We start from the raw sequence: 144179 nt of genomic DNA on the forward strand, positions 1-144179 counted from the left end.
GAAATTCTGTTTCGCTGCCGCAACTGAACCTGCTGCAGCGAATTAATATTCGCTGCCGAGTTGTGTGTTGCGCAGTGAAATTCTGTTTCGCTGCCGCAACTGAACCTGCTGCAGCGAATTAATATTCGCTGCCGAGTTGTGTGTTGCGCAGCGAAATTCTGTTTCGCTGCCGCAGCTGAACCTCCTGCAGCGAAGTGATATTCGCTGCCGAGTTGTGCGTTGTGCAGCAAAACTGTGGCGCCAACAGCGGTGCAGTTCTCGCTGCCGAACTGGCAGCCCGCAGCGAACCAGTTCTCGCTGCCGAATTGGGCAGCCCGCAGCGAACCGGTTCTCGCTGCCGATTCCTACAATAAGCCTCCTAGGCAGGAATGACTTAAATGCTAATAACAATTTCATGATATGATGGTGTAAAATAGGGAACACTTTAATGTGAACATGTGAACTATTGAAATAAGTGTGATGATGAATGTGATTCAAAAATAAAATAAATACAACTGTGCTGATTTGTGACCATTGATGTCTCAGGTGGTGCAGTCGGGATTGGACCATCATCAAGACAGGAACGACCCACAGGTGGAACAGGTAGGTGACTTGCACCTTTCTTTTTCATACGTTGATCCTTAGAACATTTTAACTTGAGTACTACCATATTGTTAGAACCGATATTAAATTGTCGAACGCTTAATTGTTGATAAAAGAGTGATTAGCTTCGGCTAATGGCATCCAAACGGATGGCCGGGACAAAGAGTGAATAGCTTCGGCTAATGGCATCCGAATGGATGGCCGGGACAAAAGAGTGATTAGCTTCGGCTAATGGCATCCAAACGGATGGCCGGGACAAAAGAGTGATTAGCTTCGGCTAATGGCATCCAAACGGATGGCCGGGACAAAAGAGTGATTAGCTTCGGCTAATGGCATCCAAACGGATGACCGGGACAAAGAATGATTAGCTTTGGCTAATGGCGTCCGAATGGATGGCCGGGTTAAAAAGGGATGATTTCGCTGTCGATTGTGGATCGGCAGCGACGCAGTTCCGCTGCCGATTCTGGATCGGCAGCGACACAGTATTCGCTGCCGATACAGAAATCGGCAGCGACCTAGTTTTCGCTGCCGATTGTGGATCGGCAGCGACACAGTATTCGCTGCCGATACAAAAATCGGCAGCGACCGAGTTTCCGCTGCCGATACAGAAATCGGCAGCGACGCAGTTCCGCTGCCGATTCTGGATCGGCAGCGACACAGTATTCGCTGCCGATACAGAAATCGGCAGCGACCTAGTTTCCGCTGCCGATACAGAAATCGGCAGCGACGCAGTTTCCGCTGCCGATTTTGGATCGGCAGCGATGCAGTCTTCGCTGCCGATACAGAATTCGGCAGCGACCCAGTTTCGTTGCCGATTCCTTGATCGGCAGCGATGTAGTTTCGGCTGCCGATTTTAGGATTGGCAGTGACGCAGCTATTGCTATGGAATCCGGATGGATAGCCGGGACAAATAAACGACTAGTTTCGGCGAATGGCATTTGAAAACTTGTGTATCTATATGTACTACTAATTGTTACATCAAATACATGAAGAAATTATAAATGTTAATGCTTATTTAATTGCTAGGCCGTTAGTTACCAATATTATTATTATTATTAAGTATTTGTTTTCTCTTAAATGTTTTGTACTGCTGTAGGGACGTCACACCAACAAGATGTCTAGGATACCCGATACATGGGAACCTACTTTTGCAAAGAATTAAGTAGATGCATTCGAACTCACAATGTATTTTGTAGGGATCAATGTACTGAATGTATAACTTTTATTAGACCCTTTTTGTTTAAAATTTTGTGATGGCTATTAGTAGTATAAGAATGCAAACTCATGTCCATGTATATATATTTTTAATATGAATTTCAAATCATGCAACACTAATATTATGTGTTTGTGTAAGATTCGCTTTTGAATGAACTGTTGATTGTATGGGTTGTATTTTGATGATGTAAGGATTCAAGTTCTTTGATTACCGGCACCAGGTGTATTAAATATATATATAAAAAAAAAAATTTACTATTGTTGGGCTTAGAAATCCGAGTCGTTACAGTTGGTATCAGAGCCCTTGGTATGGATTCTGAGGATCATTAATAAATGTGTTGTTGCGATGAATTTCAGGATGGTACGCACCCGACAAGGGACACAAACTGAGCCGCCCTCCTTAGAAAGGAGGGGCATGAACCGAGGTGCCCAAGGTTGGCAAGACGAAGATCTAGATGATACGGCATCTCATGCTCCGATAATACCGCCCGAAACCTTGCAGGGGGAAGATACGATGGCAGGAGAAGGCCCGAGGCCTCATCAGACAGAGGGAACACCCTCAGTCGCAATGGAGCAGCGAGAAAGACCAGAAGCACAGCCATCTACTGTTCCAACTGGTGTGCCCCCACAATATGTAGATGCAGGACTCCTTGTACAAATAGTTAAAGCAGTGATGGAAGGCATGGCTAATTCAGCAGCACAAACAACCCCTACCACGCAGAATCCACCAGCAGCCCCTACGACCAGCATGACCATGGATAATGTGGTACCACTGGTGCGACTAGTCAAGAGTATGAGGGAAATGGGCTGTGAACCGTATATGGGGGAACAAGATGCAGAGATAGCTGGAAGATGGATCAGGAAGGTAGAAAAGACAATGATTCAAATAAGCATACCCGAGGGTTTGAGGGTAAATTGTGCATCCCAGTTACTATCTGATAGGGCCATGACATGGTGGGAAACAGTTCAGCTGAGGCGTGCGACTGAGACCCTAACTTGGAGTGATTTCAAGACAGAGTTTGAGAATCAGTTTTATTCCAAGTATCATCGCAAGGTGAAAGAACAAGAGTTCTTGGCATTAAGACAGGGTGATATGTCAGTATTGGAGTACGAAAGGAGATTCCATGACCTCTCATTGTTCGCCCCACATTATGTGCCGACAGAGGAACATATGATTGAAAAGTTGAGAGATGGTTTACGACAGGATTTGAGACAAGGATTGATCGCCTTGCGATTTAAATCGGTGAGGGAGTTGATTGAGGCTGCACAAGCTCTGGAGGCATGTATTGGAGAAAGCCAAGGGGGGTATCAGAGTATAAGCAAAAAGAGAGATGGGGACTATTTCAGCGGCAGACCACCGCACCCGAAGAAAGGAAAAAGTGGAGTGTTTGAGCAGCACGGAAAGAAGGAGAGTTTGATATTACCGCCTCACCAACAGTCAAGTGGGAGAATGATGGCGGGACAGTCTCACTTGAGGGCAAACTCTTCAACTGGGACCGGTGACCGCAGGGGAGTTGACTATCCTTTTTGTGAAAAATGTGGACAAAAACACCCTAGGGACTGCTCAGTTTCCCCTGGGCGATGCTTTGTGTGCAGAAGAGAGGGTCATAGGTGGAGGAACTGCCAGTATCTTAGCCAAGGGTGTCATTACTGTGGTGGGAAAGGTCATTACAAGAGGGACTGCCCCAAAAGGAACACCGGACAAGTACAGAGCTTTAGATAGCCCAGTCAGAGCCACCAGCAGTCAGTCACCGTTAATAGGCCAGTGAGATCTTCTCAATCAGGGGCAAACTCCAGTCGAGGGAAGCCGAGGGCACAAAATGATCGGACCCCAGGGAGGGTCTTCCACCTGACACAGGAGGAGGCCAGGGCTGCATCGGATGTGGTGGCAGGTACACTACTGTTGAATGATTTTAATATGCATGTATTGTTTGATCCGGGTGCCTCCCACTCGTTCATTGCTAAGAGAAGTATCACTAAATTGAGAAAGGAAGTAGAAATAGTAGAGAAGGGGTTTGTAATTGGAACTCCAATGGGAAACATGGTTGAAACAAATATTGTATATGTGGATGTGGGGGTTAGTTTATCCGGGTATGAAATAGAAGTAGACTTGATTCCCTTAGAGCTGCATGATTTTGACATAATACTAGGCATGGATTGGTTGAGTAAATACAAGGCACTAATAGACTGTTATGCTAAAACTGTTACTTTCCAAACACCTAAGGGCGAGAAAATGACTTTTGAAGGAGAGAGATTTCCCAAACTGAATGCTCTAATATCGGTGGTAACAGCCCAAAAACTGTTAAGAAAGGGATGTATGGGATACCTCGCATACATCTTAAACTCTGATGATGAAGGTCCACGATTGAAGGATATTCTTGTGGTGAAGGATTTCCCAGATGTGTTTCCAGAAGAACTACCAGGACTACCCCCGGAGCGAGAGGTAGAGGTGTCTATAGACACTTTTCCTGGAGTCCCACCCATAGCCCAACAACCGTATCGGATGGCTCCAGCAGAACTGAACGAGTTAAAGACTCAATTACAGGAATTATTAGACAAGGGGTTCATACGACCCAGTAATTCTCCTTGGGGAGCACCGGTCCTATTTGTAAGAAAGAAAGATGGAACCCATAGGCTTTGTATTGACTATCGACAGTTGAACAAAATAACAATGAAAAACAAGTATCCGTTACCTCGGATAGATGATTTGTTCGACCAATTAAAGGGAGCGAGGGCATTCTCGAAGATAGATCTGAGATCAGGGTACTATCAGATGAAGATTAAAGAAGCGGATGTAGCAAAGACTGCATTTAGAACTCGTTACGGACACTATGAATTTTTGGTGTTACCATTCGGGTTGACGAACGCCCCAGCTCTCTTCATGGATTTGATGAATCGGGTTTTCCAACCATACCTGGATAAGTTTGTGGTGGTATTCATTGATGATATACTGGTGTACTCGAATTCTTTCAAGGAACACGAAGAACACTTGAGACAAACCTTACAAACCTTGAGAGATCACCAGTTATATGCAAAATTGAGTAAATGTGAATTTTGGCTGAAAAGGGTGACGTTTTTGGGACATGTCATTTCAGCTGAAGGTGTTTTTGTCGACCCTCAAAAAGTCGAAGCAGTCTTGAAATGGGAAAGACCGACTTCAGTCACTGAAATACGTAGTTTCCTGGGACTTGCAGGATACTATCGGAGATTTATCGAAGGTTTTTCCCTGATTGCAACCCCTTTGACCCAGCTAACTAGGAAGGATAAGAAGTGGGTGTGGTCGGAAGAATGTGAGGCTAGCTTCCAAGAATTGAAGAGGAGGCTCACCACTGCTCCAGTCTTAACTCTCCCCTCAGGGACTGAGGGTTTTGTGGTATATAGTGATGCCTCGGGGAAGGGATTGGGGTGTGTTCTGATGCAACATGGGAAGGTGATCGCCTATGCATCAAGGCAACTAAAGACTCATGAGGTGAACTACCCGGTGCACGACCTGGAGTTGGCAGCTGTAGTATTTGCCTTGAGGATATGGAGACACTATTTGTATGGGTCTCGAACCCAAATTTTTACTGATCATAAGAGCCTGAAGTATCTGATGTCGCAAAAGGAGTTGAACATGCGGCAAAGAAGGTGGATAGAGCTCATTAAGGATTATGATTGCACCATAGAATACCACCCGGGGAAAGCAAATGTGGTGGCAGATGCCCTCAGTCGCAAAAATAAAGCCTCCTTGGGAAGCTTAACAGTAGGAAAGGAGCGGCAATTGGCAGAATTAAAAGAGTTGGGTGCAGATTTGGGAATTGATGCAAGAGGTGGGTTAGTAGCCCAATTATTGGTGCGACCAACGTATCGAGAACAGATACTACATGCCCAATTCCATGACAAGGTGGGATCCAAGATTAGGAAGAATGTGGAGGCCGGGGTAGAAATGAAATTCCGAGTAGCGGAGGATGGATCCTTGATGATGGGACAACGGTTGTACGTGCCTGATGACGAAACAGTCAAACGTATGGTTCTGCAAGAAGCACATGAGTCCAAAGTCTCCATACATCCTGGCAGCACTAAAATGTACCGAGACCTGAAACACCTCTATTGGTGGCCTAATATGAAAAGGGAAATAGCTTAGTATGTGTCAAAGTGTGGGATATGTCAACAAGTCAAGGTTGAACACCAAAGGCCTGCGGGACCATTACAGCCATTACAAATTCCAGAATGGAAGTGGGATATGATCACCATGGATTTCGTGTCAGGATTTCCCAAGGGGAGAAAAGGAAATGATGCGATATGGGTCATTGTAGATCGGTTGACGAAATCCGCACTATTCTTGCCTGTAAAGATGACCGACTCGGTGGACAAGCTTGCCAAGATCTACATAAATGAGGTGGTACGACTTCATGGGATTCCGGTGTCCATTGTATCGGATCGAGATCCTAGGTTCACCTCTCGACTTTGGCCGAGCATACAACATGCCTTGGGAACAAGATTGGACATGAGCACTGCGTTTCACCCCCAAACGGATGGCCAATCGGAAAGAGTCATTCAAGTCTTGGAAGACCTATTACGGGCATGTGTGCTAGCATTTGGAGGAAACTGGGAGGAACACATGGCATTGGTGGAGTTCACTTATAACAATAGTCACCAAGCCACAATAGGGATGGCCCCATATGAAGCTTTGTATGGTAGGAGGTGTAGAACTCCTTTATGTTGGGAAGAAATTGGGGACCGGAAGTTATATGGCGCAGAGTTAGTTCAAGTCACCACGGAGAAAGTGAGAATTATCAGGGATCGTATCAAAGCCGCACAGGATAGACAGAAGAAGTATGCCGATGTGAGGAGAAGACCTCTCGAGTTCAGTACGGGGGACCAGGTGTTCCTGAAGGTAGCCCCATGGAAGAACTTGTTACGATTTGGATTGAAAGGGAAGTTAACTCCCCGATTCATTGGACCCTTCAAAATCTTACAACGAGTTGGACCAGTAGCCTACAAGGTGGAATTGCCCCCACAGTTAGCCAGGGTCCATGATGTGTTCCATGTCTCCTTGTTAAGGAAGGCTAACGTAGACCCCGCCCGAGTTCTACCCCAGGTCCCAGTAGAGGTTAAGGAAGACTTAACATTGGAATTGAGGCCCATACGGATACTAGATCAAGAAGTGAAGGAGTTGCGGAGCAAAAAGATCCCCATTGTTAGAATCTTATGGCGAAATGCTCAAGTAGAAGAGGAAACTTGGGAGAGGGAGGCTGAGATGAGAAAAAAGTACCCCACTTTATTTGATCTACCAGGTATGGAGTGTGAAAACTTCTTAAATTTCGAGGACGAAATTCATATTTAGAAGGGGAGAATGTAAACACCCAAAGGAAAATATATATATATATATATATATATATATATATATATATATATATATTTAGAGAGAGAGGGATGATGATGGATGCAGTTTTCGCTGCTGATGCAGAAATCGGCAGCGACGCAGTTCCGCTGCCGATTCTGGATCGGCAGCGACGCAGTTCCGCTGCCGATTCTGGATCGGCAGCGACACAGTTTTTGCTGCCGATGCAGAAATCGGCAGCGATGCAGTTTTCGCTGCCGATTTCTCAATGAATAGTGACGCAGAGCTGGGAGGGAGGGGTAAAACTGGTTTTAGATAAACCAAACAAGGATAAGGACACACCTAAACCAACCCCCAAACAACCCATTTCATTGGATGGGTAGTATAAATACAAAGAGGGGAGAGAGAATGACCCATCTCCTTCCAAATCCAGCAGCTGCATGTCGTTCTTCCCTTCCCCTTTCACAACAGAAACGTAAATCAGACCAGTAGAGATTACTTTGTGAACTTGTGAGGGAGAGATGAGACCTTGAGAGAGGAGTGGGCAGCTGCATAGAGGAGAGGCAAAGGAGAGCCGGAAAAAAAAAAAACGTGAGAGAAAAAAAGAAGAAGAAGGAGAACCAGCAGCTGAATAGTGTCAAACCTTCCTCAAACTTAGTTAAATTCAGAAGGTATGGGTCATGAAACTCTCTTCCTCTCCCCCGTAAGATCAAAAAACGAAAATAAAGAAGAAGAAAAAAACCCTAAGAAAAGAATTGATCTAAGACCTAAGCCAGCTGTGAAGGAAGCTGAAATTAACCAAGAGAACAAGCAAACAAAAGTGAAATAAAGTCAATTTCAGAACATCTAACAAATCATGGTAGAGGGCCGGCTTTAACTAGGGGGAATTAATGTGTTCTGCTGTGATGATTGTTGCTGGAATTAATGTGTTCTGCTGTGATGATTGTTGCTGGAATTAATGTGTTCTGCTGTGATGTTGTTGCTGGAATTAATGTGTTCTGCTGTGATGTTATTGCTGGAATTAATGTGTTCTGCTATGATGATTGTTGCTGGAATTAATGTGTTCTGCTGTGATGATTGTTGCTGGAATTAATGTGATGTTGTTGCTGGAATTAATGTGTTCTGCTGTGATGTTTGTTGCTGGAATTAAGGTGTTCTACTGTGATGATTGTGCTGAAATTGATGCTCCCGATTATGGGTTGCGCAGCGAAATTCTGTTTCGCTGCCGCAACTGAACCTGCTGCAGCGAATTAATATTCGCTGCCGAGTTGTGTGTTGCGCAGCGAAATTCTGTTTCGCTGCCGCAGCTGAACCTCCTGCAGCGAAGTGATATTTGCTGCCGAGTTGTGCGTTGTGCAGTGAAACTATGGCGCCAACAGCGGTGCAGTTCTCGCTGCCGAACTGGCAGCCCGCAGCGAACCAGTTCTCGCTGCCGAATTGGGCAGCCCACAGCGAACCGGTTCTCGCTGCCGATTCCTACAATAAGCCTCCTAGGCAGGAATGACTTAAATGCTAATAACAATTTCATGATATGATGGTGTAAAATAGGGAACACTTTAATGTGAACATGTGAACTATTGAAATAAGTGTGATGATGAATGTGATTCAAAAATAAAATAAATACAACTGTGCTGATTTGTGACCATTGATGTCTCAGGTGGTGTAGTCGGGATTGGACCATCATCCAGACAGGAACGACCCACAGGTGGAACAGGTAGGTGACTTGCACCTTTCTTTTTCATACGTTGATCCTTAGAACATTTTAACTTGAGTACTACCATATTGTTAGAACCGATATTAAATTGTCGAACGCTTAATTGTTGATAAAAGAGTGATTAGCTTCGGCTAATGGCATCCAAACGGATGGCCGGGACAAAGAGTGAATAGCTTCGGCTAATGGCATCCGAATGGATGGCCGGGACAAAAGAGTGATTAGCTTCGGCTAATGGCATCCAAACGGATGGCCGGGACAAAAGAGTGATTAGCTTCGGCTAATGGCATCCAAACGGATGACCGGGACAAAGAATGATTAGCTTTGGCTAATGGCGTCCGAATGGATGGCCGGGTTAAAAAGGGATGATTTCGCTGCCGATTGTGGATCGGCAGCGACGCAGTTCCGCTGCCGATTCTGGATCGGCAGCGACACAGTATTCGCTGCTGATACAGAAATCGGCAGCGACCTAGTTTTCGCTGCCGATTGTGGATCGGCAGCGACGCAGTTCCGCTGCCGATTCTGGATCGGCAGCGACACAGTATTCGCTGCCGATACAGAAATCGACAGCGACCGAGTTTCCGCTGCCGATACAGAAATCGGCAGCGACGCAGTTCCGCTGCCGATTCTGGATCGGCAGCGACACAGTATTCGCTGCCGATACAGAAATCGGCAGCGACCTAGTTTCCGCTGCCGATACAGAAATCGGCAGCGACGCAGTTTCCGCTGCCGATTTTGGATCGGCAGCGATGCAGTCTTCGCTGCCGATACAGAATTCGGCAGCGACCCAGTTTCGCTGCCGATTCCTTGATCGGCAGCGATGTAGTTTCGGCTGCCGATTTTAGGATTGGCAGTGACGCAGCTATTGCTATGGAATCCGGATGGATAGCCGGGACAAATAAACGACTAGTTTCGGCGAATGGCATTTGAAAACTTGTGTATCTATATGTACTACTAATTGTTACATCAAATACATGAAGAAATTATAAATGTTAATGCTTATTTAATTGCTAGGCCGTTAGTTACCAATATTATTATTATTATTAAGTATTTGTTTTCTCTTAAATGTTTTGTACTGCTGCAGGGACGTCACACCAACAAGATGTCTAGGATACCCGATACATGGGAACCTACTTTTGCAAAGAATTAAGTAGATGCATTCGAACTCACAATGTATTTTGTAGGGATCAATGTACTGAATGTATAACTTTTATTAGACCCTTTTTGTTTAAAATTTTGTGATGGCTATTAGTAGTATAAGAATGCAAACTCATGTCCATGTATATATATTTTTAATATGAATTTCAAATCATGCAACACTAATATTATGTGTTTGTGTAAGATTCGCTTTTGAATGAACTGTTGATTGTATGGGTTGTATTTTGATGATGTAAGGATTCAAGTTCTTTGATTACCGGCACCAGGTGTATTAAATATATATATAAAAAAAAAATTTACTATTGTTGGGCTTAGAAATCCGAGTCGTTACATAGTTAGTTAGAAGTTAGTTAACACGTTGTTGGTTAGAAGGAATTCATTGTAATAGAAACGTTAAAACAAGTAATTAGAATTTAGTTTTTACAATACAACTTTCTCAACCTCCTCCTCCTCATCTTCTTCTTTTATTGTATACTCTTTTATTTAATCTTTACATTGTTTTGTTAATGAAAGCCTTAACAAATTCGTATCAAAGCATAATGATTAGTACTTAAAAGTGCATTTTTATCAAGGTTTATATCATCATTTTGCACTTGAAATATCAGTAACTCCTTAACTAAAGCATGTTTAATTTATAATAATAAGTCTGATACCATAAGATACCTTTAATTTATGATAATGTTCATCTTAAATGCTGCCCTATCATATAAATAAAAGGATTGATTGATGAGTTTAAGTATGAAAATTAAAAGGACAAAGAGAGGGCCAAACTTAGAAAAGAGATGTTGGTTCAGTCCAAACTGGAACACTGTTTGGTAATTGGGTCATATCTGGAGCTGTAAATCTTGGATTTAGGTCTGCCTTATATGGATGGAAAGCTAAGACATAGGCCTAAAACTTTCATGTGGAGTTCAGGATTTAAAAAGGTCGTTTTCAAGTCTAAATTGTAGCAACAATGGAGAAGTCTAAATCTGTCCTGCAGCCCAGACACTGTTCAATGTTCAGCCCATATCTCGAGTTCTAGAAGTCCAAATGACCTCAAATTTTTATCCTGAAAAGCTGAGATAATTGCCTAGAACTTTTATGATTTAATTCTATTCAAATTATGACGTTATCAATGACATTTTTGGCAGAAAAGAAGATAAAAATTGTCACCAAGTCAAGATGTGGCCACCCACTCAACAATTAGCCAACAAATCAATAGTTCTGAATTTTAGCCTATAAAAGGAGGCATTTGCCATGTATTTAGGCATCTTGGTGTTCAGATCAAGATCATGTTTTTTCTCTCTCTTTATATTTTGTAATGCTTAAGTTTTGCTTATATTAATCTCTTGCTTATGCTTTTCATTTCCTTTCCTTGTTTATTTATGTTTCTCTCTTTCATTATGTTTAGCTAAGTTTATCATGTCAAGGTGAAAGGGGTATACTAATGGTGTAAGAATAAGTATAATATAAACTCAACATGGACCTTAATGTTTGATACTAACATGTTTTATATTTGTTATCTTGTTCACTTTTAATACTTTGCTTGTTAAATGGTTAATCTATATTTATGTTGTATAACCCTTGGTACAACAAATACTTGGCACTTTCATAGCCTAACTGTATGGTATAACTGACACCTGTGCTATGAAAGGAACTTGATTTGTTATTAACATAAGTTATAATCATGAATGCCTGACAATATTTACAAGTATTAGCATTATTCGAATAAGATAACTAATGTAATCATGTTAACAATGTATAATCTGATTGGAACCTCCTTTGTGTGTGGTTTCCAGTTGAGTAATAAAAAGAGTTTATACTATACTTGTTTGAAATACCATTAGTGGATCCTCTAACCTTGACAATTATTTTATTCTTGTTTAATCCTTACATCAATATCACATCTCAAAGCTCTCTTTAAACTTATTATTATTGTTTTTATTGTTATTGTTGTTATTATCTATAATTTATATAGTTAATCTCCCTATGGTTCAACCCCGGTTTTGCCGGGTTATTTATTAATTCGATACTCTTGCACTTGGGAGAAGACATCAATCTTTTGGTCGTGTCACATAACAAAATCCTTGATGAACAAATGCAAAGTATTCATCAAGAACTTTAAGATTTTATAGCCAAGAATAAAAAGCAATGGTTGGAAAAAATAAAAGAACTAAACAAATAAAAAATCAACCTATATTTGAAAGTATTTATGACTACATTGAAGTCATTTATGGCCAATCAAGCAGCATAGAAAGAAGGGGGAATCAACTTAAGTCTTGATGGGGTGATTTCTAATTATAGAGGCTAAATTTGTAAAGAAACCAGGATTTCCACAAGATTGGGTACAATACAGCATTACCAAAGGTTGAAATGCATACTTTTTAGGGAGATAATCTAAGGGGTGGATAAAAAATATAAGAAGTCCTTCTAGACGCACTTTACTACAATGTATATGTCGCTATTTGACACTAATATAGGACCTATGGCTAATGAAATCACCACCTTGTTTTTTAAAGAAATTAAGAATTCTAAAATATGAATTGGTTATTTTATGTACAAGTATTTAATGTGCATACATTAATGTTGTGCATATATATATAAACTAGCTAGTTTATATATTTAATATGCAATGGATGATATATAGTTGTTTTGTGTTTTTTCACTTTGGTTAATAGGGTTATCAACTACACACGCGCGCACACGCACATACTCACTTTAACCTCTATTTCCTCAAGCTAGACCTAAATTTCACTCAGTTATATTTAGAAACAATGACTACCAATTATACAAGAATGGTGGATTGTTTTCTGATACGATCCAAGAAAGGTCAAATTTGAATTTTGGTGTAAACTTTTTCATTGTCAAGTTTTACTCTATTGAACATAATTTCTAACTATAACATTGGATTAGGCTAAAATGTTTATAGGAGTTTGTAGATATACTCTTATACTTTTAGTTAAAATTTCAGGTCAATCAAAATTCAAGAAGGGATTATTTCAGAGGATCAAAGTTACTAGACGAATCTTGTCAAATCTGTCTATCTAGACCTTTTTCTACTCTTTGGACTAGATCTAGATCTACAGAAGGAATTATGCTGAGATTACAATTTTGTTATAAAGTAGACATCCTTACCTTTTCAGCAATATATGGTAGGCTTGTTAAACTATCTAGACAAGAGAGAACGATGTGTTTGAAGTCAGGACTGAAATCTGCCAAAAATATGCAAAAATTAAACAAACATTGTTTTCTTATGTATTATAGATTCCAGTCAATACAAGAATTCTTTAATGCTCTTAGAAACATGTGTGAAATATATTGGCTTGCCTATTCCACAAGGATTTCATGTCAAACAATGAGACATTTATAGCAGCAATGATTATCCATAGTTTGCAAGGATTCCATATCCATTATGAAATATATATGGTGGCGAGGCTTGGGATTCTTTCATTGTTCTTTTTCTTATTTTACAAGATTTAGTAGAACATCAAGGAGATTAAAAAGAGGCAATTTAAGGGAGAAAATTCCAGCAATTAAAAATAAATTTTCCTAGCTAATTTGGAGCATGAAGTTTTGGCAAAGCCTCCAAGGAAAGCAAAGTGGGAGTTTCAGCCATGTATGGTGTTTCGAAGCAAGAGGACTTTGTTTTATGTTGTTTTTTTATAATTATTTTAGTGTTGAATATTATTAGATTTGGGCTTTATTCTAAATTGAGTCTATTTCAACCCATTCGATATTGTTTTAGGGGTTGTTTCAATTTAGACTTATGTTAGTTGATTACTAGATAAGGCTCATTGGTTTGCAGCCCAAAAGTAATGCATTAAGGTTATTTAAGAGGACTATATATTGTTCTATTTGCTGCAAAATTCAGCAATCATGATCCTTTGAATAAACAATTTTGATTTTGTTTTGCATGTTGCAAGCAACCTTTCTTTGTAAGGACAAAGATCATACACTGACTTATTAAAGATTAATTGGATTTGTGGCATCATTTGTATAATTCAGGTTCTTAGGTACAAAGTTACCTCTGAGTCAGGGTTTCAAACCTGATATTCAATTTTCTTGGATTTGTTTTTAATCTCATTGTGGGTTGCATGATCCCAAGGTTCACATAATCTTATCCTTATAATTAATATTGGTAGCTTGGCTATTGTTTATTGTGGTTAAAGGAGATGACAATTGTCAAGCTCAATTTGATGATGGTATATGCTAGTGAAAGAAGAGAAGTGAAGAATAGAAAAAGGAGATAAAAGGGCATAAATAAATTAAAGGGAGCTTCCTTATTTATGCTAGCGGTTGTGGTTGAAAAATAAAGGGAAAAATGTTTTGTTAATGATTGTTTTATGTGGGGAAGGCTCTTTTTCTCTCTTTTTTTAATTAACAAAAAACTAAAAAGGGTGGTGCTTTTATTGTGCATCACCTCACAAATCATTATTCATTTCAATAGTGTTTTTTTTCTTTCATTTGGTTTTTTTTTTCTAAATCTATGTTCTCCCCTAATTTCATTCTTTAATATTTGCTTTATTGGAGATTGAGTTTCGTAATTCATTATAGGTTGCTTTCTATATGGTTAGCTTGGTCTAATGACCTGTGTCACAGGTTTGGCGGGTTAACCCAGTTGACTCGGGGTTTTTTTGTCTTTTTTTAATTGATATTTTTTCAATTTTATCTTTTAATATTGAGTTGATTAGGAATTAACAAAAAAAACTAAAAGGATGGTACTTTTACTATGCACTACCTCACAAAAACACTATTCATTTCATTTTTTTCCTTCGTTTGTTTTCTTAATCAATGTTTTTTTCCATAATTTTATCATTCAACATTTCATTTATTAGATATCAGACTTTATAATTTATTGTGGTTTGATTTCTATGTGGTTAGCTCGGTCTTATGACCCGTGTTACAAGTTTGGCGGGTTAACTTAGTTGACTTGATTCTTTTTGTTTTTACTTTATTGATATTTTTTAAAATTTCATTCTTCAACATTGAGTTGATTAGGAATTAGGCTTTATGACTTATTTTGGTTTGTTTTCTATGAACTTATCTTGTCTCATAGCTTCAATCGTGGGTCGTAGGTGTGGCAAGTTAACCTAGTTGACTTGAGATTTTTTTTTTGTCTTTTCTTAATTGATATTTCAACTTCATCCTTTAACATTGAGTCGATTAGTAATTTGGTTTTATGATTTAATTTGGTTTGTTTTCTATGAACTTATCTTGTATCATGTCTCAAATCGTGAGTTGTGGGTGTGACAGGTTAACTTGAGTTAGGGATGAAAACTTTTACTAATTTAACTTAAATTTTGGACGACATAAAGTAATAAATTGATATGCTAAATGTCAACCCAATGATGAATTGCATAAATTCTCTAATCAGGTAAAATAATAATAATAGAGTGAAAAACATTGATTGTTGGTATAGTCTCATGTAAAATCATGCTATTTTGACTAAAAGTGGTGAAAAATTTGAGAAAAGTTTTATGATGGTTATAGATGGGAGTTATCAATGAATTAGTTTAAAAATCATGATAATGTAAGTAAATAAAATGGTATGTGAAATTCTTGGCATAAAACTATCTATTGTCCATTTTTATAGTATCAATCATATTTCTTAATCTAACTATTAGATCAGACTAAATATTTACAAGTAGTCTCCTAACATATTGTTCTATCTAGGGTTAAAATCTCAAAGCAATCAAAGTTTATAAAGGCCTTGCAAGATTGACATGGACTCATTAATGGTATTTTTATAATTCTATTTAAATCAAATTCTCCCCTACTATTTTGGCAGACAACCTTTAAAAGAGTAGAAGGGACTTGATTTTGCTTATTTTCTTCTTCAAAGTAGTATTTAATCTTCTAAAATGTTAGGCTTAGAAAGTGTGTAAGGGTGATATCTATCAAGGAAGACTAATCCAAGTTGGAAATCCTTGAGAGAAAACTGGGTTTTGCGACCCATCATAAACTAACTTCATATTTTTACGGTGACAAAATAAAGGTATATTTTAACTTTCATGTTGTCCTTTGTATTTCCTTTCACGTCCATAACTGTGTTAAAAATGTTTTCAAACATGTTATTTTCAATGTGCATGACATTGAGGTTATGGTGGAGGATATTTGTCTTCCAATAAGGAAGCTTCCAAAAAATACTTTGTTTTACCTAATTATGGGTCACAGCAAAACTAGAAAATTTGTGCTTACTAGATTGAAAACCAAACATAATGTCATCATATTGCGAATCATGTCATACAATTCTCACCCGACAGTAGTGGCGACGCAATTAAAAAGTTCCTTTTATTTCTTTTGTACTTATGATTCGTTGGCAAGAATCGTCGATGGCAATAAAAAAAAAGACTCTTTACCACCATTTTCTAATGTGAAGGCCTTGTTATTTTCCATACAGTATAAACATGTTAATTTTTCATATATGCTCTAACTAGAAATCTTTCCGTATATAGGGAAATCATTGATAGTCCACATCAAAATTGTTTTCACCTGAAAATTTTGTTTCCTTAAGTTATCATAAATCAAATTCATGAATGACCACAACTACTTCAACTCATCAATTAATGGTCGAAAAAATATCTATATTTTGACCCCATAGATAAAAACATGAACTCTAGCCTCATACACATCCTTAGTGACAAGTTGTAAATTATGAATATCACCAGCCAATAAAAATAAAGAGCAACAAATAACCTGAATGGATTGAATCCATCTGTTTTCTATGTGCGGCAAAGTTTTTTTATTACCAATTCTAGGTTTATAAGGAGTATGCCCACATGTTCAACACTCGGTTAACTCTATATTTTAAGGTAATATGACATGTAGAAGTTTGGACACATGTCCATTTTCTAGTATGTCAGGCCGAGGGGTTTCATTATAGATTTAGCAGTATAGAAGTTCTCTTTCATTCTATTCTCTTCAAGTAAAATACTTCTCGTGATAGACTCAGTTTCGGCAGCGAATGCTAGTTCGCTGCAGAAGACTCAGTTTCGGCAGCGAATCACAAATTCGCTGCAGCTGACACAGTTTCAGCAGCGAATCAGAGTTTCGCTGCACAACACACAATTCGGCATGAACACACACACCTCACATGCTTTAACAACCCCAACATATACACTGTCACTAAGTTCCAGCAGAATACACACATTGAAACCATCCATTTATGCACCTAATCCTTCAACAAAATCCCAGCAAAACACACACACTGAAAACCATCAATTTAAGCATATAATATTTCAATAAATTCCAGCAGAACACACACATTAAAACCATCAATTACAACATATAATCTTTCAATAAATTTCAGCAGAACACGCACATTAAAACCATCAATTACATCATATAATCTTTCAATAAATTCCAGCAGAACACACACATTAAAACCATCAATTACAGCATATAATCTTTCAATAAATTCCAGCAGAACACACACACACCGAAACCATCAATTTCAGCACATAATCCTTCAACAAATCCCAACAGAACACACACATGTACTTATGCATAAAGCAAACACTCTAAATGCACTTCCCTTAGTTACTTTATGATAGACACCGATCATTGTAATTGTTGTTCTATGCCAAGCCCTTTAGGCTCCCAAGAGCCCAACAAACAAAGAGCAAGGAGACAGTTTGCTCGAGGGAATCAGCATACCCGAGGGAATGTTTATAATTCCCATCAATGGAGGTTTTCTCCCTTGTCTAAACACATATTGAAAACTCGACTATCAAAGGACCACTTTCCATGAATATGAGTTTGGGCAACTATGATGGCTTGGCCGACCCAAGAGAGCATGTGTAAAATGTGCGCTGTAACTTGAAGTTGATCATCTAAGACTATGACTCAATGTGCAAGATATTCCCTTCAACCTTCAAAGGATTTGTTCATGCTTGGTATAACAATCTGGAACCAAATTTTATTGAAAGTTTTAGTGATGCACACTTTAGCACTAGTATACCCCCCAAGAAAACCTCCACAGAGCTTTTCAGTAAAGCCTAACAAGAGGGTGAGTTTACGAGAGCATATTTGAGGAGATTCAGTGCTGAAATTCTTAAGTTTGAAGACTTGATAGAACCAGTAGCTTCCAAAGCCTTAATAAGAAGAGTAAGAAAACATGTCATCTAGAGAAAAATTTATGTTTTACCAAATATAAGTTTGTCCAAAGTAAAGCAATTCATGAAAAATCATATACGAGTTGAAGAGGCCAGTTGGAAATAATCAAGAATTGTCCATAGAGGAAAGAGAACATTAGGGAGGGCCAACAACTATGAGGTACAAAAATATATGGTATTATTATCTAATGTTCGCCAGGTACAAAAATGCCTCCCACTTTTTATCTCAAAAAGGATGACGATACACTTTTAGCCAAGTTGTCACCTCCAACTCTTTTAAGCCTTTAAATGTGAGATAACATATTAAATGCTTGGGTGGGCAACTAATGAGTTAGTTTTATTAAGTTTTTATTTACTTTTTGTAAACAAGTAGGTCTAACATATGTGCCAAACTTAATACACTTGGATTTGACAATTAGCCAAGTCCAAGATAGCATGGGTCTGGCACATATGTTAGACCTAATACGCTTGGACTTGGCAGCACGCCAAGTCCAAGCTGGAGTGGGCATAGCACGCATGCCACACCTAATATGCTTGGACTTAGCAATTAGCCAAGTCCAAGATCGCGTGGGTCTGGCACTCATGCCAGACCTAATGCACTTGGACTTGGCAGTGTGTCAGGTCTAAAGTGGCTTGGGTCTGACTCGCGTGCCAGACCCAATATGCTTGGACTTGGCACACCGCCAAGTCCAAAGTGACATGGGTCTGGCACGCATGTCATAACCAATACGCTTGGACTTGGCAGTATGATGGATTTGGATCGCGTGGGTCTAGCACGCATTCAATAATTGTTCATGAATGTATTGAGATTCATCTAAAAGGTTGCGTATGATGGATTATTGTAATGAAATTGAGGGTTTTTATTAATTATGCATTATCTAATCTAAGAAATATTAGTGGAGGCAATATTAAATGTCCATGTAAGATGTGAAAAAAAAAAAAATTTCAATCCAGATGTTGTAGCAATGCATCTTCTACAAAATGGATGGTTTCAATGTGTGTATTCTGCTGGAACTTAGTGACAGTGTATATGTTGGGGTTGTTAAAGCATGTGTGGTGTGTGTGTTCATGCCGAATTGTGTGTTGTGCAGCGAAACTCTGATTCGCTGCTGAAACTGAGTCAGCTGCAGCGAATTTGTGATTCGCTGTCGAAACTGAGTCTTCTGCAGCGAACTAGCATTCACTGCAGAACTATGTGTTGTGCAGCGAAACTCTGATTCGCTGCCGAAACTGTGTCAGCTGCAGCGAATTTGTGATTCGCTGCCGAAACTGAGTCTTCTGCAGCGAACTAGCATTCGCTGCCGAATTGTGTGTTGTGCAGCGAAACTCTGATTCGCTGCCGAAACTGTGTCAGCTGCAGCGAATTTGTGATTCGCTGCCGAAACTGAGTCTTCTGCAGCGAACTAGCATTTGCTGCCGAATTGTGTGTTGTGCAGCGAAACTCTGATTCGCTGCCGAAACTATGTCAGCTGCAGCGAATTTGTGATTCGCTGTCGAAACTGAGTCTTCTGCAGCAAACTAGAATTCGCTGCCGAATTGTGTGTTGTGCAGCGAAACTCTGATTCGCTGCTGAAACTGTGTCAGCTGCAGCGAATTTGTGATTCGCTGCCGAAACTGAGTCTTCTGCAGCGAACTAGCGTTCGCTGCCGAATTGTGTGTTGTGCAGCGAAACTCTGATTCGCTGCCGAAACTGTGTCAGCTGCAGTAAATTTATGATTCGCTGCCGAAACAGAGTTTTCTATAGCACACTAGCATTCGCTGCCGAATTGTGTGTTGTGCAGCGAAACTCTAATTCACTGCCGAAACTGTGTCAGCTGCAGCGAATTTGGGATTCGCTGCCGAAATTGAGTCTTCTGCAGCGAACTAGTGTTCGCTGCCGAATTGTGTGTTGTGCAGCGAAACTCTGATTCGCTTCCGAAACTATGTCAGCTCCAGCGAATTTGTGATTCGCTGCTGAAACTGAGTCTTCTACAGCACACGAGCATTCGCTGCCGAATTGTGTGTTGTGCAGCGAAACTCTGATTCGCTGCCGAAACTGTGTCAGCTGCAACGAATTTGTGATTCGCTGCCGAAACTGAGTCTTCTGCAGCGAACTAGCGTTCGCTGCCGAATTGTGTGTTGTGCAGCGAAACTCTGATTCGTTGCCGCAACTGTGTCACCTGCAGCGAATTTGTGTTTCGCTGCCGAAACTGAGTCTTCTGCAGCAAACTAGCAGTCGCTGCCGAATTTGTGATTCGCTGCCAAAACTGAGTCTTCTGCTGCGAACTAGCATACGCTGCCGAATTGTGTGTTGTGCAGCGAAACTCTGATTCGCTGCCGAAACTGTGTCAGCTGCAGCGAGTTAGCATTTGCTGCCAAAACTGAGTCTTCTGCAGCGAACTAGCATTCGCTGCCGAATTGTGTGTTGTGCAGCGAAACTCTGATTCGCTGCCGAAACTATGATGGCTGCAGCGAAATTGTGATTCGCTGCCGAATTGTGTGTTGTGCAGCGAAACTCTGATCTGCTGCCGAAACTGTGTCAGCCGCAGCGAATTAGCATTCGCTACCGAAACTAAGTCTTCTGCAGCGAACTAGCATTCGCTGCCGAATTGTGTATTGTGCAGCGAAACTCTGACTTGCTGCCGAAACCGTGTTGGCTTCAGCGAAATTGTGATTCGCTGCCGAAACTGTGGCGCCAGAGCGAAACAGTTTTCGCTGCTGAATTGGCTGTCGGCAGCGAAACAGTTTTCGCTGCCGAACTAGCTGCCTGCACCGAAACAGTTTTCGCTGCTGAATTGGGCAGCCTGCAGCGAACAAGTTTTCGCTGCCGATTTCTAAAATAAGCCTCCTAGGCAAAAAAAAATGACTTAAGTGCTAGTAACAATTTCATAGTATGATGGTGTAAAATGTGGAACACTTGAATGTGAACATATGAACTCTTGAAATAAGTGTGGTGACGAATGTGATTCAAAAAATATAAATGTGCTGATTTATGACCGTTGATGTCTTAGGTGGTGCGGTCGGGATTGGACCATCGTCAAGACAAGAACAACCCACAGGTGGAGCAGGTAGGTGACTTGCACCATCCTTTTTTTTTCATACGCTGATTAATGAAATACTTTAACATGATTATTACCATATTGTGTTAGAACTGATATTAGATCGTCGAACGCTTAAATGTTGACAAATGGTTGATTAGCTTCGGCTAATGGCATCCGAATGGATGGCCGGGACAAAGAATGATTAGCTTCAGCTAATGGCATCCGAAGGGATGGCTGGGATAAATGAATGATTAGCTTCGGCTAATGGCATCCGAATGGATGACCGGGACAAAGAACGATTAGCTTCGGCTGATGGCATCCGAATGGATGGCCGGGATAATTGAATGATTAGGCCGGGACAAATGAATGATTAGCTTCAGCTAATGGCATCCGATGGGATGGCCGGGACAAATCAATGATTAGCTTCGGCTAATGGCATCCGAATGGATGGCCGGGACAAATGAATGCTTAGCTCCGGCTAATGGATGACCGGGGTGAGTGAATGGTTAACCTCAGCAAATGACACCTTAAGAGGATAGCCGGGTTTAAGATTATGGTTGATTGCAAAAATTGGTGCATTTATATACACTACAAGCTGTTTATACCAAGTACATGAAGAAATTATAAATGACAATGCTTCACTTAACTGCCAGACTGTTTAGTTACCATTATTATTATTTAGTAATTACATTCTCTTAAATGTTTTATACTGCTGCAGGGACGTCACACCCACGAGATGTCTAGGGAACCCGATACACGGGGACCTACTTTTGCAATGGATCATGTAGATGCATTCTAAATCACAATTGTATTTTGTATGAATCAATGTACTGAATGTATAACTTTTATTAGATCCTTTTTGTTTAAGTTTGTAATGGCTATTAGTAGGATAGGAATGCAAACTCATGTCTATGTGTGTATATTTTTTAATATGAACTTTTAATCATACAACCATAATATTACGTGTTTATGTAAGATTCACTTTTAAATGAAATGTTGATTGTATGGATTGTATTTTGATGATGTGAGGGATCAAGTTCGCTGATTATATATATATATATAAACTGGGTTGTTACAGTTGGTATCAGAGCCCCTGGTCTGGATCCTGAGGATCACTGATAATTGCATTGCTATGGTGAAATTTCAGGATGGTACGCACCCGGTGAGGAACACGAACTGAGTCGCCCTCCTTAGAAAGGAGGAGCGGGAACCAAGGTGCCCAAGGTTGGCAAGACGAAGATCTCTTGGTTGATACGACATCTCATGCTCCGATAATACCACCAGAAACCTTGCAGGGGGAAACTGCAGGAGCAGCGGAAGGCGGGAGGCCTAACTAGACAGAGGGAGTACCCCCAGTTGCAGCAGAGTAGCCGGAAAGATTAGAAGCACCACCATCGACTATTCCAACTAGTGTGCCCCCACAATATGTAGATGCGGGACTCCTTGTACAAATAGTTAAAGCAGTGATGGAGGGCATGGCTGGTTCGGCAACACAAACAACTCCCACCACACAAATTCCACAGGCAGCCCCTATGACTAGCATGACCACAGATAACGTGGTGCCACTGGTACGACTAGTCAAGAGTATGAGGGAAATGGGTTGTGAACCGTATATGGGGGAACAAGATGCAGAGATAGCTGGACGATGGATTCGGAAGGTAGAAAAGACCATGATTCAAATAAGCATACCCGAGGGTTTGAGGGTAAATTGTGCAACCCAGTTACTGTCTAAAAGGGCCATGACATGGTGGGAAACAGTTCAGTTGAGGCGTGCAACCGAGACACTAACCTGGAGTGATTTCAAGACAGAGTTTGAGAATCAGTTTTATTCCAGGTACCATCGCAAGGTGAAAGAACAAGAGTTCTTGGCATTAAAGCAGGGGGATATGTCGGTATTGGAGTATGAAAGGAGGTTCCATGATCTCTCATTGTTCGCCTCACACTATGTGCCGACAGAGGAACACATGATTGAGAAGTTGAGAGATGGTTTGCGACAGGATTTGAGACAAGGATTGATCGCCTTACGGTTTAAATCTGTGAGAGAGTTGATTGAGGCTGCCCAAGCTCTGGAGGCTTGCATTGGAGAAAGCCAAGGGGGACATCAGGGTATAGGCAAAAAGAGAGAGGGGAACTATTTCAGTGGCAGACCACCACTCCCGAAGAAAGGAAAATGTGGAGTGTTTAAGCAGTACAGGAAAAAGGAGAGTTTGATGTTTCCACCTCACCAACAGTCAAGTGGGAGAGTGATGGTTGGACAGTCGCACTCGAGGGAAAACTCTTCAACTGGGACCGGGGACAACAAGAGTGTTGACTACCCTTTTTGTAGGAAATGTGGACAAAAACACCCTAGGGGCTGCTTAGTTTCCCCCGGGCGATGCTTTGTGTGCAGAGGAGAAGGTCATAGGTGGAGGAATTGCTAGTATTTGAGTCAAGGGTGTCATTACTGTGGTGGAAGAGGTCATTTCAAGAGGGACTGCCCTAAAAGGAACACTAGACAGGTACAAAGCTATAGGCAGCCCAGTCAGAGCCACCAACAGTCAGTCACCGTGAATAGGCCAGTGAGATCTTCTCAATCAGGAGCAAACTCCAGTTGAGGGAGACCGAGAGCACAAAATGATCGGACCCCGGGGAGGGTCTTCCACCTGACACAGGAGGAGGTCAGGGCTGCATCGGATGTGGTGGCAGGTACACTACTATTAAATGATTTTTATGTGCAAGTGTTGTTTGATCCGGGTGTCACCCACTCATTTATTGCTAAGAGAATTGTCACTAAACTGGGAAAGGGAGTAGAAATAGTAGAGAAGGGATTCTTAATTGGAACTCCAATGGGAAACATGGTGGAAACAAATATTGTGTATGTAGATGTGGGGGTTAGTCTATCTGGGTATGAAACATAAGTAGACTTGATTCCCTTAGAGCTGCATGATTTTGACATAATCCTAGGCATGAATTGGTTGAGTAAATACAAGGCTCTCATAGATTGTTATGCTAAAACTGTTACTTTCCAAACCCCTAAGGGTGAGAGGATGATTTTTGAAGGAGAGAGAATTCTCAAACCGATTGCCTTAATATCGGTGGTAACAACCCAAAAACTTTTAAGAAAGGGATGTATGGGATACCTCGCATACATCTTAAACTCTGATGATGAAGGTCCACGACTGAAGGATATTCCTGTGGTGGAGGAATTCCCAGATGTGTTTCCCGAAGAACTACCGGGACTACCCCCAGAGCGAGAGGTGGAGGTGTCCATAGACACTTTTCCTGGAGTCCCACCCATAGCCCAACAACCTTACCGGATGGCTCCAGCAGAACTGAACGAGTTAAAGATTCAACTACAAGAATTGTTAGACAAGGGGTTTATACGGCCCAGTAATTCCCCTTGGGGAGCACCGCACCGGTCCTATTTGTAAGAAAGAAAGATGGAACCCATAAACTTTGTATTGACTATCGGCAGTTGAACAAAATAACAATGAAAAACAAGTATCCGTTACCTCGGATAGATGATTTGTTCGATCAATTAAAGGGGGTGAGGGCATTTTCGAAGATAGATCTGAGATCAGGGTACTATCAAATGAAGATTAAAGAAGCGGATGTAGCAAAGATCGCATTTAGAACTCGTTACGGACACTATGAATTTTTGGTGCTACCGTTCGGGTTGACAAACCCCCCAGCCCTCTTCATGGACTTGATGAATCGGGTTTTCCAACCGTACCTTGATAAGTTTGTGGTGGTATTCATTGATGATATACTGGTGTACTCGAATTCTTTCGAGGAGCACGAAGAGCACTTGAGGCAAACCTTACAAACCTTAAGAGATCACCAATTATATGCAAAACTGAGTGAATGTGAATTTTGGCTAAAGAGAGTGATGTTTCTAGGACACGTCATTTCAGCTGAAGGTGTTTTCGTAGACCCCCAAAAAGTCGAAGCAGTCTTGAAATGGGAAAGACCGACTTCGGTCACTGAAATATGTAGCTTCCTGGGACTTGCAGGATACTATCGGAGGTTTATTGAAGGTTTTTCCCTGATTGCTACCCCTTTGACCTAGCTAACTAGGAAGAATAATAAATGGGTGTGGTCGGAAGAATGTGAGAAAAGCTTCCAAGAATTGAAGAGGAGGCTCACCACTGCTCCAGTGTTGACCCTTCCCTTAGGGACCGAAGGTTTTGTGGTATATAGTGATGCTTCGGGGAAGGGATTGGGGTGTGTTCTGATGCAACATGGGAAGGTGATCGCCTATGCATCAAGACAGTTAAAGACTCATGAGGAGAACTACCCGGTGCACGACCTGGAGTTGGCTGCTGTAGTATTTGCCTTGAGGATATGGAGACACTATTTGTATGGGTCTCGAACCCAAATTTTCACTGATCATAAAAGCCTGAAGTATCTGATGTCGCAAAAGGAGTTGAACATACGACAAAGAAGGTGGATAGAGCTCATTAAGGATTATGATTGCATCATAAAATACCACCCGAGAAAAGCAAACGTGGTGGCAGATGCCCTCAGTCGTAAAAATAGAGCCACCCTGGGAAGGTTAACAGTGGGAAAGGAGCGGCAATTGGTGGAATTGAAAGAAATGGGTGTAGATTTGGACATTAATGCCGGAGGTGGGTTGGTAGCCCAACTATTGATGCGACCAACGTATCGGGAACAGATACTACAAGCCCAATTCCATGACAAGGTTGGGTCCAAGATGAGGAAGAATGTGGAGGCCGGGGTAGAAATGAAATTCCGAATGGCGGATGATGGATCCTTGATGATGGGACAACGGTTGTACGTGCCTAATGACAAAACAGTCAAATGAATGGTTCTACAAGAAGCACATGAGTCCAAGTTCTCCATACATCCTGGCAGCACTAAGATGTATCGAGACTTGAAACACCTCTATTGGTGGCCTAATATGAAAAGGGAAATAGCTGAGTATGTGTCAAAGTGTGGGATATGTCAACAAGTCAAGGTTGAACACCAAAGGCCTGCGGGACCATTACAACCATTACAAATTCCAGAGTGGAAGTGGGAGATGATCACCATGGATTTCGTGTCAGGATTTCCCAAAGGGAGGAAAGGAAATGACGCGATATAGGTCATCGTAGATCGGTTGACGAAATCCGCACTATTCTTACCTATAAAGATGACCGACTCGTTGGACAAGCTTGCCAAGATCTACATAAATGAGGTGGTACGGCTTCATGGGATTCCGGTGTCCATTGTATCGGATTGAGATCCCAGGTTCACCTCTCGACTTTGGTCAAGCATACAACAGGCCTTGGGGACAAGATTGGATATGAGCACTGCGTTTCACCCTCAAACGGATGGCTAATCAGAAAGAGTCATCCAAGTCTTGGAAGACCTATTACGGGCCTGTGTGCTAGAATTTGAAGGAAACTGGGAGGAACACATGGCATTGGTGGAGTTCACGTATAACAATAGTCACCAAGCCACAATAGGGATGGCCCCATATGAAGCCTTGTATGGTAGGAGGTGCAGAACTCCTTTGTGTTGGGAGGAAATTGGGGATCGGAAGTTATATGGCGCGGAGTTGGTCCAAGTCACCACGGAGAAAGTGAGAACTATCAGGGATCGCATCAAAGCCGCACAGGATAGACAGAAGAAGTATGCTGATGTGAGGAGAAGACCTCTTGAGTTTAGTACGGGGGACCAGGTGTTCCTGAAGGTAGCCCCATGGAAGAACATGTTACGGTTTGGATTGAAAGGGAAGTTGGCTCCCCGCTTCATCGGACCCTTCAAAATCTTACAGCGAGTAGGACCAGTAGCCTACAAAGTGGACTTGCCCCCACAGTTAGCCAAGGTCCATGATGTGTTCCATGTCTCCCTGTTAAGGAAAGCTGACGTGGATCCCGCCCGAGTTATACCCCAAGTCCCAGTAGAGGTCAAGGAAGACTTAACACTGGAAATAAGGCCCATAAGGATACTAGATCAGGAAGTGAAGGAGCTACGGAACAAAAAGATCCCCATCGTCATAATCTTATGGCGAAATGCTCAAATAGAAGAGGAAACTTGGGAGAGGGAGGCTGAGATGAGGAAAAAGTACCCCGATTTATTTGAACTACCAGGTATGAAGTGTGAAACCCCTTAAATTTCGAGGATCAAATTCATATTAAAGGGGGGGAGAATGTAAACACCCAAGAGAAAATATAGGTATATATATAAATTGATGACGCAGTTTTCGCTGCCGATCTCAGTTTTCGCTGCCGATTTCAGGATCGGCAGCGACGTAGTTTTCGCTGCCGATCTTAGTTTTCGCTGCCGATTTCAGGATCAGCAGCGACGCAGTTTTCGATGCCGATCTCAGTTTTCGCTGCCAATTCTTGGATCGGCAGCGACGCAGTTTTCGCTGCCGATTCTTGCATCGGCAGCGACGCAGTTTTCGCTGCCGATTTCTGCATCGGCAGTGACGCAGTTACTGTTTAAAAAAAATTAAATAAAATAATTAACTTAAAGAGCTGGGAGGGAGGGGTAAAACCGGTTTTAGATAAACCAAAACAAGGATAAGAACACATCTAAACCAACCCCCAAACAACCCACCTCATTTCATGGGGAGTATAAATACAAGGAGGAGAGAGAGAGGATGATCCATCCTCTTCCTAGAACAGCAGCTGCATGTCGTTCTTCCCTTCCTCTTTCACAACAGAAATCTAAACCAAACCAGTATAGAGTGCTTTGTGAACGTGTGAGGGTAAGATGAGACCTTGAGAGAAGACTGGACAGCTGCCTAGAGGAAAGGAAGAAGAGGGCTGGAAAATGTGAGAGGAAGAAGAAGGAGGAGAACCAGCAGGAGAAGAGAAATAATAGTGTCAAACCTTCCTCAAACTTAGTTAGTTTCGAAAGGTATGGGTCATGAAACTCCCTTCCTCTTCCCCTTAAGACCAAAAAACGGAAATGAAGAAGAAAAACCCTAAGGAAATTGACCTAAGACTTAAGCTAGCTGTGAAGGAAACTGAAATTAACTAGGAGAACAAGGAAACTGAAATGAAATGAAGTCAATTTCAAAACATCTAACAAAGAAATATGAATAAAATGGAAATAACAAATCATGGTAGAGGGCTGACTTTAACTAGGGGGTTGGCCAGCATATATGTGTGTGTTCTGTTGGGATTTGTTGAAGGATTATGTGCTGAAATTGATGGTTTTGGTGTGTGTGTGTTCTGCTGGAATTTATTGAAAGATTATATGCTGTAATTGATGGTTTTAATGTGTGTGTTCTGCTGGAATTTATTGAAAGATTATATGCTGTAATTGATGGTTTTAATGTGTGTGTTCTGCTGGAATTTATTGAAATATTATATGCTTAAATTGATGGTTTTCAGTGTGTGTGTTTTGCTGGGATTTTGTTGAAGGATTAGGTGCAGAAATGGATGGTTTCAATGTGTGTATTCTGCTGGAACTTAGTGACAGTGTATATGCTAGGGTTGTTAAAGCATGTGTGGTGTGTGTGTTCATGCCGAATTGTGTGTTGTGCAGCGAAACTCTGATTCGCTGTTGAAACTGTGTCAGCTGTAGCGAATTTGTGATTCGCTGCCGAAACTGAGTCTTCTGCAGCGAACTAGCATTCGCTGCCGAATTGTGTGTTGTGCAGCGAAACTCTGATTCGCTGCCGAAACTGTGTCAGCTGCAGCGAGTTAGCAGTCGCTGCCGAAACTGAGTCTTCTGCAGCGAACTAGCATACGCTGTCGAATTGTGTGTTGTTCAGCGAAACTCTGATTCGCTGCCGAAACTGTGTCAGCTGCAGCGAGTTAGCATTCGTTGTCGAAACTGAGTCTTCTGCAGCGAACTAGCATTCTCTGTCGAATTGTGTGTTGTGCAGCGAAACTCTGATTCGCTGCCGAAACTATGATGGCTGCAGTGAAATTGTGATTCGCTGTCGAATTGTGTGTTGTGCAGCGAAACTCTGATCCACTGCCGAAACTGTGTCAGTTGCAGCGAATTAGCATTCGCTGCCGAAACTGAGTCTTCTGCAGCGAACTAGCATTCGCTACCGAATTGTGTATTGTGCAGCGAAACTCTGATTCGCTGCCGAAACCGTGTGGGCTGTAGCGAAATTGTGATTCGTTGCCGAAACTGTGGCGCCAGCAGCGAAACAGTTTTCGCTGCTGGCTACCGGCAGCGAAACAGTTTTCGCTGCTGGCTACCGGCAGCGAAACAGTTTTCGCTGCCGAACTGGCTAGCGGCAGCGAAACAGTTTTCGCTGCCGAACTGGCTGCCTGCACCGAAACAGTTTTCACTACCGAATTGGGCAGCCTGCAGCGAACAAGTTTTCGCTGCTGATTTCTAAAATAAGCCTCTTAGGCAAAAAAAAATGACTTAAGTGCTAGTAACAATTTCATAGTATGATGGTGTAAAATGTGGAACACTTGAATGTGAACATATGAACTCTTGAAATAAGTGTGGTGACGAATGTGATTCAAAAAATATAAATGTGTTTATTTATGACCGTTGATGTCTTAGGTGGTGCGGTCGGGATTGGACCATCGTCAAGACAAGAACAACCCACAGGTGGAGCAAGTAGGTGACTTGCACCTTCTTTTTTTTTCATACGCTGATTAATAAAATACTTTAACATGATTATTACCATATTGTGTTAGAACTAATATTAGATCGTCGAACGCTTAAATGTTGACAAATGGTTGATTAGCTTCGGCTAATGGCATCCGAATGGATGGACGGGACAAAGAATGATTAGCTTCGGCTAATGGCATCCGAATGGATGGACGGGACAAAGAATGATTAGCTTCAGCTAATGGCATCCGAAGGGATGGCCGGGATAAATGAATGATTAGCTTCGGCTAATGGCATCCGAATGGATGACCAGGACAAATGAATGATTAGCTTCGGCTAATGGCATCCAAATGGATGGCCGGGACAAAGAATGATTAGCTTCGGCTAATGGCATCCGATGGGATGGCCGGGACAAATCAATGATTAGCTTCGGCTAATGGCATCCAAATGGATGGCTGGGACAAATGAATGCTTAGCTTCGGCTAATGGCATCCGAAGAGGATGACCGGGTGAGTGAATGGTTAACCTCAGCAAATGACGCCTTAAGAGGATAGCCGGGTTTAAGATTATGATTGATTGCAAAAATTGGTGCATTTATATACACTACAAGCTGTTTATATCAAGTACATGAAGAAATTATAAATGACAATGCTTCACTTAACTGCCAGACTGTTTAGTTACCATTATTATTATTTAGTAATTACATTCTCTTAAATGTTTTATACTGCTGCAGGGACGTCACACCCACAAGATGTCTAGGGAACCCGATACACGGGGACCTACTTTTGCAATGGATCATGTAGATGCATTCTAAATCACAATTGTATTTTATATGAATCAATGTACTGAATGTATAACTTTTATTAGATCCTTTTTGTTTAAGTTTGTAATGGCTATTAGTAGGATGGGAATGCAAACTCATGTCTATGTGTGTATATTTTTAATATGAACTTTTAATCATGCAGCCATAATATTACGTGTTTATGTAAGATTCACTTTTAAATGAAATGTTGATTGTATGAATTGTATTTTGATGATGTGAGGGATCAAATTCGCTGATTATATATATATATATATATATATATATATATATATATATATATATATATATATATATATATATATATATAACCGGGTTGTTACAGAAATTGTTGTATTGTTTTTAACTAAAAGAAACTAGCAATAGATGAATTTAAATTTAAAAAATAGTTAAGCTAAATACACTTGTTTTTTATTTTCTAATTTAAGCAAAATAAATATCAAGCACCACTATAGTTATTGTTTTTCTTTTTTAACCTAAGTTGGATCAATAAAAATGATTTAAGATGTTAATCACTTATTATTTTTTATTTTTTCAATTTTATCTCTCCATTGTTATTTTTTTTTATTGGAATTGTTGTATTGTTTTAACTAAGCATATTTTCTTTTTTTATTTTATATATAGTTTTTTATGACTCAAGAACCTAATTTGTAAAGATAAAAATAAATTTAGGATTCTTTTTCTATATTTGAACCAATAAAAAATATTTAATAACTTGGTATATTTTTCTTACATGCGAACAAATCAAAGAAATTTTAATTTGTTTTAGCACATAGATAAATAAAAAGATTTTAATTATACAAATATTCTACTTACAGACAAAAAAGTCATTTTAGAATATTTATTTTGGTGTTAACATAATTGCAACTAATCATATAATAATTAACTTATCAATTATTTTATTTTTTCTAATTAGTAGCCAGTACAATAACAACTAATTAAAAATAATTATTAAAAAACAAGAATAGAATATGTTCAAACAATTTGGTCCAAACAAAGTTGGGTTAGCGTTTTTTGATAATTGAATGAATGCTTTCTTTTTACAATAAGATGAGATTATTTTGCTTCATTATGTCTACAGTCGAGACTTGAGAATTTATCTTGCATAAGTAGCCCAATTTTCTTCGAAAAAAAAATAAAAACTACAAAAATGTAAAGATGTAAAAGAAGAAAAATCGTAATAAAAGTAAAATTTTCATTGCATATAATTATTCTAATAAAATAAAACCGATAATTTCCTTTTGGGGTGGGGGTATGTATATGCACATTGATAATTGGGTTAAAAAATGATAGACTTGATTAATTGATATTTAGGAAAGTACATATAATTAATCTATATATTATGTTTGTCAACAACTTAACAACTGCCTCCGTAGCATAGTGGTAGTGCGTTCGCTTCGTAAGCGAAAGGTCGCGAGTTCGATCCTCGCCGGGGGCTAATTGTTTTGTTGATAGAAGTTTTAATTCGGGCAAAGGATCTCAGAGCTCTTAAACAGATTCTGGAAGCCATGCATGCAGGCTAAGGGGCTCTTGGAGACTAGTAAAGAAGAGCAGGCTTCGAATTTTGTACCCCAGAGAGTTCAGGAACCAAAATGTAGCAGTCCTGGTCAAAAGCCAAGGTTGCTAAACCAACAGAACAATCATGTTGGTGTTCCCACAGATAAAAGTTCTGATACTTTGAGGTCTTTTATGAATCCCCAATTGTGATCATGAAACCTGCCAAACTAGTTGAGAAATCAGTAATTACAACAGCTGGGCTTCATAAAATTCCAACCAGTGGATATGCAGACAGTAAGAAGGGATCCATTAATAGCCGGACAGCTAAAGATCAATCTCCAAGAAACAGCAAGAGAGATTCTTCTGCCAGCTCCAGTGAGAAGAGAACTGCTGTCAAGAATACAAAATCAACTCAATCCTCAACAAGGGCCAAAAGAAAGCTACACGCATTCAGTAAAGAGTTCAGGATCTGTGAGCCTGAGACTCCAACAGAAGAAACTTGACCTAGAGAAGCTATCTCGTCCACCTACCCCTCCATCTGATACTGGCAAACCAAGAAGACAATCCAACAGGCAGCCAACAGAAATAGGTTCCCCTGGTGGAAAACACGGGGTAAAATATCCCAAATTTGCAGAGAGTGATGACCACTTTAGTCAGATAAGTGATGAATCAAGAACCTCGAGTCACCAAGGAGATGACACATCTTTGCAATCTGATGGTACTGTTTTTGACTTAAAGAAGGGTATTGAAGTCACCAGCACCCAACTATCTACTGTGAACTATGGTGACCTGAGTCCTACCCTAAATGCTACCAGAAGCTTAGTTTCTGGCCCACTACAGAAAGTAAGCGGTTTTGAAATTCCCTAGTCACTCAACTATTCTGATCATATTGTTGACGCCTTTTGTTTTCTTCGTCTCAGAAATCAACATCGATGTTTGAAGAAGACAGGACATCACAGGAACTTCTTGTTGCACCAGAGCATCCTACTCCTGTCTCTGTACTTGATGCATTGGTATATAGAGATGATGCATTATCTCCTGTAAAGCAGATACCAAATATGCTCAAAGGTAAAGTTCTGTTCTGGATAAAAAACTTATAGTTGGATGTTGCTGCAATTGAAACTAACTATAATTGGTATTGGAGGTGCAATGACCTGATATTTTATATTGTTTGGATTAGATTAAGTTCATCTATAACAACCTTTACATAGGAATTATGAAAATAATTTGTCTGCCTGTTTATCTGTCTAATTAGGTGAAACCATGTTGTTGTGGGGATTCATTCTCCACTTGCTACATGCAATTTTTTTTTTTTTGGGCTCTGAATTTTCTGGTTTTGCTATTAGCTTCTAAATATCCCATGTAGCATCTGTGTCTGTATGCTCTTTGCAACACACTTCAGGAAATTTATCATGCATTGAGATAGTTTCTGTTCATCATATTATGCAGTCAGCAATCAAGGTTTTGGAGAGTGTTATGACAAGTTGCAAGCTTTTTTTGATCCATGAGTCATTATTCTATTAGAATTCTGGGTTTCACTACTTGGCCCAGGGTCAACTTTGCCGTTTCATTAAATGGAGTATGTGGTATCAACAGGGATAGAATAGAGCATAAACAATGAGCAATTTTGCTGTCACTTTATTTTTTTGATTTTTTAAAGCTTACCTCATCTCGAGGGACATTATTTCATATTGCAGGGGAAGGCACTAAAGATTCCCATGATCAACAGAGTGAAGATCAGTGGAACCTTGCAGATAACTTGTCTAACAGCATGACCTCTGTCCTCTCTACAGAGATCAATCGCAGGAAATTACAGAACATTGAAAATTTGGTACAAAAGCTTAGACGATTGAACTCCACTCACAATGAAGCGAGCACAGATTACATAGCATCGCTTTGTGAGAACCCAAATCCAGACCAAGGATACATTTCAGAGATTTTGTTAGCCTCTGGTCTTCTACTCAGAGACCTTGGCTCTGGCCTGACAACATTTCAACTCCACCCATCAGGTTACCCCATTAACCCAGAGTTATTCATGGTATTGGAGCAAACCAAGGCCAGCAATTCAGTTTCAAAAGAAGAAGGTAGCCCTGGAAAGTCTTTCCATTCAAAACCAAACCTGGAGAAGTTTCATTGGAAGCTCATATTTGATGCTGTTAATGAAATTCTTGTCAAAAAGTTGGCTTCAGTGGGGCCCTCTCCTGAGCCTTCGTTGAAGTCTGCTAAGCTGGCAAAGAAGGCGCTCAGTGCTCAAAAGCTTCTGAAAGAATTATGTTCGGATATGGAACAACTTCAAATCAAGAAATCAGAATGCAGCTTAGAGGATGAGGAGGATGGTTTGAAAAGCTTTTTGTGGGATGATGTGATGCATCGGTCAGAGAGCTGGATAGATTTTCACAGTGAGATTTCTGGCATAGTGTTAGATGTTGAGCGTTTGGTCTTCAAGGACTTAGTTAATAAGATTGTGATTAGTGAGGCAGCTGGTTTACGCACCAAACCACGTAGGCGGAGGCAGCTGTTTGGGAAGTAGCTTGCTATCTGCAAAATAGCATCTTCTAATTATTATTCTTGCTTTTCTTTTTGTTCGTTATTCTTTTGTCTTCTCTTTTCCCTTTGCCAGTTTATCTTGTTTCCTGTTGTTTAAAGCAAATAATTTGTGGCTAAGCACTGGAATTATATGCTGGATTGTATAGAAATTGACCTTTTAGATCATGACACCACATATTGATAAAGAAGGAATGCATGCAACTTCTTTGTTTGTGCTTTTGAATTGTGTTTTCAATTCTAAAGAAATTGACTTTTTAGATCATGACATCACGTATTGATAAGAAGGTATGCAACTTGTTTGTACTTTTGAATTGTGTTTTCAACTTCTTAGAGCTGCAAATTTCTGAGTTGCAGTGAGGCTAGAGGCGAATTTCTGAATCGTAGAAGGTTAAGAAATAAAAATCAAAAGGTCGATGTTTCAGGTCTTAAATCAAGGTTAAGACAAAAGGGCGCGGTAGCGAGCCTAAGGGGGCGTTGTCGCGGCCTCCACAAACACGGAAGGCGCAACAAAGGAAAAGCATAGGACTGCTACTATTCGAGTGCTTGCTCAGGTAGCCCTGACAGAAACCGGTGCCGAGTAAAGGTCAAGACCATTATCGTCGAACTCTTGAAGCTGAGTGTACAACCCTTACCGGGTAGAGGCTTCTTCACTAGCAAGTCATGTCTTGGATATTTATCTCCTTGAGACTTTATCTTCTTCTAGTATGAATTTAGATAGCTACAATGGTTTAACTGACCAGTTAGCAAAATGCAAGTCTCCGCCTTTAGCGAATCATGTAGGACACCAACACCATGCACAAAATTCTACCCACAATGTTTAGGGGGTTAGCTCGAACTTGGTATCATAACTTTGGCGTAGGCTCCATCCTCAAATATGAGGACCTCTACATGAAGCTTATAACTCGGTTCTCCAAAAGAATCTTAGTAAAAAAGATCTCCGCCAAACCATTTGCTGCCTCTCGAAGAGAGCATGAGAGCACTGAGGCTTACCACATCAGGTTCAATGAAAAAAATATTAAAGGTAAATGGCTTTCTGGAGTTTGTTGCTACTAAAGCCCTGATCAACAGGGTTGATGACTCGGTCCTATGGAGAGCTCTGTGGCTCCATGAAAGCAATATTTTGAAAGTCAAGCAAGTGATGAAGAATTATATTCAGGGTAAGAAAAATGAGTGTGGTGAGACAATCTCATCTATATTTTCATAAATAGCGGGAACAATGATCTAAAGAGAGTCGGTCACATATTAACCCCATACATATAAAAAGAACCCAAAAGAGGTGCACGGTTGCCTTATCTTCTAGGAGCTCCCAATCACATCCTTTAATACCACTTGAATAGAGGTTTCTATAGCTATCCAAGGAAAATGCTACGTGTGCCGTCCTTCCCCAGGAAAGGAAACCCTCGACACAAGAATCAAAATATAATAATGTTTGTTCTACAAGGACAAAGTACAAGATACAAAAGAATGAAATAAAAGGGTTCATTAGTAAGGGTTATCTTTGTAACAAAGGACCTTTTTTTTTTTTTTGATTCATGTGGGGTGTCCGGGCCAGCTTGCGCGCACCACGACTATTCCCCACGGCCCACTGGACATCCTGCAAGCCCAAGGGCAGGTTAGGCACTGCGGGGGTGACAGGCGTGCACATAGAGGGTCGAACTCGGGACGGGAGCGGAACAAGTCACACGATTGACCACAGCAGCTAGGCCCTCAAGTGCTGTAACAAAGGACTTTTGGTCTAACTAGAGAGGGAGATAGGTAGGTACACACTAAGGTGCATTACCAGAAATAAATATGATCATGAGCGAGAGTCTAGTAAAAATAATAATAAAAAGGTTATCAAGAATAAGTTCTTGTGACATCTTGTCTTTCGAACCATTTACATAAATAAATTGATTGTCTTCACCTTGGATAATTTTCCCTTATGAAGATGATGCAAACCTCACGAATATAAAGTTTAAGAAACTCACAGCTAAGTAAGACATTTCTCAAAAAAGTTAAGATCAAGTTTAGAATTAAACATGACAAAACAACAACTTGTATTGAGATGCCAAGATAATAAGTAACCAACCTTGACCCAACGCCTGTAATTAAGATGCAAATAAGAAGTATTGAAGATGCCATAAAACTTGATTAATTCACCTGGTAGATCAGAAACATTAAAAATAACTTTAACACCATACTTACTTGGTAGATTCACTATATAGACATTATCATTAATTTTTTCAAGGATTTGAAATGGTCTATCTTCCATCTCCTCTTGGCATCAACTTGGATTTTTTACATTCAGGAAACCTCTCCTTACACATATACACCCAAACCACCTGGTTCAAAGATAACTTTTTTTTTCTGCTCTTATTAGCTTTTGAATGCATATTGCTCATTCTTTTCCTACATCAAAATAGCTCCAATACCTATCCTGAAAACATCACATTCAATCTCAAAAGTTTTTATAAAGTCAGGTAATGATAACAATGGAGCCAAGATTAATTTTCTCATTAATAAATTAAATGCATGCCTTTGTTTTTTTTACCTCATTTAAATCCTACTCATTTTTTTTAACAATCTCATTAAAATGTGCAACTAGAGTGCTGCAATCTTTAACAAATCTTTTATCAGAACTAGTTAAATCATGAAAAAATTTTAAACTTTTTACTTTGGTGATTAACTTAGGTATATGCCATTCTTGGATAGCCTTTACATTTTTCTCATCCATTTTAATTCCCTTTTCACTAACAACATATCCATGAAAGATAATTTTCTCCATGCAAAAGCTATACTTTTTAAGATTAACATACAAATATTCTTTTTCACAAAACAACCAGTAATATTCCTTAAATGTTCAACATGCTCCTCTAAATTCTTGCTATAAATAAAAACATCATCAAAATAAAACACACCAAACTTACCTATAAAATAACACAAAACATTATTCATTAATCTCATGAAAGTACTAGGTGCATTAGTAAGTTCAAAAGACATAACTAACCACTCATACAAATTATATTTAGTTTTAAAGGCAGTTTTCCATTCATTTCCCTCTTTCATTCTTATTTCATGATGTTCACTTTTCAAGTCAATCTTAAAAAATACATAGGATCCATGCAATTCATATGACATATCATCAAGTCTATGTATTAGATGTTTATACTTTACCATAATATTGTTGATGGCACAACAAGCAACACAAATCCTCCAAGTCCTATTCTTTTTCGGTACTAACAAAACTGAATCTGCACATGGACTCATGCTTTCTTTTATGTACCTTTTTGTAATCAATTCTTCCACTTGCCTTTGAACTTTCTTTGTCTAATCGGGATTACTTCTATATGTTGGCCGATTAGGTATATATGCTTTAGATACAAGATCAATTTGGTGCTCAATTTCCCTAATAAGTAGCAACCCACTAGGAATTTCATCATGAAAGATCTTAAAATCTTGTAATAAAAAAACATAAACACTAGGAATACAATGATCAAGGTCGTTAGTGTTAAAATATGTCTTCTTATACATAAGTAAAATTATAGGCATGTCAGGAAAATAAATATTATTAATCTCACACCCCTTTGCATAAAAATTATTATGTTTCTTAATTGTTTCCACTCTTTTCTTTCCTCACCCTTCTTTTATTCTCTTCTCTTTTCTTTTTTCCTCTCTTGGTTGAATCCCCACTAATTTCTATTTTGGCCATATCTAACCTGCTTCTCTCTTGTCTCATTTTATCTTCACTCTTTCTCACACCCTTATATGGTTGATATTTTTCTTCAGCTTTTCTTTCTCTTTTCAATTTTAATTGGCCTTCATACACTTGTCTATGGGACAATGGTACAAGTGTGGATGTCTTCTTATTTTTCGCAAGAAAATATATGTTCTTAAACCCACCATTCTTAGCCTTTTTATTAAATCACCAAGGCCTCCCCAACAAATAAATGAGTAGTATGTATAGGCACAAGATTACAAAACACCTCATTCTTATATTTTCCAACTGAAAAAGAAACCAAAACCTGCTTATTAATTCTTACTTCTCCACAATCATTCCACCATTAAAGTCTATAAGGCTTTTTATGTTTAATAATGTTCAGAATTAATTTTCTAACAAGTGTAATACTAGCAATATTAGCACAACTCTCATTATCAATAATTACACTACATACCTCATTATTTATTTGACATCTAGTATATAATATATTCTTCATTTGTTACTTTAAACCCTTTAATCTGAACATTAAGTGTTCTCCAAATCATCAAAGTCTCTCTATCAACTAGATACTCAATATTACTATAATCCTCAAGTGGTGGCATCTCATCCTCCTTGAATTTGTCACTTTCGAATTTAATATCCCCATGCTCCCTCATAAACATAATCTTTTTGTTTGAACACTGTGAAGCTATATGTTCACTCCCCAAACACCTGAAACACTTAATATCACAATTACGATTAGATGGGATCTTGGTTTTACCTTTTGTTTCAATGGCCGAATCTTTCCTCCAAGCCTTAGATGATTCGACTTTGTTACCCATAATATTCAGCTTTGATGTTGTAGCCTTTTCTCTCTTATAACTCAACCTCTAAGTTGAAAAGGAGCCCAAGTTATCTCATTGAAGTGTACTACCCTTTCTATTAAACTGTCTATTTATTTTGGTAGCCATATGAAACATATCTTCAAGCTCAACATAGTGCAGCAACTCAACCACATTAGTTATCTCTTTACTCAATCCATTCAAGAACCTTGCCATTATAGCTTTTCTATCCTTCACAATATTAACTCTAATTATAACAATCTCTATTTTTGTGTGGTAATCCTCCACACTTTTAGAACTCTGAGATAAAGTTTGCAATATTTGATATAATTCCCTATACAATAAGTTGATCCCATTAAAAAATAACATAATCATTAAACTCATTAATAACAAATTTACTTTCTTTACATTGGAGCAATAGTGACTGTAAAAAATCAAGTTCACTTTCTTTTCTCATTTCAAAAAAGCTTTCGGATCATTTTTTCCTTGAAAATTCAAAATCTTCATCTTAATGCTTCCCAAATCTCTATCCAAGCCATCCTGAAATCCATTCTACTTGTCTATTCTCATATGGCTAAATTGCTCAAGTGGCCGAACTCTCATAGGCCTTTGGTTTCTATGTTGCCAAAACCTACCACCATGGTTATCATATAAATACTTAGCCTTCTCATTTGTATTTTTAGCTATAGATTCTTTCGAAGGTGAATTGACTCATCTTGCAGACCTTCTTCCTTTCAAACCCTTATAGTTTGACCCATCTAAAAAACTAGCCACTTCAGTTCTCAAACCAGCCTTTCCACTTTACTTTGACAAACTTTGTATTCATCAACTCCACTTGTTATGACATGACCAAATAACCCAATTCGGGTCTAATCTTTTAGTGGCGATGATCTACTCTTAGTTGACATTGTTAAGAGCTAAAAATTAAGTTACTAGCGAATCCTCTCTCTTTCACTCACACAAACACACACTTACATACTCAATAGATGTCATTCCTCTTGTGTTTCAAACAAAGTTTTGGCTTTTTACTCTAATATACTCACCTTCGTCTTTTACCACTCAATTATCATGATTTCGGTTCTTTAAGTAAATAACTCACAACAAATCAAAGATTAATATCTTAATAGCATAATAAAAAAGATGCAAAGAAGCAATAAAGATTAAAAATTATCAATACAAAACTATGAATATAAAAACACGAATATCAATATGAATTCGTGCGAAATATAAATGATATGAAGACATAAAATAAAAGACTATGAAGACTAAAAAACCAATGAAATAAGATTTAAAAACTCAAAATAATGATATAACTTTCAATTATATATATATGGTGGCTAAAACTAATAAAAAAACAATGATGCAAAAACTACCCTTTTATTTTTGTAACTTTCAAGAAAACCCAACCATGTGAACCTAAAATACCCAAATCAAGATTTATCTCAAAGAAACCCCAAGACTCAAGATTTGTTTTTCCAGATTTAAAGCAAGTGGCCAAACTCTATGTTTATTTTAATCAAGATTTGCGGCAAACCCTAAAAAATTATCTTCTTGAGATTTTTTTTTGTTTTTTATAAGACTTTATTTAATCAAGATCACAAATAATTTTCTTTTTTTTACTCGATGTCGTAACTATTTTTTAGAGAAGATAAAGAACTCGACAACAATGGAGTATGCAAAAACTTGAAGATAAAAGGGATATAACTTGGTTTAAAGCCTTGCTCTAATACCAACTGATGTGAACCCCATGGATATAAAGACCAAGAAATCCACAACCAAGTAAGACACTTCCCAATAAAGCTAAGATCAGGTTTGGAATTGAGCTTGACACAACAATAAAATGTATCAAGGCATCAAGACTATAAGTGACCAACCCCCACCCAACGCTTATAATCGAGATGCAAACAAGAAGTATAAAAGATGCCACCAAACTTGATTAATTCTTTGATCAGTGAGAGTAGTTCCAAGAGGAACCAAGAGTAAAAGCAAACTCTTACACATAAATTTTATTTCTAAATAATCAATCCCTATTTTATTAATTTTTTTTATAAAACCTAAATACAAGCAAAATAACCTTATTTATACAAGGTAAAAAGTCCTAAACAATAATAAAAAAGTTCTAAATAAAATAGAAAAAAATCTTAAATCAACTAGGAAACTAATACAATTCTTGCATATTAGCTCTTGAACCTTATCGCAAGTCCTTTCCAATGTTTGATCATTATGAAATTTTAGCCCTTTATAGAAATAAACCTTTAAAATCATCTAGCAAAATCCCATCCTAATCAAAATGTCAGATAAAAAATTATGTCTGTTAGAGTAAAACTATGTAATAGAAAAAATAAGCCTTTTAACTGTCAAAATTAATTAGCCCATGAAATAGATGAATAAGGGCGCCCTCTTATGCATAAATTAAATTGATTAAGGTCTAATCTTTATTTGTTGATGTTTTCTCCTTGAAATCCATAGTGGCCCAAATATTCTGAATAAGCTCATTGAATGTATATTTGAGATTTTTTGCTCTTGATCTTGTAATTGACCTAATTAAAACTTGTAATGGATCTTTTGGTGTAGTCTTGATCATATCACAAGATGTGTTGGTAATCACCATTTTAACCACTAGGTGCACAATGTTCTAGTATATAATGGCATATAATAAATATTATATCTAAAGACATGATTTGATAGATAACAATTGATAACTTTAGATTGTCCCCACTCAAAACTCCATAAATTGAGATAGAAGATAAAGACATATCAGTTGGCAATGTGCTAGAGGTACTAGTCACCATGGACATCTATCATAGTTGTAGAACTTTCCAATAAACATTCATAGTCAATAAAATGAATTTAGTCTACAATGTCATTATTAGAAGACCCATATTGCTTGAGATACGTATTGTAACTAGTACTAGATATCTAGTCATGAAATCTCTATAGAAATGGGGGTGACCATTATAAAAGTGGATGAGTTAGCCTTAAGAAGAAGTTCCTCAACTTATTTTAAGGAAAAAAAAGAGTCATGCTTGTAAGGGATCATGAGAATCTAAAAGAAAAAAAAACATGCATAAATGTTAAGGAGTTACAAAAGGCTAACCTCTAAGAAAATGAATTGACCATGATTACCATTATAATATTCACACTAAACCTTGAACAAGTAAAAGCCCTAATGGAGTTGTTCAAAATTTAAAGTGGTAATTTTTCCTTCAAACCCTTAGACATGCCTAGATCAACCCTAAATGGTCACCCATAGGCTGAATATAAACTATATTTTGCTCCTGTATGTTAAAAGAAAAGGAACTTTGATAGAGAGGAGGAAAAAGACAATATCAATAGAAGTGAATTAAGTATTAGATGCAAGTTTCATTCAAAAAGTGATATACCTCGAATAGTTACTCAATATGATCATAGTAAAGAAAACTTTCCCCTCTATAAAATCAATAGCTTAGTGGATTTCACTACGAGCTTTGACTATTTTAGTTCTTTATATGCAAACTCAAGGTATCATTATATACTCATGCACTCCAATAATAAGAAATAAGCATTTTTTTTTATGAGTGACTTGGATACATGCTACTATTAGGTCATGTTGTCTAGGCTAAAAAAAATATTGGAACCATTTATAAGCCACGTATCCAAGGATGGTTTACTATATCTTTAAAGATCAATTGGGACAAAAATGAAAGCCTTTGTAGATGATATGATTGTGAAAAGTATAAGGTTTGAACAACACCTTCAAGATCTCCAGGAACTATTTTTGATTCTCTATAAATATCAGATGAAATTGAACCCTACCAAATGCATGTTTCCTATTAGAGGAGGAAAGTTTTTGGTTTTCTTAGTTAGAGCTAAGGGATAGAGTCAAATCTTAAAAAAGTACATACCATCTTAGACATGATGCCTTATAGTTAATAAAGGATATGTAAAGGCTCACAAGAAAGGTTGTGACCCTTGACAAGTTCTGTAACATCTCATAATTTACATACTATTTGGAACATATATCCAAACCACTTTTATGAAAAATAGGACTTGTAACAGTCCCAATTTCCAGGAAGACACACAACAGGTAAACAAAAATTTTAGAATTTTTTTTATACAAGTTCCAATGAAATTTCTACCAAAATTTTAGCGGAGTTCCCTCTATACCAGGAGGTCCCAAGTTATCGACAAAATCATATTACACTTCTAATTTCATTTCACATTCCGATTCAATCATCGTAGATCTTAACCCAACCCAACTCATCTTCATCAACACAACACACCTTATTCAATAACATCATACAATTCAAGTTCACAAAATAATAATGCACTATTCAATTGTTATATAATATCATCACATAAACTATATCTTGCATAATAACATCATATAATGCAATTCAAGTGAAGGATTCGATTTTAACTATAAACATGCATGATTAAACAAGTACTTATAATTACATACATTAGATGAAAGTCATACATCTAAATTTACGGATTAATATTACATTTCAAGTTCTAGGATATAAGTCTCTTAATTTACAAAATAATTACATGTCCAAAAGTAAAAGGTGACTAAACTAATATCCCTCTTGATGTGACCATAATGGACCTGAAAACAGAAATTAACATGTACATATAAATAAAAAGTAGTAACAAACAATAACAACGACAAATAATAATTTCCATGGCATTTCTTTCATATATAAAATTAAATATAGACCTCTTTTATAACATACATTTTTCATCAAATATCCTAACCCATTTGCCAAGAATAATTTCATCTTGAAAATCTCAACTCAACTCAATGGTTTCGAACACCATCTCCTTATGAATCATTTCTTACATGATACCAAGATATTCCTCTCTTGGTATCTTTAGTTTATCCCATTCTTTTAAAATAACTAATCAATACTCTCTCCCATTCTCTGGAAGGTAGTTGTCGATACTAATAAATCTCATTAATATCATTAGTCTCTCAATACCGAGTTAGACTAATCAATTCCATTCAAGTATCGATATCAATACAACATAGCATTAACTATTCTTACCCTAGAATAGTTAATTAATTCTTATCCATATCTGGTTTACCATAAAAGTTGCTGATGTCAAGAATCCTTGACATCATTAGTCTTCTTACGTGGCTAATCACACCAGAAATGGTTGTCGACACCAATACGATCCATTAATATCATTAACTATTCCCAACCTATAATAATTAATCAATTTATTTTTTTCCTTAATCGGGAGTAACCATGCCGATGTTAGTAATCTTTACTAACATTATTAGTCATCCAATTACCTGAGATTGACTAATCAATTTAAGGAATGCCAGTACTAATGGAACCATATTGATACCATTATCTATCCAAACCCAGATAGTTAATCAATGTCATTTGAAATGCTGGTACCAATAGAACCCCATTGATACCATTAGCTATCCAAACCTGAATAGTTAATCAATGTCATCTCAACCTATCATCCGTACTGATCCCGTTTTATTTTTCTTATTAACATCATATACATATGCTACCAAGTTCAAAGCATTAACATGCCAAACAATTTAAAATAACAGAAAATAGAAAGCATTGGTATTGGGCACTTACCTACTGTAAAAGCTTGACTAGTAGTCACAGGCTATTGTCTAGGTCTTGTGGCTCCCCCTGCATCAACAAGTATACCACGTCATTACTCATGAGCGTTTGTTTCTTCTAAATCCAAAATCTATACAAATTTCTCTTTAATCATCTCATTCATTATTACTTTTTTTTCTTAAATTTACATCTCATGTTCCCATTAAATCCTTTTTCCTTAGGTTCTTAATTAAGAATGCAAACCAACATCACAATCAACATAATTCCTCATTCGAACACTGTTTTGTGTTTCATCTCATTGTTATACCTTCATGAATTCTCATCATTTTAATTCATATAAACACATCATCAAGCTAAGGATTCAAATAAAACACCCTTCATCTTATTACATCAATGGTTGATCACACACTTAGCAACAAACTACTAATTTTCTTTCAAATTTATTTATTATTTCAACTCATTTCAATCCTATTACATGTCACAAACATCAATTAAATTAAATTTATCATTTACCTCAAAATTCATCATGGATCCTAACCTCAATTCGATGAAAAATCAATGGAAACTTAACAGATATTGCAAGAACTTGTTAAATAGATGTTGGGACACCTTACTAAGGAGTAATCTAGGTTCCAAGTGGTAACAAATCAAGGATTCCCACCTCTTCTTCCTTGTTTGCTATTACCGCCGCTTCCCTCTCACTCTATCCCCAATTGTTTCTTTCAAAAACACTCTAAATCTAAGTGATTTTATTGCCTACATCCGTTAGCATCACAAACTCTCTTCATTTCCTTGTTTTTCTCTAGGTTTTTTAAGGAGTTTTCAAGCAAAAATGGAGTTTTCTCCTCCTCTTTCAATCCTCCCCATGGCCAGCTACCCCCAAGCCTATTATAGGTAAAAGGCAAAAATTATCAGATCCCTACTATATCTTTTCAAATAGTAACTTTAATAGTTATCGGGTATTATTTCCCCTCGTCCCGGTATATTTTTAATATCAATTTTCAACAGGCGATATTGAAATTTATTAATTTATACCTCAGTGCCTTTCTTTCATCATAAATCACTTCCATTAAAATTTAATTCACATTTTGAACCATTTTTTATTTTCAAGCATTTTTACACTTCTATATTTAAAAATTTGTTCGCTATCTATTTTTTTGAATTTCAAAGGTTTATATCCATTCCTTTACTGCAAGTATCAAATCCTCATTTTTTGTATTTTATTTGCTTAATTTCCTTATACACTTCTTTTTGAAATTTTATGGAACTCCTGAGTTGTACCTGGTTTACATTTCTTAATCAAACATTTACAAGAAATGATTTTGGATCAATTTTCATATCCTTACCTTTATATATACATATATTTGTGTCTCATTTATCAAAATTCACACATTATTCATTTTATTTCCTTTACTCAATTTAAAATATTTCTCTAATTTTTTGCTAAATTTGTACCTGGGGTTTACAGGACCATTTTTTTTCCAACTCATCGTGATACAATCTTCCAATTCACATTATAAACAACTTTCAACTTTTTTTTAATACTAGTGAATTCTTTTCTTACATAATACTTAGAATATCTTTCTTTTGCATTTTGATCATGCTCACAATGCATCCTTAATACAACCTTTTTATTTATGAACCCACGTGATAATGATTTCCATTTCTTTAGCCTTTTAATGAGGATTGCCAACCCTAATTGTTTATAACATGCACTAGCAATGAAGAATCAAACGTTATCCAACTTTTCTTAGTATATTTAATATACTTAAACATATTGGAACATCCATTTATTAACCATTTCTTTTTAATATATTTTACTAAAAAAAATTCCTTTCCTTAGGAACTAGCCATATTCTCTATCACATTACTAATGGTTTATCAAGTTAAATGGGTACATTTGTCTAGTTTAATGAAATTTTGGTAAAGCTTCCTCATACGGGACTCTACTTAAAATTTAGTCCACCCCATGAAAATCAACACCATAACCACAATCATTCATTACCATGTAACACAATCCTCTTATCATTCCATATGTAGCCTCAAGCATACCTTAACTCATCCTCCCTCACATCCATAAAATACCATTTTTTATATCTCTTAATACAATAAAGAATTCTATACTTGATTAAATAACATGTCATGCATGCATAAATAATTCTAAATTATTACAATGATAAGTCTTATCAGCGATGACTTTCTTTATGGGCCTACCTTTCTAAAGGGAAAACATGTATAACTAAAAAATTTTAAATGCCATCAGGGTAACCCACTAATTAAAATACAATTCACTATCATAGAGGTTGAAGTGTGTGGGCATCATATATACAAACTTTGAAAAAAAAAAAAAGTGGAACATCAACAGGGGGATGTTATCTTTTAACCTCGTAAGAGCCCTTTATAGGCTAGACACTGATCTGTTGTTTGAAGAAGGATTTTTTGTAATATAACTCTTTAGCTAGGTTTGACATTACACCACTATTTTCTTGATAATATTGATTAGGTATGTTTCATTAAGCAGATACAAAAGTTGTCTAATCATCTTCAGGGTCTCTTGGACTTTCTCATTCCCCTAACCCTCTATTAGGGTTCCTTAGTCCCTATAACTATGTCTCTAAAAGGCTCTCCACTTTAAATAGTATTGCCAATCAACTTACTTAGGATTAAATCTATGATGAAGTCAAAATGCCTTTATGAAATGAGAAGTAGGGACTTTGGATCTCAAATCCTTAAAAAAAGTTGTATATTCAAGAAGCACAACCGTGCAAAAATATAAAGGAGTTTAGGGAAGGAGATTACATGAATCTTAAAGCAAAAAAAATAAAGAAAAGAAATTTGTAAATAAAAGAAAGTAATAAAAACACATTAGAGAAAAAAAAAGATACGTAAAATTATTGAAATTGAATATATAGGGTTGACTATCATTTACAGTAGTATTTAGACTTGTTTATATTATTGCAGAGTTTAGATCCTACTTACATCGGCAATCCTAATTGCTTACACCTAAAATATACATACATTATCGAAGGTAGAGATACATATAATAATATATGACCTTGTTTATATTGTTTACACCTAAGGAAGTTTAATTGGTAATATATAAATTGGCATGTCTAGCGGGACCTAGATTCATTAAAACATGCCTTTAAAGAAAAAATTGGTAAATTCATCACTATTGCAATGGATAAAAAAATTAGTAAAAGTAATAGAAAGAAGCTATTTTCCTAGTCACGAGGAGTTTGACGATGTACTATCTCCCTAAATTTTGGTGGATTAACTAGTGGTAAATGTGATTAGAGATGAGTTTTCATTGTCTAACTCACCACTATAACACAAAACTTTATATAGACACATCCCTAGTGTTCTCATATAATCCTTTACATTTTCATTAGTTCTAATAATATCGTCACAACTAATCATAGACGGGCACATTGGTGTATGAAAATGGATACACAATCATACGTATATCCATTTTATGGACCTAACATGTCATATGTTGGTTACAATCAACTATGGTAAATTCTAGCCAACTAACCGTAGTTTCTCTTGAAGGATCATATTATTACTACCATTTAAGTCTCTTTAATGTTGATATAAGGTCTCTCTAGTTGGAGATGAAAAACATAGTTAACATGGCCTACCACAACAATACAGTAGTGACCAACCAAACCATACAAGCCATATTTTATAAATTAAATAGATACCAAACAAGCTTTGTTAGAATTGGCCTAGTAATATATGGACATACTCACCCGAGGGAAAATCCCAAGGAATTTTGCAACAATTAAGCACTTTAATAGAGGTATTTGGAACAAGTAAGCCTTATACAGGAGGAAATTTTCTAACATATTAATGCCTAACATACCAATCACTCTTCAAACATATGGTACATTGATCAATGTGTTTATGGCACATCGAACCCTTTCATGAAGTAAAGGATGTTTGGTTCATCATTAATCAAAATAGTTTTTCACTAGTTCTCTAAACTACCATTTAACTCATTTCCATGAGAACTTCTATATGAGAGAATTAGAGGTCACATTAGTTGATCTAGCTAGAATAGTCTAATACCTAGGAGAGGCTATAAAACTTTATACCCTATAGTTCATGACATTGAAAACTAATTGCACTATAACTATAACAGAGTAGGAGTGCATAAAGTTATCACTCGAGAGAATATAATGCGACATAAAGAAAAGATTTATAGGAACCAAGAACTTAAACATCTACACCCTTACAGATGATGTTATTTGTTATAAGATAATGCTATAAAAATGAGTAGAAAAAAAGCCACCAAGGAAGACATACCCTATTAACTCACTCACTTGAGTGAAGAGTTTCAGGAGGTTAAGCAACAACTTCTATTAATCAATGAAATAAAAGATGGAAGACCATTTAAGATTATTATGTTAAAAAAAACTAAAGGGGCTACTAAACTTGGTAGAAACTATGTAAACACTACTAAAGTAGTACTGTTTTGGTATATGAAAAATCCAAAGAGATCTTTGACTAGTTCATGTGTTGGGAGAAAATTAAGCTCATTAATAATCACATTATCCCCACTACTAACAAAATCAAAGGGAACTAATACTATAAATGGCATGATTCTTGAAAGATGACACTAGAAGTTATGTAGTCTTCATAAATCAAATCTAGAAGGCTTTAAAATTTGAATGCATCCATTTTTTATATAAGAAGATGAAGGTGAATGATGATCCATTTCCCTAACTCATTACAACAATGGGTACGTACAAGCTTGATAGGCTCCTTAGAAAGAGAGAGCTCTAAAGGATAAAGGTTGATTGGCCACAATAAAAGGTGGAGTTTTTCACAAATACTAGTACTAGGAAATATTACATAGACCATAGACAAGCCAAAAAAGGGATGGTTTGACAAGACCAAGATATACTGCATAGTAAGGTATATAAATGCCCTATATGTCATACGATCCTTAAAAAATGTGAAGACCTAAGAGGTAATTGTGACATCCTCCATAATTAAACGCAATTATTATTGGTATCTTATGTATACTATAATTTTTAGGATGAATATATGTGTGAGTGTGTGTGTGTGTGTGTGTATTAAAACCCAATCTTTCCAGGCAATACCCAACATCGGGAACTCTTTCCTTCACACGTCCCGGTGTTATTCTCGTTTTAAAAAATCTAAATTTATCACCCATTACCCGGAATTATTCCCTCTTCTAAGAATCCAAATTCATCTCCCTTTACCAAACATTATTCCCTTTTTCGGGAATCAAAATTCATTGTCTATTATGAAACATTATTCCCTCTTCTGAGAACCCAAATTCATCACCCATTATCGGACATTATTTCCTCTTTTAGGAATCTAAATTCATGATCCATTATCAGGAATTAATCCCAATACCAAGAAACTAATTCCTTCACCCCTAAGTCTATGGAAAGACTCATATGATAGTAGTGTTTGTGATCCTTAGACTTGAAATTACTAAGTTATTTTATATAGAGAATGCCATACTTTGATCTTGTAACGCGTTATCCTAATCAAGGATAACAAACAAGTAAATATTGGGTATAAGATTAACTATTTTAAGATATTTGAGTAATCAAGAGAGGATTCATCACCCTAGGTGAATTAGAGAAAATGTTTCATTTGTAAATCCTTGTGTAAGGTAGAATGAGATTTGAAAAAAGTTTCAAATCTTATAAAAAAAATCAATGAATATGGTGTTGAGAATAAATATGATTTGACAGAGTAGACACATTTTATGCTATAGTATCTAAATCATAACATTATTGATGAAATGATAAAAATTACACGTAGAAACTTATCATTGAAAGGTTAAGTCAAACCATTTATAACTTTCCTAATATTTAAAAGATCATGATAGGTGTTTAGATATTTGATGCAGACCTTTTGATCATATAGTCAAACAACCCTAAAAAATGTTGAAATATAACCTAAAAAGCTGAAAAGAAGGTTTGATAGAACTCTGACCTAGAGATGACCATGTACCTAAGAACTCAAAGTATACAAATGACACCAAAAAGCTAGTTAATCTTCGATAAGTTGGATGTATGATCTTTGTCCCTGTAAAGAAAAGATGTTTTACCATAAACAATCAAAAGGAAGAAACTCACGTTTATTATCACTAAGTAGCCAAAGTTTGTAGCTTGAAAAAATATTTTATAGTCTCCTCTAAATAACCTTGATGGATCTATTTTGGGTTGCAAGCCAATGTACCTAAACTAGGAATTAACTAACATAAATCCAATAATGAAATAAATCCCTAAACAATATATAATGAGCCAAAACAAACCCATATTAAAAATAATTGTTCAACATCAAATAAATAAAGTAGGATAATAAAAACAAAGTCTTTATGTAAGAATTCCTTCATGCAGCTGAATATTCAAGCTATCTTAAGTGGTGTTTTGGCTGAAACTTTTAGTGTAGGAATTCAACTAGGAAACTTTGTTTTGATTGCTAGAATTTCCTTCCTTATATTGCTTCCTTTAAGTCATCTTGATGTGCTAGGAATACCTATAAATTAAGGAAAAGAAACCTAAGAAAAAGATCCCTTTAGATGCCACCACATCAAGTCTATATGGGACATGGAATCCTTGCAAAATATAGACTTCAATTCTTCAATGAATCCAAGCCACATTAGGAACCCATGTAGTCCAATTCCATGCACAAGTTTAGGGCCTAAATAAGCCTCACATATTCTCCCTTTTCTATTCAAAATTAACCCATTACAAGTCTAGACTAATTGGGCCAAAAATAGCCAAAAAAGAACATTTTGTCGATGAATCTGCCAAAATAGTAACAACAACTTCTACTAATTTCAATAATGTCTTTCCAAACTCTGATTAAATTGAAATATTACCACAATATATTTAGATGTTTTTGGTATATTCCTATATAATTTCAGCTCGATCCGATATACAATTTGAGAGATAATTTTGATCATGCAAAACTTATCAATAGGCATTTTAAGGCAACATTTCAGACCTAACTTGGTTTGTACTGCCTCTTCAAAAGGATTTATCCTTGAATATATAACATGAAGATCATCCCCTGAAGAAAACAAATCAGTATCAAGCTAAAAAATAGCATCATCATCAAAACCTGAAAGAACTTTATTTAGTAAAGAAGATCTCTTTGATATATAAACTCTCATTTTGAGCCATCTTCCTTGTCTTCAATTTTAGCTGCTCATCATATATTTACATAGGTATCAAAGGTACAAGAGTTATTGGCCTTCCATCCATCTCAAAGGAATACCTATTTGTCAACCCATCATACATAACTCTCCTATCATACTATCACGGTCTCTCAAGTAACAAATGACTAGCTTGCATTGGCACAATGTCACATAACATTTCATCACAATATTTACCACTAGAAAAAACAATTAAAACCTATTTATTCACCTTTAACTTACCATTATCATTCAACCACTGTAATTTATAAGGTATGAGATTATGGTAGTGTGTAAGTTCAACTTTTTCACCAATTCTTTATTAGTTACATTAGTGCAACTACTACCATCGATAATTAAGCTATATAACTTGTTATGAACATGACATCTTGTGTGGAATATGTTATCCCTCTAATCTTCTAAATCATCCACCTTGACATGCATATTTAATGCTCTCTTTACCATAAGTGTCTTTCTCTCAATCAAATAATCAACACAAACATCATCAGCATCCTTCAATATTGACATCTTCTCCTCTTCATCCTCCCTATCAGTCTCAACCTCATTATTAGCTTTTATAACCATGACTTTTTTGTTTGGACACTGTGAAGTAATATGAGCAAAACTCATACAATGAAAGCATTTAATATCATGATTATGAGAAGTAAGAGTATCATTGTTACCTTTACCAGCAACTATGATGTTTTTCTTCTCTTTAAGGTATTGAGCCTTGCCCTTCCTAGTTGGTTATGATAGACTAACCACAGTGTTAGCCTTCTAATTAGGTTTCCAAGGTGTTGAAGGGCCTAATAGTTGACTTTGCTAAATGATACTCTTTAAATTAAGTTGTCTCTCCACTTTCATGGCTTTATACACCATCTTCTCCAACTTATATAATGATGCAACTCTATAATATGAGTTACATCATAATTAATCATTCATGAATCTAGCTATAGTATCCTCTCTATCCTCATCAGCATTAGCTCAAATTATAACAAGTTCCATCTCTTTGAAATACTCATCAAGACTCTTTGTACCTTGGCTCAAACTCTGCAACCTTCAATACAACTCTCTATAGTAATGGCTGACACAATTCTCCTCCTCATAATGGATTTCATCTCATTCCAAGTATCAACTTGTCTCTTATAATTCCTCATGCGGTTTATTATTGATTGATCCCACCATACAATGGTATAGTCAATAGAAGCAATCACAACAAGCTTGACTTTCTTGAGATCCGGATAATCGTGACACTAAAAAATCCACTCCACCATGTTCTCCCACTCTAAATAAACTTTTGAATCATTCTTTCCTAAAAAAACTGATATTTTCAGCTTAATCTTTACCAAACTCAATATTATGGTCACGGTAATTGTAATTACCACTCTAGCCAAAATTATCATCATATTTATCCCCTTCAAACCAAAAATTCTATTATTTTCCAAATCATTATTCATGGCCCACAAACATATTATCAAAATCAACATCACCCATATCCACATTATCAACCATAAACTAATCAACATTGGTGTTAACTCACTTAACAACCCTTATAACATTAAATTCTCTTCGCTTAAGCCTATTTTGAACCCCTATAATGATTATTAGCATGTTGCCTCTCCAACCTATCCATCTTATCTCAAAATTCATTGGCCATCTAATCCATTCACTAATTCATAATTCACGACTGGGTTATAATTTCATTTTTTCTTCTCTATGATGTCATGCTATTGCTTGACTCAGACATATTTGAATCTAAAAAATTGATTAGTTGAAAAGAAATATATATTCATCACCCATTCCCTCACGTGTTTACACTCCTCTAATGTTTCCCTCAAGGATTCGTGGTGATTCATAATGACAAGACAAAGATACACTAGAATTAATTAACGATATGGGAAAATAAAATTAACACAACTTGTCTCTAAACTATAGAAATAATCTTACTAAAACTAGAAACAAGTAGAAAAATTTTGATGCAACAACAAATTTTTTCTAGATAGTAGGGTTTTTTTTATTATTAAGAAACCCTAATAATGCAAACCCAGTGCTAGATGTAAAGAAATTGACAACATAAACAAAACTCAAATTCTAGGAAGAACCGAAAAAAAAAAACAAGGTAAATAAAGGGATATAACTTGATTTTAAAGCCTAACTCTGATAACAAATGATGTGGATATCTTGATTACATGGTCAAGTAACCCCTTACAAAGTTGAAACACAACACGGGAAGCCAAAAAACAGGTTTGACCTAGAGGTAACCTTATACCTAAGAACCAAAGGAATTGGAAAAAACTTGGACCTAAAGATAACCTTGTACCTAAGAACTTGAAGTATGTAGTATCTTGATACCCAACAAAATACAAATCTCAGTTTATAGGTCATTTTATTATGCCTAGGTATCAAAATCCATGTATGATCAATTTACGACAAAATTAAATCATGAATTGAAACCTCAAGCAAACGATATTGAAATAAGCCTGAATTTAATATATAGTGTTATTTCATCCCCAGTACAAATTTTATGAAATTTCAATTAATTTTAAGGTGGTTTGCTAAGGGTTCTCTAAAAGTTGTGTTTTTGCTGCAAAATGGCAACAAGCATTGAATAATGTCTTTTTCTCTCTCTTTTTTTTTAGACTTTTATGATACTAATATGTTTAGAGATAATAAAAAAATAAAATGTTATTTTTTTTACTAGTATGTCGCAAACATAAAGAAGAAGAAGATTGACGCAAACATTGAAAAAACTTAACGAACAATAAAAAAAACAGAAATTTCAGAAGGACATGACCTATTCTTAAAGCCTTGCTATGATACCAACTAATATAAACCTTGCAATCATGTGGTCATGCAACCCACAATCAATATTGAGATCTGATCCTAGAAAGTCGAAAGAGGTCTAATAGGATTGTGATACAATGGAACCTTCCCCAAAGCAACAAAACTATTGGAATGAAGTATAATGATGCCACGAAGTCAATTAATCTTTGATAAGTCAAATTCAGTTTTTTTAAGAATCAAAGAATGCAAGAATCTTTCTCACATGTTAAACTAAAAATTTCAGAAGTATTATTCATCAAAAATGTCGAAATTTAGGCTTACATGTGTTTAAATAGTTCTAAGAAATTAATCCTAATGGATCTACCTTGTGGGTTGAATTGACTAACTTATAAAAATTGACCCAAAACATTTATTAGTAAGCCCAAACCTTGATCCAAACAAGCCTTGGATCCTAGCTGAAAACAAAGTATTAATTAAGCTCACATAAGCTTTGGGTTGTAGCTAACAAAATAAAAATAAAGCTCATAAGTTCTAAGTCTTTATCCGTCGTGAAAAGAGAAGAAAGAAGAAAACATTGTAAGTTTGATACAAGACTTATTTGTAGCTTATAATGCTTCCTAATAATCCTAGAAACTAAAAGAGAAGTTGTTGTCCCTTTGGTTTCTAAGTTAGAATAGTATTTTGATATCAACCTTGTATTTATCATTCGTTTGGAAGAAAAAAGATATTGTCTTTAATGTTTCTCTTTGCCATTTCTTGGTATCATTCCATTACTAGGAAATACAATTAAGTTGCTGAAGTATTCTCCTTGCACAATAAGGAAACTTTCCAGCCACATATGTTTTCTAAGTCAGCTTAGATTCCTTTATTTGCTTTGCTATGTTTTCTCTTTACCTGACAAAAAAATAAAATAAAATTAATAAATCCTAATATTTAAAGGAAATAATTAATAATCCCACACATAATAAGAGATCCAAAACTAGTTAGGAATCCATAAAGCACATGAAAACATCACATAATAAGCCTAGCCAGAACTGATACAAAATTGAAAGTCTTGTTGTCGAAACTTCATGGCCCAAATAAGGGTGGATTGGACCCCTCTTACACATGGATTAAATGTACCAAGACCTCCTCTTGATGCTCCAAAGAATCCCCAAGTTTAGCCTTGGTCAAAACTTGCACAACTAGCTTATTCAATGTTTCTTTATGTGCCTTCGCTTTGGATCTTATGATGGGCTCATTTGGAATGTGTAATGAGTCCTTGGCAGTGTTTTAAAACCCGGCTCGACCCGATAGGTCGACCCGGGCTGGAATCGGGTCGGGTTGATAAAAAACTAGTCAGGGATTTGGCCTAGCAAAACCAGGTCGATTTGGGTAAACCCAGATGAGACCCAACTGTGTGTGTGTGTGTGTGTGTGTGTGTGTGTGTGTGTGTGTGTATATATATATATAAACATCACCATTTTATCCTTTTAGTGTCAAACAGTTTGAAAGTAAAAGGCTAAAACGATGAAGACAAAAAACCTAATCTCTTCAATCTTCAAAGCCATATTAGTTGCGAAGAAGAGCAGAGGAATTTAAGCCACATGAAAAAAATTTCAAGGCAAGCCATACCTAGTTTTGTCCCCGTCTTTTTTTTTATTATTAAATCACCAATGGATCTCCATTGTGGCTTTCTAGCTTTTGTGGTTTCTAGCTTTTCTGGTTAGTTCTCTATCTGCATCTCCCTAGTCTTAGGCAAACTAGTCTTAATTAATTCTTGATGCTTCTCCAATCTTTGACACAACTTTTTTTGTGTCACTTGAAGTGGAAATAGAGAGATCAATAACTGGGATTCCTTCATTAGTTTTGGACAAACATTTTTTTTTAGTGGAAACAAAGAGATCAATAACTGGGATTTCTTCTTTGACACAACTTTTTTTTTTGGCAAAAATTGAATATAGATAGTTTCTGTTGATTATAAGAGTGGATTAAAAGGGGAAAAAAAGAAGGAAAGAGTGAAGGGGGGCGGGGAAGAGGTGTAATAGATTTTGCTGTGATTCAAGACAACTTCTGCAGCTTTTCATCGCAAGGGATTGTTAGATCCAATTACCTATTGATATGTATGGTTTTAGAGATGTACAAGAATAGTTTGCTTAGGGACTGTGATTTATTAAATATTTTTAGCTTTAAATTATGTGAAAAAATATATATTAAACAGTCTATTAATCAAAGTGTTTGTGTTGCTATATGGTATTAATCAAAGTGTTTGTGTTGCTATATGGTTTTGACTCTAATTTAAGATGAATGCTTGCTTTCCATAACTAATCTAAACAGTCTATTCTTTTTTTGGGTTGACCCGAGTCAACCCATCTAACCCGTGACCCGATCATTGTACCAGGTCGGGTTTAAAAACTATGATCCTTGGTGTTCATGGGCTGATCCACATCACTCTTATTTCCAAAACAATAAATAATAGTACAAAACAACTGAAAAATACATAAAAAGAACCTAGTACTCAAAGGCATAACAATCTTTATCTTCTAAAAGGATTTAGGAGATTCATTATTGGTTGTTTATGTGGATTACCATTTTTGGCCGAACACTTGGACAACTTGTAGTTTACAACCCAGCTTTGAAGCAATTATTTAAAGCAAAAAAAAAAAACATCTAATCTTAAGATAATCTTTGTATAAACTCTAAACAACTCTATATCTGTCTAACAAAATCCTTAAGACTTTAAAAAAAATTAAATTTATTGTTTTCATTATGTATACGTGTTTCAGGAAATCCAACAAATTGTTCTTATATTTTGTTTAACATATTTGCATCAAAGTTATCATAATTTTAGTTTTTAAATTAAAACTTGCTTTCATGTATATGATAAGATATTTGAAAAACAAATCCTATGGTAAAAACAAATACCGATAAAAAATGAAACGCGCTAATAGGATAAAAGGGTTTTACTTAAAAATATGCCTTTCTTGTTCTTATAGAAAATCACCATTTTTTGAAATAATTACAAAAAACCTCTTATAGTTTAATCATTTTTTTAATTTATCTATGTTTTTCCATAAATTACACTTCACATCATAAAGTTTATATATTCATAACACTTTACGTCCTCAAGTTGACATGCCAAAAAAAAAAAAGCAAAAATACATATGATTATTTATAAGATTAGCATTATGTTCCATTTAATTACTAAATAGCTCTAATTTTTTTTATAAAAAAAAAAAACCCTAGCCTCCACCCTCCTAATCCAAACCTAGATCTATAACAAATGAAAAAAAAAGGAAAAACACCCATGTACAATCTCACCCTCTCTCTCTCTCTCTCTCTCTCTCTCTCTATATATATATATATATATATATATATATATAAAGCACAGACTATGCTAGAAGCCAAAAGAATTGGGTTGGTTCGATTCAGTGAGAAGAAGAAAACATTGGTTTCAATGGATGGTTTACCAGACTAATTGGTGTGGGAAACCTTGAGAATGGTCAAGAAAATTATAGATAAAAACTATACTTCATTAGCATGTAAACGAATCTACAAACAGGATAATGAACAAAGACAATTTATGAGGGGTGGTTGTGGAGTAAACCCTGCAAATCAAGCCTAGAAATCCCTCTACAATAGTTTTCCTAACTTGGCAAAAGTAGAAATAACATACGCTGGTTGGATGTCCGAGAGTGAAGCAATTAAATTAAGGGTTTTGTTCTCATTACTTTTGATTTTTATTAAATAAAAAACATAGAAAAACAATTATATTTTTGGTGGAAAATATAAAAAGAAAATAAGGAATCTATAAGCACATTATTTTGTTTCAATGAAATTTAACTTATTACTATTCATTAAAAAAAAATTATTTTCATACTATTAAATTAAAAAATCTGAAGAACTCATTGATGCAAACCTTAATGCTAAGAAATTTAAAATCCATAATCAAGATTGAACACAATCCAAAAAAAAAATCAGCCAATGATTACCTAAATGAAAGAAAGTTATTGGATGAAAACCCCGATCCATTAATTATAACAAATCAAGAACCAAAATAATAAGATTGAAAACCTTGATCCACTGGTTATAACAAATCAAGAACCGAATGTATGAGAATGAACGCCATAAAATACTAATCTTTGATAAGTTATGAAAGTTATCTAAAGAACTAAGAGTAAACATAAACTCTCATGCACAAGTTTTATTTTTAAATAATCAATTTATTCTCTAAACACAAGCTAAATAACCCTATGTAAAATTTCTTAAACAAGACTATAAAAATAACAAAGAAGTTATAAATAAAATAGAAAAAAAAATCCTAAATCAATTATGAAAATATTACAAATTCCATATAGGAACTTCTGAGTTTTATCGTAAGGCATTTTCAATGATTGAACACTACGGAGAGTTTATCCTTATAAAAAAACAAGACCTTTAGAATTTTTTAGCGAAATTTCAATATAATCCAATAGCCAGATTGAAAGTTAAATCCATTAATATAAAACTACATAATTAAATGCCTTTTTAATCTTCTTAGCTCATAACATTATAATAGGCTCAATTGGAACATGTAATAGATTATATGATGGTGTTTGCTTGATGATTCTCAGCACTTAATTTATCACTATACAAAATCATATATTTTAATATACATTTATCTCTCAACTTCTTGGCTTAGACTTTAATTAGTGTAAACAATATTTATTATCGCATGTAATTCTCAATTATTATTTTTTTATTAAACATCCATCAAATTTTCAATTTATGGTTAAAAATTTTCTCCATCCTAGAAAATACATTGACAATGTCTTTGTATTTTTCTGTCTTAAAATAATTTTTTTCTCTCAACAGCAACATAACACAAGCCAACTAGCTAGTGTAGATCTAAATAGTATTTGATTTAGATTTGTATAACAATTGGCAAATGCATTAACTATTACATTCCACACCTTTTTACACTATTTCTAAAGCTCGAGTTCTTCCACTTACCCTAGATGAACAAGTCATTGAACGTTGACCAACCAAGCTAGGACAAGTCTTATAACACAACTTTCTAGTCTGCCCACATTTTTTTTTCTTTGCCTTTTTATTTTTTTCATTATTATCTTCTTTCTTGAGTTTTAATCTCCCAGTTAACACAATCAAAAGAGAAGTCAAACATCTCATAGAAATGAAATAAGCTAAATGTGTTTTTGCAAATATCGAGCCTTTGCCCCAAAGATGAAAAGACACCCGTTAGTCACCAACTTGATGATAAGCAACTCTTTTCCCATAATTGTACGAAGATGGATCAAGTATTCAAGATATTTCCGATAATAAACAAAACTGCATGTAACACAAATGGGTCCATAAGGTGTAAAGTCAATCAGGATTAAAAAAAAAAAAAGAACGAAAGAAAAAGGAAAAGGTATGAACAAAAGGGCGGTAGATTACACCAGTTAAGAGTGCAGATTCTGGATATCACCAATCAAATGCATCTATGACCACCTTCAAGCCATAATGTACACAGGCAGGTGGTTTGTATCAAGTCATTCCAAAAGGTCAACTATTCATCAATCAAATCGATTTCCCCGGACCATTTATACCTCAGCAGTTGTTGACCGGCCATTATTTAAAATACGGGCCTGATAACTATGGTCACAGATTTGACATTGGTTGGACAGCACAGAAATCTCTTGACGCAATGCAAGAGCCAGGACTATTTTCAATTTATCTGTACAACTTAAAATGTTGTCTGAAAATAGTCTTAAATATCATGACACTACTTACAAACTAACTATTCTATTAATTATTAATTAATTTGAATAATGAAGTTACAAATACATCTCTAATAGCCCCTTTCTCTTATGTATGTGAGGTATTGATCACATCAGAATCATAAAGTATTGAATTTGGAAGCCACTATCAATATAGCATAGACATTTCATCAAGTGGGTGATTTGAAATGCAATTCAAGACAAAAAATAACACGTGTGCAGACATAAGGTAGTAATACATTGGGATGAACATGGAGGCAATGCCTTTTTCAACAAGGTCCGAATCAACTAACTCATTCATCTTGATGGTAGGAGAAAACCTAATCCAACACTCAAACCAATATGGTTTGCAACATAATATTTTTGTAGACCCCTAATACAACAGACAAGCTGAAGATAGTGAGTTAAATCACAAGTTTTTTTCTTTTCTTTTCCTTTTTTTTCATAAAATAAAATTTTTATAATTAGCTAAGTGAATCAGAGCTCCTATTTCCGCAAACCAGAGCTTGCTATCTTAAAGCAAAAATTGACAATGGTCAGAAAAGCACTAGTAATGGCTTATATTATGTGAGATTCAAACCCACTCCATCAGATTTGAGTACAAAATAAGAAATTCATTTTGTTTTCAGAAGTCGCATAAATAGTCACCCATGATAAAATACCTCAAATTTAAATGAGGTTTTATCTTTTATCATATATCAGCAGCAGTACAGGTCAGAAATAATTATAACCTGACAGTGCCAACCCATAAACCCTGAAGCCAACTCACTAACAAATGGTTTCCGATTTTCTAACTGTAACCCAGTCTAGAATTATCATGTGACAAACTAGGGATGGGTTGAGTTTTGCCAACCGTAATTGGCCAAATACTAAATCCTTCCTAGATTCATACCTTGGTTTAGTGAAAAAGTGGTAGGGCCCTCTGCTGCAGTAGACTTCTCTTTTAGAAATCCTATATCAGAGGTCATATCATCATTCAAATTCAGAGTAGAAGTCGCTGGTGGTACTGCATTTGGAGGAACCTGAAGGAAATCAAAAGGAAAAAATCATTGATAGGTCAATTCACATTAGACCCATTAACATGAAGAATAGGTTATACTCTAGACAGTTAAATTAATTCCATGAAGATGTAAGTCTTGACAAGTCATGATAAAAATTGGTATACGAGCAAAAGCTCTCAGAAGCTCCTAGAGCACAAGGAGATGCGTGACCAAACCAGACATACCATGATGCTTAGCAAAAACAGCTGGCTACTGCATGCATATGAGCATGGTTTTAAATAATGGCCATTATTTAATGGGATCGGAGGATTCTGACCGTTGTTCAGTTTTGTGGTGCCGTCAACATGTTCACAACAATAACGGTTACGATTTCATTAGATAACGTAATTGGCTGATATTGAGAAAATAAAAGGTCAATCATGGCCTACAAAGAGGTTGTTTGGCATTGTAATCTAACTATATTTTTGAAAAATTTTGAATTTTTTTTTAGCTTCAAATTTTTATTTTTTTTTTGTGTTTTTGAATCATTTTGAAGTGATATTAAAAATAAATTTTACAAAATGAAAAGATATTATTTTGATATATTTCCAAGCAAAAAAACACTTTGAAAAGTAACCTCTATCACACTCCCAACAGGCACTTAATAATATGATTTTGAAATAAATTTTGTACTCCAAGTTCTGTTTTCACACTTTACTATTTTTTTAAAGAACAATAGCCACATTGTTTTGTAACACCTGTTAGTTCATGATCTGTAATCTACGACCATCATTTAAAAGCAATGTAGTCAAGAGGCGCTTGCCTAGGCAATCCAAGGTGAGCCCCAACACTTTTATTAGCCTCGGGCATTGGATTTCAATGAAGCACTGCCTAGGCGAGCACCTTGTGACTAGGTGTAAGGCATTAAGGCTAGTGTCTGCTTGAAGTTCTTCTTTATATGTTGGATTTTTCTTTTTTAAAAAAAAACTAATTTATATTTTGACCTATTTATCCATTTTTTTAATTGATATTTAATTTTGCTTTTTAATCTATTTGGCTACTTTTTAAATTATCTTATTTTTTAAGGGTGAAAAATATAACTTTATATATGTTATGGTATTTTATATTTTCTTTTGATTTTCTAATGATCTAATCTTAATTGGAAAGATATATATTTTATATTTATATATTATAATATAATATTACTTTTTTTTTTAATTTATCGCAAATCGCCTTGGTTCATTCAGATGAACTCCATTCACAGTTTCTCCAATACTAGCATTTGAAGCAGGCATTTAGCCTAAAAAGAACAAAACTAAGACTACTGAATAAAACATGCAGGAGATATTGAATGAAGAAAAAGGCAAAAAGATTTAAACCTCATGAGACAGATGAACATTAGAGGAAGCCAGATTTTTTAAATCAGGGACAGCAGCAGCTTCCGTCTTGGGTTCCTGTGCTGTGGATTCCATCCCATGAGCGTTGTCTGGCTGAATGTTTTCTACTGCATCCAGGTTGAGGGTTTTAGAAGTTTTTGATTTGCTGTTGTAGTCACCATTCAATACAACACCACTTTCAGCACTTGCCCTTTTCCTGATATGGGCATGTAGCAAAAATAAACACAAGTTTCACGGGAAATGCAGTTATAGCAACAACTGCCAATTAAGCATTAGCAAAAAATACCATGTTCTCACCTGCGGTTATTGTGGCTAACTATCTGGGGAGAACTTTGCTTGTTGGAAAATAATATTCCACGTAGAAGCTTTCCATCTACAATAGTCTCAATGGTATATCCATGAGGAAGGCTTTCAGTAACTTTGGCTTGAAATGTCTTCTTCCCATGATCATGCTGTGTTTGATTTAACGGGAAATTTTCTCTGCCTGCAAATAAAAGCACAAATTTTGTTAGGTGTTCAACTCACATGAAACCAGGACAAAACTGTCCAAATTGCTAGTCTTACCATATTACCCCCTCTAAAGTGCTTAAATTTTAGCCAGCCATATATGCTTACTACATAATGATAAGAAAAAGGTCCCCCATTTTATTACATAACAGCAGTCTCTGAGTATCTGGACATGCTTAAATATTGGGTAATGGATACAAAAAATGGTTATGATGACTGGAAAAGAAAGACAAAAGGAAGTGAACCAAAAATTTATTTCAATCCCATTGGCTGCATCTTAACAAAGAAAAAGAAATTCCAGGAGGGACAAGATCTAAAAAAGTTTTTCCACATTTTTTTCCTCTGTTTAAATAGCATAAAGATGCATTTTCCATTAGAACTAGAATATCATCAGGAGTCCTTCCTCCTGCTCCGTCTCCAAATTGGTCAGAGCATATTTCATAAATTGCATTTCCTTCAGGAGGACAATTTTAAATTCATCCTCGTCCACTTTCACATAAGAAACAGAATCACAACATCCCCAATTGTGCTTTTGAACTCACTCCCACTCCATATTTCAAATGAAAAGAAAAGAAATTATATCATCTATTTTCATGGTCAATAAATCCTCAATGACGCTTTAGACCATTATGCAAGAAGTAAATAGCAGATAAAAGAAATTGCACACTGTCCCAACAAAGAGCAGACACTGAACTTATAGGACATTAAGATATTGCATTACAAGGAACACCATAGAAGATTTTCCAAGTACACAGATAATGCTAAAAGACCACCAATTTCCGATAGAGAATTCACCATTTTCCAAAATAAAAAAGGCCACTGAAAGATTTATTAGATGAGCATCCAAATAAAAAGCTAGATGCATCTAGTCACGTTAAGTTCTATATTTGGACCGTGTAAATAACTCATACAAAAACTCATTGAGACTGATAAAAACTGAAATAATTGTCAAACAAGTAATACTACCAAGGCACTCTAAATCATTTTTTGGTGATTGCATGAGACCTCCAATTCTGTCTGGTTCAGATATGAAAAACTACCGGATTAATTTCATGAAAGGAAACTGTGATAAATAATATAAAAAGAGAGAAAATCTACTTTTTACCTGGTTGGGCATAACTCAAAAGGGTGTGGTGAAAGTCAGCATTTGTGTCAATTCGGACTAAAACTTTTTCATGCACAGAAGAATTAAGATTTTGTTCTTGGCACTTTAGTTTCAATTGTTTTTTCAGAGATAACTTTTCCATACGCCATTCATCTTGCAGTCTTGTGAGACCTACATTTTAAAAAATGGATGAGATTACCAAAATAAAATAATGATCTAGACTGATACAAGGGGTTTATAGAATAACAAAATTGCATAACAAAAGCATGCGAGAAACGTTAGTTCAAGAAAAATATAAGAGAATGTACCATACCTGTGTGTAAATAATACATATCTTCCAGTGCCTCAAGACTCTTATTGCAGCCACCAATGAACACAAGCACACCACCCTTCAGTGGATCCAAGCAGTCCCCAGCCACAGAAAATCTGGCAGAAGGTCCATCTCCAGTTGTCATCACCATGGTCCAAATGCCAGTTTCTGCCCCCATAACAAATGTAGATGTTTACAGCAATAAATAACGACAACTATATCAAGAACTTGAAGATACAATCCACTTGTATTTTCAAATCCACAGGAAAAACAAGTAAAATGTTGAAAATTTGGTGGATTTACAGGGAGAGGGAAGTGCATTTTTTCAACGTAACTAAAACTTTATCAACAATAGCATGATACATACCAACATTAAGCATGTGTAGGTCATCATATAGATTTTGAGCATCTGTAAATCCACCAAAAACAAATAAATTCTTGCCAAAAGAAACAGTAGAATGGCCAGCTCGAGGTGGCAACTTTTGGCCCGATGTGTTCAGCTCCTTCCAAGCAAGAGTTTCTAACAAAATACAAGAAAGCTAAAGAGTAGGTAACACATCCTTGCACAAAAATACAATTTCAAATTATAATTGAAATTAATCATGTGCATATGTTTGAAAGCAAATACATCAAAATTTACCTTCACATATGCACACACACAAATGCACATGTTCTGTGAGTGTGTGCGGATATATATTTATGTATGATAATGAGCAGAACCTGTATCTAGGATGTGGACATCTGACAAATAATAATCATGCCCATCTTCACCACCAATCACAATGATTTTATCCCTCCAGGATGAGCAAGTATGGCTATCGCGGGCAGAAGGTGGAGTGCCTGTTGTTATTGCTTGTTTCCATACAAATGTCTCTACAAAAGTAGAAGGAAAATGAAGGACACAATGTCTTTAACCCTACGGCTGTGCACAACAATGTGCAAGAGAATAATAATTTACTAAAATAAATGAAAACTTGTCCACTTTCAGAGCCCATCGAAAGAGTCTGAAAAGTCAATAAGTTTTAGAAAAATCAACTCAGTCCCCCATAACCCAACCCCTAAAACCCCCACCACATCGACGCAAAAAAAATAAAAAATAAAAAATAAAAAATAAAAAATAATCCTTGGTAGTCCTGTATAGCATAGGAACTTGATGTATGCATAAATTGTAAACTAAACTAAAGCATGATCAAAACAAATCCTTGCTGACTAGCCTTATATGGAGAAAGTTACCTGTATTCAAGATGTAAAGATCATTGTAATAGATTTCATGACTATTATCTGAAGATTTTCCACAGCCACCAAATATGAAAAGTCGTTTGCCAACAAGGGCAGCACTATGACCCTCCCGTGCATCTGGTCCGTCACCTCTTACATTTGGAGATATCCAAGTATGTGATGCTACAATAGGATGACCAATGAAGGAAGTGTAAACCATATGATTCAATGCAAATCTTCATCAGAGTTGCCAGCACCATAGGTAACAGAAACAATTTTGTTAAATCTCATTCCTTAGTTACTCTTTCATGATCAGATCTATTTCATCATGAAAATTATTGCTCTGTGACAAAGATATGTAATCAATGGCCACGTAAAATACTAGGGCGTGACATAGAAGGAAAATCAAATAGAATCAATATCAAGGACAAGATCACTCACAAGTATCTAAGATACGCAGATCCTTGAGAGGGTTCATCCCATCAGTACCCCCAAACACATAGAGATTTTCACCAACAGTTGTACAAGAGTGGCTATCTCTCGGAACTGGCAGTGTGCCATTTAACATTGGCTGGCTCCAAGTCTGGTTAACTACAAGTCAGCAACCCGATTTGGGAGCATAAAATAAAATTAGGGGGAAAAGAAATTGCAGATGAAAATTCAACAACTCAAAAGGCAATCATCAACGAATATCAAGTGAAGAAAACATGGAAAAATTTGTTCTAAAAGAAACCAAGAACACCTCAGCAAGAAAAATAAATGCTCGCAAGTAGCAAAAGCAACAAGCATGATAGAGTACAGATATAATCAAATCCTATTAGGTGGGACAAATACTTGCATAGCCTCGTATAGTTCATTGACTCCAAAATAGGAAATTAACCGCACAGACATATCATTTTGCACGCAGAGTTAAAAAAGAGAAGAAAGAAATAAAAATTAGCACCCGTACCCACAGGAAACCTAAACATACACTTCAAACACTATTTTAATAGCAAACCATAAATGCCACAAAAATTAATGCTAACAACAACTCCCATGCAATTTGCAACACCAATAAACACAATTCAACAAGTTACAGAAAAAAGGGGGGGAAAGCAAAATAACACCAGTAATCACATTTCCTCTCATCACCAAACTTAATACAGACAAAATTAATGCCAAGAAACAAAAAGAAAATCCGCAAAATCCCCATTAAACAAAAAATCCAGATTTCGTACAAGCACCAAAGGAAACCCCAGAATTGCAAAAGAGTAAGGGATAACGAGGACAAGAAATAAAGAGAAAAATAAAAACAAGAGAAAGAAAGTAGAAGAAGTGATAACCCACCAGTATCAAAGACATGAACTTGGTTGGTCTGGCAGTTATCCTTTCCATAGCCACCAAAAACATAGAGAAATCTTCCTCCTTTAATCGAATTACAAGTGTGTCCCCACCTCTTCCTTGGTCCATTTAACTCTTCTATTGCAACCCCTTGCTGTAACTGCTGCTGCACCCTTTCCCATCTCATTTTTTCTTTCTTTTGGAAAAAAATTCTCCAAGGAAAAATAAAATATAAATGTAAGGTTTTTATGTCACACACAGGAGAGAATGAGAATCAGAATATAAAGAAATAAAAGGAGGGTTTTTTTTTTTTTTTGGATTATCAGTAGATTTAGAATAGAGTGTGGTTTCTTTTCTTTCCTTTTCTTTTTTAGTTTGTTGTTGTTTCAGTTTTCATGCAGAACAGAAAGAAAGGCTTCAAGCAAAGTGTGTGTTTATAAATAATTAGACAGGGACGAAAAGAAAAGGCATTAGGGTAAACTTGGTTGCAGCTTTTTATTTGGAAATGTAATAAATGAATATTTTTTATTTTTAAAATTTATTTTTAATAGCAATATTAAAATTGAAAGTATAATTCAACTAAAAAGCAACATCTAAGATATTTATCAAATAAAAATGGTCAATTAAGTAGAGATTTATTTGTTGCAAATTACGTGACAAAAAGACAATTAAACAAATTAACTATTAGGGTAAAAACCTGAAGAGTTAAAAAAAAAAAAAACCAAAAACTCATTTTAGAAATTACAAACTTCATCTATCAAGCATCACAGAGAATAAAGGAGCTATATTTCTAACTAGGTAAGAATGCATGTCATTTAATCCCAAATCATTACATTTTATTTTTGCATAAATTTTTTAGGAAAAATCATCAATAAAGTTCAACTCTACTATTAGAAAGGACGGGTGTCACCTTGTACTCAAGAAACAACAAGAATTTTAACTTTATCAAAAATCTCAAATTCAACCATGTCATTAGAAAATCTCTATTTTCAACCCTATCATAAGGAATTCTTAATTTTAATTTTATCATCAGGAAGTACAACCCTTCCATTAGAAAGGACATGTATTAGCCTTCTAATCAGAAAACACCAAGAAGTTCAACCTTGTCATCAGGAATCTTCAATTTTAACCTTGTTACCAAAAACCTTCAATTTTAACCATGTCATTAGGAATCTCCAAACTTAACATTGTCATCAAGCACTTTCTATTTTAACTCTATTATCAAGAATCCTCTATCCCAACCCTACCATTAGGGAAAAAAAACTTAACTCTACCTTCAAGAAGTTTGTCCCTGCCATGAGAAAGGATATGTGTCAACCCTGTAATTAGGAAACACTAAGAAATTTAACCTTGTCATCAAGAATCTCAAATTCAACCATGTCATTAGGAAATATCCATTTTTAACTCTTTTAGATAGTGCTTTTGGCATTATTTCCTTTTGAATATGATTTCTAGCCCTCACCTTTTAGATAGTACACTTTATAGCCCTATCATTTTTCCTTCTGAGTGCATTTTATAGTCTTCATCTTTCAGATAATGCGTTTTCTACCCTATTTTTTTTTATTTCAAGTGTGCTTTCAAGCCCTCACATACCAGATAATGTGCTTTCTAATCTATCTCTTTCCTCTGAGTGCGCTTTCTAACCTTCACCTCCTAGATAACACATTTTTTAGCCCTATCCATTTATTTTGCTAAGTGCGTTTTCTAGCCTTCACCAACCAGAAAATGCATCTTTAAGCTCTATCTTTTTTTTTTAGTATGCGTTATAGCTCTCACCTCTTAGATAATGCACTTTCTAGCTCTATCTTTTTCATTATAAATGTGTTTTACAGCCCTCACCTACTAGATAGTGCACCTTTGAGCCATATCTTTTTTGTTTGAGTGCATTTTAAAGCCCTCACCTACTAGATAATGCATTTTCTAGCCCTTTCTCTTTTCTTTTGAGTGTGTTTTTAATCCCTCACTTGCCAAATAGTACGCCTTTGAGCCCTATCTATTTTCTTCTGAGTATGCCTTTGAGCCATCACCTTCCAAATAAAACGTCTTTAAGCCCTATCTCTTTTACATAGTGTTTTTTGCATTATTTTATTCTGAGTGCACTTTTAAGCCCTTACATGCCAGATAATGTGTCTTTAAGCCCTATCTATTTCCTTCTAAGTGTGTCTTTGAGTCCTTACCTTTTAGATAACACATCTTTGAGCCTTATGTTTTTTACATAGTGCTTTAGGCACCATTCCCTTCTAAATGCGCCTTTGATCCTTCACCTTTCAGATAGCGTGTTGTTGAGCCCTATCTCTTTACATAATACTTTTGACACTATTTTCTTTAGAGTGCGCTTTTTAGTCCTCGCTTCTGACATTTTTTTTAGATTTGTCATTCTTAGAGATCTTTGAATATCCCATTATTTTGAGAAGGATTAACCACTTCATGATTTGGTAAATCTACATCATTTTATCTTTTCTTCTTTACAAGCTTACTATCTAAATATCTAAAGTCTCTTACAAGACTTTCGGTTGTAAGTGTCACCCATGTGCAACATCATGATGAATCGTCCTCCTGAAGCAGGATTAACATGAATGGGTATGATAGAAAGAATAAGAAATTCTTATCTTTTATTAATGAAACCAAAAGAATGGGAGTTGTCATCTAGGGAGTTGTCATCTAGTATTAAGGTCACTAGGAAACCTATTGGACTACGAGAGTTTGGATAAGGGGACAGGTTGTGAATAGGAAAGACGTATCACCCTTAGAACACCTTACTTAGGATAAGCTGCATTGCTATTTGTCTAAAATAAACTAAAGTCTTGTTGTGTTTTCTAACTGTTGATCCGTCTAAGATTTTTAAAAAGTCTTCATCAGTAAGGAGATCCTTATCTTATCATATGAAAACTTAGTCATTCTAAAGTCAAGACATAAATAAAAGGAATTGTCTTTTATTTAATATCGGAAATACATTTTACGTACAAGTTCACAATCCCAGATATTAAAAAAAATATATGTTTTGGTGTTTTTGAAATATAAGTCAAATTCTTATGACTTTAATAAACTAGTTATGAATCCAAATAAAGATGCATGCAAACTGAAAAAAGCTATTTTTTATGATTTTTATATAAGGAAATATACAGATATAATCTATTTTAAGACACTTGGCCATATGCATATAGATAAAACACACTTTTTTTTGGTATTTTCTTATAAGGAATTTTGATTTTTTTTGGGTTTTTCAATGAAAGACAAGTATTTTTAATATCAGGTCGGTACTTTACAATATAAATTTAATATCCTAATATTAAATAAAAAGGCCTAAAAATATGTGAGGGACCAAAAAATAAATAAAAAGTCCTTGAATTTTTTTCAATTTTTTTAAAATTATTTGGGGGTTTGTTTGGTAAAACCTCTTTTATTTAAAAAACATAAAATTGTCAAAGTAGGCTTAAGGGTGTGTTTGCCAAACAATCCCTTCGACCAAAAAACTTAACAAAAAGAAAAGTCATCCAAACAAAGCCTTATAAATTGACCCAAACTTGACCTGTCTAAGTCAACCCGAAGTGTTGGTTCAACCATGAACCAAGCCAAAAATAAGATTTGACTAGGAAAATTAACCAAAAGCAAAGGTTTAATCCGAAACAAATCAAAGTAAAAAAAAAACACAAAAAACATAGAAATTTCACATAAAAATAGATCAAATGCACAATCAAACAAAAAAAAAATGATGAATGTTCTTCATGAACCCAAAAACACAAAACACGAAGACCAGAACTTAAGCAATAAAAGGCATGGTTTTATGCACAAACCAATATAGATCAATAATCAAGTGTCAGTTTGCCTTGATTATCACTTAAAAGCCATACTTTTATCAAGAATGAGTTTCGATTCAAAATCAAAACTCTAAGATTAAACCCACAAAAACATGTTAATGATGCTTGAAAGTCTAATTAATTACTAATAAAGATATATGAACTTACAGAAAACATAATTAAATCAAAACGAGCTCTAAAACTAGTACACACGATAATATTCATCGGATGCAAATAAACCCAAAATTGCTCTAAAAACCATGCCAAACCCAAAATGACCTTTTTGGACCACTAAAACATGCTTTCTTTGTTCTAGCAAGATACATTATCAAAACCAAACATACTTTAATATAAAAAAAAACAACTAATAAAAACAACAAATCATCATAATCATGCATAAAAACAATCTAAGTTTAAAAAATGGCAACCTAAAGAAACCTATATTTTATGCAATCTTGATCCAAACCAAACACTTTATCATTATACAAGACTCAAGCAAAACTCAAGAGCCAAGAACATGCTTTAAACATACTAGAAAAACAAGAAAACAAACAATGTAACAATGTCATTTAAACCCCCCAATAAAAGTATCTAGAAATCTAACAAGTTAAAAGCATTAATCCAACACACATCCCAGGCTACAAATATATAAACTTATGGCAGCTATAGCCCTGAAAATAGACCTAAACAATAAGAAAAATAGACATAAAAAGACCATCAAAATGATTAAAAAACATACTAAAAATAACCAAAATAAAATCAAATCTTAAAAGCATTTAAAACAAAACACTAAACTATCAAATAACAATTATAACATGGATCAGGGGAGGAGGGGTGTGCTCATTGAGCTCCACCACCTCATCAAGAGTTGAGATTCCTTTTGTTTTCTTTTCTGTCAGTTTTCCTTGTCTCTAGGTCCCTAACAAACTGTGGGAGTTTTTAAAAATTTTAATTTATTATCAATTCATCAATTGATTAATTTATATTTGAAAGATCAAATGCATCATTTAGTAACGTGTTATGATCCCTCAAATATTAGAAAAAGTCATTAGTGGTTTGACTTAACCTTTAAATGACTAGTTTCTCAGTGTAATTAATATCATTTCATTAATAATGTTCTGATTTAATATTAAAGTATGGAGTATGTTTGTCATGCTAAATCATGTTTGTTCTCTACATAATAGTTATTGATCATTTAAATAAAATTTGAAACTCTTTTCAAATCTCATTCCACCTTGGCCAATGATTTCTTAGTTAATACTATTTGAGAACAGATGAAACATTTTCCCTAATTCACCTAAGGTGATTAATCCTCTCTTGATCACTCAAGTTCTTTCATATAGTTCATGCTACATCTAATGTTTCTCTTGTCATTACCTCGATTAAGATAACATGTAATAAGATCAAAGCATAATATTCTCTATATAAGATGACTTAGTGATTTCAAGTTTAAGGATCACTTACACAATCATCACAAGAGCCTTTTCATAGTCATAAGTGATCTCTCCATATGGAATTCTTATGTGGGTCACCTACATATTAGTTCTAAGTATCCCCTAATACCTTAGCTTATGAGAACAATTGCTTATTTTTATAAAAGAAAGAACATAATATGTATTAAGAGAGCATATTATGAATGAATGTTCATACTTTGATACAATAGGAATCCCATAATTATAACAACTTTATAATTTGTTTTGCAAATAATTTTTGTTCCATGAACTTTATCTTTACTCTAAATTCATTAATCTAATATTATATGAATATTAAAGATAAATTAAGCCTTTATCAATAATAAATATGTAGTTACATAAATATAATAATGTCACATGTAACCAACTGATTGGCTACAAGATATATTAAATTAACAATCTTCCACTTGCACTAAAGTCAATTGCTCATATATCTAATATTATATTGCTCTATATAGCATTAATGTTTCTGCATGGATAGTGACTTAGTAAGAGGATCTTCTATAGTCTCTTCGGTAGATATTCAATTTATCTTTACATCTTCATTTCATTGATTTCTCAAATCAAATAAAAATTTTTAAGTACTTGTTTGGATCATTGATGAGACCTTGGTTCCTTTGCTTATATAATGACTCCATTATTATCGTAGTATAGCGAAACTGGATCAACAATGCTAGGAACTGACACTACCAAAAGATTGATGTCTTTTTCCAAGTGCAGGAGTGTCGAAGTAATAAATAACCTGGCAAGACCGGGGTCGAACCACAGGGAGGTTACTTGTATAATTATAAGCAACAATAATACTACAACAATAGTAACAATAATAATAATAATAATAGTGATAATAATAATAGTGAAGAAGAAGAGGAAGAAGTTGATGAGAACTTTAAGATGAAAGATTAACGTAAGGATTAAACAATGATAACAACAAATGTCAAGGTTAGAGGATCCACTAATGATATTTCAAACAAGTATAGTATAAACCCTTATTATTCAGTTGGAAACCACACACAAGGAGGTTCCAATCAGATTATAAATTGTTAACATGATTACATTAGCTATCTTATTCGAATAATGCTAATACTTGTAAATGTTTTCAGGCATTCATGATTATAACTTATGTTAACAACAAATCAAGTTCCTTTCATAGCTCAGGTGTCGGTTATACCATACAGTATGGGCTATGAAAGTGCCAAGTATTTGTTGTACCAAGTGTTATACAACATAAATCTAGATTAACCATTTAACAAGCAAAGTATTAAAAGTGAATAAGATAACAAATATAAAGCATGTTAGTATCCAACATTAAAGTCCATGTTGAGTTTATATTATACTTATCCTTACACCATTAGTGTAGCCTTTTCACTTTGACATAATTAACTTAGCTAGACATAATGAAAGAAAGAAACATAAATAAACAAGATAAGAACATAAGTAAGATAAAAGTTAACTAAGTAAAGGAAAGGAAATGAAAGGCATAAACTTGATATTAATGAAAGCAAAGCATAAGCAATACAAAGAGAGAAAGCAAGAGCATGATCTTGATCTCAACACCAAGATGCCTAAATACATGGCAAATGCCTCTTTTTATAGGCCAAAATTTGGAACTATTGATTTGTTGACTAATTGATGAGTGGGTGGCCACATCTTGACTTAGTGACAATTCTTATCTTCTCTGTCTGCTAAAAACATCATTGATAACGTCATAATTTGAACAGACTTCAATCATGAAAGTTCTAGGAAATTGTCTCATCTTTCCAGGGTAAACATTTGGGATCATTTGGACTTCTATAACTCGAGATATGGGCTGAACACTGAACAGTGTCTAAATCCAAGATCTACAGCTCCAGATATGACCCAATTACCGAACAGTGTTCCAGTTTGGACTGCAGGACAAATTCGGACTTCTTCTTTGTTGCTACAATTTGGACTTGAAAACAGCCTTGTTAAATCTTGGGCTCCACATGAAAGTTGTAGGCCTATGTCTTATCTTTCCATCCATATAAAATGGACCTAAATCCAAGATCTACAGCTCCAGATATGACCCAATTACCGAACAGTGTTCCAGTTTGGACTGCACCAGCATCTCTTTTCTAAGTTTGGCCATCTCTTTGTCCTTTCAATTTCAGTACTTCAACTCATCAATCAATTCTTTCATTTATGTGATAGGCCTGCATTTAAGATGAACATTTACCATAAATTAAAGGTATGTTATATAATTAGATATGTTATTATAAAACATGCTTTAGTTAAGGAGTTATTAATACTTCAAGTGTAAAATGATGATATAAAACCTTGATAAAAATGCACTTTCAAGTACTAATCAGGAACCAACTTAGTTCATTAATGAACTTCTTGATCCAAATAACCTCTTTATTTCTTAGAACATAGAGTTGTACTCTTATTCGGTTGTAGAATTAGTTGTGCTTTCTTGTTTGGAACTCTTCCAACTTAGAGCTCTACCATTTAAAGTAAAACATATTATTGCTATCCCTTTTTATAAAATAATAATAATAATAATAATAAATAAGATAAATGCAAGGAAATACACCTGGAGCAATCCTAAAAAGAAATGCATGAGCCCAATGATGGATGACTAGAATGCCAAGCAAGGTTGATATGTCAAAATAGCAAACCAAGGTTTTAATTGACAAAACCCATAAGTAAAAATGTTTGTTTTTTGGTGTTTTAAGACTTAATTGGAATTTGTTTTTTTAAAAATTAATTATTTAATTAAGGGTTTCATCGCAAGGAAAATCAACTTTTGGAGGTCAATTGAAACAATTAATGTTTAAGGACTCAATTGAAAGCTAGAAAGTTTAAATTAACCAAATCAGGGGCTTAATTGTATAAGAATCAAAGTATGGTTAGTGAATAGGGGCTTAATTGAACTTTTTATGAGCCAATAATCACTTTGTAAAACGCCCATGACTTCAAGGACTGGAATCAAGAGAAATTAAGGGTCAAATAGAAAATGTTAAAAGTTTAGTGGTTATTTAGGGGCGTAATTGAACAAATCATTAACCAAGAACTAACTTGTAAAAGGCGCTCGAAATTGGGGGTGACAAATGAAGTTGACAAGGACACAATTACATGAAATTATAAAGAAAAAGGGAAATTAAGGATAAAATAGAATGAAATCAGAAGATAAGGGATTGAATTGAACTTTGGCCGATCCCATATCAAAAGAAAACCCTAATCTATAGGAATTAGTCAAAACAGCGTCGCTAAAGGTACTATGCTTCTTCGTTTTCAGTTTTTGGGTGATCGAGGGGGCATTTTCAGACATTTTCAACCATCCCAAAGGCTAAAATCACCACCATTCGACCAAAAAACACCCTCTTTACAACCCCATGTTTTAATATCAAATGTTTATATCTTATTTTCTCCATGGATCTCCACAACATCTTGTCTCTAGTAAGCCAATACCATAGTTTCAAGCATTATGTTGTTTGGGTGGACACTTCCAAACGTTCAAATATGGAGTTACAAACCTCCAAATCAAGCAAGAATGAGTCTAATCAAAAGGCATACACCTTCTCTACCAAGTCCAGGTGGGCTCAGGCGATGTTGACACCAAAGATGCTCTGACGAGGTTTTGAAAGTGGTCGACCCAGTCAGCCTTGACAGGAACACTCAGTTGTAGAAGAACGTTCAACTTTTTTGTTTGTTTCCACTTAGAAGCATCTAAAAGGATTACATCAAGGGTTTAAAACTTTTCTCCCATGATCCAAAGGTAGAAAACACCCACCTTGATCTCCAAGCACCCTAAAAAACAATCTACACCCAAAAGCAACAGCTCATTGGCAAAACCAGTTAGGTTTTAGTCTATTGGGACCCTAGACAATTCATCTAAAAGACCTAAACCTGCTTATAAAAGAAGAAGTTAAAGAATAGAAGAAAAGGGAAGAAGAGAAAAAAAACTAAAGAGAAAACATAGGGAAAGAAAAGAAGAAAAAAGAAGAGGAAAGAAACTTAGGCTAAGGGGCAAGGGTCCTATCCAAAAAGCTTTTAAAGCTTCATCTCTGGTCTAAGGATGTCTGGAAACAAGAAAAAGGAAAGCAACACCAAGAGCTAATCCAAATTTGAATTTTCAAAGCTAAGAAGGTATACACATTCAAACCTTGAAAATGGAGTCCATGAGGCCTGTCAAGTCCTTCTTTTATGTTCAATATGAAGTCTTGAATGCCATGATATGCTCTTGATTGTTTTTCTACCATTTTATTACATGAAACTTAGGTTTAAAGGATTGTCAAAAGTTGCAGCAAAGAGATGGTGCATTTTTGTTAGTGAAAGGATACCCCCTGCTACTAGGTAGTTGGTCTAACCATTTGAGGTGAAAATGGTCAGATTTTGAAACTCATTCTGTCAAAATTTGATTGTTGTTTTGAGTCGGCAACTTTTAGGTTTGGAATCAATGCATTATTTTGAGTTTTTGTGTTGTTTTGTTGTTTCTTTGACCATAATTATGTTCCTCATCGATAGTATGGTATACGAGGATAAGAAGAAAACATTTTAGAGGCTAAAATGGTCTTTCTAGGCATATTTTGTATTTGTTGGTTTCCTGGGCAGCATTTTGTAGGCTTAAGGTAGATTCATCCATTGAATGTTGCCTTCAAGACTTGCTTGGTTTAGTTTCTGGTTTAGATAGGTCCGCTCATCATCTTTGATAAGTAATTTAGGAGTTTTTCACATCAATAACATGTTTTAATGGATTTAAATTCTAGGGTTTTGATTTCAATGAAAACCCTTTTTGGGTGAAATTGTGTGATTTTGTTGATCATTAAAAGAAATCAACCCTTGATTCTTGATCTATGGAAGATTACGGTTGCGATGTCGCGGTCGCACAAATTAATCATCCTATCTTAAAACACAACACACAAGATAGTATAGAGCAAGCAAGGGGTCGATCCCACGAGGAAGATTTAGTTCAGATTTTTATGCCATTCATTATGCAATTGGGGGGTTTTGATTTTTGATGATCTAAACTATGGAAGAAATTAAACTAGTAAACAAAATCAATTGAAACCAAAATTAATCAAGAAAACAAACCTTGGTCGCAAGCATACATCCACCAACAGAAATTAGAACTGATCATGGAAACGAAACATCAATTTATATTCTGAATATTTATCTCTTCTTAACATTAGTTAGTTAACAGATCCGCCGTATAACTAACCCTAACCATCAAACAACCACAGTGTCCGCACTAGTAATTTAATTCAATGGCAGCCTTAAGAACTAGATAAGTTGATTAATCAAGAAAACATAATTGTCCGCAGTCTATGTTTAATTTGATTGAATGTTCTTCCTAAAATTAATAACGTAGATCCGCCACAATTTTAAACTCAGTTGCTTCACAAGTTCATATACCATAACTCCGGTTTTGATATCAAACTTAATAATAGATTGTCTACAATAATAACTTAGAGTCCGCTCTAGCAATTAAAATAAACAATCATAGGAAAAATAAGCATAGGAGAACAAACATATTCATCATATAAATTGAAAAGAAAAGGTAAAATAAATCTCACAGTTCTTGAAATCCGAAGGTTTCTGTATCTTTACAACCAAGAAAAAGTGTTTAGCCTTGCATGTTTGTTGAACAACTAATCAAAAAGACGGAAGAATGCATAATTTTGAGTTTCTTAGAGGAGGGGGGCGTTTTTCTCCTATTGGTTGGCTGCCCCCCTTCTCTTCTTTCATTTTTTATATTCTAAGAAACCCTAGTCTCTATTTTACAAAATAGTACTCCATTAAGTAGATTGTTTACATTTAAGTACTTTAATAACTATTTTCCTAAAAAAGAAGAAATAGTCTTCCATGAAATCTTCAAGCTTTGACTTAGAGGAGCTAAATTGCTGAAATAAAAACTTGGATATCGGTTTAGATGCTTCAGAACGTAATTTGGACTCGTTTCTTCACGAAACCTGTTTGCTGGCAGAATTCATATATCATCTTTGAAAAATCATATCTCCCTTATATGACATCGTTTTTGGCTGAAATTTGGACCGTGTATAGAGCTTTCAGTCTGAATCTAAAACAATTAAGTTTGTATCAATTAGACTTCTGTAGCTCCAGATATTCAAGTCGGAATGGACAGAGGTCAACATTGGCAGATTGCGAGATTTGACTTTGAAGGCTGTGATTTCCATGCTCTTCCTTATTTTATTTTCTTGCCTTAGATTTCCAAAAAGGTATGGATGTATCCTTTCTAATTCCACTGGAATCACTTTATTTCGACCTCTAGAGCTCATGCTCTACACAAAACATCGACTGAAGGTCAAATCTGCTAATTACCTCCAATTTACTTCTTTTTGCATCTTTCATCCAAAAGTGCCTTCAAAACATAAAACAAAGACTATCAAGGCATTTTATATATTAAAAATAGGCAAAACATTAGTTAAATATGGGTGAAACTATCGAATAATATGGTTGCATCAATTACGAATAGAATAATCCCCTCTTTTGTTCGAAATCTGCTATGGATTGAGAACTATGTTTTGTGAAGAGACAAAGAACATTCATTTGTTTTGTTTTTTCTTTTCTGTTTTGATCCATTTTTTATAAAAAAAAATTTGAGTTTTCATGTTTTTGCCATTTTTGATATGTTTTGTTCCTATTTTCTTTTCTATGGTTTGTTTCTAAGTTGACTCGGTCAGGTCAAACCTAACCGAGTTAACCTCAATCGGGTCAACCCATTTGGGTTGACCCAACTGAAATAAAAAAACAAAAAAATAATATAATAATATAAAAAACAACATAAAATCATTTTTTTGCTTTTTTTAGTCTTTGGTTTTTATGATGTTTTTTTCTTAGAAAAATTCCTCTTAAACCTCTCTTTTTTTATTCTCTCTCTTTTTTTATTCTCAAGAAACTACAAGTAAAAATAATGTTTTTTTGTTGTTGCATACGACCAAGTGTCTTAATAATACAAAGAAAAGCATATCACATGGTATTTCCATATAAAAATTCAAAATATATATTTTGAATGTGTTTTAGGATTTAATAATCAGTTTATTAAATTCATATGAATATGACCAATATTTCAATAAACCACCTTTTTTTAATTCATGACAATCAATGGTTAAAAATCCTGGTATAAAATGTTAGACCTACAAGTGAGGCTGATAATTGAAATATCGGAGTTAACTGAAAAATTCTCAAAGTTATTCTAAACATTCACCAATTTTAATTGGGAGTATTTTTCACCGTAACATAAATTATGAAGATTTTTTAAGAATTTATTTTAGTGCACGGGTCCATGATAAATTCTTAAACACTGGGTTTATTCATACAAGTAAATCTCAATTCTAAACCTTTAAACCACATCAAATCACGCAAAGCAGTTTATCTAAATAGGGTGCGTTGGGGGTGCTAATACCTTCCCTAGCCACAACTAGTCCCTTACCCTTGAATCTCTGATAAGACTAGTACACCTAGGTTCCCTAGCGACTCTGAACTAAACAACTAGGTGGCGACTCCTTCGACCCCTTACACGTCTTTTGCATACGTGCGATGACACGATTAAAAGATTGATGTCTTATTCCAAGTGCAGAAGTGTCAAAGTAATAAATAACCCGGCAAGACTAGGGTCAAACCACATGGAGGTGAACTATATAAATTACAAATAATAAAATGATATTGATGTTGAAGAGAACTTTGAGATGTGATAATGATGAAAAGATTAAACAAGGATAAAACAATTATCAATGTTAGAGGATCCACTAATGGTATTTCAAATAAGCATAGTATAAACTACTTTTTATTACTCAACTGAAAACACACACAAATGAGGTTCCAATCGGATGATTTATCATTAATGGCTCATTATAAAGTAACACCAATACTTTTAAATATTGTCAGGTATTCATGATGCTAACTTATATTACAACAAATCAAGTTCCTCTCATAACAATGATGTTGGACGAAGACTATGAAGGATTAAGTATTTATTGTACCAAGTGTTATACAACATAATTCTAGATTAACCATTTAACAAGTAAGGTATTAAAAGTGAATAAGATAAAAATGATAAGACATGTTAATAACAAACTTTATTTAATATAAGCATTGAAGTCCATGTTGAGTTTATATTATACTTATTCTACTCCATTAGTTAAACCATTTCACCTTGACATAATAAACTTAGCTAAACATTATGAAAAAACATAAACATAAATAAACTAGATAAGAACATAGTTATGATGAAAAGCATAAACAAGAGATTAATGAAAGCAAAACTTAAACATTACAAAAATACAAAGAAAGAAAGCAAGAATATAATCTTGATCTGAAAACCAAGATACCTAAATACATGGAAAATACCTCATTTTATAGGCTAAAATTCGGAACTATTGATTTGATGACTAACTATTTAGTTGGTGGCCAACCATTGACTTTGTGGCTGATTATTGACATTGTTGACTAGTTATTGACTTTGTGGCTGATTATTGACATTGTTGACTAGTTATTGACTTTGTTGGCTGGCCAAAATGTCATTACTAATATCAGAATTGGAGCACATAGTCTTCATGAAAGTTATGGGAAATTGTCTTAGCTTTGCAACAAAATAAGAATGAGCTTATTTGAACTTTTGGAACTCGAGATATGAGATAAACACCGAACAATGTCTGGGCTACAGGACAGATTCAGACGTCTCTTTTGTTGCTAAGATTTGAACTTGAAAACAGAAGATTTGAATCTTGGACTCTTCATGAAAGTTTTAGGCCCATGTCTTAGCTTTCCATAATGATAAACCAAACCTAAATCTAAGGTCTACAACTCCTGTTATGATCCAAAATGGTGTTGCATTTGAATTGAACTAGCATTTCTTCTCTAAGCTTAATCCTTTCTTTGTCTCTTCACTTTCAATAGTTAATCACATTAATCAATCCTTTGAGTTGTGGGATAAACCTGTACTTAAAATGAGTATTTACCATAAATTAAATGTATCTTATACTATCAGACTTGTTATTATAAAACATGCTTAAGTTAGGGAATTTAATGATACTTTAAGTGCAATATGATGATATAAACCCTTAATGGGAATGCATTTTTAAGTACTAATCATGTGACACATGTATTGACTAATTTTCCTATTTTTTCAACATTTCATTGAAAAAAATATTAATTCAAACAATTTTGAACTTCTAGTTTATCTTCTTCATTGATGGATCCTATAGCCAAGTATATGATATTATTTCAATCATATCTCTCTCAATCTGTGTCTTAGAACACATGTCTTTGGAGGGAGTGTTCCATGTAAAATAGATAAGAATCTAATCTTAGATTCTTCTATACTAAGCTATTTTAGCAACTAGTCTATATGCATGGATTGAGACAATTTAAGCAACCATCTAGATCTATCTCTATAGATCTTTATATACAACATATAAGTTGCTTCTCCCAATTTTTTTGTGAAGAAATTCTTGGACACCCAAAATTTTACTGATTAAAGTAAAGATATGTTATTTCTAAATATGTCATCTATATATAATATTAGGAAAACAACATAATTCTTACTAATCTTTTAATAAATACAAGGTTTATCCATATTTTTTATGAAATCAAATTTGTTGATTGTACCATCAAAATTAGATATCCCTACTCCTTAAAATTTACATAGTACATTTGTACATTATCTTTCATGTTAATCTTTCTTTTAAAAACTCATTTAGATCCATTGTGTTTTATCCCTTCAAGTGAATTAACCAAGTTTCAAACTTGGTTAGTAGATGAAGTCTATAGCTTCAAGTCATTTCTTAGAATAAATATCATACATTACTTCCAAGTAATTTATAGGCTCATCAATTATGAGCAACATGTCATTCACAGTTTCCATGAGAGATCTTTATTTCATTAATGCATGACATGTCCTACCAAATTTATAGAGATTTTATGTTTCTTAAGGTTTAAGTTAAACATTCAATGTTTTAGCCTTGTGAATATATTTAATTTGGATGTAGTGTTCTAAGAGGTGTGAATAATTTCATTCTCTTTAAGATAATCCTTGAAATATTTGGTCGAATATTAACCACCTCAATTCAATCAAAGTTTCTTAATACTTATTCTAATATGTATTTCAATTTTACTACAGTTTATATTGAACTTGAGAATTTTAAATTCAAGTGTATACAAACCATTCGTATAGTTACCGGGTCCATAAAAACATCATTATTAACAATATTTATCCTTAATAATAAATTTAAATTCATTTAATACTAAATAAAATGAAAACAATGTTTTAAAATACTAGAACATAATAACAATTATAAAATTCTAGTATCAATTCATTAGGCAAAATAAAAATACTAGTTCGTATAACTAATACAACAACCCTTGCATTGTTGATTCGTAGGTTCATTTTGCTTTAATTAATATTCTACCTTTTTTTAGTTCATGCATGCAATTACAAATGTGAAAACCATATTTAGTATCCAATACCTAGGAACTATAATGCAAAGTAGTAAGATAATTTTTAATTATAAACAAACCTGTAGTAGAAGTTTCATTAAGCTTCTTTGCCTTTATAGTTACAAGGTATTCCTTGCAATTCCTCGTTAAATATCCTTCACTTCCACAATAATGACAAGTTCCTTTATCTTTTTTGATGCCCCCATTAGGTTTGTTTGCTTTAGAGACAACACCCTTATTCTTCTTAGACATTCTAGAAGACTGAACTAGAAGAACTGAACATTTTCCTTAAAGGTCTTATACCTCTCTATTCTACTGGCCTCATCAAACAATTCTTTGAGATGCATAATCATAGTATGGGCATTCATATTCTCATGTTATCTTTGAAGTTCAGGTGACATACTAGCTAACATCATACATGCAGCTTATTCATCGTCATTAACATGACATCACATAGGGGCATTTGGAATTAGATTTTCAAGAGCATATAACATCTTTTCTTGCTTAAGAACAATTCTCACATTTGGGTGTCAATCCAAGAAATTTGGTCTAATCAATTTGCTAGCATCAATCATACTTCGTAGAGATATATTACTACTTATTTTGATCTACAAACCTATTTATATGAAAATAGAGAGTATTAGTTTCTTGCATACATATTTAAATTTCAATTTTAGATAAGGTCTTTAATCCTAATTTGATCTCTTGCTATTTTCTTGCAAATTAATAGCCCTCCTTATTAATTCAGGAAATCTCACTTAGATTTTTTTAATGGGTTAGGATCCCATTTTATTTATCTAACCTTAAGTGACTCAATAAATCAAAATAAATAAAATTTGGTAGATAATATAGTTTATCAATCACATCTATATATGACTCTTAGATTAATTAAGTGACGACTCTTTATCTAAACATATCATATATGTTTCGCCTAACTTATGTCTCTAACCTCATATGATCATGAGTGACTCATCTAATTTGCATAGGTTAGTTAACTAGAACCCAATTTTATAGCATTAAACATGTTCAATTAATGGTAACCTTAAATGACCCAACAAATTATCCATGAATAGAATTCTTGTTTTATGCATATAAGATTGGAAGACAACTATTCATGTTCTTAACATGTATTTAATATATCAATGAGGAATTTATTATTAATTAATTAGGTATCATATATAACATGGCATCATAGATATACATTACATATATAACAATTTATATATAAACATACACCCCTAGCATGCCATTCTAATTGGATTATTATGGACATTGACACGACTAAAAGATTGATGTCTTCTCCCATGTGCAGGAGTGTCGAAGTAATAAATAACCCGGCAAGACCAGGGTCGAACCATAGGGAGGTTAATTATATAAATTATAAATAACAACAATACAACAACAACAACAACAACAACAAGTTAAAGAGAGCTTTGAGATGTGATATTGATGTAAGGATTAAACAATGATAAAATAATTGTCAAAGTTAGAGGATCCACTAATGGTATTTCAAACAAGTATAATATAAACTCTTTTTATTACTTAACTGGAAACCACACACAAAGGAGGTTCCAATCGGATTATAAATTGTTAACATGATTACATTAATTATTTTATTCGAATAATGCTAATACTTGTAAATATTGTCAGGCATTTATGATTATAACTTATGTTAACAACAAATCAAGTTCCTTTCATAGCACAAGTGTCGGTTATACCATACGGTTGGGCTATGAAAGTGCCAAGTATTTGTTGTACCAAGGGTTATACAACATAAATTTAGATTAACCATTTAACAAGCAAAATATTAAAAGTGAACAAGATAACAAATATAAAACATGTTAGTATCAAATATTAAGGTCCATGTTGAGTTTATATTATACTTATTCTTACACCATTAGTGTAACCTTTTCACCTTGACATGATAAACTTAGCTAAACATAATGAAAGAGAGAAACATAAATAAACAAGAAAAGAAAATGAAAAGCATAAGCAAGAGATTAATATAAGCAAAACTTAAGCATTACAAAATATAAAGAGAGAATAAGAGCATGATCTTGATCTGAAAACTAAGATGCCTAAATACATGGCAAATGCCTCATTTTATAGGTCAAAATTCAAAACTATTGATTTGTTGACTAATTGTTGAGTGGGTGGCCACATCTTGACTTGGTAACAATCCTTATCTTCTTGTCTACCAAAAACGTCATTGATAACGTCATAATTTGAACAGACTTAAATCATGAAAATTCTAAAAAATTGTCTCAGCTTTCCAAGAAAAAAAGGTTGAGGTCATTTGGTCTTCTAAAACTCGAGATATGAGCTAAACACTGAACAGTGTCTAGGCTGTATGACATATTCAGACTTCTCCGTTGTAGCTACAATTTGGACTTGAAAATGGCCTTTTTAAATCTTGGACTCTCATGAAAGTTTTAGGCATGTGTCTTAGCTTTCCATCCATATAAGGCAGACCTAAATCCAAGATCTATAGCTCTAGATATGACTCAATGACCGAACGGTGTTCCAGTTTGGACTGAACCAGCATCTCTTTTCTAAGTTTGGCCATCTCTTTGTCCTTTCAATTTTCGTACTTAAACTCATCAATCAATCCTTTCATTTATGTGATAGGCCTGTATTTAAGATGAACATTTACCATAAATTAAAGATATCTTATGGTATCAGACTTGTTATTATAAAACATGCTTTAGTTGAGTTATTGATACTTCAAGTGCGAAATGATGATATAAAACCTTAATAAAAATGCATTTTTAAGTACTAATAAGACATATCTAAGTTAATTCCATTGAGTCATTGCAGGAAATTAAATGGTCAAATACTAGGTAGCTATAGCAAGTTTTCATAAGTCCATTGCAAGCACTTTAATTGTAGCCTTCATCGCTATTTCTTTCTTCGTCTTGGATTACATAACAATTTCTTATCTAAATTTCTACATTTCTAAATTACATAACATTTATATAATTAATTAAGAAACCTCGAGTTACATTCTATGAACATAAGATGAGAAAAGAAATTCAACCCATAATAAAAAAAAAATAGAGATAAGACTAATTAATTAAGAAATCTCAAGTTACATTTGAGGGAAATTAGATGAGAAAAGAATTACAACCCATAATAAAAAAAAAATAGAGATAAGACATGATTCACATACCCTATTTAATAAAATTACAACCATTTAACTATCAAATAAAAGCATAATGACATTGGTCTTTAATGTCCATAACCATCCACCATTCATAAAAACATTTTAACATCATGATAAATATATTGCATGCTTCGATTCTAATTATTGGCTTTATGTGCCACTATAAAATAATATTTCTAACACTTAGAAATATTCAATCAAATACAATTTGATAATTTCTCAAACAAAACAAGTTTTATTAAACATAAATTCCATGAAAAACATTTTTCAAGATTTAATAAGAAACTTAATGACATTAAAATCCTTATTAGTATCCTAAACTATTTTAGGATTAATTAAATAACTATTTTTGGTTTTAAAAACTCAGTATTTTAGAAATATTAATTTTCTAAATATTATTTAGTTAAAAAATTTAATTAAATAAATTATAATCTCATTAGGATATCATAAAATTTTAAAAATTGAATTAAACAATTTAATTCATTCCTAATCTTATTTGGAAAATAAATTATTTAATTAAAATAATTGAAGGTATAAAATCCAAATTATATTTAATTAAAAACAAATTTTAATTAAATCCTAATTATATTATGAAAATTAATTATATAATTAATTTAATATGTCTTTCAATTAAAATAAAATCAAAATTTTATTTCTAGGGTTAAAAAGGCATAAATAAGAGGGTAAAATGGTATTTTATATTAAAACAAACAATATAGTCATAACATAAAAGGAGAGGGGTAATGAGGTAAAATAACTTATAACCCTAAAACCATCTATTTCTCCCCTTCTTTTACTATGTGTCGCCTGTAAGGCATCTTGCCCTTGCTGCCAGTGTGCGTTCTAGCGGTCGCTTCTTACAGCGACGCGAGGCACAACCCTCACATGCTGCATCTGTAGCAGTGCAAGGCTAGTGGCTAGCGCTGCTAGCAACGACAACTCCAAGCACAACCAACAACAACGGTGTGCCAGGATGTTGCCAGCAACATCGAAAACGTCTAGTGCATCTAGTGCTACCATCCATGACAACGTTGTTGTATTTTTTTCTAGCCAAATTTGGAAATCTCATCTAGATCTTATCAAAACAGTAATTGAGTGAATTTTTTTAAAAAAATTAATTTAAAAAATCATGAGAGAGAAATTGACCTTTTGGAAGAAAATATTTGTTTTGCACATAAAATTAATTTCTAATTAACACCAATAACAATTAAACACATGCAATCAAACAATCCTAATTATTCTAACAAAGGCTTCGCTGTTACTGTTGGGTTCCTGAATATCATACATAACGAAAACTATGAAACAAAATTTTTTTGGGAGTTCCTAGAATCCTGTTAGATTTATCTAGAGTTGGTTAGGGATTTATACCTAAATATCTAATCTTCTTCGACTTTGAATAATTTCTTAAAGGTTAGGTTGTCGCAAACAATAAGTCGTCCAATTGTCTGACCTCCAACTATAATTCACACGAATCACCTCTGAAAAATCTCCTAAACCCTATTTAGGAGAGAGAGATTGTTATGCCTAGAGTGATAGCTCTAATATTGTGTTTACATAGTTTTTCTTTCTAATAGATAACTACTTCTCATTTTTTTCACTTACAAAATTATAAGCTTAGCTTTATATTTATAAGAAATCCTAAAAACCCTATAAATGATAAAAAAATTTATTTGATCCTTAAAAAATATCCATATATTATTTAAGGATAATTTTAGAATTTTAATCAATCAAATCCTTACTTGATTTTTCTAGGTCTAGAAATATAATCTATGTATTAATTATATTCTAGTCCTTAATTTCTAAAATATATTTTAATCAAGTCATACTTAATTAAATCATCCTAGTTTAATTTTTGATTAATGATTCTTAATATATGTGACCGATTAGGTTCCTAATATGTTGGCTCAAATATAAAATATAATTCTAATTAGTTCTAATTAAATAATTTAAATTATTATCAATTCATCAATTGATTAATTTATATTTGAAGGTTAGGTGCATCGTCTAGCAACGTATCATGATCTCCCAAATATTAGAAAAGTTATTAATGGTTTGACTTAACATTTCAGTGATCGGTTTCTTAGTGTTATTAATATCCTTTCATCAATAATATTCCTTCCTTGCTAGACTCAAATTCTCACCTCGTCATGTTTATTCTCTACATAATAGTCATTGATTGTTTGAATAAAATTTGAAACTTTTGAAAATCTCATTTCAGTGATCGGTTTCTTAGTGTCATTAATATCTTTTCATCAATAATATTCCGATTTAACATTAAAGCATGGAGTATGTTTTTCATGTTAAATCATGTTTGTTCTCTACATAATAGTCATTGATCATTTGAATAAAATTTGAAACTTTTGAAAATCTCATTCCACCTTGGTTAAGAATTTCTCAGTTAATATTATTTGAGAAAATATGGAATATTTTCTATTGCGATGTCGTTGTCGCACAAATTAATTACCCTAGCTTCAAACACAACACACAAGATAGTATAGAGCAAGCAAGGGGTCAATCCCACGAGAAAGATTCAAGTCAGATTTTTATGTTAGATGATATGCAATTTAGGGGGTTTGCACGTTATCTAGGCTAAAGCAAAAGAAAATAGAAAACTATCAAATGAAATTTAATAAAATAAAAAAATTATCAAGAGAACAAATCTTGGTCACAAGCACACATCCACTTATAGAAACCAGAACTGATCATGGAAACGAAACATCAATTTATATTTTGAATATTTATCTCTTCTTAACATTGGTTAGTTAACGGATCCGCCGTATAACTAACCCTAACCATCAAACAACCACAATGTCCGCACTAGTAATTTAATTTAATGGCAGCCTTAAGAACTAGATAAGTTGATTAATCAAGAAAACATAATTGTCCACAGTCTATGTTTGATTTGATTGAATGTTCTCTCTAAGATTAATAACGTAGATCCGCCACAATTATTAAACTCAGTTGCTTCACAAGTTCATATACCATAACTTCGGTTTTGATATCAAACTTAGCAATAGATTGTCTACAATAATAACTTAGAGTCCGCTTTAGCAATTAAAATAAACAATCATAGGAAAAATAAGTATAGAAGAACAAACATATTCATCATATAAACTGAAAAGAAAAGGTAAAATAAATCTCATAGTTTTTGAAATCCGAAGGTTTCCGTGTCCTTGCAACCAAGAAAAAGTGTTTAGCCTTGCATGGTTGTTGAACAACTAATCAAAAAGAAGGAAGAATGCATAATTTAGGGTTTCTTAGAGGAAGGGGGCGTTTTTCTCTTCTTGGCTGGCTGCCCCCCTTCTCTTCTCTCATTCTTTTTATATCTTAGGAAACCCTAGGTCTCTAATTTACAAAATAGTCCTCCATTAAGTAGATTGTTTACATTTAAGTACTTAAAGGAGCTAAATTGCTGAAATAAAAACTTGGATATCGGTTTAGATGCTTCGGAACGTAATTTGGACTCGTTTCTTCACGAAACCTATTTGCTGGCAGAATTCAGATGTCATATTTGAAAAATCATATCTCCCCCATATGACATCATTTTTGGCTGAAATTTGGAGAATCTATAGAAATTTGAGTCATGAATCCAAAACAATTGAGTTTGCATCAATTGGACTTCTGTAGCTCCAGATATTCAAGTTGGAATGGCAGAAGGTCAACATTGGTAGATTGCGAGATTTGACTTTGAAGGCTGCGATTTACATGCTTTTCCTTATTTTATTTTCTTGCCTTAGATGACCAGAAAGGTATAGATGTTAGCTTTTTAATGTCATTAGAATCACTTCATTTCAACCTCTAGAGCTCACGCTCTGCACAAAACATCGACTGAAGGTCAAATCTGCCAATTATCTCCAATTTACTCCTTTTTGTATCTTTCATCCAAAAGTGCCTTCAAAACATAAAACAAAGAATATCAAGGTATTTTATATATAAAACATAGGCAAAACACTAGTTAAATGTGGGTGAAACTATTGAATAATATGGTTGTATCAAATACCCCCACACTTAGCTCTTGCTCGTAATCGAGAAATGATAGGTAAAATCAAATTGAAGTTAAATTAAATGAAATCACTATGACTAATCTTCTAATCTCCCATCAATATCCAAGAATATATGCATTATAAACAAGAACACAATTAAGAAGGATAAAGAGTATAAATATTCATGAATTTATTTACATGCAAACTTTAAAATTCAATTAATCATCGGGATTTAAATGAAATCTATGCCATGCCAAAGTGATAGGTCCTCTCATTGATATACACTCCAACACTCACGTGTTTAAGGCTTATGTGTTTAAATCTCTCAAATTCAATCAATAAATATGTTCTACAATAAGCTTGCTCTTCAATCTCATCTCAATTACTAACATATTACAAATAATGCATGAATCAAAAGGTCTTATTTTCTTGTTGTAATGGGGCTAAGGTTAAGGTGAGGTAAAAAGGAGTAAAAGAAAAGGTTCAAACCAAAGGAAGTAGAGCATTCTGAAAAATAATATTTCAAACAAGATATTCCATCAAAGCACATAAATTTTCTATCTTTAATCACCAATGCTTAACTTCGTTTGATTTCAAGCTTTTTCAACATAAAATTTTAAGAACATAAAGGAACACTTTTTTTTCTTTTTTTCTTCTTTTTCTTTTCCTTTTTTTTTTACCTTTAGCAACTTTGCCCATCTTTTCATCAAGCATCACTTCTTCTTCTTTCTTTTCACATAATTTCCAACCATAATTCCATGAAATATCACTAGTATATGCTCTACTAATCCTTGGCCAAGGGAAAAGGAAAACATATATAAAGTTAAGGCTTATACATGGATAAAGCAAAGAAAAGATAAACAAGCTCAAAAGGGGCTCACTAAGGATAATATGCTTTAGGTTGGCTTTTTTGGCTTAAGTGGTTAAAATTCCTAATGCCTTTATCATCTTCATGTATATATGTAATGCAAATGTAATCTCAATAAGATATGAAGCAAGTTCTAGAGATACATATCATTGAAAGAAGGCACAATCAAAGAATATAATGTTGAAGGCTCAAAAGCTTGCATTGGTATAACACTATAAAGTCAACATGGCATATTCTCAAAGTCAATCCCTAAACCAATTAAACCTTAAAACTTGCATGCACACTTATTCATTTGATTTATATCTTTATCTATCTCAACTAATTCTCATACATAATACTCATATTCTCAAAAACCAATGGGAGTTCAAAAAATCAAACATAATTTAAAAAAAAAATAACAAAGAAAACCAAAATTAGAAAACTAACATTCTCCCAATACCCCCACACTTAAAACACAACATTGTCCTCAATGTTGAAATAAAAGAAAAGGAATATTGGAGAATGACAAAAATAAAGTAAAATGTGAAAAATAAAAGATAAGGGAAAAAGAAAGCAAATCTGTGTTTTTTTGTGCTGGGTTATCTCCCAGTAAGCGTTTTTGTTTTATATCATTGGCTCGACATGTTGCAGGCTCATTCTTCATAGATTGGTTCAGCTAACTCTGTAGAAGCGATGAGTTCTGCCATCCAACCTTCATAGAAAGGTTTCAAGCGATGCCCATTGACCTTGAGTACTTTGTTGTTTCTAAACTTGTAATTTCAATTGTAATCATTCGGTTATGGAGACTCTTAGTCTTTTCTTTGTAAATCCTTGCATTTTCATAAGCATCATTTTGTATTTCTTCTAACGTAATTCCAATCTTTTTAGGCACCAAAAGGATAGGCGCCACCCATTCACTATCCGTAATGAGGTAAATGACTCCTGCATCGTGGAGGACAATTTGCAAAGCTTGCAAATCCAATGCTGAGTCATGCACATTTCGGGGAACACATACATGCCTCTCCATCTTTTCTATCTTGGTAAAATCATAGCCATAGCTCAAAGCTACGCTTAATCCATTCTCACAATCAAAATCAAAAACTTGCTGCACACATTTATCAACTTGGTCATAGCTTGTGATAGAATAAACATTGCTATGAGGATATTTCATTGCATCATGAAAATTAAATTCAATCTTTTCATCTCCTACTTCCATAGACAAAGTATCCTTACCACAATCAATCTTTGTATTGGCAGTTTTCAAGAATGGTCTCCCAAACAATATAGGAGTGTTGTTTGATGAATCACAAGAATCATGTTCCATATCAAGAATATAAAAGTCGCATGGAATGACCAAACTATCAATCTTGACTAGGACATCTTCTATCACACCAAGTGGGTAAACAAAACTACGATCCGCAAGTTGTATTACAATGCTAGTTTTATTCAAAGGCTCAAAACTAAGAGAATCATAAACATGTTTGGGCATAACACTAATGGATGCACCTAAATCGCACAAGGCCCTTTTGAAACTAGCATTACCAATAACACATGGGATAGTAAATGCACCTGGGTCTTTCAAAGGCATATTCTTTTGAACAACAGCAGATACAACTTCACCCATACTTACCATTTCATGACCTTTTAGTTTAAAGCTCTCTTGGTAGTACACAACTCCTTCAAGAATTTGGCATACTTGGGAATTTGCTTGATAGCATCAAGCAAAGGAATGTTGAGTTCTACTTTCTTGAAAACCTCTAAAATCTCTTTTTCTTTGTCCTCTTTCTTTGACCTAGAAGAACTCACAGGAAAGGGTGGAATTGTTTTAAAACTGGAAGTCATTGATTGAGGAGTTACCTTTGGAGTGTTGGTCTTTGTTTCAGTTTGTGGAGGAGGAGGATGTTTCTTCTTTGTACTCAATTCAGTTTCTATGTCTTCTTCTTCCTCCATCTCAATTTGTTTCAACCTTTTATCTTCAAGTTCTTTCCCACTTCGCAGCATGATCGCACTAACATTCTCTTTTGGATTCAATGCTTGGGAGGGCAATTTCCCATTCATTTGTGCTTCTAATTTCCCCACACTTGAAGCTACTTGCCCCATTTGCTTCTCCAAGTTGTGAATACTTGACCGTGTTTCCTGTTGAAAAGATATGATATTTTGTTGCAAGGTCACAGTGTTAAAAGCCAAAGTTTTCATCATCTCACGAAGATTATCATTGGATGATGACCCCATAACATTGGAGTTTGTGAATGGAGGGGGTGTCTCGCTTGATAATTCTGTTGGGATTGAAATCCATGGGGATGGAACTGTCGGCCTTGATTGCCTTGTTGAGGTGGGTTCCCATAGCATAAGTTGGGATGATCTCTCCATGCAAGATTGTACGTGTTGGAAAAGGGATCATATTTATGCTGGGACTGTCCATTGAATGCTCCATCAACTGCATGAACTTGTTCAATGTAATCTTTTTACATTGTTGGGCACATATTTGAGGTATGTCCTTGTAAGGAACATATGTTACAAACTTTCACCTGTTGTACATTTCCACAAGCCAAAGAATGCACAAGAGAAGTAAGATCATTAACTTTATTTTCAAGGTTAGAAATACTTACCTCATTTACTTGTTTGTTTGCGAAGTCTCCACGCGTGCCAAATTGTTTTGAGTTGGCTGCCATGTTTGAGATCAGTTGGCGTACAGCCTCAGGTGTCTTATCTACCAATGCCCCTCCACTTGCAACATCAATGATACTACGGTCAGTAGGCATTAATCCTTCATAGAAATATTGAATGAGCAGCTGATTGGGTATTTGATGATGAGGGCATTGAATGCACAGTTGCTCAAATCTTTTCCAATACTCGGAAAATGTCTCTCCATGAGATTGTCGAATCCCACATATTTCTTTCCTTATGTTGGCAACTCTAGATGCTGGGAAATATTTTTCAAGGAAAATCTTCTTCATGGCATTCCAAGTTCCAATGGAACTTGAGAGAATAGAGAAAAACCATGCCATTGCTGCCCCTTTTAAAGAAAAAGGGAAAGCTTTCAACTTAACCTGTTCTTCGTCAACTCCATTCGGTTTCATGCCAACGCAAACCATATGGAACTCCTTGAGATGAGTATGAGGATCTTCACCTGCAAGACCATTGAATGTTGGTAGCAAATGTATAAAACCAGATTTGAGCTCAAAGTTTACATTATTGTCGATGTTGATGCACAATGGTTGATTTTCCACGTTAGGAGCAGCAAGCTCCTTGAGTGTTTGTTGTCGTGCAACAGCCATGGTGTTAAGGCGAGCTTCCTTTCGTAACCTGTGTAAAGTTTTTTCTATTTCGAGATCCAACTGCACTTGACTTTGATTAGTAGAACGGGTTACTGACATAAATCATCAAGAAAACTCAAAAGAAACCAATCACACAAGAGATCGAAAACAATGCAAAATGTACGAAAATCATACGGTAGAAAACAAAAACTGCCTAAAAACCCTAGAAAAGAGTGGAATTTGGCCTCAATAGGGTGGGGCTAGTGGTCTACCCCTAGTCCTGTTTAGAACGTCGTTTCCCTTTAGGAAACAAAAGGCCAATACATAATTTCACCAAAAAATATATTTTGAACAGTACCGCTGCCGTAATGAACAGTACCGCAAAAGCAAAAATTCTGTTTTTTTTTCAAAAAAATAAATAACAATCACAGCAAATAAAAATAATAGCACAAGAATCAACTAAAATTAAATCCCCGGCAACGACGCTAAAATTTGTTGCGATGTCGCGGTCGCACAAACTAGCTTCAAACACAACACACAAGATAGTATAGAGCAAGCAAGGGGTCGATCCCATGATGTAACCATATTATTCGATAGTTTCACCCACATTTACCTAATGTTTTGTCCATGTTTTATATATAAAATGCCTTGATATTCTTTGTTTTATGTTTTGAAGGCATTTTTAGATGAAAGATGCAAAAAGGAGTAAATTGGAGGTAATTGACAGATTTGACCCTCAGTCGATGTTTTGTGCAGAGCGTGAGTTCTAGAGATCGAAATGAAGTGATTCCAGTGGCACTAAAAAGCTAACATCCATACCTTTCTAGAAATGTAATGCAAGAAAAATAAAAGGAGAAAAATCATGGAAATCACATCCTGCAAAGTCAAATCTCGCATTCTGCCAGTATTGACCTTTGGCCATTCAAAATTTAATATCTGGAGCTACAGAAGTCCAATTGATGCAAACTCAATTTCTTGGATTCCTAATTCAAAGACCTATCCACGCTCAAAATTTCAGCAAAAAACGATGTCATATGAGGGAGATATGAGTTTCCAAAGATGACAACTGAATTCTGCCAGCAAACAGGTTTCATGAAGAAACGAGTCCAAATTACATTCCGAAGCATCAAAACTGACATCCAAGTTTTAATTTCAGCAATTTAGCTCCTCAAGAACATCAATCCAGAAGGTCAAGGAAGGCAGCCACCAACCTCAAGCCACCAACCTCAAACCACCAACCACAAACCAGCTGCCAGCCACCAGCCGCCAGCCGCCTTCACACTACCACCATCTCTTGATGTTCACACTTGAACTTTGATTTTTCTTACTTAAAATTTGTGTATAAATAGGCAGCTAAGTTTATGCTATGAAGAGAGCCAAGAGAGAGGGAGAGAGAGTGCAGTAGAATCAAAGAAAGAAGGGTGGCAACCATAAGAGAAGAAACACAAACTCTCCCCTCTACAACCCAAAAATCATGTATTCTTTCATCTTTAGGAGTAGTTGTTCAATAGATATGCAAGGCTAAGCTCGTTTTCTTGGTTGCAAGGACGCAAACACCTTCAGATTTCAAGAACTGTGAGATTTATTCTTCCATTTATTTTCAGTTTGTATTATGAATGCGTATGTTTGTTTTCCAATGCATAGTTTCTATGATTGTTTATCTTAATTGCTAGAGCGGACTCTAAGTTATTATTGTGAACAATCTATTGCTAAGTTTGATATCAACACCGGAGTTGTGGTATATAAACTTGTGAAGCAACTAAGCTTGATAATTGTAGCGGAACTACGTTATTAAACTTAGGGAGAACATTCGATCAAATGCAACACAAGCTGACAACTTGGTTGTTAAGATTAATGAATTTATCTAGATCTTAAGGCTGCCATTGGAATAAATCATTAGTGCGGACACTATGATTGTTTGTTGGTTAGAGTTAGTTATACAGCGGATCTGTTAATTAACCAATGTTAAGAAAAATAAAAATTCAGAATATAAACTGGAGTTTCGTTTCAAGGATCAGTTCTGATTTCTGTTGGTGGATGTGTGCTTGCGACCAAGGTTTGTTTTCTTGATATATTTTAGTTTTAATTGATTGTGTTTGCTAGTTTAATTGCTGCCATAGTTTAGATAATCACAAACCAAATCCCCCCAATTACATAACATACAACATAAAAATCTGACTTGAAACTTCCTCGTGGGATCGACCCCTTGCTTGCTCTATACTATCTTGTTTATTTTAAGCTAGGGTAATTAATTTGTGCGACCGCGACATCGCAACATCCCACGAGGAAGATTCAAGTCAGATTTTTATGCTAGATGGTATGCAATTTGGGGGGGGGGGGTTTGCACGTTATCTAGGCTAAAGCAAAAGAAAACAGAAAACTATCAAATGAAATTTAATAAAATTAGAAAATTATCAAGAGAACAAATCTTGGTCACAAGCACACATCCACTTACAGAAACCAGAACTGATCATGGAAACGAAACATCAATTTATATTTTGAATATTTATCTCTTCTTAACATTGGTTAGTTAACGGATCCGCCGTATAACTAACCCTAACCATCAAACAACCACAGTGTCCGCACTAGTAATTTAATTCAATGGCAGCCTTAAGAACTAGATAAGTTGATTAATCAAGAAAACATAATTGTCCGCAATCTATGTTTGATTTGATTGAATGTTCTCTCTAAGATTAATAACATAGATCCGCCACAATTATTAAACTCAGTTGCTTCACAAGTTCATATACCACAACTTCGGTTTTGATATCAAACTTAGCAATAGATTGTCTACAATAATAACTTAGAGTCCACTCTAGCAATTAAAATAAACAATCATAGGAAAAATAAGCATAGGAGAACAAACATATTCATCATATAAACTGAAAAGAAAAGGTAAAATAAATCTCACAGTTATTGAAATCCGAAGGTTTCCGTGTCCTTGCAACCAAGAAAAAGTGTTTAGCCTTGCATGTTTGTTGAACAACTAATCAAAAAGACAGAAGAATGCATAATTTCGAGTTTCTTAGAGGAGGGGGGCGTTTTTCTCTTCTTGGCTGGCTGCCCCCCTTCTCTTCTCTCATTTTTTTTATATCCTAGGAAACCCTAGTCTCTATTTTACAAAATAGTACTCCATTAAGTAGATTGTTTACATTTAAGTACTTTAATAACTATTTTCCTAAAAAAGAAGAAATAGTCTTCCATGAAATCTTCAAGCTTTGACTTAGAGGAGCTAAATTGCTGAAATAAAAACTTGGATATCAGTTTAGATGCTTTGGAACGTAATTTGGACTCGTTTCTTCACGAAACCTGTTTGCTGGCAGAATTCAGATGTCATATTTGAAAAATCATATCTCCCCCATATGAAATCATTTTTGGCTGAAATTTGGAGCATTTATAGAAATTTGAGTCATGAATCCAAAACAATTGAGTTTGCAGTAATTGGACTTCTGTAGCTCCAGATATTCAAGTTGGAATGGAAGAAGGTCAACAGTGGCAGATTGCGAGATTTGACTTTGAAGGCTGCGATTTCCATGCTCTTCCTTATTTTATTTTCTTGCCTTAGATGTCCAGAAAGGTATGGATGTTAGCTTTTTAATGCCACTAGAATCACTTCATTTCAACGTCTAGAGCTCACGCTCTGCACAAAACATCTACTGAAGGTCAAATCTGCCAATTATCTCCAATTTACTCCTTTTTGCATCTTTCATCCAAAAGTGCTTTCAAAACATAAAACAAAGAATATCAAGGTATTTTATATATAAAACATAGGCAAAACACTAGTTAAATGTGAGTGAAACTATTGAATAATATGGTTGCATCATTTTCCCTAATTCACCTAAGGTGATTAATCATCTCTTGATCACTCAAGTACCTTCATATAGTTCATGCTACACTCAATGTCTGCCTTTTCATTGCCTCGATTAAGATATATGTAACATGATCAAAGCATAATATTTTCTATATAATATAACATAGTGATCTCAAGTCTAAGGATCATTTGCACACATATCACGTGATCCTTTTCCATAGACGTAGGTGATCTCTATATATGGAATTTCATGCAGGTCAGTTTAGTGTACATGTTTTGTAACAAGTACCTATATATTAGTTTTAGGTATCTCTTATACCTCAACTTATGAAAACAATTGCTTCTTTTCATAAAGAAAGGAACATAATATGTATCAGTCTCTACAACTCTAATGAATGTCTAGTATTCACAAGAGTATCGACCAAAAACATTTTAGAAATAATACTTTGATGCAATAAAAATTTCATAATTATAACAACTTTATAATTTTCTTTGCAAAGTATTTTTGTCCCATGAACTTTATCTTTACTCTAGATTCATTAATATAATATTATATGAATATTAAAGATAAATGAAACCTTTATTAATAATAAATATGTATTTATATAAATATAATAATGTCACGTGTAACCAACCGATTGACTATAGGGCATATTAAATTAACAGCTGTATGTTGGATTTTTAGGTTTGATCATATTATTGGTTATTTCCCTATTATACTAGGTGATCAAAATTTATTTTTGTAACCATTATGATGGATTTACTATAATAAAGAGTGTCGAGAATGTTCAGGTCGTAGGGAACCAATTTTTATAAAATTAAATTTCTTTTTTTTTCCTCACTCTCTATTTGTAACTTAATAATATGTACATTATTATTGTTGTACACTCCCTATTTATTTATTTAGCTTATGCGAGACTTGATTTACTATACACATTACATTGACATGTTAGCATTTACGTTTATGATGTTCTTATATGTAGTATTGCATCTATAATCTTATGAAGAACTCTTAGTTTGGAATCTATAGTTGTATGGTAATGGGTTTTTTTAAATACTTTTTAGTTAATTTATTTTTATCATGGTTGTTTAAACAACATTCATTACTAATTATATTAGTTATGAAGCAACTGGATTGCTCAAATTTAATCTGCCTATACTCTTAAATCATGGTTTATGCACATTACATTGGCATGTTAGTATTTGTGTTTATGTTGTTTTTAAATGTAGCATTGCATCCATAATTTTATGTGGAACTCTTAGTTTGGAATCTATAGTTGTATGGCAATGGTTTTCTTATATATTTTAGTTAATTGATTTTTATCTTGGATATTTAATTAACATTTATTATTATTATTATTATTTTGATCAGAATGTAAGTATAAATTAAGATCAAAGGTTACCATGCTGGAAAACCAGCAAGTTTAGATACATACAAAAATTAGAAATAGGCTCCCAAGCAAAAGAACACCAGGAATAGCCAGGTCATGCATACATACATAAACTAACTAAGCAGCAAAGAGAAACTTATATTTTATACACAAAGAACATATAAGGAACAAGCATCCTGCTAAAAAATAGGCTATACAAGGCCCAAACCAAAATGTGCAGGAAAGGTTAAAAAAGAAACCACATAATGGAGGTGTCTAACCTAACCCAACTAGCAGCACAAGTCAACCATAATCCATATCAAAACCTGGACTCTAAAGGAGCCAAAACCAAAGCTGAACAGCCTAGCTAGCAGAGACCAGCAAGTAGATCAACAAAGATAGAGGGAGCATAACAAATAACAAACCACCTTCTAGCAGAAAACAAAGTGCTTGACCGTTTTTTATGTTCGGCTTGTTTTAACTCGCAAGTGCACGAGTGTGCGATGTAGCAATTAACTCGGTAAGATCGAGGTCATATCCACAGAGAGCTAGATCTGGAAATTAAGCTAGGTAACAAAACAAAACTCAAGAGAAATTAAATTAACAATAACTTGGTTGAAAATGATTGATGGATTTGTTTTCAAAGATGAAAAAGTGTAAATAGATTTTAAATGACAAGAAAAAGTAAGTCTTGGTCCAAATCAATTTTAATGGTGATGTATTGGTGATTCCTTCAACATATATAAGATAACTCAACCTAATATCAACGATGGTGATATTAGATCGGAAGATATTACAATGAAGTTTAAAAAGATGAAGATTGATTATTACTTAAGAATAAACAAGTATTTTCATATTAAGTAAGACATTGAATCAAGCAATCTCTATACCAAAACTAAGGTTTGTGCATAAAAATTCAAGATTATAACATTACCTAAATGATTTCTAAAATTTCTTTGCAATAATAAACATTCATGAAGAAAATGAAAAGATAGACATTAAGATTCATTCATATCTTAAAGAACTCACCTCAACCACCATCATCCTTGATTTGGATCCAAGAAGAAGATTAGCCAACCATGATTATATATAATAACACTTTAATAAACATAAAATGACTTGAATCAAACTGAAATAATGAGTTTTACAAGCTAAAGAACCGAAATCTATAAAGAACACAACACAATTTCAGTAAAAATTCGGACACAAATCTGACTCTAACTTTGGACAGCAATTCGACCCTTTTAGAAGCCTCCTCTGGAGATGGCTATTAGAGACATATTTATAGTCCATTCTATTAGCTTTCCATATCATTAAAGAACAGCTCATTTGGACATCTGAGTCAAAAGTTATGGACAAAACACCGAAAGGTGTTCTGGAAAATCAAACCAGGCCAGCTTGGAGAACACTTTGGTGCACGTTTTTCTTCCTCCTTTATGAGTTGTCTCTTTCTTCTTTTGACCCAAAATAATGTCACAATGTCCCCTCCAGCTTTCCATCCATGTGCTTGCCCTCTTGGATCAATGAATTACCCAAATAAATCAAATGTTATTTATTGTGTGGACATGTAGGATCATGGATTGTGTTTGGGCTGATTTGGAGGGTGATTTGGGGCTGATTTGGGGCTGAATTTAAGCATCAAATAAGGATACAAATGTACCTATTATTTGGGCTAAGATTGACATTGAAACCTTGAGTGTTTGATGGTTGAAGTTTGCACACAACATAAGGCATGTTTGGGCTTGAAATAGATCATATGATATTCTTTTCTAGAATTGGACTAGAATTGATTTTTGGGGAAAATTTGGAGTACTTATTTGAACCAAGATTTGCTTCAATCTTCAACTAAATTTCTCTTCAATTCTTTGTTCCGAATTCCGACGTTGAATTTTCTGAAATAATTCATTTAAGCTCCAAAAACCTATCGAGACATTAAAAGAAACTTCATTACTAAAAAGCACATCAATTATTATAAAAAACCCAAATAAAAATAATAAATACATATGTAAAATAAGAGACTTAATGATACTTTTGATGCACAATCACACCCCCCAACTTAGATTTTGCTAGTCCTCAAGCAAAACAAAACATAAAACCTTTGAAATAAAAAGAATAATAATAACATAATTAGGCTTGACTCATCACACTTAAAGGACCTATCATGCAAACATTGGTGTCTTTAACTTAGTGTACACAATAGCAAATAAAGAAAAATAAGCATACTCACATTCTCTAAATCAAACATCCATACAAAATTCCAAATTCAATCGTATTTATCATGCAACCAACATAATTGATTCACGCAAAAACTCAACTTGTAATCTTCCCTTCTTACTACTACAAACAAGGTAGCAAACTAGAGAAATATCTATATATTTTTTTTCTTTTTTTTTCTCTTTTTTTTTGAAGATATTATTTATTCTTTTTCTTTAAGTGGTCACTTCCCTTTTGACGCGAATACAAACATTTGTGATGAATGCACCCGGTTACTCACAAAGTCACAAACTTAAAGTGCTTTGCATACTCATATTTCAAGCTGCTGTTTGACGTAAAGATAAACATTTGTGATGAATACCCCTAGTTACTGAGCAACTCAAAACATTGGAGTAGATAGAACTTTGTACACATTTGTGTAATAATGATTACTCTATTTACTTAAACCTTGTTTAGGACTAGATCAAAAGGGATGATCACAAGTAAAGCATCACACTCATCTTTCATGCATAATCACACAACTCACACAACTTTTACAAGGAAAGATGTACTTCAATAATCTTAAGAAAAAAGTATGCTATATCTTGCTTTATAAGATATTATCTATCCCAAATTAAAGCATGCAATGTTCAACACAATAATGAATCCAAAAATGTAATGTTGATCCTAAACAAGTCTCATTCACATACAAATGCAAGTTTTTTTTTTTTAACAAGCATGGTTATCTCAAGCATTCAACATAATCAAATATCTAAAATTAAGTTTTTCATTATCCTCAATGTAAAAAAAGAAAGAGAAGAAAAGTATAAAGATTAGAAAACTGTTACTCCCCTTTTGTTCTCAAGGATGAATGTCTGATTGAATTGGACATGAGCTGACTTCTTGCTTGATTTTTTTTTTTACCTGCATATCACAACTAAAAGAAAACATTGATGTTTTTTTTTTTTTTTTGAAAATAAAGAACCTCACACCCCCCAACTTAAAATAATGCATTGTCCCTAATGCATGAACAAGAAAATATAAGAGATGGAAGAAAGAGAAAAAAAATAAAAAAAATAAAAATAAAAACTCATTACTTCTGATACCACAATGGTATTGGATCTTCAAGATCCAATGTCTCAACTTCAGCCACAAAGTTTTCAAGATAAGGTTTCAATCGATGACCATTTACTTTGAAAACATTTCCATTTTTAGGATTTTCTACCTCAAATGCACCATGCTCAGATATGGATTTAATCACAAATGGACCAATCCATTTTGTCCTCAACTTCCCAGGAAAGAGATGTAATCGTGAATTATACAAGAGAACCTTTTGACCAACATGAAAGGATTTTCTAAGAATATGTTTATCATGCAAGGTTTTCATCTTATGTTTTGAAATTTTTGCATTTTCAAATGCATCATTTCTCAGTTCATCTAATTCAACCAATTGAAGCTTTCTATTTTTGCCAACCTCGTTTTCATCATCATTGAATTGCCGGATGGCCCAATATGCACGGTGCTCAATCTCAACAGGGAGATGACAAGGCTTTCCATAAACTAGCCTATAAGGAGACATTCCTAAAGAGGTCTTGTAAGCAGTGCGATATGCCCACAAAGCATCAACTAGTCGTAGGGACCAATCTTTACGGTTTGGATTGACTGTTTTCTCTAGAATGTTCTTGATCTCCCTATTTGCCAACTCAGCTTGGCCACTAGTTTGTGGATGATAGGGGGTACTGACCTTGTGAATTACACCATATCTTCTCATCAAAATCCCAACGGGCTTGTTACAAAAATGCTTACCACCATCACTAATCATAGCCCGGGGCATGCCAAAACGAGAGAAAATGTTTTCTTTCAAGAATTTGACCACAACTCGATGGTCATTAGTTCGAGATGCAATGGCCTCCACCCATTTAGACACATAATCAACAGCTACAAGGATGAATTGGTAACCAAATGAACTTGGAAAAGGTCCCATGAAATCAATCCCCCAACAATCAAATATTTCCAAAACAAGAATGGGGTTTAGGGGCATCATGTTACGCCTAGTAAGGTTACCTAGTCGTTGGCATCGGTCACATGCAACACAGAAGGCATGGACATCTTTGAACATGGTGGGCCAATAAAAACCACACTGCAAGATCTTGGCAGTGGTTTTCTTGGAAGAGAAATGCCCACCACAGGCTAATGCATGACAAAAATTAATTACACTTGGAATTTCATGATCAGGGATGCACCGCCTAACAATTTGGTCAGGGCAGTATTTAAATAGGTAGGGGTCATCCCAAAAAAAGGTGCGCACGTTACGCAAGAATTTTTGTTTGTCAAGTTTAGACCAATGAGAAGGAATCTGACTTGTGGCTAGGTAATTTGCTATGTCAGCATACCATGGAGAGCCAATGTAGGAAACAGTACCTGCACAAAATAAATTTTCATCAGCAAAGAATTCATTTATTGGAGATTCATCAATTGTGGTCTCATAGCTTGAAAGACGGGACAAATGATCAGCCACTACATTCTCTACTCCCTTTTTATCTCGAATTTCAAGGTTAAACTCTTGGAGTAAGAGGATCCATCGAATCAAACGTGGCTTGACATCTTGTTTTGTGAGCAAGTATTTCAATGCTGCATGATCAGTAAAAACAATAACAAGAGATCCAACCAAATAAGACCTAAACTTGTCCAATGCAAATACTACAGCTAAAAGTTCTTTTTCAGTTGTAGTGTAATTCAATTGAGCATCATTCAAAGTCTTGCTAGCATAATAAATGACATGAGGTTTCTTATCTTTTCTTTGTCCTAAAACAGCCCCTACCGCAAAATCACTAGCATCACACATCAGTTCAAATGGTAAAGACCAATCAGGAGCTTGCATGATTGGTGCAGTGGTCAACAACCCTTTAAGCTTTTCAAAAGCTTCTTGACATTTTGATGTCCAATCAAATTGAACATCTTGTGACAACAAGTTACACAATGGTTTGGCAATGGTACTAAAAGAATGAATGAATCTTCGGTAAAAACCAGCGTGTCCTAAAAAGGATCTCACATCTTTCACAGTCCGAGGGGTAGGTAATTTTTGAATGACTTCAACCTTTGACTTATCTACCTCTATCCCTTTTGAAGAGACAATGTGACCTAAGACAATGCCATGTGTCACCATAAAATGACATTTCTCCCAATTAAGTACAAGATTCCTCTCTTCACACCTTTCAAGAACTTTTTCTAAATGCATTAGACACAACTCATAAGAATCCCCATAAACTGAAAAATCATCCATGAAAACTTCCAAAAAATTTTCCACCATGTCACTAAAGATACTCATCATACACCTTTGAAAAGTGGCTGGTGCATTACACAAGCCAAAAGGCATTCTTCTATAAGCATAGGTACCAAAAGGACAAGTGAAAGTGGTTTTTTCTTGGTCTTCTAAAGAAATCTCAATTTGGTTGTAACCTGAGTATCCATCAAGAAAACAATAGAAAGCTCTTCCGGCTACTCTTTCAAGCACTTGGTCTAAAAATGGAAGTGGAAAATGGTCCTTCCTAGTCACCATGTTCAACTTACGATAATCAATGCACATACGCCATCCAATTTGGATTCTAGTTGGTACTAGCTCATTATTTTCATTTTTCACTACCGTGACTCCAGATTTTTTTGGGACAACTTGGGTTGGACTAACCCATTTTGAGTTTGCAATGGGGTAAATGATACCCGCATCAAGTAGCTTAAGCACTTCACATCTTACTACTTCCTTCATGTTTGGGTTCAATCGTCTTTGCATTTGCCTCACAGTTTTAGCCTCTTCTTCAAGATAGATTCTATGTGTACATAAAAGAGGGCTAATTCCTTTCAAGTCAGTAATAGTCCACCCAATTGCTTTTTTGTGTTTTCTCACCACTCTCAAAAGTTCTTGTTCCTGCTCTATGCTAAGTTTTGATGAAATCACAATAGGATATGATTCATCTTCCCCTAGAAATGCATACTTAAGATCACTCGGTAAAGGCTTCCTTTCTGGTTTATAAGGTTGGACAAGAGATGCCTCAGCTTTCACTTGAGGTGAAATCAAAGGCTCAAACGATGGGGTCCATTGACCTATTGACATAAGAGGCATTGGATCTAGATAAGTCTCGAGTTCTCTTACTTCCTCATCAACACATTCCAAAGAATAAAATCTTTCATCATGAATTAAAGTTCTTTCCAATGGATCCTTTATCCATTCTCTCTCAAAGTGTTCTTGACAAACTGTTTGGATCAAATCCACCTCTCTAATGTCCTCGTGTTCACCAATTTGTTTGGAGACATTGAATATGTTCATCTCCACAGTCATGTTCCCAAAAGACAATTTCATCACCCCATTCCTACAGTTGATTAAAGCATTGGATGTAGCTAGGAAAGGTCTACCTAAGATGACTGGGATGGGAGCATTAGAACCTTGAATAGGTGCGGTGTCCAACACTACAAAATCAACAGGAAAGTAGAATTTATCTACTTGGACCAACACATCCTCAACAATACCCCTAGGAATCTTGATTGACCTATCAGCTAATTGAAGGGTGATTCGAGTAGGCTTGATTCCTCCTAAACCTAATTGTTCGTAAACAGTGTAGGGTATCAAATTCACACTTGCTCCTAAATCTAACAAAGCTTGGTCTATCTTATGATTTCCAATAATGCATGAAATGGTAGGACAACCAGGATCTTTGTATTTGGGAGGGGTCTTAAACTGGATGATGGCACTAGCATGTTCAGTTAGAAAGGCTCTTTCTTTCACATTCAATCTCCTTTTGACTGTGCATAAGTCCTTGAGGAACTTTGCATAAGATGGGACTTGTTTAATTGCATCAAGGAGTGGAATGTTGACTTTCACTTGTTTGAACAATTCATAGATTTCTGAGTTCATAAGATCATGTTTAGGTTTCCCTAACCTTTGTGGAAATGGTGCTCTAGGAACAAATTCTAAATCACTCACTTTGACTCCAATTTTGCTTGAATCATCTCCTTTCTCACTCATCTCTTTCTCATTTATCTCACCTTCTTTGTCACTCAAGCTCTCATTTGTCACTTGTGTTTTGATTTCCTCTTCACTTTGCCTAGATTCCTCCTCCACAATACTTCTAGGAATCCCAAAACCTATAGCTTTGTCAATAATCTTTCCACTTCTAAGGGTAGTGATGGCTTGGACTTGTTCATGGTTTGAAGGTTCACTAGATGAGGATTCACTCATGTGTACCTGACCTCTAGGATTTGGCATTGGTTGAGCTGGGATCTTTCCCTTCTCTTGAATGCTTAGTGATTGAGTCAACTTGGTTAGTTGACTTCGAATGTCATCTAAGGTCCTATTGGTCTGGTCTTGAAATTTATAAGCTTGGTTGTTGATTCCTCCTTGTGTTTGCATGAATTGTTGAAGAGTATCCTCTAGGGATCTCTTATGAGGTGGTTGGTATGTGTTATGTGTGGGAGCATGAAATGGTTGGGGTGGAGGTTGAAATGTTTGAGGTACTGAAGGGCCCTCATTTCTCCATCCAAAATTTGGATGGTTCCTCCATCCAGGATTGTAGGTCTCAGAGTAGGGATTGCCTACTTGGTTTGAAAATGGCTTTCTAACATTACTTGAATCAGAAGTTTGGCCATATAGCACTTCCTTGAAGGCTGGAATGGTAGGACACTCAGTTGTCTTATGCCCTTTGCTCTCACAAACAACACAACTTTCCTCTTGTTGTTCACTCATGACATGCACTTTTTTAATCTCAAGAGACTCTACTTTCCTAGCCAATGAGGTTAATCTAGCATTGAGGTCATCAGTCTCTTTCAATTGGAACTTCCCACTTGAATGAGAAATGGTGTTTCTAGACTCGACATGAAGTGGGAGAGAAGTCTCCCATTGCTTTGTGTTTTCAGCCAATTGATCAAAGAAATCAAAGGCTTCACTTGGTTCTTTATCATAAAACTCACCATTACACATGGTTGACACTAGCTTTTTAAAATCTGCGGTAAGAGAGTCGTAGAAGAAACTCACTAACCTCCACATCTCAAAACCATGGTGGGGGCATGCATTTAACAAGTCTTTGAACCTTTCCCAAGCTTGGTGAAATGACTCATTTGGACTACAAGAAAAATTCATCATTTGACGTTGTAAGGCTGCCGTCCTATGAGTGGGGAAGTATTTTTTCAAAAATTCAGCTTGCATTTCTCTCCATGTACCTATAGACCTAGGACGCAAGGAGTTTAGCCAAAGCTTGGCTTTATCCTTTAGAGAGAATGGGAACAATTTAAGCCGAATGGTTTCCTCGGTGCATGTTCTATCAATAAAAGTATTACATACCTCTTCAAAGTCCTTAATGTGTATGTATGGATTTTCAGAATCCATACCGTGAAATGTGGGAAGAAGTTGAATCATGCCCGGTTTCAAATTGAAAGCTTGTTGGTTAAGAGGTAAGATAATACACGAAGGTGTACTTTGTCTAGCCGGGTGAAGATACTCTCTAAGAGTTCGAAAATTAGGTTGATCATTGAATTGTGGAGGTCCATTACCTTGAACACTCCCTTCACCCTCTACATCTTCAACATTAGCCATGATAAAAAAACAATAATATAACAATTATATGAATACGAAAGGAAAGGAAAAGAAAAAGAAAAAAAAAAAAAGATTGCAAATAAAAGTAAATGAAACGTAAAAGATAAAGTAATAGCTCAAAAATAAAAATACAACAAATTAAGAAATTCACTCTCTAACTAATAAGGAATATTAACAACAATAAACATTAAAAGATAATTATAACAAGCATGAATAAAAGGCGGTAATACCGGCCAAGCACTTCAAACAATAAATATAAGAAAAATAACAACAATAAACAACAAAATAAAATAAAATAAACAAGAGGCGGTAAAACCAGCCTTATAATATAAACAATAAATATTATAAACTAATTAGAATAGACAATAAAAGAAAAATGGTTGAACCAACCAAAATCCAACAATTAATAGTCCAGTCCACAATCCAATATCCGAAAAGTTGAGGTCATTTTTTTTTTTAGGCGGTAAAACCAGCCATTTGATTTTTTATTTTTATGTATTTTTTTTTGTTTTCCAATAATCAAATAGAAATTTGTTACCTTTGCTTGCTAGCTCCCCGGCAACGGCGCCAAAATTGCTTGACCGCTTTTTATGTTCGGCTTGTTTTAACTCGCAAGTGCACGAGTGTGCGATGTAGCAATTAACTCGGTAAGATCGAGGTCATATCCACAGAGAGCTAGATCTGGAAATTAAGCTAGGTAACAAAACAAAACTCAAGAGAAATTAAATTAACAATAACTTGGTTGAAAATGATTGATGGATTTGTTTTCAAAGATGAAAAAGTGTAAATAGATTTTAAATGACAAGAAAAAGTAAGTCTTGGTCCAAATCAATTTTAATGGTGATGTATTGGTGATTCCTTCAACATATATAAGATAACTCAACCTAATATCAACGATGGTGATATTAGATCGGAAGATATTACAATGAAGTTTAAAAAGATGAAGATTGATTATTACTTAAGAATAAACAAGTATTTTCATATTAAGTAAGACATTGAATCAAGCAATCTCTATACCAAAACTAAGGTTTGTGCATAAAAATTCAAGATTATAACATTACCTAAATGATTTCTAAAATTTCTTTGCAATAATAAACATTCATGAAGAAAATGAAAAGATAGACATTAAGATTCATTCATATCTTAAAGAACTCACCTCAACCACAATCATCCTTGATTTGGATCCAAGAAGAAGATTAGCCAACCATGATTATATATAATAACACTTTAATAAACATAAAATGACTTGAATCAAACTGAAATAATGAGTTTTACAAGCTAAAGAACCGAAATCTATAAAGAACACAACACAATTTCAGTAAAAATTCGGACACAAATCTGACTCTAACTTTGGACAGCAATTCGACCCTTTTAGAAGCCTCCTCTAGAGATGGCTATTAGAGATATATTTATAGTCCATTCTATTAGCTTTCCAGATCATTAAAGAACAGCTCATTTGGACATCTGAGTCAAAAGTTATGGACAAAACACCGAAAGGTGTTCTGGAAAATCAAACCAGGCCAGCTTGGAGAACACTTTGGTGCACGTTTTTCTTCCTCCTTTATGAGTTGTCTCTTTCTTCTTTTGACCCAAAATAATGTCACAATGTCCCCTCCAGCTTTCCATCCATGTGCTTGCCCTCTTGGATCAATGAATTACCCAAATAAATCAAATGTTATTTATTGTGTGGACATGTAGGATCATGGATTGTGTTTGGGCTGATTTGGAGGGTGATTTGGGGCTGATTTGGGGCTGAATTTAAGCATCAAATAAGGATACAAATGTACCTATTATTTGGGCTAAGATTGACATTGAAACCTTGAGTGTTTGATGGTTGAAGTTTGCACACAACATAAGGCATGTTTGGGCTTGAAATAGATCATATGATATTCTTTTCTAGAATTGGACTAGAATTGATTTTTGGGGAAAATTTGGAGTACTTATTTGAACCAAGATTTGCTTCAATCTTCAACTAAATTTCTCTTCAATTCTTTGTTCCGAATTCCGACGTTGAATTTTCTGAAATAATTCATTTAAGCTCCAAAAACCTATCGAGACATTAAAAGAAACTTCATTACTAAAAAGCACATCAATTATTATAAAAAACCCAAATAAAAATAATAAATACATATGTAAAATAAGAGACTTAATGATACTTTTGATGCACAATCACAAAGCATCCAGCAAATAGAGGAGTTGGCGCTGGAAGAAACACCCATCAACATAAAACAACAAGAATGACAGCAAGCCATGCGACAAATAATCCAGAAGAAAAATAATAGACAATCAGAAGAGACTCTCCCAGCCATTCCTAGAACCCTAGTAAAAGAGCAGGAATCAGAAATAGATGAAGTTGCAGACATCCTAGACAAATAGAGAAACATCACACCTAGAAGCAACAAGAAACACAGAAGTAGAAAAGAGGAAGACAGTAAGCTTTCAAAGAGGTCAGAATACGGATAACCAAATCTCATGTGATGACATTTCAGAGCTTAGCCTGAAACACTATAAGCTAAGGGATTAGATTCATGGAAGTACAAAACTGTGTAGAAGAGAATCTGAAACTTGTGTAGTAAATAATTAACATATTTAACAGTATTATCAAACACTCTTCTGTTCTGTTCTCCCCAGATCAGATACACAACCAAGGCTAAAGAAACTTTGTGCATTCTTGACTACAACCCTTTTTTGTTAGCATTAAGACCTTAGAGTGCATTATTCAGAGTAGTCATACTCCTATTGATCTGCAACTAGGACTTAACTTTCCTCTAGAAAAGGGAAGCCCAATCACAAGTAAAGAAAAGGAGGTTGTGAGTTTCATCATGTTGCCTACAAAGAGAACAAATGTTGTCAGACGAAGTAGGCCTTAGTTTGTTTTTTGTTTTCAACTTTCCAAACACAGCTAACCATAGGATGGAGTTGTGACGGGGTATTAACCATTGCTCCCAAATTATATTACACCATTAAAAAGGGACACTCTTGAATCTGAAATGTTCATGAGCATTAGCAGAGAAAGATCCCAAATTATTCTGTCAGCATTGAAGCATGTTAACTACTTCAATAGTGCCACCACAATCACAAACTAGCTAACTTTCAGGAGAAAAATAGACTTATAGAGGAAAGAAGAAGTTTTCTAGAGCTCAGAAGTCCATAATGTGTGACGAGGTAAGTAGTAATGGTGAACTTATCGATTCCAAAGAGAGTTAGTTTTAAGATGGATATTCCACAAGTGCTTTGACAATTAAGCTTTTGTTTCTGGCTTTAATATCAAGATGACCCAAACCCCCTTCGTATTTAGACAAACATATATTTTTTCAAGCAACGAGCGCTAATTTATTACTTATAAGGTTCCTACTCCACATGAAAGTTCTATATAAGGAGGAGATATGATTGAGAACTAGTGAAGGCATGAGGAAGATACTTATCCAAAACTGAATCAACGCACACAAAACAACACGAATTAGCTCAAGCCTGCCAGCATAAAACATGTACTTCCCTATCCAACTCTGTATACAAGCCTCCAACTTATGTAGAAGAGGATAGTATTGGCTAGCAAGCAGCCTGTGAGGACCTAATGGCAACCCAAGATACTTGAAATGAAAACTACCTTTATAAAAACCTGTATGATATAGGATATCATGCTTGGCAGCCTCTCCAACTCCATCAAAGAAAATGGAAGATTTATTAACATTAATAATCAACCCTGATATCCTCTCAAAAACTAGAAGATGCTAAAATAAGATATTCATTGAGGGTAAATCACATTGGCAAAGCAGAAGGATATCATCTGCAAAAGCTAAGTGGCTTATACCAAGGGAGCTACACTTTGGATGGAAGTGAAATTAGCCTTTTGAGAGGCCACGTGAAGCATCCGAGAGAAATATTCCATACACATAGTAATAAATAAGGTGATAAGGGATCACCTTGCCTTACACCACATTTGCCTTCAAAGATACCAAATAAGTTACCATTAACAATCACTAAATAGGATGAAGTCTCAACACACTTCATGATTAAGTGAACAAAACGAGCTGGGAAGCCTAACAGTAGAAACAGATGCCTAATAAAAGGCCATTAAACAGAATCAAAAGTTGTTAGCATAATGCCTAATGCAGTCAATCTTGATGAGGCATCTAGGAGAGGCTTGTTTTTTACCATAATACCGTAGGAGCTCTTTTAGGAGATTTATGTTGTTATCCATATTTTTTCCTCCTAGGAAGGCATACTGAGCAGGGCTAATGATATACTTGATGCAACCATATTATTTGATAGTTTCACCGACATTTAACTAGTGTTTTGCCTATGTTTTATATATAAAATACCTTGATATTCTTTGTTTTATGTTTTGAAAGCACTTTTGAATGAAAGATGCAAAAAGGAGTAAATTGGAGGTAATTGACAAATTTGACCTTCAGTCGATGTTTTGTGTAGAGCGTGATCTCTAGAGGTTGAAATGAAATGATTCTAGTGGAATTAAAAAGCGAACATCCATACCTTTCTGGACATCTAAGGCAAGAAAATAAAATAAGGAAGAGCATGGAAATCGCAACCTTCAAAGTCAAATCTCGCAATCTGTCAGTGTAAACCTTCAGCCATTCCAACTTAAATATTTAGAGCTACAAAAGTACAATTAATGCAAACATAATTGTTTTGGATTCCTGACTCAAAGACCTATCAATGCTCCATATGTCAGCCAAAAATGATGTCATATGAGGGAGATATGATTTTTCAAAGATGACAACTGAATTTTGCCAGCAAACAGGTTTCGTGAAGAAACGAGTTCAAATTATGTTCTGAAGCATCTAAACCATCATCCAAGTTTTTATTTCAGTAATTTAGCTCCTCTAAGTCAAAGCTTGAAGATTTCATGCAAGACTATTTCTCTTTTTTTAGAAAGATAGTTATTGAAGTACTTAAATGTAAACTGACTACTTAAGGGAGGACTATTTTCTAAAATAGAAACTAGGATTTCCTAGGATATAAAAAGAATGAAAGAAGAGAAGGTGGGTAGCCAGCCAAGAAGAGAAAAATGCCCCTTTCCTCTAAGAAACCTAGAAATCATGCATTCCTTCTTCTTTTTGATTAGTTGTTTAACAAACATGCAAGGCTAAACTCTTTTTCTTGGTTGCAAGGACACGGAAACCTTTGAATTTCAAGAACCATGAGATCTATTTTACCTTTTCTTTTCAGTTTATATGATGAATATGTTTGTTCTCCTATGGTTATTTTTCCTATGATTTTTTATTTTAATTGCCAGAGCGAACTCTAAGTTATTATTGTAGACAATCTATTGCTTAGTTTGATATCAAAACTGAAATTGTGGTATATGAACTTGTGAAGCAACTGAGTTTAATAATTGTGACGGATCTGTGCTATTGATCTTAGGGAGAACATTCAATCAAATCAAACATGGATTACAGACAATTATGTTTTCTTGATTAATCAATTTATCTAGTTCTTAAGGCTGCCATTGAATTAAATTACTAGTGCAGACACTGCGATTGTTTGATGGCTAGGGTTAGTTATACGACGGATCCATTAGTTAACCAATATTAAGAAGAGATAAATATTCAGAATATAAATCGATGTCTCATTTCCATGATTAGTTTTGATTTCTGTAGGTGGATGTTTACTTGTGATCAAGGTTTGTTCTTTGATAATTTCTTATTTTATTTAATTTTGCTTGATAGTTTTCTGTTTTCTTTTGCTTTAACCTAGATAACATCTAAATCCCCGCAAATTGCATATCATCTAGTATAAAAATCTGTCTTGAACTTTCCTCATAGGATCGACCCCTTGCTTGCTCTATACTATCTTGTGTGTTGTGTTTTAAGCTAGGGTAATTAATTTGTGCGACCACGACATCGCAACAATACTAGAGCACATTAACTAGACGACCTGCTAGGAGCTTGGAAATGACTTTATATATGACATTACAGTAGGATATAAGTCTGAAATCTGCAGCTAAAGTAACATTGGAAGATTTAGGCACTAAAGCTATGATTGAGTGATTAACTTGCTTTAAAAGTTCCCCTAAGATAAAGAAATCTTTAATAGTAGCACATAAGTCATTCCCAACAACATTCCAAAACTTCTTGAAGAACAAAAAAGAGTAGTCGTTAGGACCAGGGGCCTTTTCATTGCCAATACTGAAGAGTGCTTCTTTAACAACATCATTGGACATTAGGGCAAAAAGGAGATCATAGGTATTGTCATCGAGGCAAGGACCACTGTGAGCCACCACAACATCAATCAGGATAGTATGCCTAAAAGTCCCAAGCAACTCTTGGTAGTATCTTATAAAAACTGCACACCTACTTCATCCAAAAAATCAGTAAGCACACCATCCGAACATTGAATAGCTGGAATGTGATTCATCCTATGTTTTTGACTCATCAATAAATAGAAGAACCTAATGCCTTATCACCTTTATTAAAGAAAGTAGTTTTGAGCTTCTGACAAAAAAAAAAATCTTTTCAATTGATTTGAGATTAATTAGATTGAGCCTAAGCTATTTATCCTGCATTATGAGTTGAGAATTATTTTTGTCATTTTGCAGAATGGTTTGGTGACAATCCAATTCATTTTCAACTCTAGCAACTCTCTTATAAATGTGACTGAAGTAAAGCTTATTGAGTTCCTTTAGAGGCCTCTTCAAAAGCTTTAGCCTTCAATAAATGATATACATACATGATCCAGAGATATCTGCTGTCTAATTATTGTAAAGAAGCTCCAAGAACCTGAGATGATCAGCCCACATGTTAAAGAATTTGAAACTTCTTGCATTATAAAAATGTTGAGGACCTATCTGTATTAAAGCCATAAAATGATATGAAAAAGAACTAAGATTGGAGAAATGAACATGAGCCTGTAAAGACAGGTTAGACCAAATAGAATTCAGCATAACCCTATCCAATTTACTCCATACAATACCATTTAACCAAGTGAAGTGACATCTTGAGTAGTTTAAGTCAGCAAGCCCAAGGTCAGCACAACATTTTCTAAAATAAAAAACTTCATAATTGAAAATAGAGTCACCATTATGTTTATCTTCCTAGGAGAGGATGAAGTTGAAATCTCCAGGATCATCCATGAAGAAGCAGGACTCCACCTCCTTAAATCATCCCATAAATCCCTTCTCGTGATAACTATGTTGAAGCCACATATAAATATAGTTGTAAAATTATAATGATTCACCAGGCAGGTGATGACAGCATAGAGACCTTGGTCAAATATGGAAATAAGATCAACATTAACAATATTGGGATTCCACAAAACAATAATTCTTGCATTACAAGCAACATCTACATTAGAAAGAAGTTTGTATTGTTTCATCTAAAATTTATACATATGACAAAGCTTGGAAGATAAAAGCTTAGTTTTTAGAAGACCATATACATCAATATGATGTTTCTTCACGGGGCTTACAACCTCATGTTGCTTCAGAGGGTTGTTTATTCCTTTGACATTCCAACGGTCTTAGTCTATATTTTATTGATTATATTAGTCGTGAAGTAATTGGATTGCCCAAATCTAATCAGTTTATACTTTTAAGCCAGTGTTTTTTCCTTTACTATAGAGGTGATCGATCATATCTAGTGTGGCAGACCTCCACATTAGTGCTTTGGATTATCAAGATAAGGAATATATTGAGAAAATGAAGGTCAAAGTAGAAGATGCGATGCTATCATAGCTGTCTCTGCACACCGTCTATGACATCCTTATAAAAGCCTTTATAAAGATGCTGGCTGAGGGAGAAGCATAGCAGAATTGGAAGATAGAGCCTGCTCCTATTATGTTAAAAAAGTAATTATTCCTATATGACCATATCTACTAAAGTGTTTTGTCTTGTTTTGATGTTTTACCTCTTTACGGATGTTTTATTGTGTTATGTTGTTTCGGCCTGCTTTTATTCTTGATGGCAATTTGGCTTACAATACCACATGATCTTCTTTGTCAAATGAGCTTTTTTATTTTAATAAGATCATGCATATTCTTATATCCACAATGTTTCTCTATTTTCTTTTATCTTCCATGCAAATAACATACTTACACGAGCACACCTTACAATTTTAGAAACCCTAAAAGTTCCATCAATTCATGAACTCAGTGCAATAAGAATAATTGGCCAAACTTTGATAATATAATTGCAATTTTACTAGGTTGATGGAAATTTTGAGAAAAATTGGAAACTCACTAGTAAAGAGCTAGAAGTAAAAAAATTAGGTACTGAACAAGAAAAAAAAAGAATTAAAGATTGGTACCTTTATTATGCTGAGGAAAGAGATGACCTAATCTCTTTATTACATGAATATGCTGATGTTTTTGCATGAACTTATGCTGATATGTCTAGTTTGAATAATGATATAATGGTACATATGATTCTCTTGGTGGAAGAAAGTAAGCCAATTAAATAGAAGACCATAGGAATGAGTCTAGGTACACTGCTTAAGTTGAAGGTGGAAATACAAAAACAATGGAATGCAGGATTCCTGGATGTGGCCCACTATCCTCAATGAGTGGCTAATATATTTGTAGTTCCTAAATAGGATGGTAGGATCAGGGTGTGTGGATTATATAGACTTGAATAAGGCATTTAAATAAATCTACCATAGTTATGAACTATTAAACACTTGCATATTTTTTAAACCATATTGAAAATTGTTCATCTTGTAATTAGAGAATTTGAGCTTCACTAACATTTGGGTTTTGGGATATAATAATTGATAATGTTGCCTATAAGGAAGTTACTAAATTTAGTTTATATGAGAAAATGGTTTAAAACTATATATTTGTAAAATTGACATACTAAACCAATGTTTTCAATTCATCATAGTTAAATAACATATAATTATATGCTTGTTTGGATTTGATGTCTGTCAAATATATTTTTCCTATTGGTTTCTTTAATAATGGTCATCCGAGATAATAATATATTTACAAATTCTCACTTGAAGATAGTTCACCACAATCATCATTTCTAGGTATGCAATTGATTCTTGTTCTCAAGTGAGACTTAAAATGATATGAGGTAAATATTAAATCTCTTTAATAATATAAGTCTTGCATATCGAAGCATCAACATGCACTTTGTTTCTAAAATTTTTCTTTCGGTTGAAAAAGTATTTGCATTCAAGTAATTAGAGATGAATAACTAAATGTTGAAAAAAAAAGATCTAATTATTTAGGATATCCCTAACCTTTTGAATGGATAAACCTCTTTATACTGCATAGGACCTCTAACTTTTGCCTTATATAACAAATATATAAGCAGATGCTCCACTGAGTCGAGAAAGGAGGAGGGAAAGATCATTTAATGTTCATTCCAAGTTGCTTCTTGTTTTGGGTATGCAACTTATTCGAACAATTATATCTAAAAAAATGACTAATATTTATAAGTGCATCCCATATTATTTTTTGCAATAAACCCCTATAAATAATTGGAATGAGTATTTGCATAAACTCATGGTTGTAATGATTTTTTATTTCATATAATTTGTATCCCTCTAAATTCTTAAATCTAGCTATGTTTGAAATATATTCATCAGGAAATCACAAACTCTTAAGTCATTCATAGACTAAAAGTTGTGCATCTTTGTCTACAACGAAGTTGGTTTTGAGATTTGCAACATGAAACCCATCATTAATCAAATCCATATTCCCATGGTCACAATGCAAAGCTAGATCCTTTATAACTTTTACATTGTCATTTGTTTTCCCTTTCACATCCATGATCATGTTAAAGATTTTATCAAACATATTTTTCTTGATATGTATAACATCCAAATTATGATAGATAACATTAGTCTTCTAATAAGTAAGCTCCTAAAAAATACTCTACTTTACCCAATTATGAGTCACACCAAAACCAGGAAACTTTTACTTCCTATAATGAAAACCAAATACAATGCCCTTATATTTCACAACTTCATCATATAGTTTTTCACCCAACAATACAAACGATGTAACATCCCTTTCGACTTTACTTTTCAAGAAATCATTTATGTTATTTCTAAATCAATGATGACTTGGCAATAACCTCTGGTGGTAATAAAAAAAGAAGAAGAAGTATTACCATTATTTATTAAGGTAAAGGTCTTATTAATTTACATGCAATATAGGCAAACTAATTTCCTATGTGTAATCCAACCCAAAACCATTATATATGCAGAAAAATCATTTATAGTCCACATCAATGTTGTCTTTAAGAGAAAATTTTGTTTTCTTGAAATGTTATATGTCAAAGCCTCGACTAACCATAACTAATTTAACTCATTAATCAACAGTTAAAGACAAACATTTATATTCCTACCGGATTATAAGGATCTGGTATGATCATAGATAAGAACATGAATTCCAGCTTCATACATATCCATAGGGGTAAGTTGTAAACCGTTAGTATGATTAACCAACAAGAATAAAGTGTGTCAAGGAACCTAAATGGGTTAAATCCGTCATTACACAACCCAAGATGTATGTTTTACAATTCTATTAAAAACACATAATGTCACCCTATTGAACCACTTCTAAGCTTCATCATTAAAAAAGGTGCACTGTGACTCCATCCATCTCATCATGTAAATGGTATCATGCCATGTTATGTACTTAGCAGTCTTTGTAGACATAAATAACCTTTGCAATCTAGAAGTGATTGAAAAGTATCTTAATTTCTTGTATGCAATAAGTGTCTTTTCTCTACCGCTATTAGATTTATACCAAGCATGTTGAAAAGTTTTGTGTTGCATAAAATTTGTACATTCATTATAGTATAAAATACAAAAGTTTGGACATATATCAATTTTTTTGATATCCTAGGCCAAGAGACTTCATCATGGATTTTGCAGCATATAACTCATCTTTCAACCTATTCCCTTTAGATAACATGTTTTTTTTTCCATTCAAGGATCTGATCATAATCGGCCTCTCTTAACCCATAATCTGACTTGATGGTAAATACTTGTGCAATAATCGACTATTTATTATGAGTAGTGCATCCATTCTATAATGGTTCATTAGAATCTTTTAAAAATTTAAAGAACCTAGCTGCATCTATATTAGGTTCTTAATCTACAAGGATGTTATGTGAATCTTATATAAATAATCTTGATTTATTCTCATTGCATCAATTACCATACTCTTATAAGGATTAATATTATCATCCACAAACCCATATGTTGCTAAAGTTAGAAGTTGAGCCAACCATCCTTTCTAATATAGTTTAATTTGTAAGGAACATAGAGTTCTCCGTGTATTAACTAATTTAAGTATTTCTCGATGAATCATTTTTTAAGTTGATGCATCTTCACAACATCTTTATAGTGAAACTTTTTATTTTTGCACTTAGCGCATGGACATCTAAATTCACTTTCACTAATATTCTTTGAATTAAAAAGTACAAAATTAATGAAACTCTCAACTCTTTGAAGATAATTTTTTTTAAAAAAAATAAATTCACAATCCAATAACTATCAAACACTTCATATATTGAAACAAAGAAAACCTTAAGTGGTATCAATTTCACACAAATTCAATTTTGCATCAAAATTTGAACTAAACAATAAAATTGACAAAACATAATTGGCATCCAATGGGTTATCCATCATTTATTCAATTCAACTTAGTCAACCTAAATTAATATCTTTGAATTATTATTAAATACACAAAAATAAATTTTCTCTAAATTTTTAACTTAACCATAAAATTGACAAAATATAATTGATACCATTAAATTATCCATCATTTCTTCAATTATAACACACATAATTTACAAAATCAAACTTAATTTCATCAGATAACATATAAGATTCATTTCCCCCAAATCCTAAACAAACCCTAAAATACAAATCATACATTAATACAACAAAATTATCTAGGAAAAGTTGTAAAACACTTAAATATACAATTACACTATAAATTCCACAATTATTTTAAATAAATTAATTTAAAACATAAATAAGTTAAAAAAAATATAAAAATGGATGAGTAAAATAGAACTAAAAGAGGAAATCTAACATTACTGATAGATATAAATCCACGTGAGAGGGGTCACTGTTTTTTTTTTTATTATTTTTTTTTTATGAAAGTGAGAAGTGGAAAGGATGTGAGAAGACTGTCGGTCTTTAATTCATTTAAATATGTCAAATTACGAACGATGATTTCTGCTACTATTACTAATATAAATGGACGGCGGGAAATAGATTGAATCTACAATGAAACTTGTCGGAGCTTATTGATAGAAATCAAACTCTCAAGGTAAAATTGAAATAGACAATATAAATTAATAACCTCACGGGAGGCGAATTAAAATTTATACAAATATAAACGAGCCACGGACCCATCTACCGACAGTATTCTCCATCCATGCATTAGAATACATAATCTGAGAGAGCACCTGTTCATAAGTAAATCACATATATATTAATCTCCCGAGTCGTATTTTAATAAACTACAGCGATTTCTACACGTCGATCTTTATGTATATGATTTCCAGCGATGCTTCATCTTTCTGTAAACCAAGTGGTTTATTTTCAACATTTTAATTAAAAAAAAAAGGACAAAAGGTTGGTACATTGATAAGATGGCTCCTTGTCTTCATAATAACTTCCCAATTAATCCTATCCAGCTAGGTTCAATATCTACTAGAACAACGAACACCGAAGGGCTAGCAAGATGAGAACTAGAAAAATGGCTGGTGTTGAGGAGGCTGTTGGACTGAAAGGAGCAGAGTTGGGTAGAAATGGATATGAATCAGGAGGAGGCATCATACATTCATCACCGTTGAAGTAAATTCTCGAAGGGAAACCCCATCCATGCTCCAATGTGTATCTGCTCATGTCCTTTCCAAGCAGAATCTCTGATTGAACATTCCCATTTTGCCCAGCTTCCAGGAGCATGTCATTTTTATTTTTGTTCCCATAAAACATGGCAGTATCGTCTGCATAGAGGAATGCTTGTGTCATAAGAAATGAAAGCACCATTACCAGTGAATCAGAACTATACACAAATAAAAGAAACCATGTAAGGTGGGTTTTCTTGGACTTTGGACTTACTTATGGTATTGAAGAGCATAAATGACTTGTAGAGAAAGCTATAAACTCTGGTTACATTGTTGAGGTTTGGATGCTGAGCAACAAGAGTCCACTGTGTGAAATTCTTCCGATAATTGAAATTGGTGACTGTAATCTTCACACGCCAATACTCCTTGTAGTTGGCCTTAACATGCCAATGCACCCGGATTGGGCACATGTGTGAAGTACACTCAAGCATTGATGTACTTGCTTCTACAACACTTGAAATTCTGGACTTGCTCCTGTTATTTTGCAGTTCAAATACATGAATCAGGAACAGAGACACATCTAACAGAACGAACACACTAATCGATGCAGCGTCAAATACATTTAACTTGTTTCTCAAGTGAGTGTGACCTCTTACATGACACAGCTAGCGTTTTCATTATTCTGGCACCCACAAGAACAGGACGGACAGGGAGTGATCTTAGAGTTGTAAAAGGATGACAAAGAAACACAACAGGAGGGATTCTTAGACACAAGCATTTGCGAGTAAGAGCATGTCACAGTCCAGGTCACTGCAATATTTTAGAAACAGATAATCAAAGAATCAGAACTCTCTACGCAGGAACTACACTGGCCAGAGGAGATTTTAAGAGGAAGACCAACTCACTCATTGCTTGTGTTTTTCGCTGCCCATCACTTGAGAAGAAAACTGAAGGTGAAACAATTGTTGCTGCACTGCACGTATAGCCTGGTCCTGGACCAAGCAAAAAGAAATTCTGGGGAAGTGCAACTGTTGTATTGGATGTACCAGAGAGACCAACACTGAGCTGAAATGATGAAACTGCGGCTGCAGGATCTTGTCCCCAAGATGCCAAAACACCACCCTTGCAGCAATCAGAATACTGTTGGGTTTTAGGGACTCCAGGGAGCAAGTCAATAACTGTAGGATTTCTCTTACAGCAGTGTGGAATGTTGCCTTTGAAATTGGAACAATCTCCTTGATCAGTGGCTTGGGCTCCCACCATTGACCAAATCACTTCTTTCTTAGCCCATGTCCAGCCTAAGGTCCACCCTGGGCTCATTATTTGCCGATACATTTGAAAGTTATTCATCAACACAACTGCCTAAAAAATATCTCAATTTCAGTGAAATCAGAATACATAAGCTAATCGATGCTCTTCTCTTCAGTTGGAAACTGCATGTTTAAATTTTGACCAAATTTTACGAGTTCTTCAATGCAAACTGAGTACCCTTGCTAACTAAGAGGCAAGCTAGTAATGTAACTGATAAATTCGCATATATGCTGTTAGAACATCAGCAGATTCTAGCCCTCTACAATGCTCTAGTTTGCTAATTTTCTATTTGGTAGCTGCAACTATAGAATAAGAGTTCTCACAAGTTCAAGACAATAATGAATGACAATATAATTGAGTACTTTGCATTGTGCTTACTTTATGCTGATAAACTAGCCGTAGCATCACATAATACAAATATATGAAGAAAAATGAGATGGCACTCACAACATAGCCATCAGGAGTCCAAGACAGGATATCCCACTTTATATTTATGCTCCCATTGGGATCCAATGGATCGTAAGCCACTGCAATAACATGGCAAGATAAAGAGGGAAATAAATATTCAGCAGAATTTTATCAAACTTGCCTAATGTATATTTCTGAGAGCTAGAAGGGTAACCTGCACATAAAACTGTCATGGCACAAAAAATAGTCAAGACAATCGAGAACTTAAGCTTATCAAGTTCCATGCTCTTTCGCTCGCTCTTAGTTTTGCCTAATTGTATTAAAAAGTCTGGTATTTATGTAAGTAGGTAGGATTAAAGATATGGAGGTGATATTCTTTGTTTGGTAGTTCCATTTAATATTCTCCTGTTAGATTCACAGCACCTTCAGAGCAGAAGAAATAACAAGATGACTAAAGAATGGCTTCATATGCTAATGTCATGTGATGTAATCCTGCCACTAATTTATCCTGCTAGGTACTATTGATTCGGGGTACGGGGCACTGGAAGATATAATAATAGAAGTGTCCATCAATGACATCAATGAGGGGGGAACATCTCTCTTTCATGGGCAGAAGATATCAATTAAATTGGTAATATGGTTTCTAAAAGAGTTATATGGAAGAGTTAATTGCATTTTAATATATTTGATAGATAATTATTTTAATAATATAATATGAACTGATTGATTTGGTGAATTTAAAGATAACTTAAATGATTCCTATTCATTTTAATATTAAAACAAAAAAAAATTAAAAAAAAAACTAGAGCAAAAAAAATATTATTGCAATAAATAACATTCCGCACCAGTTTCTAGTTATTAAACAAACTGCTTAGCCTTGTTTACTATAAACACAGATTCCACACGCACGCACATAGATATAAATATCACACGTTTGTGTATAATGAATGAATATTAATATTAAAGCGTCCCTTTGTTTCAATTGAAAGATCTCTTGCCCGTTGACAAAATGCCTATTGAGAAATTCAACCCTCTCAGTGGCTTCGCCATTTATAAAGATAGTTTCTCATAACTATTAGAGATAAGTCACGTCATCATTCTTGATGAACCGTACAACTTGAAAGTAGAGAGAAATAAGCTTGGAATATCCCTTTACGAATAGGAAAAGCCATCCAGACATAAAAAAATTGAAAAAGAATATTAAATAGATTGAGTCAACTGGGCCACGACAAGATACAACCATGTTCACATCCACCACTTGGCCTGAAAGCTCTTCCATTGTGAGCTGAATACCCAAAGGTTTTTTGAGCTGGGATCCACCGCTATCAGTTGATCGTAATAAGAGGGCTTGACACGTGTTTAGCTGACAAATTCGTTTTCTTACTCAATGGTTCATGCGTGTCGGTTGTCATGTGAGCTCGTGGGTTAGAGCATTAGGAGCAGCAATATATTTCCTTATGAAAAAAAACAATATGCATGATATATCATTTTATAGGTACAAGAGCAGCGATATTTTTCTTTATGATTTTTTTTAAAAAAAACGACGGCCAGCACACTCCTTATTATAAGAAAAAAATAAATAAAACAACTAGGTACATGGATCCAGAGATTTTAAACCCGGGTCAAGGTTCGAGTCACCTAAGTTAACCCTATTTTTTTAGAAATTAAAACGATATTATTTTAGTTAAAAAAATAAATAGTTAATGGATTGGAACCCGGTTTTTTACCAGGTCTTGCCGGGTCAACTCGTCGGGTCAGCCAGGTTTTTGACTTCTCTTATTTTTTTAAACTCAGCCCAGTTCCAGCCTCAAATCAGCCGGGTCTTGAGTCGACTCGCTAGGTCGGGTTTCAAAACCATGCATGGACCTCCCTCGAGCACATGTATTTGGATTTTATTTAATTGGCCATTTGGTTTTTTTAGTTTTTTTATCTTTTCTTTTGTTTTTTTTTTATTTCGTAATTTAATATGAGATTTGTATTTCTTTTGGGATTTGTGTTTTTTATTTATTTTTTAATTTCATTCTTTAACATGAAGTTTTTATTTAATTTTATCAATTAGTAATAAGTTGATGGTAAATCAATTTTTTTTGTATTTTTTATCATATAATAATTTTTTTAGCCTTTTTTTTTAATTTCATCTTTTAATATGGAGTTTTTAATTCCTTTTTGTTTTTTTTTATCTTTTTTTTATTTTTTAAAAAATTCATCATTTAAAATGAGGTGAGTATTAGGTTGTTTTTTGTTCTTTGAACCTACTTAGTGAACAAGATTACGTCAGGAAGCTCTCACATAATTTAATTTAAAATCTAATCTATTAAGCAAATAATAAAGTCAAGATTTTTAAAATTTGAACTATTATACTAAGTTTTATGACATTATCAAAAAGTTTTTGTTAATCTAGATATTATTGTTTTAAGTTCAATTTTTTTATCCATGCCACAACTAGATATCGGTTAATAAACTAATTAATAAATACTCTAAAACCCGTAGGTCATTTATTGTAGTTCAATCCATAATGAAATGCGTCTTGGGTTATTGTAAAATAATCATTTTACCCTTTCCCTTTTGATTCTTGAGGCTTAGTTTGATGGTAGGATAATATTTCACGTGTGTAAAAATACTCTTTTACTCTTAAAGTTAACAAAATTTAGAACAGTTGGCCAAGACAAGGTTATCAAAAATTTTTTTTTGACATGATACGAAATATATAATATTAACTTGGATCGTAAAATTATAAGTAAGATATTTTAATTGATTATATATTGACAATTCCAGTCAAATAGTAAATAATAATATAACACAATTAAAATGAAAATGAAATAAACAATATAAAAGTCCAAACACCTTAAAATATTTTTGGAATATTAGCCAAATTCTCATGAATTAAATAAACTGATTATTAAATTCAATATGCATGCTAAAAACATATAAAAACATACCATGAATTGTTTTAAAGCAAGATATGATTTTATTTATTTATGAAAAACTTGACCATATGCAAATGCAATTTTTTTTATTTTATATATTTTTAAATATTTTTGTAAGATCACATTTGAAAAAAAAAAACCCTACTCAAAACAAGCCAAAAGGGCCAAACACACCCTTAAACCAAATAAATCTTAACAAAAATAACAACAAATCAAACAAGGCCTGGAGACTGACTCGGTTTTGACTCGACCAGATTGACTTAATTGGTTTAACCTGGCTGGGTTGAACCGATCGAGTTGACTAAAAAACTAACCAAAACAAAGTCTTAGGACCAAAACAAATCCAACATAAGAAAAACAAAAAAAAACTTAAATTTTTTTTATCGAAACGAATCAAACACATGAAAAACAAAGAAGATGAAGAACATTCAAATGTGAACCCAACAACATGCAATCAAGCAATAAAAGGTAAGATTTTGTGCGTAATCAAACATAGATCAATAATTAAGTGCTAGTTTACCTCCATTATTACTTAAAAGCTACAATTTGATTAAGAAGTATTTCGGGCAGGCATAAGAAAACCAAAATCTAAATGCATTAATCTATGTTATTGATATGTTTTAAACCTAGATTATTTGGTAATCAAGTTATTTAATGGGTTATGTGCAATTAAATGGATAAAAAATGGTCTAAATCATAGAGCTAAGACAATTTTCTTTCTAAGAACACAAAGAACACTGCCTTAGATACTCAAAAAATACCAAAAAAAGGCTAGCTATTATCCAAACCAGAATGGTCATTTTACGCCTCTAAAACATTATTCGTGACAAGTATATCTATAACAAAAGAAACTAGCAATACAAGAAAAACATAAAAAAATGCATTAATCTTCATTCTCAAAACTTCCAACTAAAAAAAAGGCATGATTAAACAATTTGGGCTTTCAAAATTAACCTTTCGACATTACAAAGGACTAAACCATAACTCTAGAACTTGGAACCATGCCTTCATTAAACAGAAAATACCAACACCTTGCTGCTACATTCTGCAGCTTTCAAAACAAACCAAAATGTCAACTTAACATATTAAGACAATAAACATCACATCAATATACTAAAGAACATTGCATTAAACAAGTAAAAGCAATCCAACAAACATCATGGACTTCACTTTTAAAGTTTGTAGGGATATACCTTCCAAACTTGAAATCTTCAAATATAGATGAATGACTAATGTTTCTTTCCATTCTTTTTATTTCCAAACTAAAAAAAACAAACTAAATCTCTCAAAACCTGAATTGAATTAGATAACTTTAGGCTTAATCAAAGTTTCTTTTTCTCTCTTTTTCCTCCCATTTTCTCCCTCTGATTACCTCTTTTTTTATAGATGGATTCAAAGCTTCTAGATAAGTTTGTTAGGGTTCTAACAAACCAAAACTGGGTTGGTTTTACCATAGAATCAATGGTTTTGGATTTATGTGGTTTTATAACAAACTTAAAGGCTAAGGTGAAGTGTTTCTAGCCTTTTGATCTTAAAAGAAGGGTTGTAAACCCTAAAAAAGAACCCTCTAGGCATTTTTAAGTGTGAACACATGAAAAATTTAGATGGTTGTGTACAAATGGATGTCTCAGTCAAGCCTGACTGGGGTGGTTTTTTTTTTTGGCTTCGCCGGAGCAACTCCGACATCAACGTTTCCTGAGATTACTTGAACTTGGTAGAGAGGGTGCATATCTTTTGATTGGATTCATTCTTATTTAATTTAGAGGTGTGTAGTTCCATATTCATTCATTTAAAAATATCAACTCAATCAGTGTAGCATATGAAAATGCAGTGATGGCTAACCGGGGATAAGATGTTGTGGAGATTAATGGAGAATATGAGAAGTAAACATTTGATTTCAAGGAAATAGGATTGTAGATGGGGTGTTTTTTAGTTGAATGGTGTGGTTACAGTCTCTAGAATGGTTGGAAACGCCACATTCATTCGTCTAAAAGTGCCTACTCGATCAATCAAAAACTAAAGAAGAAAGAGATGCATAGTTTCCTGAATGACTCCATTTTGGCTAAACCCTATAAATTAGAGTTTTTTTATTTGGGATTTGTTAATCTTCAATTTTATCCAATTATTTCAATTTCATTTAGTTTTACTCGTAATTTCCTCACAAACTTTTAATTTCATGTGATCGCATCCATGCCAGATTCAATTGCCAGCCTTAAATTTGAGCGCGTTTTACAAGTTGGTCTTTGGTCTTTGATTTGTTCAATTAGACCCCTAGATAACTATTAAACTTTTAATTTTTTTTATTTGACCCTTGATTTCACTTATTTTAATCCCTGAAGTCGCGCGCCTTTTGCAAGTTGGTAATTTGTTTATAAATTATTCAATTAAGTCCTTAATTGCCTATGAGACTCTGAATTTTTTGCAATTAAGCCCCTAATTTGACCAATTAAACTTTTCAAAGTCCAATTTCAGTCCCCAAACTTTAATTTGTTTCAATTAACATTCAAATTGACTATAAAAGCTGACCTAGATAACCATTAAACTTTTAATTTTTTTTGATTTGACCCTTGATTTCACTTATTTTAATCCCTGAAGTCGCACGCCTTTTGCAAGTTGGTAATTTGTTTATAAATTATTCAATTAAGTCCTTAATTGCCTATGAGACTTTGAATTTTTTGCAATTAAGCCCCTGATTTGACCAATTAAACTTTTTAAAGTTCAATTTCAGTCCCCAAACTTTAATTTGTTTCAATTAACATTCAAATTGACTATAAAAGCTTATTTTCATTGCGATTAAGTCAATAAATTTAATTAAACCTTTTAAAATTCCTATTGAGTCTTTAAACACCCAAATAAAAATATTTTCACTAATTGGGCCTTAGAGAATAAAAAATGGGTTGTTAATTTTTCTAATCTTTTACATTTTGGTCTCCTAACTTTTTACTTTTTGTTTTGGTGCTTCACCACCAACTTGAGTAATCTTTCAGACTTTCTTCATGTGTATTCTTTTATATTTTTTGAATTTTTTTTCTTATATTTTGGATTTTTTTGTGAGGTAAAAAAAAGGGCAACAATAGATGTCCTCTCTTTACAACACTTACGAAGCAAAATCTCATTGAGGTTTTGCATAGTGAGCTTGTAAACAAAAAGTGTCTGCTCGACTTGATAGGTGATCCAACAATCGAAAGATTTTGCTTTTTTGTTTTTATAAAGAAAATGGTCTAATGATCATGAGTGACCTGTCCTTTTTCAAAATTTGGTCTATTTTCATGAGTGATTCACCCTTTCTAAAAATTGGTCTATTTTCACCTGTGACTTGTCCATTCAAAACTTGGTCTATTTTCACAGACAACCTGCTCATTCAAAGACATGTCTATTTTCATTGGTGACCCGTCCATTTCAAAAATTGATCTATTTTCATGGGTGACCTGACCTTTCAAAAATTGGTCTATTTTTATGGACGACCTGCCCATTTAAAGAATACTCTATTTTCATAGGTGACCCATCTTTTTTAGAAACTAGTCTATTTTCACAGGTGACCTACCCATTCAAAAATTAAAAGAACTTCAACAAGCATGCTTCCTTGAAATTGGTCTATTTTCATGGGCGACCTACCCATTTTAAAAATTCAAAAGCTAGTTTGTTTTTCATAGGCGACTTGCCTATTTTGCAATTCAAACTAGGATCTGAGTATATAGCCATCTCATAGGGAGTTGCTTGGTGGAACATTTTTCTTGACATATCATTGATTTTTCTCAAAATCGATAGTCAATACGGAGGAAAGACTTGAGTGCTTTGTAGTAAGTTTGTAAAGACAAACAAACTATTCTTCCAAAACTATTCTTCTCAAAACTTCTAGTTCGGTTGACTTAAAACTTTGTCTTCGCAGCAATCCCCTTTAACTATGATCATACAATATAGCTCGGTTAACCTGAAATCCTAATATGAAAAATTCCCTTTAACCAGAACCAAAATGTTGCCTTCAGCTCGGTCAACCTGAAATATCAATCTAGAAACCCCTTTTAACCATAAGCTTGGTCTTTGTCTTCTACTCGGTTAACCTGAGATCCCATCTTGCGATCCTCTTTAACCAAAACCAGAATGTTTTAAAACTAGGTGTTTCATAAAAATTCTTCTTGATGATAAGGTTGATCTTCTTCTTTTCTTGATAATTTTCTAATAGTGGGGTTCTTCTCACTTTTCCTTGTTTATTACAGGTTTGAATTTCTTAGTGTTTCCTGATTGTAGGGTTGAGCTAAAATTTCTTAATTGTAGGATTTGAAAACTTGGTGCTTCCTGATTGTAGGGTTGATCTTTTTCTTTTCTTGAGAATTTCCTAATAGTAAGGTTCTCCTCACTTTTTTCTTAATTGCAAGGTTGAAATTTCTTGGCGTTTCCTGATTGTAAGGTTGGCCTGAAATTTCTCGATTGCAGGGTTTGAAAACTTGGTGCTTCCTGATTGCAAGGTTGACTTGAAGATTCCTCCTAATGACAGGGTTGATCTTCTTCTTTTCTTGAGAATTTCCTAATAGTAGGGTTCTCCTCACTTTTTCTTGATTGCAAGGTTGAAATTTCTTAGTGTTTCCTGATTGCAAGGTTAACCTAAAATTTCCTGATCTTGGGGTTTGAAAACTTGGTGCTTCGTGATTAAAGGGTTGACCTAAAGATTCTTCCTAATGACAAGGTTGATCTTCTTCTTTTCTTGAGAATTTTCTAATAGTAGGGGTTCTTCTCTATTTCTTTCCTGATTGTAGGTTCTAATTCATATTTCCCGATTGCAGGGTTTAAACTTGGTGTTTTTCTATTATAGCTCAAGGATTCTTTCTCTATCAACTTTGATTCATCAAAATCTTGTTGGATTTCAATGAAGATCTTTCTGAAAAATTCAAAAACATATATGCAATGCTTTAAGGTTAGATGACATGCATGCATCCTTACCTGATCTGAAATATAGGCCCTTCTCTTTGATACTCCATCATCATAGGATCCCTTTATTTATTATCCAAAGCCTTCTAAGTTTTTCTGATTCATCAGCTCATTCAAGTTTACTGTATGTCAGTCCCTACTCAAATATAAATGCAGTGCCCATCCTGGGTTGTCCGTAATGATTACTGGTCTCATTATTTATCAAGTCTAATCATACCCTTAAGTGTGGTGTTGCTTGATTCATCATGAATAAGTTTAACAAATCATTAACTCTTGGATTCTCCTAAGAATTGGCCTCTGATTAGCTGTATGTATCCTGCTAACAATCATAAAAAAAAATTCTAGTTTGACCTCATCTTAGATTGTTAATCTATCACAAAGTTACCTTCAGTTGAACTATATTCTTCAAGCATATGTTACTATCAACCTTTATGGAATTGTTTAGGCTCATCATTTTATGCTTCATTTTTTTCTCGATAAATTTATCTCACCCTATGTAATCAGATCATGCAAAGAAATGCATTGTCATCATCAATGATATTTCTTTTATCAACCATATTCACGTGGTGAAGTGAACCTTGAATCTATGGACTTTAAAGCATATTGTCCACAACCAGTCTTGGTAGTGTGCATCCTTCTAACATTCATCCAAATGCACTCATGTGATAACATTTTTCAGAAGTCATAACCATATTTTAAAAAGGGTAAACCAAAATTTTAGATATGAAGATGCCCCTCAAGTACAACGTTATTCTCAACTGCTGTTGGAGTTCATTAAATCATAGCATGTCCTTAAGCAACATTGCCCACAATTGATCTAATCGTGCTCATTCTTCTATTTATAATCAAGAGGCATTTGTTATTGCCAGATGCTAAACATAGCTTTGATGAATTTTACTAAATCATCATTTGATTATCTTTCTTTGCCCCCAACTGATCTGAATATTGTTTTTTTTTCCTTCACATGGTCCACTGTATTACCCTCAGCTACTCAACTTTTCAAAGATGATTAAGGAGTGTCAATGTCATTTATGTCAAGGATTTTGCAAACTTGATTAACGTTATTTTTTGTTTAAAAATATTTCTTATTCCAAAATCAAATTTTCAAGGATCATGTCCATTCAAATCTAATTTGTTGAAATGAAATTAGAGAAATGTCAGTTTGTTTTTAAAGTGTTTTTGAAAATCATGCTTCTTTGGTCAAAGATTCAACACACGCCATTCAATACATGGAGTCCTTTGATTGTCTTGTATTTTGAAAACAAAAATTGACTTGTTGTAAGATTAAAATAGTTTTTTCTATAGTTCATTGTGTCAAACTTAATCTTCGATTTCGGGCTTGTCATTTGATGGTATATGACAATGTGACCTTCTATGGATTTCAATAGTAAGAGATTTCGAGTAAAGACTCGAGGTTTCGTTCAAATTTTGTCTATTTTGAGCATCAATTTTATCAGCATGCATAATAACTAGTGGCTCAGTTCGTGAAGCCACAACCTTGATAGAAGAGCTATTGAAGTTTTGAGAGTGTCATTTATCATTTCACAGTGCTTATTTGATTCATAGCTATAAAAAAGGAAATTTATAAGCTCAAAAAATGTTTAAGAGTTTCAAAAATCTAGGATCAACATCAACTATCTATTAACTCTCTTTCTCTTGTTGTCTTTATAGAGGAAATGACATATAACCATGTCATATATTTCATCAATAAATCTTGTTTCCTAAAACTGGATAAGAAACTCCATCATAATCAAACAATAACCATGCCTCACTTTTAACAGGGATTTTTTTCAATAAAAAACTTTCAGTGTTATCCATCAAGGTTAAACATTTACATATAATCATGCCACTCCTTTCATTGTCAATCTCAAACTTAAAGAGAATACCAAAAGACAAAATTCTCTTAATAGAGGCTATAAAGCAAATCCAACTTTTCCTTTGATGGATAACTAATCTAATCATTTGAAGACACGAGAGGCTTTATTATAAACACCAAAAGACATGTTTGTAGTTCAATATCTTTTTTTTATCGACTTTTAGCATTTGTTGTACCTTTCCTCAATAAAAAAAACCTTATTTTACCCCTTTTAGACTTGATAGGCATTTTCCTACTTTTAACTTTGACTTAACTTTTAAGTGCGGGCAATTTCCACTTTTTGGCTTTCACATATCCTTCCTCAAAGGTTTCTTAGATGCCTCTAGACTAGGTCTTTTTCACTTTTAGCTCTTTCGTAATCATTAGGCTTTTGTTCTTAACATTCCCTTTACCATTGATTCTACCATTGTCTTTATTTTTTCAACCATAAATCCCTTGTTTGCCCCTAGTGTGGGGTGTGACCCAAGGTTGTCAAAAACGCTTTTTTGACACGACACGGAACATACAGTATAAACTCGAATCGTAAAATCATAAAATTGTAAGTAAAATATTTTAACTAAAATCGTAAAATCACAAGTAAAATATTTTAACTAAATTACAAGATCCAGTTAAGTAGTATATAATAATACAACACAATAAAAATAAAAATGAAATTAACAATACAAATGTCTTACTATCAAAACACACACTTATACTAATTTGATTATAGGCCAGCTAGTCAAAACACACACACACTGATTTGATTCTAGGCCAGCTGTGCTGCTGAATGCTGATGTTAATTTCTTCTTTCCTTTCTTACTATCCCCTTTCCTTTTAAGAGAGAACTAATCCAAAGAGAAGGCATAATCAATTCCTACACTTCCAGAAAATTAAGACCTCTATCCCGGGGAAGGAATAGTTATTTAACTTTCTGACTGCCATAGATGAGAAACCCTCGTCCATTTTTCTTTTGACTTTTGACTTTTCCTTGAAGCCATTAGTTTCTCAATACTTGGGATATTTTTTTACACAGTTTATTTTATGCTTGCTACAGCTAATATAGTTGCTAAAACAAAAGTTGCTTAAATGTAGTTATTTGTTTAATTTTTGCTCACTACCACTTCCGATTACTACAAATCACTAGGAAACCCATCATTTTCTTTTTTCCAAATAATGTGTAAGGCCATCCTCATATGGATTGTTTGAAGTTTAATAAAGCATATTTGTTATGTTGCAAAGTTCTTAGGTCTCAAAAGAATGGAGTCCTAGATCAATCCCTGTATCAATTATCAGAAAAACAATGCCAAATATATGTTGTTTAAACATATGTTAAAAGCATGGTACCCAAAAGAGGATGAAATATATCACTAAGGAAAAGAAGTAACCAGAGAATCAAATTGTCCCTGAGGAGTCCATCCAACTGTGTGGAAGCAAGGGATTTCCAAGAAATAAGATCATTAACATCTTTGGCCTGCAAATATTTCCAAGAAATAAGATTATTAACATCTTTGGCCTGCAAATTGTAATAAACAGTAAAAAAGAGTTGAAAAACAATAGCTAGAATCCAAGAAATAATCAAAACCAAAAGAGTTAAGAAATCCATGTATAATGAGATCATGGCTGCTGTGGAGACTCTTTATATCTCATCTGATCTGATCTTCTCAAAAAGTACATCTTTCTCTCCTAAAACCTTGTCAATTTCTTTGAAAATATTACCGTATTTGGAATTCACTTCCTCAAGGTCTCAAGGTATTGCTCCAAAATGGATAAACTTAAGTCCAGAGAACGAACTTTTTGCATCAATATTTTGAGAACAGATTGCCCAGGCATCCTACCAACTTGTTGATGCCGAACTTCTTCAACTGGATGCTGATGTTAATTTGTTAGGGCTGAGACTTGAGATTCTGAGATTTGGGGAAAAGGGAAAGGCTGAAGGGGGAAAGGGGTGGGTGGAGACATGGAGTGTCGTGCGCAATGAAAGCAGGAGATGGAGACAGCAGTGAGCAGACTTTCAATTTTTTTAGCCAACTCGTGAAATTGATCTGGTTTTACTGATTTTAACGAGTTGGACCAAGTTTATACGAGTTGGACCGAATTTGACCTGATTTTACTGGTTTTCGAGTTTTTAACCCGATTTTACACGTTTATCTGTTTTGACTCGTAAAATCATACGATTTTACGAGTCAAAACTTGTTTTTAATAACATTGGTGTGACCCATGTCAGGGTTTTTTTTAAGAAATAATCCACCATGCTCAAATGAGAATTACAAGGGATATATATTTTAAGAATAATGAAGGGAACAAACAAAGATGGTCTTTTCTCATATCAAGCAAGGTCGGTTAGAGCCGATGGATTTTGACCTCGTCCAATATAATGATTTGGACTTACAAAGAATCATGATTCACAAGTCCATATTACCGAATCCACTACATGTCATTATGCATACTGCTAAAACTTAGCTATATGATGTGTGGTTCAATTTCATGTGTGAGTTCAAAATTTGTTTGGTCGCCTATAGTGTTTATCATGTCATTTTAACGAATGTCGAGTTATTTTTGCAATCAAAACACTTTTAATCTTTCAGGATTGATTAACATTAATTTTACATGTTGGAGTTTGATAAAATTATTTTGTCAAAAATCAAATGCTAAACATCTCTTGATTTCAGAACAACAAAGAGACAAATAGAAGACATATTGCATTGAAAAGACTATTTAATCCCAAAACAAAATGCAGAGTAACAAAATTCCATAACATGATTGAGAATTTAATAATCTTCTTGGATCATCTTCTCTATCAATATCTGTGTTTTGCCAAACATTTTCGATCACTTATGTTGAGGATGTTTCGGTGTACCAAATAGAGGATGATAACTTAGGGCAATTGTTTTTAAAAAACCTGGCAATTCCAACATTTATGCCCAATTTTGATTCTTTCCTTGTTAAAACCTTTATACTTATTGAATGCCTTTTATTCCATTGTTTTCTGTTGTAACTCCCCATGATCCATACTTCTATGAAATCACTCAACCTATCAATGCAGGTTATGACAAGTTTTTCTTTGTACTTGACAAGCCCAATATCTTTGCTATAATTGTCCTCAGAGACTGGTAGAGGAAGTAGAAACAAGAAATAACTCTCCCTTTTCACATCAAATGCGAATATGTTTCTCTTCCAAGTAAGCCAATGAAGTGAACCATTCACGGATACTTTTGTTATAAGTAAAAAAACTCCTCTTGTGGCAGTTTTACTAAGATACTAGATAGGAACAATGAGTCATTGACCATGAGTAATGATGTGTTGCTTAAAGACAACACTTTGTTCTATTACAAGATTAAATAAACAAGCATGTTGATTGATAAGGTGGCTCGAAAAGCAAATGAATTATGAATGAAACCCTGCATGATCTACAATAATTTTGCCAAGTATAAAGAGTATTTGAGTGAGGTTGTCGCTTCTATTACAAATGTAGCCAATATAGGGGGAGACATTTTAGAATGAGTAGAGATGTATAGAAGTTTTATTCCATAATATAAACTCCTTGTATGAATTATTTGCTTTTCATGAATGAAAAGGGCTTAGACCCACTCTTTATATGGTACTTTCTAATATGTATGGGATTCAACTGATTCGAGGACTAAAAAACAATCTCTTTAAATCCAACAAACTATAGATTCTACCAATACTCCATAAAAAAGTCATGGATCAAATCTTTGAACCAGTTAATCCATACCCGATATACGTGCACATACACTTGCATTCACAAGTATGCATACATTCATATCTTAGAGTTTGAATGTCATAAATGCATGCCCAAGTTGAAATATAGGTCTCTAAAAAGCTCAAATCCATAGAGTTTACAGCACCAGACTTCGACAAAGAAATATGGAAGATGAAAAAACACGTTCATTGTGATGCTCACTTCCAATAAGAGTTGGATTTCTTGAAGGATAACATAGCCCGCATCGCTAGCTTGCTCAAGCAAACGCTAAAAAAATCTACAGTGAAGGCCAGTCCAATCGGCCTATGACTTTTGCTTAGAACCAAACAACCATTTAACCTGAAGAAAAGATGAGTGGACAAAGCCATAAACCTCTATTTAATACATCATTTGTGTAGTCAATAATAACTACACTAGTCCTAGCAGTTGTAAATGCATTCACCAATGAATCTCATAAAAAAAGTCCTCTGAGGAAATTGATCATGATAAGATAACTACGCTATAAAATAGAGTAAGGGCGATTAAAGGAGTAGATAAGTATGATCCCATACAAGCCGTAAAATGTGTTTGGTCCGGAATATTGTAGTACCAAAGAAGTTATGTGTACCCAAGTTCATAAAATACATCAAAACTCAGTGTCCTGTCACCCATCTTAAGTCTTATTGTAACAAGATGACATAAGTAGTGCAGATGAAAAATTGTTGATTCATTTTTTTCATGACAATTTAAGTAAGACAATGTTGATACATAAGGTTAGATAACATAAAGATTAGGAGATGGAATGACTTTGTGGATATTTTTATCAAACAATATATATACAATATGGATATTGCCCTTGATAGAACAAGTCTTTCTCATCTAGAAAAGACATAGAAAGAAACAATGAGAGAGTGCGTTTAACACTAGAGGGATCTAGCTGCGTAAGTACATCTTTCACTTTTAAATAAGAAGATGGTTACTTTATTTGCAAATATGCTCAAAGTATCATACTATGAACATGTGATGGGTAATTCGACACAAAAATTCATGTACATTGTACCCATGGTCGAGCATGTAGAGTAAGGCATAAAAAGTGGTAGGATCTTCACGTCCACTGAAAATAGGGGTTTTGGAGGGAAGAAGCAGGATGTCAATCATATCAAGGTTGGCTACACAAGTAAGAAAAATAAATTCCAGAACTACAGCACTCCATCTCCTTCATCCGAAATCGCCAACATCAACTTTAACTCCTATTTTTCCTATCAAAAAATCTAAAACCCAAAACAACCAAGCTGAAAATCAATCTAGGACAAATTACCAAAGAACCCAGGAACAACTACCCCCGCTAACATTATCCTTGAGTGAGATGTACCAAAAGCTACTGAGTATCGACAAAACAGCTTCAGTACTACCCTATGCCACTACAACCACCTTATCACAACTAGTATAAGCCAAACTAACCTATGAATATCACGCCATCGTCATAAGACATAACATCAATACCTACAATGCCTTTAAAAAAAAGCTCTTGTAGTTAATTAAAGTTAGGTGGATAACATTTGAGGAAACCCCAAATGTAAATAAAAACCCTATATACAATCATGCCTCGGGTAGCAGAACAGTAAATGCATTAGAGGTGGAAGCCCAGAGTTTAAAGTTGTTGCTTGATAAGGTTCACAAAATGCTAATAGAAACCAGGTACAAGAAGGGTAGTTATAAAGATGGATTAACAAGGACGAATTTTTATAAGTATCACTGTGAAGAAGGCCATAGGATCAATCAATGTGAAGGCTTCTACAATAAGGTGATATAAATGTTGATTCAAAGAACCTTTAGAATTGAGAGGGAAACAGGTAGAGAACTGTCCATGATAGATGAACCTAGAAAACAAGGAAGTCTACTGGGTATAATTCATTGTAGAAGGATTGCCCAAACTAATTCTCTCAAAACCTATAATGACAAGTAAAGGAAACTATAATTCCTTACAACATAACTATGAGTAATCCTTCTAGAGCGTGCAACTAGTGCTTGGTTTCTAAGCAAAAGTTTGAGACTTAACCTGTAGCGTAAAATGTTTCACCCTAGAAGAGCTTGAGAAACAAAAGAAAGCAAAGGGGAAAGAAGTAGTTAACCTGATCAAGAAAGTGAACAAACTTGACACTAAAAAAGAGATCAATAAGTTCTTAAAGCTAATGAAACACAATGAATACATTATTGTTGAGCAGTTTAAGAAGACTTCTGCTAGAATATCATTGTTGTTATTGATTTTAAGCTCTGAGTCATATAAGAAGGCTCTTCTAAAGGTGTTGAATGAGGCATATGTATCTCAAAATATCAACCAAGACACTATAAAACATTTAGGAGGAAGGATCTAGGCTTCAAATTATCTATACTTTACCAAATATGATTTAGATCCTGATGGTACTAAACATAACAAAACATTGTACATCACAATATGATGCAAAAATGTCTTAATCGGGAAGGTACTGATTGACAACGATTCAACATTGAATGTGTTGTCTAGGCACATGTTGAAAGAAATGCCTATTGATGGGTCACACATAAGATCTAGTACCATGATAGCAAGACCATATGACGACTTGTCAAGGTAGATAATTGGGACCTTTAAAGTGGAGTTATTTGTGAGGCCATAGACGTTCTTGGTAACACTGTAGGTGAGGGATATCCATCCTTTTTATTATATATTGTTAGGAAGACCATGGATCCATGTGGTTAGAGCAGTAGCCTCCTCATTACACCAATGCCTAAAATATATTATGAATGGGATACTGATAACTATCAAGGTTGAGGAGAAAATTTATATGATCAAGAATATGGTTGTATAATTCATCAAGGAAGAAGATTATAGAAATAAGAATATTCATGCTTTCAAAATCATAAATGTTGAATAGGTTCCTAAAGGCATGATACTAAGAAGATTGAAAATTTTGGAAGCAATAATGATGGTCATCAATTGCTTCCTGAAGCATGGGATTCCTTTCCAGTATGATCCTAATATTAGGATGCTTGAGTGAGTCAATTTGATGAAATTATATGTGTGGACTAGAGATTTGGTCTCAGGTATAAGCCTAAGAAAGATGATTACAAGCAGGTTGCTAGTAATGGAAGGGAAGTTAAAATGGCAATGATTGAAGGATGGGAGTCAGAAGAGGAAGGCCTTCCCATCATGCCACTTCAAACAAACTTTCTAAGGTTTGTGGAGGTGATCAAATCTGGATTGGTAGACCTCCACAACAGTGCTTTGGAATGTTAAGACAAGGAATAGATTGAGGAAGTGAAGGTCAACATAAACGATGAGATGCTGTTACAGCTGTCTATGCACACCGTCAATGATATCTCTGTAAAAGCCTTTGTGAAGAAGCTGGCTGAGGGATAGGCATACCAGAATTTGAAGATGGAGTAATTTTTATTGTTTAACCATGTTTGCTAAAGTGTTTTGTTTTGTTTTGATGTTTTACCTCTCTATAGATGTCTTTTTATGTTATGTTATTTCTACATTGTTTTTGTCTTGATGCAATTTGTCTCATAATGCCACAAGATCTTCTTTGTCAAAAGAGCCTTTTTATTTGAATGATATTATGCATTTTCTTGGGTCCAAAATGTGCCTTTGTTTTCTTTTATTTTCCATACAAATAACACACTTACAAGAGCACACTTTACACCTTTAGGAACATTAAAAGTTCCATCAATTCATGAACCCACTGTATTAAGAGTGATTGGCCAAAATTTGATAATACAATTGCAATGTGTGACAATGACTAGGAAGAAGAGGAAATAAAAAAGTTTATTAGGTTGATGGAGAATTATGAGAAAACCTGGAAACCTGTTAGTAAAGAGGTAGAAATTATAAATTTGGGTACTGACCAAGAAAAGAAAGAATTAAAGACTGATACCCTTATTACAACTAAGGAAAAAGATGGCCTCATCTATTTGTTACATGAATATATTGATGTCTTTACCTGGACTTATGCAGATATGTCTGGTTTAGACACTGATATAATGGTATATATTATTCCCTTGGTGGAAAGAAGTCGGTTAAATGGAAGACCAGACAAATGCACCCGGATATGCTACTTAAAATGAAGGTAGAAATACAGAAACAATGAGATGCAGAATTCCTTGATAGGGTCCATTATCCTCGATAGGTGGCTAACGTAGTTGTAGTTCCTAAAAAGGATGACAGAATCAGGGTATATGTGGATTATTGAGAATTTAAGAAGGCAAGCTAGAAGGATAACTTTCCTCTCCTCACATATGCATCTTAGTCAACAATGTTGTGAAGAGTGCCACTTACTCATTCATGGATGGGTTCTCAAGATATAATCAGATTAGAATGGTAGAGGAAGATGAGAAAACTACATTTTTCATGCTTTGGGAAACCTTTTGCTATAAAGTGATGTCATTTGGATTGAGGAATGTTGGTGCCACTCAAAGAGCAATGGTCACTTTGTTCCATGACATGATGCATCTAGAAGTGGAAGTCTATGTGGATGATATACTTGCCAAATCAAAGAAACAAGAAGATGATGAGCAGGTATTGAGGAAATTGTTCCAAAGGTGGCAAAAATTCCAATTAAGATTGAATCCCATAAAGTGCTCATTCAGGTTAAGGACTGAAAAATTATTGGGTTTTGTACTAAGCAGTCAAGAAGTTGATTTGAACAAAGTAAAGGAAATCTAGTATATGTCGGTGCCTAAGATGGAGAAAAAAGTCAGAAGTTTAACTCATGGTAACGTGTGAGTCGATTTTCTGTTTATTTAGAAAAAAAATCTCAAAGTATAAGATAATGATTGCCAAGAAGCTTTTGATAAGATCAAAAGATATTTCCAAAAACCGTCATTGATAGTGCCTCCTATACTAGGAAAACCTCTAATCCTATATTTTATGGTGACAAAAATAGTTATGGGATGCATGTTGAGCCAACATGATAAGTCAGAGAGGAAAGAACAAGTTATCCACTACTAGAGTAAGAAGTTTAATGATTATGAATCCTAGTATATTGCCTTCAAAAGGCTATATTGTGCCTTAGTTTACAATGTAAAAAGGCCCAGGCAGTATATGTTGTACTACATGACCTAATTGATCTTAAAACTGGATCCGCTCAAATACATATGTGAAAAGCCTTACTTGTCTAGCTAGATAGCAAGATGACAAGTGTTGTTAAAAGAATACATCATTGTTTATATGACAAGAAAGGTTGTAAAAGGAAGTGCGATTATTGACCATCTAGGCAGATCATGTTGTGAAAGATTATAAGCCACTGAATTTTAACCTTCATGATGAGGATGTGCAGTACCTTGTTTTGATAAGGTTGCAATTTGAATGCACTAATAATATGACCGAGTATGATGCGTGCATCATCACTCTAGAGGCTACTTTAGAGCTAAAAGTTGGGAAACTTGATGGTAGTCACCTATAAGGATTGACATATATGCTTTCATACGCACTTCATGTGTGTAACCCCTTACTCTCTAGTATACGGGATGGAAGTAGTGTTGCCTTTATAAGTGGAGACTTTATCATGAAGGGTTCTAATGTATGCAAAACTAGAAGAATTAGAATGGTCAAAGCTAAAATTTGAGTAGTTGAATCTGATAAGTGAAAAGAGATTGGAAACCATTTGTCACAACTAGTTGTACCAAAATAGAATGGCTAAGGCATATAACAAAAAGATTAGGCCAAGAGTGTTTAAAGAGGGCGACCTAGTATTGCAAAAGATCTTGCTGCCATTGGGAGAAGATTAGAGTAAGTGGACACTGAACTACGAAGGACCTTACATGGTGAAGAAGGCTTTTCCCGAATAAGCTCTAATTTTAACTAAAATGGATGGAGATGATATACCTAAACCCGTAAAGAAATACTATTCCTGATGTATTTTGCCTATTAAATCAATAAAAATCAAAGTTTGGCCAAGAATTCTTTGGTGTGTTTCCTCTTTCTCAAAAAAAAAAAAAACTCTACATGATCTTATAAACTTAAAAAACCTTGTTTTTGTGTTTTCACAAAGGTTTTTGAAAAATCAAAGTTATTAGTACAAATACGGAGGTTAAATTGGTGTTTGTTTTTCACAAGTGAGTTTTGGGATCAAATGCTTACTATAAATCCCGAGAAAATCAAGGTTGGATTAAATTAAGGAAAATAAACTAAACTAAAAAGAAGTGGTGGCAAAACGAATACACTTAAAGAAAATGAGGCCTAAATGCAAATAAGAATAATTATAGAGCATAAATACTCCTCTTCTCACCAAAATAAATTTGTAGCTATCGTGAAGAAAGAGAAGAGGGAGTTTTTGTATCCATTTTTACAGATCAAGAGAGAAATACCAAAATTTCAAGAACCCATCCAAGATTAAGGGTTATAGGTAGAATAAACACTGGTGGGCAAGGGATTAACAAGAAAAATTGAACAAGAAGAGAAGAGGGGAGGGTCGGCTGTCATTAGAAAAAAAAGGTGGGATCGAAACCTTGATTTATACCGGGTAAGGTATTCTAAACATGGTCTTATGAGTCATTTTAAAGTCAATTATGAATTGATGCCTAGATGTTAAATTATAGATTTGAGTTCTATAACTTTAGATATAGTTAAAAATCTAAGAAGAGGTCATACAGTAACAGTTCAAATGTTTGTTGATGAGCAATTTTGATTATCTTAGAGGCAGAACTGGGTTCTCCTTCCTTCAGAGAACTTGTAGCCTCATGTTTTAGCTTTCCAACGAGACTAATCTCGCTTGAATTGGAGTTCTATAACTTCATATATAGTTAAAAATCTGAGGAGAGGTCAGACAGTAACAGTTCAAAAACGAGACAATAACAATCCAAATGTTTGTTGATGAGTAATTTTGATTGTCTTAGAGGTAGAATTGGGTTCTCCTTCCTTAGAGAACTTGCAGCCTCATGTCATAGTTTTCCAATGAGACTAATCTTGCTTGAATCAGAGTTCTATAACTCTAGATATAGTTAAAAATCTGAGATGTCAGACAGTAACAGTTCAAAAATAAGACAGTAACAGTTCAAATGTTTGTTGATGAACAATTTTGACTGTCTTAGAGGCAGAATTGGGTTCTCCTTCCTTCAGAAAACTTGTAGCCTCATGTCTTAGCTTTTCAACGAGACCAATCTCGCTTGAAATAGAGTTCTATAACTCTAGATATAGTTAAAAATCTGAGGAGAGGTCAAACAGTAACAATTCAATGTCTAGACAGTGACAGTTCGGGATTTAAACAGAAACAATTCAAATATAAAAAAAGGAATGATAACTGTGGTTGGACAAAGAATGACAATATTAATGGGTGAAATGAGAAAAAACCTAAAATATTAAGAAATGACTGAAAGAAAGACTTATTGGTTGTTGATATGGTTATTATAAAACATATCCTTGAGTGAGGAAAATTTATGAGATGAACCTATGATTTGCAGGAGGGACCACAAGCGTGGTGCAACAGCAGGGGAGCACGAGTAGAGCTTCTATTGCAGGTAGGTGAATCGCACCTATACCTTCTAGTTAAATTCCATGATTTAATATATATTACCGATGTGAAATGTGAATTATTGAATGTATGTGTATTCAAGGGGAAAGGTTGTTGTGTGAATTGCCAAGTGATGAAATTATTACTGACAAAGAAAATATAAGAAGTGTGATTTGAGGCGTAAACTAGCATACATTTAGTGTATGTTAAGATCCCGGATAAGGGGATCACCATGTTTGGACTAACAAGCATTTAGTGTATGTTAGGATCCCGGGTCAGGGGATCACCATGTATTGGCTAGCATACATTTATTGTATGTTAGGATCCCGAGTAAGGGCTCACCTTGCATCGACTCCTATGGGGTGATGATGATAATACTAGTGAAATTGGTATCGATAATGTGATAAACAAAAATAATCAGGTTTGATCTTATAAAGTCTAGAATGGAGGTTGTAACGACCCCGATTTTCTCCATTCTTTTTCGCGATACATTGGAAATTTTCAGGTAATTTTTTTTTTGATATACAGGTTCCACCAAAATTTCGGCAGAGTCTCCCCTATACTGGGAGGTCCCAAGTTATCGACATATACCCTGTTTACACTTCTAATATAATTTTGAGATATATTTTGAAATAATAATCAGAGGTTGATGACTTATTGCCGTTTGAATCTATTGCTAGTTTTGGCAAAATGTAGTAATCTTGATTAAATACATGTTTTGATGAAATTAAAATTGTGTGGGTGTAGGTTTTATGGAAGATGTAATGGTAAAATATGTTCTT

The 144179-nt window shown here is 34.6% G+C and overlaps 4 protein-coding genes, 1 non-coding gene and 1 pseudogene across 9 annotated transcripts; 4 read left to right on the top strand and 2 right to left on the bottom strand.

Annotated features, from left to right (window-relative positions):
- Positions 1–22571: 22571 nt before the first annotated feature.
- Positions 22572–25909, top strand: LOC133678843 (uncharacterized). The gene is made up of 5 exons (XM_062101358.1): positions 22572–23427; positions 23824–23975; positions 24075–24474; positions 24606–25063; positions 25154–25909. Exons 1-5 carry the CDS (start codon positions 22572–22574, stop codon positions 25907–25909), a joined length of 2622 nt encoding a protein of 873 aa, XP_061957342.1.
- Positions 25910–26503: 594 nt separating this feature from the next.
- On the top strand, positions 26504–32149 carry LOC133678844 (uncharacterized). Its single transcript, XM_062101359.1, has 4 exons — positions 26504–27179; positions 28464–28552; positions 30356–30421; positions 31961–32149. Exons 1-4 carry the CDS (start codon positions 26504–26506, stop codon positions 32147–32149), a joined length of 1020 nt encoding a protein of 339 aa, XP_061957343.1.
- On the top strand, positions 31809–31880 carry TRNAT-CGU (transfer RNA threonine (anticodon CGU)). Its single transcript has one exon. It is a non-coding gene; the product is annotated as a tRNA-Thr (tRNA).
- LOC133677898 (protein LONGIFOLIA 1-like) lies at positions 32035–34705 on the top strand (annotated as a pseudogene).
- A 20104-nt stretch (positions 34706–54809) lies between these two features.
- LOC133678664 (tip elongation aberrant protein 1-like) lies at positions 54810–67571 on the bottom strand. Of its 5 annotated transcripts, none has more exons than XM_062101088.1 (12): positions 67126–67569; positions 66241–66390; positions 65815–65982; positions 65302–65454; positions 64949–65101; positions 64585–64749; positions 64272–64442; positions 64133–64183; positions 62957–63143; positions 62642–62855; positions 61175–61304; positions 54810–55438 (listed from the first exon to the last, which is right to left on the bottom strand). In XM_062101088.1, exons 1-12 carry the CDS (start codon positions 67304–67306, stop codon positions 55422–55424), a joined length of 1740 nt encoding a protein of 579 aa, XP_061957072.1. In that variant the 5' UTR covers positions 67307–67569; the 3' UTR covers positions 54810–55421. The 5 variants fall into 5 exon arrangements, with proteins under 5 accessions (XP_061957072.1, XP_061957074.1, XP_061957071.1 ...); XM_062101090.1 differs by lacking the exon at positions 54810–55438 and adding an exon at positions 59406–59851 and having other exon boundaries at positions 66241–66382; positions 67126–67570; XM_062101087.1 differs by lacking the exon at positions 54810–55438 and adding an exon at positions 59406–59851.
- Positions 67572–120646: 53075 nt separating this feature from the next.
- On the bottom strand, positions 120647–122786 carry LOC133678005 (COBRA-like protein 4). The gene is made up of 6 exons (XM_062100151.1): positions 122717–122786; positions 122542–122621; positions 121689–122145; positions 121440–121593; positions 121058–121317; positions 120647–120942 (listed from the first exon to the last, which is right to left on the bottom strand). Exons 1-6 carry the CDS (start codon positions 122784–122786, stop codon positions 120647–120649), a joined length of 1317 nt encoding a protein of 438 aa, XP_061956135.1.
- Positions 122787–144179: the final 21393 nt, after the last annotated feature.

The sequence above is a fragment of the Populus nigra genome, chromosome 18, assembly GCF_951802175.1.
Source record: "Populus nigra chromosome 18, ddPopNigr1.1, whole genome shotgun sequence".
NCBI lineage: Eukaryota > Viridiplantae > Streptophyta > Magnoliopsida > Malpighiales > Salicaceae > Populus > Populus nigra.

Coding starts and splice junctions, on each gene's coding strand:
- LOC133678005 (XM_062100151.1), bottom strand. CDS start 122,786: ATGGAACTTGATAAGCTTAAGTTCTCGATTGTCTTGACTATTTTTTGT. Junction 121,594..121,688: donor GCGAAAAACACAAGCAATGA/GTGAGTTGGTCT, acceptor AAAATATTGCAG/TGACCTGGACTGTGACATGC. Junction 120,943..121,057: donor TATGCTCTTCAATACCATAA/GTAAGTCCAAAG, acceptor TCCTCTATGCAG/ACGATACTGCCATGTTTTAT.
- LOC133678844 (XM_062101359.1), top strand. CDS start 26,504: ATGGCATTGGTGGAGTTCACGTATAACAATAGTCACCAAGCCACAATA. Junction 27,180..28,463: donor CGATTTATTTGAACTACCAG/GTATGAAGTGTG, acceptor ATTTTGTTGAAG/GATTAGGTGCAGAAATGGAT. Junction 28,553..30,355: donor GGGTTGTTAAAGCATGTGTG/GTGTGTGTGTTC, acceptor ATACTGCTGCAG/GGACGTCACACCCACAAGAT.
- LOC133678843 (XM_062101358.1), top strand. CDS start 22,572: ATGGAGGGCATGGCTGGTTCGGCAACACAAACAACTCCCACCACACAA. Junction 23,976..24,074: donor TTGTGTATGTAGATGTGGGG/GTTAGTCTATCT, acceptor AGTAAATACAAG/GCTCTCATAGATTGTTATGC. Junction 25,064..25,153: donor AATGGGAAAGACCGACTTCG/GTCACTGAAATA, acceptor CCTTTGACCTAG/CTAACTAGGAAGAATAATAA.
- LOC133678664 (XM_062101087.1), bottom strand. CDS start 67,306: ATGAGATGGGAAAGGGTGCAGCAGCAGTTACAGCAAGGGGTTGCAATA. Junction 65,983..66,240: donor TCTGCGTATCTTAGATACTT/GTGAGTGATCTT, acceptor ATCCTATTGTAG/CATCACATACTTGGATATCT. Junction 62,856..62,956: donor GTTAGCCACAATAACCGCAG/GTGAGAACATGG, acceptor TGCCCATATCAG/GAAAAGGGCAAGTGCTGAAA.